This window comes from Crinia signifera, chromosome 9, assembly GCF_055691185.1.
Source record: "Crinia signifera chromosome 9, ASM5569118v1, whole genome shotgun sequence".
In the NCBI taxonomy this organism is placed as follows: Eukaryota; Metazoa; Chordata; class Amphibia; order Anura; family Myobatrachidae; genus Crinia; species Crinia signifera.
Window position 1 is genome coordinate 116,303,814 of NC_139225.1, and position 144,179 is coordinate 116,447,992.

Consider the following 144,179-nt stretch of genomic DNA (forward strand, 5'->3'; position numbering starts at 1 on the left):
GGGTAGGCACAGGTGAGGATTTGGCACAGACTTAGACAGTGACATCACGGCTTGGGTCCAAAACAGGGCTTGCCTGAGTTTTATTGCAGCACTCAGAGCAAGAAACTAAAAAACAGCCTTTACACTTCAGGCAAAACAGAAAATAAAACCTGCTCGTCTGAGCTCTAACTAAACAGAATAAACGTCCCTCTCTATACCAGGGCCACACTATGTGACACTGGACACACACAGCAGATATAGATCAAGTAATGCAGTACTTACAGCCTTGTCTCTCTCTAGCAGCAGCTTACTGCCTCCAACACCCAGGGAGAGAGAGAGAGCTCTATGGAGAGGGCTGACTCCTTTTTAAAGAATCAGGTGCTCTCCTGATTACCAGCCCAGGACAGAACACCCTTTGTAAGCCGGAGCTTACCACACAGATTGAAATAGCCTGCAGTCTATATGCCATAAGACAGGATTCTAGGGGAAAGGTACCTGCCGTCTATGACTTTCCCTGCCACTGTCTTACAATATATATATATATATATATATATATATATATATATATATATATATCAGTAATAGGGTGGTGGTACTAGCGCTGTAAGGACACTCCTCCCCCAATATTCAACTGATTTATGTGGGTTAGTTCCACGTATTTTTTAGCACAAGTCCTCTTTTTTTAGAGTGGCAGCTCCTCTCCTTTTGGCTCCTATTCCCAGGAACCCAACGGTTTAAATCTGAAAAAAATGTGAGATAGGCGCCTCCTTGTGCAGTATGTTACTGAGTGATCTGAATCCCTTCACCACTTAGCGTAGAGAACACCCCAAAAATTAAAGGTGTACCGTCTGTAGTGGTCCTAAACCACTATGTTCTGAGCTCGATTTGCAAATTCCCTCCGATGTCAGGAACCCTTGTTTATACTCCAGAGATTCTTCCCTTAGTCAAATGGCCACATGTATGGATAGAAACATAAGAACAACACTAGCGTAATATTGCTACAACAAATTTATTTACGCTACACAATGACAATAAATGCCCGTACAATGTTTAAAAAGCAAAAGAGCTTATCTGATATAGTTGCAGTGGAATCCAATCGTCCCCACTAGTCACTCTCAACGCGTTTCGTCCGTTTAGCCTCACAGGCTGGACTTCCTCAGGAGCATGACTTCTATGGGTCCTTTGCCCCATATTTATACCTCCTATAATTAATTAATTGCAGTGGGGATCCCGCCATCGCGGCTCCCCACTTCCGGTTTCCGGCCCGTGGAACGCAAGAAAAACTAATTCCGGGGGCTCCGTGGAACGCACGGAGCTTCCGGTAGCGTCATTCTCAGCTGGCTCTGTGACCCGCACAAGGCCTCCGACATCGGAGTGCACAGCAGTGTACGGCAGTGTCACGTCCCAGACGAGGGCGGGTGGCTAATTCGGGAGCTCCGTGATCCGCACGGAGCTTCCGGTGACAGCACTTCCGGCGGCTCTGTGATACGCACAGGGCCTCCGGCTTTTAGATTAACAGCAGAGTTATATCCGGGAGCTCCGTGATCCGCACGGAGCTTCCGGTGACAGCATTTCCGGCGGCTCTGTGACACGCACAGGGCTTTCGGCTTTTAGATTATCGGCAAAGTTACGTCAAAGGATGTGGGCGGGTCTCGATCTTCTCTCCCAATAAGGCGTCCCCGTTGCCATGACTACCTCTCTCACTGGCTATGACGGCAGCGGGGAATAAAGTGCTACAAATAAGGTCTTTCTTTATCTTTCAAAAAATGATGATGGTCTACAGACTCTACTGTGTATAAAAAATGGGGCATGTAATTAAAAATTGAAAAAGGGGGGGGGGGGGGAGAAGGGAAAAGTTTTAGCCGGTGACACAACGGGGTTTAAAGGTCACAATGCCCTCCCATTGGGTTCCCGGCTACCTACATAGATGACATTATTCTCCACAGCAAACAAGTAGAACATATTACTAGATGATACAAAAAACGGTACAACAGTAAAAAGATTCCTCCCAGAAATAATTATAATAAAATACAGGTATTTTCTTGCATTGGGGACTGTCTTATTAAAAATTTGATATAAGATCTCCTATATAGAGGACTATAAAAAAGACTATAAAAAGAGACTATAAAAAAGGGTTATAAAAAGGGTGCCAGTTCATAATTGTCGTTCAGACCATTAGGGGTTAAAGTGCCTAATTCGTGGATCCAGAACATCTCCCTTCTGGACAGGAGGTTCTCTCTGTCTCCTCCTCTTGGACCCAGAGTGACATGTTCCACAACTTTAAATTTTAAATCTGACACTTCTCCATTGTGATGTTGTTTGAAATGTCTCGGTATTGAATGGCATTCGCTCTTATTTTTAATTCCCCTCACATGTTCCTGGATTCTAAGTTTCAACATGCGTTTGGTTTTACCAATATATTTCAGGTTGCATGTACACTCTAGCATATATATGACCCAGTTCGTGTTACAATTTACAAGACTTTTTAAAATATATTTTCCAGATCCATTAAAATTAGTAAAATTTCTAAAATCTTGATGTGCAAACTTGCATATATTGCACTTATTGCATTTGTAGAATCCCTTAGCTTGATTCCACGGGGTGTTTATTTTCAAATTTTTTGATTGTAACATGCTAGGTGCTAGTGAATCTTTCAAATTTTTCGCCTTTTTGAACACTATGTCTGGTTGAGCTGGCAGTATTTTGGTTAAAATCGGATCTGTGTGTAATATGCCCCAATGTTTTTTAAAAATCTTTCTTATGTTATGTTCCTGTGAATTATAGGTGGTGATGAAGTTCACTCGATCGCTTCTCACATCCCTATTTTTGTATCTAAGGAGGTCCTCCCTGTTCAGGCCTCTTGTTTTCTCCACAGCGTCCTCAAGAACAGTTTCCGGGTACTCTCTCTCCAAAAATCTATTTTTGTACAACATAATTTGTTCTTCGCAGTCAGCCGTCTCTGTACAATTTCTTTTAATTCTTGAGAATTGGGAAAGGGGGGTATTATTTTTCCATTGTTTCTTATGGTTGCTTTTGTAGTGAACATAGGAATTTGCATCTACATTCTTAATAAAATTCTTTGTCACTATCCTGTCCCCTTCGGTTGAAAGTACCAGATCTAAATATTCTACTTTTTCTTCATTAATTTGGTATGTGAAGGAAAGATTGTAGTCATTGTTTTCCAGACCTTTCAAAAAAATGTCGAAGTCTTCTCTTGTCCCATCCCATATAATTAGGATGTCATCTATATACCTTTTATATAGTGCTATCTTGTCCACAAAGGGATTGTTCTCATAAATGTTCCTTTTCTCCCAGCTTCCCATGTGTAGATTTGCGAAGCTGGGCGCAAAAACCGTCCCCATAGCTGTCCCGCAAATTTGAACGTAGAACAACTCGAGGAATTTGAAGTAATTGTGCTTCAAGATGAACTTTATCAAAGTGCATATAAATTCTTTATGGGTGGTCTCTAAAGTTTGATCATCGTCTAGAAATTCCCTACATGATTCTATTCCCTTTTCGTGGGAAATAGATGTATACAATGATTGAATGTCCACCGTCACCCACGTATATCCACTTTTCCAGGTTACTTCTAAAATTTGTAAGATAGCAGTAGTGTCCTTGACATACGATGTTAGATTTGGTACATATTTTTTAAGGAAGACTTCAACATACTCTGATAGGCCAGACGTAAGAGAGTCTATTCCCGAAACAATCGGTCTCCCAGGGGGGTTCTCTATCCTTTTATGGATTTTAGGGAGAAAATAAAAAACAGGGATAACTGGGAAGCTTTTAATCAGATATTGGTATTCCTCTTTACTGATGATTTTTTGATGTAGTGCGTTTACTAAAATGGGTCTTAGTTCCTCCAAAAAATCAAGATTTTAGAAATTGTACTAATTTTAATGGATCTGGAAAATATATTTTAAAAAGTCTTGTAAATTGTAACACGAACTGGGTCATATATATGCTAGAGTGTACATGCAACCTGAAATATATTGGTAAAACCAAACGCATGTTGAAACTTAGAATCCAGGAACATGTGAGGGGAATTAAAAATAAGAGCGAATGCCATTCAATACCGAGACATTTCAAACAACATCACAATGGAGAAGTGTCAGATTTAAAATTTAAAGTTGTGGAACATGTCACTCTGGGTCCAAGAGGAGGAGACAGAGAGAACCTCCTGTCCAGAAGGGAGATGTTCTGGATCCACGAATTAGGCACTTTAACCCCTAATGGTCTGAACGACAATTATGAACTGGCACCCTTTTTATAACCCTTTTTTATAGTCTCTTTTTATAGTCTTTTTTATAGTCCTCTATATAGGAGATCTTATATCAAATTTTTAATAAGACAGTCCCCAATGCAAGAAAATACCTGTATTTTATTATAATTATTTCTTGGAGGAATCTTTTTACTGTTGTACCGTTTTTTGTATCATCTAGTAATATGTTCTACTTGTTTGCTGTGGAGAATAATGTCATCTATGTAGGTAGCCGGGAACCCAATGGGAGGGCATTGTGACCTTTAAACCCCGTTGTGTCACCGGCTAAAACTTTTCCCTTCTCCCCCCCCCCCCTTTTTCAATTTTTAATTACATGCCCCATTTTTTATACACAGGAGAGTCTGTAGACCATCATCATTTTTTGAAAGATAAAGAAAGACCTTATTTGTAGCACTTTATTCCCCGCTGCCGTCATAGCCAGTGAGAGAGGTAGTCATGGCAACGGGGACGCCTTATTGGGAGAGAAGATCGAGACCCGCCCACGTCCTTTGACGTAACTTTGCCGATAATCTAAAAGCCGGAAGCCCTGTGCGTGTCACAGAGCCGCCGGAAATGCTGTCACCGGAAGCTCCGTGCGGATCACGGAGCTCCCGGATATAACTCTGCTGTTAATCTAAAAGCCGGAGGCCCTGTGCGTATCACAGAGCCGCCGGAAGTGCTGTCACCGGAAGCTCCGTGCGGATCACGGAGCTCCCGAATTAGCCACCCGCCCTCGTCTGGGACGTGACACTGCCGTACACTGCTGTGCACTCCGATGTCGGAGGCCTTGTGCGGGTCACAGAGCCAGCTGAGAATGACGCTACCGGAAGCTCCGTGCGTTCCACGGAGCCCCCGGAATTAGTTTTTCTTGCGTTCCACGGGCCGGAAACCGGAAGTGGGGAGCCGCGATGGCGGGATCCCCACTGCAATTAATTAATTATAGGAGGTATAAATATGGGGCAAAGGACCCATAGAAGTCATGCTCCTGAGGAAGTCCAGCCTGTGAGGCTAAACGGACGAAACGCGTTGAGAGTGACTAGTGGGGACGATTGGATTCCACTGCAACTATATCAGATAAGCTCTTTTGCTTTTTAAACATTGTACGGGCATTTATTGTCATTGTGTAGCGTAAATAAATTTGTTGTAGCAATATTACGCTAGTGTTGTTCTTATGTTTCTATCCATACATGTGGCCATTTGACTAAGGGAAGAATCTCTGGAGTATAAACAAGGGTTCCTGACATCGGAGGGAATTTGCAAATCGAGCTCAGAACATAGTGGTTTAGGACCACTACAGACGGTACACCTTTAATTTTTGGGGTGTTCTCTACGCTAAGTGGTGAAGGGATTCAGATCACTCAGTAACATACTGCACAAGGAGGCGCCTATCTCACATTTTTTTCAGATTTATATATATATATATATATATATATATATATATATATATATAAAACAATATGACTGATATAACCATCCAGAATGCATTAGAAAATTGCTAGTGCCATAGAATATGGAAAAAGCAACCTGGAATATCTCAATGAAAAATTATAATGCCCTAGGTTCCCCTCAAAAAAATGAAGGTTGGGAAATGGGGGTAGTCATTTACCGTTCACCGTATGTAGACACAGTCCTACTCGGATGTTTTTCCTCCTGGCCAGGTGTTTATCTGGCTGGTCCAAAGAATGGGTCCAGTTCACCAGAGGAGGATGGCTAGCGGTGTAGGATTGGTATCTCATGTGCTGTGGTGGGTGAAGGTGATATTGAGCTGGTCCGGTTAGATCCAAATGGGCAGATGTAAAAAGTGGGTTTTAGGATTCTGTAGGATAAACCCATGACCCGTTTCACCGTGTAAAGGACGGCTTTATTGGTATTTTGGTTTATATGTAGTTATATTACCTGTAGTAAATAAAGAGGAGTGGCTTACATGTACTGTAATTACCTTACCTGTAGTAAATAAAGAGGAGTGGCTTACAAGTAGTTATATTATTTCTAGTCAAATAAAGAGGAGTGGTTTACATTTAAGTATATTACATTTAACTATATTATATTACCTGAAGTCAAATAAGAGAAGTGGCTGACATGTACTGTAATTACCTTACCTGATGTCAAATAAGGGGTGTGGTTTACATGTAAGTATCTTACTTGTAGTCAAAGAAGGAGTAGCTTATATGTCGTTATATTACCAGTAGTCAAATTAGATGAGTGGCTTTCATGTAATTATCTTACCTGTAGTCAAAATAAGGCTTCCATGTAGTTATATTACATGTATTTAAATAATAGGAATGGCTTCTATATAGTTATATTACCTGTAGTCAAATTCTGTAAGTGGAGAGTCTTGCATGCTATTCTCTCTTACCTGTAGTCAAATAGGAGTCCTGCCTTACATTTAATTATCTAGATCAGGCATTCCCAACCACGGTCCTCAAGGCACACCAACAGTGCAGGTTTTAGTGATATCCAGGCTTCAGCACAGATGGTTTAATCAGAATTCCTTGGCTACTAATTAAGTCACCTGTACTCAAGCCTGGATAACACTAAAACCTGCACTGTTGGTGTGCCTTGAGGACCGTGGTTGGGAATGCCTGATCTAGATGCTGTCAAAGAAGTAGTGTGCCTTTTATGTAATGATCTTCCATGTTCTATATAGTAACTTATTGTAGTCAGGGCCGTCTTACCGCCTGGGCTTGAAGGGCAGTTACCCAGGGGCCCCAAAATGCTAGGGGCCCAAAGCCCCTATTCAATGTCTGGGAAAGTTAGCGGTGGGATCTCTGCATAAGCCCAGTGGCTGGCGGGTGCCAGGTGAAGGGGGACGGAGGTGTTCCAGCAGCCGCAGTCTGTTCTTCCCTCTGTACCAGCTGCAGCTCATGCCGCTTCCACCCGTCCTCAGTTACCTTGCTCCCAAAGCTTTGGCTGTTGCATCCACCTGGCTGCAGGAGATGGGAAGGCACACAAGTGGAAAACTTGCTGCCAGTTCACTACTACTACGCTAAAGAAGGTACTCAGCGCTGCGCAAATCCGGGTTCCCCGCCCCCTTTGCAATCCAGTGCCAGATTAAGGTCTAAATGGGCCTGGAGCTGAAAATTATCAAGGGCCTATTATCCGCAATAATAGGGGTTGTGGCCAGAACCTAATAATGTGGGGGCATGACCAGTGTTTAGGTGGTCTGCTCATGGGTGTGTCTCTATTTGTGTAAATGGATTCGGTATGAAATCCCGACGGTCATAATACCGACAAGGTCAAAATCCCGACAAGGTCAAAATCCCGAGATATTGAATGTACAGGTGAAACAGTCAACGTGACTTTCCGTCGTCAGGTCGACATGGGTTTTTTCACCCGAATGTCGACACTGTGGACATGGACACAGTTGGAAGTGAACCGCAGCCCCTCGCATCGCTCGCTTCACTCGCGTTGCTTCGGGCACGGTGCCTCGCTGCGCTCGGCTCACTATTTTATTCTCCCTCCAAGCCCGGCTTCCTATCAGTTGCTTGAGAGTTAGCAATTGTAAAGTTCCAATTGTTTAGTTCATATAATGTTGTTATATGTATCAATTAAATGTTACTTTTTTATGTATTTTAAATGTGTTTTTATGTGTTACATAAATGTAATTGAAGTTAGAATAATAGTATGCAGCGAGAACACTGAAGCCGGGCACAGGTTAAATGAGAGTGGCCGGCTGGATGTCATGTGATGTAGGAGGTTGCCTTTAAAAACGCCTCCTTGTAACGACGGCGGCACATCTTGAAAAAGGATATACCCACTATCCGAAACGCGTTGATTGGGCCGCACGAGCGAGAGCAGAAGCACCAGGATGGACTCACATACTGAAGCGGCACTAAACCAACCTCCTTCACCCGGCGTTATCTGCAGCACGCCGAACAGAGGAATAGCCGCCGGTACCCGTTCCACGGACTTCATGAACTGCTCTCCCACAGACACTTTTTAAACTGTTTCTTTTATTGTGATTTACTGGATTCTGGATTGCTGTAATAAATTTTTCTTACCTGTTACCTGGCGTCTACAATAATCTTTGGGAAAAGAAACCTTTGATGGGAACGCGGGGCAGAATTTCCATGTAAGTTGATTTCATGCTGTTACCCACTGCTATCTGAAGGTTTTAAAGAAACTGTTATGGGCATACCTGAATTAAACAGCATGTTGACTGTTTCACCTGTACATTCTATATGTCGGTATTTTGACCTTGTCTGGATTTTAAATGTTGGGATTTTGACCTTGTCGGTATTATGACCCATTCGGGATTTTGACCCTGTCGGGATTTTGACTGCATCCCGTGTAAATACTTTCAACTAATTATATATGCCTGGAAAAAGCAGGGGGCTGGCATAGTTAAAATGCAGGGAGATATATTGTCGGGTGCCCTCCAAAAGGTGCACCCGCAGGATGCCGATGTCCTAAGATACTTGCAGGGTGAGGCGGCACTCCAGTCATAAAAAAAATACTGAAAGCCAAAACTTGGTAGACAACATTTCAGCACCTTTTATGTGGTCACCTAAGTTTACCACACCATATACCCCTTATATTTATTTATTTACAGTTACTTGTATAGCGCAGCAGATTCCGTTGCCCTTTACAATAGTAGACAGTGATAAAACAAACTGGCTAATAACAGACAGACTTATAGGTAGGAGAGCCCTGCTGCAAGCTTACAAGCTCAAATAATGCAACACAATAGTAACCCCCTTATACGTACTTGCCTCTTACACATTTATGGGCCTTATTCGAGTTCACTCTTTCAGACAAAATCCTTCTTAGATGGACAAAACCATGTGCACTGCAGGGGGGGCAGATGTAACTTGTGCAGATCTAATTAGATTTGGGTGGGGTTTTACTTCAAAGTGAGATCTATATTGCAGTGTTAAAATAAAGCAGCCAGTATTTACCCTGCAAAGAATCACCAAAAAATCACTAAATCTATTTCTATCTGCACATGTTACATCTGCCCCCCTGCAGTGCACATGGTTTTGTCCATCTAAGAAGGATTTTGTCAGAAAGAGTGAACTCGAATAAGGCCCATGCCACATGGAATGAGCAAAAATTCACACCGACTGAGCCAAAAATCTACCACCAGAAATATTTAAACTGGACCACGGGAGAGTAGAGGATGGAGGAGCACTGTGCAACAGCTTAGTATGCTGCAGCAGCGCTTCCTCCAAAACAGCCTCAAAAGGAGAGATAAGCTGGCTGCTACTTAAGGGTGCGAGGGCTGTGTGCTGTGTCCCTCGTGTGACCTCACTCCCAACCCCAACTGAAATAATGCTCCGAGACAGTACTTGGGATTGAATCATTGGCCACAGTTTATTTAGGCTCCTAATTACATAATGCAGGGTAGGGACAGAGAACGGTGGGCAAGGCAAGCAACTTGTCAATGACCTTCATTGATTTATGACGTGGGGGTGTGCCCCTGCCTACGCTGTAGGCCCTCGGCTACGCCCCCTCCCGTGAGCCAGCCCCCTGCGGATCACCCCCTTCCTCCTGTCCCGATGCCTTGCGCACCGCTTCTTCCCGCCCTGCGACATACATCAGACTTTACAACTGTGACAAAATGCATAATTATTACTCAATACCTCCCTTTAACACTGATTGCCCAACCGCACTTCACAAATATATTCGTTATTTCAACATTCCCCTTGATCCCCCCAATGCGTTTTATGTATATACATAGTTTCAAAAGTTTATTTATTTTAATAATTATTATTATTTATTTATTTTTATTTTTTTTTCAGATTCATTTTTTTTTTTATTATATATATATATATATATATATATATATATTTTTTCAACGTTACATTCATTTTTTATTTTTTGCAATTTCATGACACACAATCCCGTGCCCCCTAATTACCACTCACACCCTCGCCTGGCCCCTACTTTCATGCCCCCCTCTTGCAATGCCCGCTTCCTTCAGAGTCCCGGCCCCTACCTGCGCAAAATGGGATGGGTGGGAGGGATCTGCTGCCTAGCTGCGTGTCCTCCTGGAATGCAGCCTCCCCCGCCAGCTCTGCCTTTTAACCCCCTCCCGGCCGGGCTCTCCCCCGCTCCCCCCTGACTGGCTGGCCGTAGTGCCAGGTGTGAAAAGGGGTCAGGCATACTTGCCTGTCCCCCCTAGCTTCCCGCCGTTCGGCCTTGGAACGCCACTGCCCCGCCCCCCTATGCCGCTCCGGGCGCCATCTTGGCTGCCTGCGCTCCCTTAAGGGTGCGAGGGCTGTGTGCTGTGTCCCTCATGTGACCTCACTCCCAACCCCAACCGAAATAATGCTCCGAGACAGTACTTGGGATTGAATCATTGGCCACAGTTTATTTAGGCTCCTAATTACATAATGCAGGGTAGGGACAGAGAACGGTGGGCAAGGCAAGCAACCTGTCAATGACCTTCATTGATTTATGACGTGGGGGCGTGCCCCTGCCTACGCTGTAGGCCCTCGGCTACGCCCCCTCCCGTGAGCCAGCCCCCTGCGGATCACCCCCTTCCTGGCGCGCAGCCGGACGGCCTGCCGTCGACAGCTAGAGTCTGGCGTGCGGCCCGACCGAGGGTGAACCTGCGAACCTCAGCTGGCTCCTCCTGTCCCGATGCCTTGCGCACCGCTTCTTCCCGCCACTGAGGCCCCTCTACCCGGGGCCGAACACCCCCCACCCTGCACTATGCACTTAGCTCGACCCTCCCCCGCCTTCTGCAGCCCGTTGCTGCACAGCTCTGCACCGACCTCTGACTGGTGCACCCCGTCGCCCGATTGCACTGCTGCGTACCGGTCTTACCTACCGATCCGCTTTCTAGGAATGGCCCTTGACCGTTGACGATTAGCAATCATCGATGGTTTATGGCCGCCGTCTAATAGTTTTGCCATCGATGGCGGGGAACCAGCTGGTTTCCCGCCTTCGATGTAAAACCTAAAGAAATAGCTCCTTCCTTGTTTTCTGCTCCCAAAGTGCAGGTATATGGAGCATAGCTCCGCCCCTGATGCACCGCCCCCGCCTTTTGACTGGCCCGCCTCATTGAACATGGAAGACCCTCGATATTCCAACATCGATGGTCCCGTATTGAATGGCTATACACTATCGATGATTAGTTGCGCTTTCGCAGTCGATGGCAACCATCGACTGCGGAGGCAACGATGGTAATAAAACCTCCCTCCCCCTCCCCGTAGCCCTTTGGCTTCTGCCCTTTGATACGTGGCTAGCCACGTACGCCTTATTGACGAGGCTCACCGCTATTCTCTTCTTTTGCTGCTACGGGAACCTTCTTCCTGCCGCTACCCCCTTGCCTGGTACACTCCTTGGCTGCATGGTTAGCGCCACATGTGCTACATGCGTGTTTGAATTTGCATTGCACGCGGGTGCAGCGCATATCGTTAAATGCCCAGCATTTCCGATCCTCCTGCTCCTGGCCGCTAGGCCCCGCTGCGCCCACTTCCTGTTGCGCTGCTGCCTTTTCAGTATCTGTGGATACAAACTACACACGCTGACAGCAGCGTGAGGGGACTCGTGGATTACCCAGCTCGTCCCCTGTCATTACCCTGCACTACTGCTCGCGCTGCTCTAGCCGGTTTGGAGAGACCCCATCGGCAGCTCATACTGGAAACATTTCAGAGTACAGCACCGACAGCAGCATATACATCATCATACAGCCGGCTGCAGAGTATTACAAACCCCCCCCCCCCCCCCAAGGTAGCAGACGCTGTCTCAGCAACCGCAGAGACCCGCTGTGGATGCAAAGTACACACGCTGACAGCAGCGTGTGGGGACTTGTGGACTACCCGGCTCGTCCCTGGTGACTACCTTGTACCACTGTTCGCGTTGCTCTGGCCGGCCTGGAGAGACCCCAACTGCAGCTAATCCGTTTGGAATACCTCAGAGCGCAGCACCGAGAGCAGCATAGACGCGATCACACAGCCGGCTGCAGAGTGTTACACTCCCTCCACGGCAGCAGACGCTGTCACAGCAGCCTTTGAGACCCGCGGCCACATCTGAGCAGGATACCCGGGCGTGATCACAGACCTGATCCCCGGGGTGAACAGTGAGGTATTCTCGGTCTCCCCTGCCTTTCTCCTCTCTGTCTCTATCCTTACTTTATCCCTTACCATACTATCTCTCTCCCCTCCTCTTTTTTCTACTTTTTCCTACTTGGTCTTTCTATCTTGCTACATTTCACCCATACACTAGCATTCTCCGCAATATCTACCATTATACCCTCCTTAAAATTGTGGTATCTTTCCCCTTGCTGGCTAGATTATATGATACAATAAAGCTAGTATATAGCCACTATTACACTGTTATTCATTGTATGACGTAACAGAAGGGTAGACTATTTTTCAAATATGCAGTGACAGATATATGCATCTTCTCTACTTCCCCTCTCTTATATAACTTTTCTTTGATACCAAACAAACTAGTGGGGTTCGCTCACCCGTTATACCTTATTGGCCCCTCAGTGTCACCTGACCCTGACAGGAAGCCTGCATCTATTCGGACCATCTGAGTACACGGAGGGGGTGACCCCTCTGCAGGAAACTTATGAGTCCAGTACTGCCACAGGTATAGAAACGGACAGCAGCCACCCCACCTCCTTCCCACATAGATCCCTAGGCCATTTTGAGGTCCGCTCACCCGCAATACCTAAAAGCCCATCAATATCCTGACGGAAGCTAGCAAAACCTGGGACTTTCAAGTACACAGAGGGGGTGACCCCACTGTAGGAAACCATTGATCCCCAAACCTTGCCATAGGTATATAAAGCTGGGCAGCAGCCACCCCAAGGGGATTCATAGGGAATTAAGGTTGACTTCCCACAATACCTGCAAAAGCCCACTTAAAACATACCTAGTGGTAGCTGGTATGGGGGAATGTGACCAGTAACAGTTAAGGAGACTTGACTGTGAACAATTACCTTCCTATCCATACTATAGGTATATAGAGTCGGCGTAGTGTCACCTTGGAGTTTTCTGTTTTGGTTATCAATTCTTTCGTTCTACCTCCCTTTTCCTTTCCCTTATTTCCTGGTAGAGTGGAGACCGGTTCTTTTGCCTCTTTTTTGCAAAATTGACCTTAATACCTACTCATATTTTCGCTGAGACCTATATTATTCTCTGTGAAACTGATACATATACTGCCATAGAAACCAATACTAGCCTTCTTTCTAAAATCCACTAATTCTCTAAAACAGTCGATAAGAGTTTATTTAACATAACTATATCAGCTGGAACTGTGTAGGAGAAGGGTGGCTAATACAGCCAAAACAAGGGAACTGTACATGAGCACAATATATTAAAAAGTGCAAAAAGTTTCACAGTGTATCCAAACAACATTCCAAACATTGAAACTTTTGATACAAGTATGGAAACACTGTAAACTTCTAATGTAAGAAGCAATTACATATAATATTTCAGTATCTAAATCTTTTACATAGATTGTGCAGCACTTGTTCTATAGATTATGAAGCAATAATAATTTTTTCTCTGTATATACGTTGTCTGTGGCTGTTTTGTGTCTGACCAATTCAGACTTATAGAAAGAAACACCTATAAATTTGCTAGAGGGAGCCTATTCCTTAAATATCTATTAGAGGGATTACATCCCAGGTATAGTCTCGGACCAGGCGGTTGTATCTATTCATGTTATCTGTTTGTGTGTCCATGTCTAGTGTCTAATTTTACTGTAATTTCATTAAAAGCTATATTTTAATAAATTAAGAATACTTGTATCAGGGAACATCCCTGAACATACCGATAGTGTATCACTACAAATTGAGGGTTTTACCACAATTGACGTAACTGTGTCTGTCACATACTCACCCATCTTCTCTAATTTTCTGTATCAAACTGTATTAATTACTGAACAAGAGTGCCCCAACAAAAAGAGAGTCTTTCCCTTCTTTCCCGATACTATACTTTTACTCTCTAGGGAGCACCTCCACACTCTTTATTCTTGAATATAGGTACTGTACTTATATCTATAAATATATAATACTGTGGATTTGAACACACCTTATTCTATTTATTTTATCATACCTGTGCCCTGGTAACCTCCCATTCCCCTTTCCCTACTACAGGCCTTTTCAGCCAACCCTGCTGATTGCGCATTCAGCCACAAGTCAACGTCCCTAGACCCGAAGTCTATGGGCTTTTGGCCCGCCGCCCTTGCCCTGAAATCCTCGTCGTATTTGCGCCATACCGACCCCCCCTGCTCCTTGTAAGCTATGTAAATAAAATCAGTATATCTTGATAACCCTACCCGTGCCCCGGGGTAGGCCTCGGTATAGCATGCAGTGTAAGCGAACATGCCGCTCAGCCAATGCTCAATTGTTTTGTAGCTATCATCCAGCTCCCCCCCTTCCAGCTTGGCCTTCTCTTTATCCTTTAGTCCTTTAGTTAAAGAACATATGTCTATAAATGCCCCTTTCTCTATCTCCTTCCGGGTCACCGGTGGCAAATGTGCCGCTACTGACCTGAACGCATATCCCATGGCGGTGTTGCCCTGCGCAAAGGATGCCACCTTATCCGGCTGTATACCGCCCAACTGATCCCTGACCGCGTCCGCTCCTGGGATGCTGCCCTTCTTGCTTCTCCATTTAGCTACTGCGGCCCTCCACTGTTCCCTTAAAACTCGGCATGCCTCGTCCTCGTCTGATTCTGTGGTGCCCCCATTAAATTAAGGTCCCCTTGTGACCCGTTCCCACCCCCTCCCGGTGGAACGCATGGATTTTGCAACCCCAAACTACTAGCTGCACCTGCGACATTACCTGTGGCATTGCTAAAGTTCTGAGCCCCTGCCGCTGTAATGCATACATTTTGTGAAACAACACTGGGTACCCTCAAAACCTTGCCTATAGCATTGCTAACATTCAGGCTATTGCATACATTTGCTGGTGTGCCAAACATGCTATGCTGGGTATCATTAACGACATTTGTCTTACCAATCCTGTGCAGCGTCCGGTCCGTTCTTGTGTCGATACTCTGGAGGTTTCTCTCGCGTCCCCCATTACCTACGCCGAACAAAGCGCAAGGAGGTGACCGAGTGTGTTCCATCCGCTGGAGCGTGAGTGTTGGAGCCACGCCGACCATAGCGTTGGCCGTGCTTTGATGTACTTGCTCCCGCTCCCTTCCGCCTGAGTGCCTGTCGTGATACCTTCTTGGCGTGCTGTAAAGGTGATTCTTGCTCCTTTGTGGTGATCTGTGGGGGGATTCCCTGGCCTCTGGCCTAAAGTATCCCCGTGTCGGACTTCTGCTGTAACGACGTAGTGGACTTCTCCGCCTTCTGACGTTCTCCCTTTCCCCGAGCTGGAAATCGCGCTCGGTATGATGGTAAGCTTGCTCCCGCCCTTCTGACCAACGTGTGCAACTGCAACTGCGGCGGCCATGATGCTCGGTGCGGGACCTGGGGTGGCGATGCCTGCTCCCTGGTGGTGAATCAAATGGGGCCTGACGCTGGTATGAGCGGTCCCTTGCCACCGTGTGCTGGAAAGGCGCCCTGCCGTGATGGGCTGCAGATGCCGTTGCTGTGGTGGGAGGCTGTGACAAAACAGCATACAGCTGCGTCGCTGCCTGTTGTACCCACGCCACTCGCTCCTCCGATGCCCTGCAGGTGTACTCCGTGCGCTGTGTGAAGGGTGAGTGGGTGCTGACTGGGTGCGTGGAAATGGGTGCATTCTGCTCACCGCTGTTGGACTCTGGCCTGTCCGATTCTGTCGCCGTCGGCCCGTCGTCCTCATCTGCTGCTGCGAATCTTCTCTCCTGCGGCTGCTCTGGGCTGTGTACCTGTAGTGCTGAATTCTCCATAACTTTCTGTGCTGCTGCTGGCTGCTTTGCTGATTTGCGTCCACCAGGGGGAGCCCTCCCCTGCCGTGGGCCTCTGTGCTGCTGCTGCTGCTGCCGCCGACCTGTAGCTGTGTGCTTTCCCTTGTTACTACTGGGCCCCTCCTCCGCTTCCTGTACGAGTCTTCTCGGCTGCTTCCTGGATCTGCACGATCTGGCTGCAGAGACCTCCATGCTGCCCTGTGACCTCTGGACACGGCTTTTCTCCTGGACCTGCGAGGCTGCTGGGTGTATGATGCCGCTGTCTCCCTTATGCTATGCCAGCAGCTGTGAGGGAGATGGTGGGTTGGCTGCGACTGCTCTTCCCCCGGGAGGGTGACCTGTGAATGCTCTGCCCCCGGCTGATGGATGCTCCGCTCGGTGCTAGGCAGGTAGGGGGAAAACGTGCCCTTTGTCCTCTCCTTCTTTGCTGCTGCAGGGACCCGTGTATCTGCTGCCTAGCTGCGTGATCTGCTGCCTAGCTGCGTGTCCTCCTGGAATGCAGCCTCCCCCGCCAGCTCTGCCTTTTAACCCCCTCCCGGCCGGGCTCTCCCCCGCTCCCCCTTGACTGGCTGGCCGTAGTGCCAGGTGTGAAAAGGGGTCAGGCATACTTGCCTGTCCCCCCTAGCTTCCCGCCGTTCGGCCTCGGAACGCCACTGCCCCGCCCCCCTATGCCGCTCCGGGCGCCATCTTGGCTGCCTGCGCTCCCTGTGTATCAGTCCCAGGGGACCACTGCTTGTGTGTGTGGATGGTCATATATCATATGCATGTTAGAGAAGTGAGGGGGTGGGGGAGGTTGCTGTGGAGTTGTTGTCACTGGTGTTAGGGTGAGGGGAGGATGTATGAGGTATCTCTGTGTAGGAGTTGTCAGTAGGGGAAATGTGTTATTAAATGAAACAATAGGGACTTCCATACATACCTGTATTAGAGGACATGCCCATTTTACAAAGCCACACCCACTTTCCCAGGAGTGCACGCGCACATGAAGGTGTGTGTGTGTGCGTGTGTGGGGGGGAATCTCCAGGAATCGAAGATGCCGGAGGTGGCAACCCTAAGTACAGGTGATCCAGGCAGGAGCGTCGGAATATGGGGGCACATTGTTATCCCCCCTCGCAAATATGAGAGAGAGGTGCAGAAATGCTGCAGCAGAGAGCACAAGAAAACCCCTGCACCCAGCGGCGTAACTACACAGGATGCAGCTGCTATGGGGAATGCTTCTTCCCCTGCACTCTCAAACCAGCTGACGCCAAAGCTCTCTATACCTTCTTCCTGTTCCCCTCATCCTGGAGCCCAGTCCAGTCCCCTCCCCTTCGGTAAGTCAGTTCACCACACACAATGGCTGCAGCCTCTCAGAGGTAGGGGAGGATGGGGGGGGGCAAGTGCCGCTAATCGTGGTTATTAAGGGGGCGGGGCTTAATGCTGTGAAGTGTCCACTCCCATAATGTTGCCTCTGCTCTGCTGGGCCAGGTATTGCTCTCTCTCCCCCATCCCGGAAACTCTGCTCTCCCCCACCCATCCCTGGCACTATGTCTCCTGTCTGCCTGGCACTCTATCCCCACTCCTTGACAATCTGCCCCCCACACTCTGTTCCCCTTTTCCTCTCCCCCCCAACACTCTGTTCCTCCTCTCCCCCCACTCGAGGATACAATATCAATCTGTTACAACGCCAAAAACAACAAGTGTTACAAATACCCAGAAGCATATTCCAGCAAAATAAGAGTGAAACAGTATTTGAAAAAGTTCCTTTTGTGACAAAAGTCAAGTGTTACCAAGAGCATTAAACGCAGTGTGGCAGAGTATCACAAGCGGCAAACAGCTACCTTGTTTCAAAAATAAGAAAATTATGCCAAGCTACCGAAGAGGAAGAAACCTACGCAATATATTGGTTAAAACCAACATAACCACATCAACGCTGGGTGAAGCTTGTGAGTCTTTCCATCCCAGCGTCTGCAGCGCCGTGGACGGAACTTCTACGTCTACTCAGCAGTTGAGATATCGTGCGCTGTCTTGATTCCTGTGTGTATGTGATCTTGTGAATAAGTGTTTTGATCCAACATGATCCGGAACCAGGACAAGGCACCGGATCAAGACTCTGGGACCTACCTACGGGATCAAGATAGGTAAGTATCAGTGTGTGTGTAATGTATGTATTAAACTTTTATTTTTCAGGTGTCAGTGTGTATTTATTTAACTATTTTTTTTTACTGTGGAACTACAAGACCCAGCGGGCCCTTTAATGCCCCGCAGGCTGGGACTTGTGGTTCACCAAGTCCCAGCTTGCAGGGACTCATAGTTCTACAGTTTAAAACAATAGTTTATTGTTCTATTTTTTACACCAAGATCAGCCCGGTGGCCACCGCACAGGGCCAGCGGGGACAGCACCAGGCTTCAGCCTGGTCAGGTAAGTCCTGGAGGGGGGGGACCCCTTTATTGGGGGGGGTCCCCACTCCCCCAGGACCCCTGGCCAGACTGACTGGCCAGAGGGCTGAATGCTTTGGCCGGGGGGACTTGTATAAAAAGTCTCCCCCCGGCTGTGGCATTACCCTGCTGGTTGGTTTGGCCTGGGGCTGGTTCTTAAAATACGGGGGACCCCTAGTCATTTTGTCCCCCGTATTTTGGGAACCAGCCCCGGACCTGGAGCCTGGGGCTGGTTGATAAAAATCGGGGAACCCCTATTTGTCGGGTTCCCTGATTTTTAATTACCGGCCCCTGCTCTTTGAGCCTGGTGCTGGTTACGGCTGTGGGGGGGACCCCCACGCCGTTTTTTTTTTCTATTTATTTATTTTTCTATTTTTTTTTTACACACTGCAGCCTGCACGGATCTAACTGATCCGTGCAGACTGCCTGAAAAATTCGTATTAGCAGCCGTATATATGTGCCGCTAATACGAATGTATACAACATTGGAGGGTTACAAAGCAGTCGTATATGACTGCTTTGTAATTTCCCCTCCGGAACACGACTTTGCATACGACTGAAACAGTCGTTTGCATTCGTAGGGAAAATACTAATACGAAAAAATAGGTTTTTCATATTAGTAAATTTCCCCCTAAAGGTCACTGCGGTTTCACAGGTCCCAACAGAATAGCACCTTTCCCAAATCTGAAAGAAATAATCTCCAAATCCCCCACACTCTGGTTTTTTTGGAGATGTAAACAACAACAATTGGTGAAGTATGTTTTAAACAATGAGTGATATTTATTTAATGAGATGCACTCACAAGTGTACGATATATAAAAAGGCACATGAGAGTTTCCTCAAGGCAAAAGCAGCTGGGCTATATTATGATTTCATGCAATAGGACCATATAATACAATTAAGTTCAATCAAGAAATGATCAAGTTATTTGAAGTGCAACAAATTGTACCCACCACAATTAAGAGGGCATTTTCCACTTAATCTCCACTCTCAGCCAGCTTCTAAGAACAAATAATGAATCAAATAAAAGAAGCACAGACTTTAAATGTCCCATCACTAAAACATAGCATGTGGTGCCAATGTGTAGGGCAGTGCTGTCACCCTTAGGCGGTACTCACCACTTTCACCTTGAGCTGCGACTTTGTAGTCTTTGGCACTGTCACAATAGCCAGATGCTTGGAAGCGGGCACTGGAATTGCAGAAGGAACCACCAACTTGTCTCTTGTCCTGAGAGGGACCAGGGATATTTCTCAGGTGACTTTAATCTTCACCAGATGAATGAATGCTCATCACTTGCACAAGGCCTCAGCCACTCAATTGTCACCTCTACATAGGCTTACCGTACTAGCCCTTTAAACGTGGGCATTCATGGAATACACAGGTTCTGTGGCTGAATAAATCCAGGTGAAATTCAGGCTTGAAGTCCGCCAGCCACTAAACTTGTGTAAACCTATCATTTCAAAGTTTGATGGAATAGTATGGTAAGCCTACCTATACAATGCTCTCACATTGAGGTGTAATACGTGTCTCACACAGGTGTGCTAGCTAGGAAGGAAACAGACACAGAATGACTACTCACCCAGTTACTTTTGCCATTATACAGCATAACAATGTGTGACTTGCAGGTAAGGTAGCACAGACAGATCTCCTTCTCTGACCTGTGCTCATTGTCCACTTTATTCTCTTGGTGCCCAAGGTGTGTGGCTTCATCACCCAATGTATACTTCTGGGTGCATGGATCTTTGGTCCCATATTGCTAAAATGCTTACTGAGGGGGGGGGGGAGATCTGTATTTTCTGCTTTGTTCCAGCCTGCTCTCCTATACTGATTTATTAATTATTCTTAGATTTAAGATTAATCAAAAATAAAATGAGTGGGAGCAGAAGTGATAATCTCACTCATATCTTGTCAATGTATGCACACATGGAGAAGTCGCTTCAAGGTGCATATTGCTGTGTCTGATGTGAGCTCTTTGGAAGCCCAGATAAAGCAGACCTGTCACAATCCTGACTTGGTTCACATTTGTTTTATGGTTTACAATGTTTCCAGGCTTGTCTGTGTCCATTCTGCTGCTGCATTCCTCCTTGATTAAGCACCTGTGAGGATCTCTGATGTCAGCACTGGTCACATGATCCAGGTATATTCAAGTAGTTCCACTTCCTGGTTGTGACCTAATTCAGGGTTGCCGACTTATAAATGCTCCTCTCCGGGAGAAGCCCGGAGAGGAGACTTTCCTTACCCGATCGGGGGGCGGGGCTTGACTGTGACGTCATTAAGCCCCGCCCCCATTACGAGAAACAGGCAAAATGTCTGATCTCTATGGAGGGGGCGGGGCTAAAATGACGCGATTGTGCCATTTTAGCCCCTCCCCCTCCTCTGAGACCCGCGGATTGCGGCATTTAAATGCCGCGATTCGGGGGGCTCAGGGGGGTCCACCAGATTCCGGGAGGGTTGCCCACCCTTCCGGGGGGCCGGGAGGAGGACCCGATTTTCGGGAGACTCCCGGGAATTCCGGGAGGGTCGGCAACCCTGACCTAATTGGTGCTTCGGCCAGTAGCCAATCCCCAGCTACCTAGGTGGATATAAGGATTCACTTTAGAACAGCTCAGGACCTTGAACAACTAGTCTGATTCCTGTGTTCCTCCAGAGGTCAGCGTCCTAAGGCTCCAGGTTCCTGTCCATTACCTGTGCAATCTGATGCTGCCTCTTGCTGTCATTTAAGCTCCCTGGTACTCTCCACTTGCAGGGTTACCTTCCAAGCGGCTTACCATCTACAGCTCCCAAGGGAAGAGGATAGAGTACTCCAGCAGAGTTTGCTACTGGCTCTTAAAGGGCCATCACCATCTTCAACTCCCTAGTCGACACAGGCGTCAACTCTAAACCTCGTCATTCTCCTGAGAATTTCTTAGAGACTGACTCCTGATTACCTGCTACAGTGAACCATAAACCTGCTATAGCTGCTGTTATATTATCTCCAGCATCCAGCTTACAGTCAGCTTCCCTAGTACAGCACAGGACCATTGGTTTTCAGACCAACACCGTCATTGTCTACCCGGTCGACTCTGCTGTCATTGACTCCCATGTTGACTCTGCCATCATCAACTCCCAGATTGACTTTGCCATCATCGACTTCCAGGTCAACGCTGCTGCCATAGACTCCCAGGTCAATTGAGCAACCATCCCCAGCTCCAAGACTGAAGAATACACTATTGGCACCCAGGCCAACGTACCCTCCTGCCTTCCAGGCCAGACAGACTCTACTGTGGCTCCTAGGCCAATGTACCCTCCTGGCTCCTAGGCCAGACAGACTCTCCATTGGTTCCCAGGCCAACGTACCCTCCTGGATCCTAGGCCAGAAGGACTCTCCAGCGGCTCCCAGGCCATCAACACTCTGTGTCGGCTCCCAGGCCGTCAACAGCCCGTGTCGGCTCCCAGGCCGTCAACAGCCCATGTCGGCTCCCAGGCCGTCAACAGCCCATGTCGGCTCCCAGGCCGTCAACAGCCCATGTCGGCTCCCAGGCCGTCAACAGCCCATGTCGGCTCCCAGGCCGTCAACAGCCCATGTCGGCTCCCAGGCCGTCAACAGCCCATGTCGGCTCCCAGGCCGTCAACAGCCCATGTCGGCTCCCAGGCCGTCAACACTCCATGTCGGCTCCCAGGCCGTCAACACTCCATGTCGGCTCTCAGGCCTTCGACTTCTCTCCGGCTCCCAGGCCAACGTAGTCCACTTACCAAGCTCCAAGTTACTCTGGTCCAAGCTACAAGCTCAATGGCACTAGTCACTATCCAACTCCTGTGATTGGCCAGTTAGATGTGGGAACTCAGGTCAGAGGGCAGCGACCTCGCCACCAAACTCAGCGGAGTCCAAACCTCCTTGCGGGGGTCCCTGGTGAAAACCATTGGTGGTGTTAGACTCTGCGCCTCTGATGAGTCTCATCAACTCACCCAACCTAGCTGTGCCCACAGTACCAGTGATATATGAACTGTCCATACCTCAAACCCCCAGTGTTTCAGTTCCCAGCATCCACCACTGTCCCACTGCTGCCACAGCCGGGAACACCAGAGAGCCGAGTCCTGACAAGACCTGACAAGACCATTGCAACACTGAGGGCTCATTAGGCAAGCGAGTGGAAGCAGAGATAGAGGAGGATGCACAGGTAGACAGTTGGATAATAGTTAAAAGCAGTAGCAGAGGGAGAAAGAGGCAGGCCAGCTCTGAGTTGAGCAGATTTTCCCATTTGGATGAAGTTACTGTGGAGTTGGTTGAGCTGGTTGAGACTGATTCCTCTTCCAACCAGAGCAATGGTCCTACCAACATAGAGGGGACTAGAGCTGGCAATACATCTAAAGATATATTGTCTGATCTGGCTGGTTGGAAGAAAAATCTGGCAATCTTTAAAAATGCTGGAAAACTGACAAAAAGAGTAATTCAGATATTACCTACGTTTTGTTCCAGCCAGATCGGACAATACATCTTTAAGTGTATGGCCAGCTTAAGGTTACTTAGGCACTTGGGCAGATTCTGGTGGTTGGGGACTTGATCATTAGGAAGGCAGATAGGGCAATCTGCTACCGGGACCGCACTGTACAGTGTGTTATCTTCCGGCTATTTGGGTACAACATATTGTGGATCAGGAAGACAGATTGTTGGGAGGGACTGAGCCAGCGGTTAGAGTTAGATGAGGAGTCCTTAAAAATAATGTAAGGCATAATACCACACAATATGAGCCAAAATTCACATAATGCCACACAATATGAGCCAAAAATTCACATAATGCCACACGGTATGAGCCAAAATTCACATAATGCCACACGGTATGAGCCAAAATTCACATAATGCCACACGGTATGAGCCAAAATTCACATAATGCCACACGGTATGAGCCAAAATTCACATAATGCCACACGGTATGAGCCAAAATTCAGGGACAAAGAAAGGGACAGCAGGGTGAGAGAGTGACAGCACCACATAACAGAGATTATATATATATATATATATGTAGAGAGGAAAGGTGGACCTGCGGCGCTAGCAGGTGTAGGCAACCCAGCTGGTTGAAAAACCCAGGTGATCAATATGATCTAACGAGTAGCACTAAATCCAATGTAGAGATTGCAGCCTCCTCCAATAAACTCCCTGGACTCTGGGAGAGGAAATGGATCTGTCAAAAAAGAGGACAGGAGGGGCGCTCCATAGTGCATAAAAGACAACTTTTTATTGAGAATAAAATCACAGGCGAAAAAGAGCAAACAAATGCTCGTACCATAAAAATAACTGCTGTGGGCTGGGTACCACAAGGTTTGTATATACAAATGCCAGGCAACCTCCTACCAGCCTTCCGGAGCACAATCGCCGTCCACCGATCACCCGCTGGGAATACCACAGTAAGAACAGCGTGCCGATGGACACCGTGAGGACAGAGGCATGTAGGGGAGCCGGACCAAGGAGAGCAGACGTCACAGGCCCCGCCCTAACGCGTTTCGTAGTAAAACTTCATCAGAGGGCGTGGCCTGTGACCGGCAGCTCAAGATATTTAACAGAGTGAACATCCAATCACAAAAGAGGAACAAGTGTGCTATGTGTTAGTACTGGATGAGGAGGCGCGGTTAATTAATTCCAGCTGCCACAAAGACATAGATATCTTTCAAAAAAACGGTTTTTCTTCATAAAAAATGGGGGGATTTTTACCAAAACATATAAGGTTGGTTCAAACATGGCTCTAACATCGAGTAATGAGACACATATCTATAATATAGAGTATAAATACCATACCATTAATGGTCCTTAGATGTATATATGTGTAATGTGGATGATCACCATGTTAAACATTTACAATAAACAGACCAGCAGTTTATAACATTATAAATCATTATAAAGCCATCAAATATAGCCAATAAAAATAATTACATTAAATTTTCTCTCTAAAAAAACATACACAAATACAAATATATCAGTCGACACAGCATGTCGACACATCTCCTTCATATAGATAAAAATCTGAAACAAATTATAAAAAACAGTAAATTGCATACAACAATGAAAAAACACAGTATTAAAACTGGTGAGACAATACTATGATATTATTAGCAGCAGAAATACAATATCTAAAAATAAGTATACATATAGGTACAGTCATATCAGACAAGGCAAGACCCAATTAGATAGCAATAAGCATTTATCAAGGAGGCATTTATAATCAACGACATCTTTTAGAAAAGGAATAATTAGGAGGGCATATATATAATATTGTTAATAATGAGAAAGGCAGAAGAAAAAATAAAAATAAAGAAGAGGGGTGGGGTAAGCAGTTGGACATACTGAGATCCGGTATACCATATATGTTGTAATTAACGGTTTATGAACGGAGTTATTTCGTAACCCTCATTTAAGCCCACTGGAGTGAGCGTATTGAGGGTTATGATCCAAAAGGTCTCACGCCTTAGGAGGGCCCGATCCCTATCACCCCCTCTCTTATTTGCAGCTACCAGTTCAATTCCTTTCCATTTAAGACCACTTGGATCACTATTATGAGCATGTTTGAAATGGCGTGAGACACTGTGGTTAAGGATGCCATGTTTTATATTGCGTGTGTGCTCAAGTATGCGGGTTTTAAGAGTTCTTTTTGTCTTCCCGACATACCTGAGTCCACACGGGCAGATCAACAGATATACCACGTAGAGGGAATTGCAATTAATAAACTGCTTGATATTATAAGTGACATTAGACTGTGATACAAATGATGAACCTTTCTCCATACAGGAGCACACCTTACACCTCCCACAGGAAAAACAACCTTTTATATCTAGGAAGGTGGTAGAGATGGTACCATCTCTCGGGTTCACAGTATCCAATTGGCTTTTAGAGACAAGGGTTTTAATAGTGTCAGCTCTCGTGTACACAATTTTAGGGGTTTCTTGGAGGTGTGGCCCCAGGATCGGGTCCCGTTTCAGAATATGCCAATTCTTTTTTAGGATGCTAGAGATCTGGCGTTCAGAGTCATTGAATTTGGTAATAAACAGGCAATCATTTGAGTTCTTATATGATTGATCTTTCTCTTTATATTGGATGATCTCTTCTCTAACAGATTCTCTAGCCTTGGTTAGAGCTGAACGTACTACTTCCTGGGGGTAGTACGTTCAGCTCTAACCAAGGCTAGAGAATCTGTTAGAGAAGAGATCATCCAATATAAAGAGAAAGATCAATCATATAAGAACTCAAATGATTGCCTGTTTATTACCAAATTCAATGACTCTGAACGCCAGATCTCTAGCATCCTAAAAAAGAATTGGCATATTCTGAAACGGGACCCGATCCTGGGGCCACACCTCCAAGAAACCCCTAAAATTGTGTACACGAGAGCTGACACTATTAAAACCCTTGTCTCTAAAAGCCAATTGGATACTGTGAACCCGAGAGATGGTACCATCTCTACCACCTTCCTAGATATAAAAGGTTGTTTTTCCTGTGGGAGGTGTAAGGTGTGCTCCTGTATGGAGAAAGGTTCATCATTTGTATCACAGTCTAATGTCACTTATAATATCAAGCAGTTTATTAATTGCAATTCCCTCTACGTGGTATATCTGTTGATCTGCCCGTGTGGACTCAGGTATGTCGGGAAGACAAAAAGAACTCTTAAAACCCGCATACTTGAGCACACACGCAATATAAAACATGGCATCCTTAACCACAGTGTCTCACGCCATTTCAAACATGCTCATAATAGTGATCCAAGTGGTCTTAAATGGAAAGGAATTGAACTGGTAGCTGCAAATAAGAGAGGGGGTGATAGGGATCGGGCCCTCCTAAGGCGTGAGACCTTTTGGATCATAACCCTCAATACGCTCACTCCAGTGGGCTTAAATGAGGGTTACGAAATAACTCCGTTCATAAACCGTTAATTACAACATATATGGTATACCGGATCTCAGTATGTCCAACTGCTTACCCCACCCCTCTTCTTTATTTTTATTTTTTCTTCTGCCTTTCTCATTATTAACAATATTATATATATGCCCTCCTAATTATTCCTTTTCTAAAAGATGTCGTTGATTATAAATGCCTCCTTGATAAATGCTTATTGCTATCTAATTGGGTCTTGCCTTGTCTGATATGACTGTACCTATATGTATACTTATTTTTAGATATTGTATTTCTGCTGCTAATAATATCATAGTATTGTCTCACCAGTTTTAATACTGTGTTTTTTCATTGTTGTATGCAATTTACTGTTTTTTATAATTTGTTTCAGATTTTTATCTATATGAAGGAGATGTGTCGACATGCTGTGTCGACTGATATATTTGTATTTGTGTATGTTTTTTTAGAGAGAAAATTTAATGTAATTATTTTTATTGGCTATATTTGATGGCTTTATAATGATTTATAATGTTATAAACTGCTGGTCTGTTTATTGTAAATGTTTAACATGGTGATCATCCACATTACACATATATACATCTAAGGACCATTAATGGTATGGTATTTATACTCTATATTATAGATATGTGTCTCATTACTCGATGTTAGAGCCATGTTTGAACCAACCTTATATGTTTTGGTAAAAATCCCCCCATTTTTTATGAAGAAAAACCGTTTTTTTGAAAGATATCTATGTCTTTGTGGCAGCTGGAATTAATTAACCGCGCCTCCTCATCCAGTACTAACACATAGCACACTTGTTCCTCTTTTGTGATTGGATGTTCACTCTGTTAAATATCTTGAGCTGCCGGTCACAGGCCACGCCCTCTGATGAAGTTTTACTACGAAACGCGTTAGGGCGGGGCCTGTGACGTCTGCTCTCCTTGGTCCGGCTCCCCTACACGCCTCTGTCCTCACGGTGTCCATCAGCACGCTGTTCTTACTGTGGTATTCCCAGCGGGTGATCGGTGGACGGCGATTGTGCTCCGGAAGGCTGGTAGGAGGTTGCCTGGCATTTGTATATACAAACCTTGTGGTACCCAGCCCACAGCAGTTATTTTTATGGTACGAGCATTTGTTTGCTCTTTTTCGCCTGTGATTTTATTCTCAATAAAAAGTTGTCTTTTATGCACTATGGAGCGCCCCTCCTGTCCTCTTTTTTGACATATATATATATATATATCTTGTAGGACCGGCACTCCACGCTGGATGGGTCAATAACCGTCACCGGTGCCTTCACAGCTTAGTGAAGCGATTGTAGATACTTGTGGGGTGGTACTCGGCTATGATAAAAAATCACGACAGTACAGTGTTGATTTTGTACATCAGTCATTTTGTACAAAATCGACACTGTACTGTCGTGATTTTCTATCATATATATATACACACACACACACGGGGCCCAGCACTAACAGACTAACTCACCTGAACATACAAATAATCAATTAAATAAATAATGGGGTTTTTAGTTCATGAATTGATCAATGCATTTAAGCTTGCAGCCCATCGCCAAGGGACCCCATATCACTGCAAGTCCTACACTAACAACTGGTTTTCTTAGGAACCTGGAAACTGCTTGCACATCATAGCTAAAATGAACATGTGTTTTTTTTTCCCTTTGGTTAAAGCTCAACTGCCAAGTACCTTATGGCTTTTAAAGGTGAGACAATTCCAAACACAGCACCTGAATTAGTATTAAAGGGGCAGCTGTCACAGGTTTCAGGTAAATGAGCTTATCTAGGGTGCATGAGAAAGCTATGATAACAGTAACAGATGTTAATTAAATATCAACCCAAATATATAGATACAGAAGTTCCAACACACTCGCCATTCCTACGAATGGGGTGCAGTGGGCTGTGACCACACACTCTAGTAAATACAAACACAGGGGGCCCAGCACTCACTACAACAAACTAACGCACCTTAACATTCAAATAATCAATTAAATAAATAATGGGGTTTTAGTTCATGAATTGATCAATGCATTTAAGCTTGCAGCCCATCGCCAAGGGAGCCCATTAGTGTAGGATTTGCAGTGAAATGGGTCCCTTGGCGATGGGCTGCAAGCTTAAATGCACTATTTAATCCGACTAAATGGTGTTCAGCGATTACACGCAGGCTAGCGAACTGAATAAGGCCCTAAATTTAATTCCATGTGGCTAAATTAGAAGGTAAGGGTAGAAATAGAAAAGAAGAGGCAGGCATTTAAATTGTTTAAGTTTGACAGGCAGGAGGATGCCTTCCCCCTTTTTGCATGTTTTTGCATGTAATAAAACATGCAAAGAAGAAATCAGATCTGCTAAATTGGAAAATGAATAGCAAATTGCAATGGAAAGCAGGACAAACCCTAAAATGTTTTTTTTTAGTTTATCAATAGCAAAAGGTTAAATAAATGGAAATATTGGTCCCCTAAACAGTGGGGTATACAGATTGATTAATGATAATAAGGGAAAAGTAAAGGAATTAAGGGGGTTATTCTGGTTCTCTCCTGGCAAATTCCTTCTTAGATGGACAAAACCTGCAGTGCACATGGTTTTGTCCATCTAAGAAGGAATTTGCCAGAAGGAGTGAACCAGAATAACCCCCCCCCCAATGCTTTTCTTCAGTGTTTACTAGAGAGGAACAAATGGTGGGAATATTACAAAACAATAGATCTTATAATGTCCAGTTACTTAATACTTGTTTAACCGAGAAAGTAGTGACAATCCAAAATCATGATAAATAAATTATCTGGGGCCAGAGGGCATTCACCCTAGGGTTCTAATGGACCTGAGCTGAGAAATAGCTAGACTTCATTTTTAATGATTCAATTTAATCATGCTCGGTACCTAGGGACTGGCAAATAGCATATGTGGTGCCATTATTTAAAAAGGGAATGAAAACACATAAGGAACTTATAGACCTGTAGGTCTGACATCAATAGTGGGGAAATTACTAGAGGGTATATTAAGGGATAGCATTCAGGGGTACTTTGTGTGCCATAAGATTATTAGAGGGAACCAGCATGGATTTGAGAGGGATACATTGGGGGAAATTTACTAAAGGAAATTTGTAAAAACAATAGGTGTATTTGTATCCAGAAATACACTTATTTTTGACATTTACTATCCCGAAAATACGGCAATTCGTATTGATGTGCTATCGATACGACTTGCCGTATTTTCGGGATAGTCAATGTAAAAAATAAGTGTATTTCTGGATACAAATACACCTATTTTTACACCTATTTTTTACACATTTCCTTTAGTAAATTTCCCCCTAAATGTCAAAAATAAGTGTATTTCTGGATACAAATACACCTATTGTGTATGGTAATGCGGCCATGACGCACGTGTGGGGGGCGGACATATGGCATATCCGGATGCCAGCTGCCCACCCATATCCCTGCTTTTGCACGAGGAAATGCCTGAGTGGTCTGGAGCACTCGGTGCTGCCTGACTACTCGGTGCAGCATTCGATGGTCGCCGACCATCGAATGATGGGGGAGGTTCTCACAGTTGAAAACAACAAGGGTGTGGAGCGCTAATGAGCTGAATAAATCACAGATGGAGGAGGTGTTCACATGGAAAATCCACTTGCGGTCCGTTCGGTCGGCGTCTTACCGCATTTTGACGGTGTGAGCGATCCGTATGGTAGGCGGGGCTAAGAACACTCGGTTCCAGTCCGAAAATATGCATCCATCCAAACCAACCTACTTGGTCTATTTACACTTTGATACAGTGCTTCACACAAGGTTGTTATAAAAAAAATATGGTAGCTGGGTCTAGGAAACAACATTTGTACTGCAATCAAAAACCATCTGTAGAATAGGGAACAGAGAGTTGTGGTAATTGTAAGTGGTGTATCTCAGTGTTCTGTGCTGGGGCCACATCTTTTTAACTCATTAAAAATAAGTAATGACCTAGGAAATGGTCTAGTGAGCAAAAGTGTAAATTTTTGCAGATGACACTTAAAGGCCCATACACACTGGATGACTGGGCTGAGAGCCACCCAGTGTGTATAGCCCAACGATGAGCGATGGTGCACACTTCCGCATCATCGCCGGGAAAGCCGCTCATCTGCTGGTATTACCAGCAGATGAGCAGCTTTGAGGATGGCTTTACATAGCGATGCACTATGCAATGCCGTCCGCCCCCTTGCTAACCGTGCCGGGCAGGGGGAAAGTCGCTCAATGTCCATACACGCTGGGCATAATCACTCATAATCCTTAAGTGTGTTATCAAGGTAATAAAATCAGATCAGAATGTAGCCTCTCTCCAGAGCGATGTAAATAAACTGGAGGATTGGGGAGGAAAATGGAAGGTAAGGTTTTATACTGATAATAAATGTAAGGTTATGCATTTTGGGACCAGAAACATGCACGCAATCTATAATTTAAATATGGAAATCTAGGGGAATCGTTAAATAGTACAGGAGGGAAATTTTCTTCAAAGGAAAATAAGTAATAGAACACGAGGACATGCACTGAAACTGGAGGTAGGTAGGTTCAGGGGAAATGTTAGAAAAAATTAAACGGTAGTGGATAAATGGAATAGCCTCCCATCAGAGGTGGTAGAGACTAAAGTTGTGTACACACGGGGGCGATAGGGGCTGAAAACGGTGGAAATAAGGTCGCTGTTGTATGAGCTTTGAGTGGCTGCTGCTTCCTTTTTTATTTTCATACAGATGTTTTTATTTCATTATAGAGGCACTCACACAGCGCCTCTTCCACCTACTGTATATGAAAACCCTGAGCTAGTCCTAATCTTGTCTTGAAGTGATGTGATCATCCTAGATCAATAGCGGCAGGGAGGGAGGGAGGGAAGGCCTCTGTAAGTTATTAGAGTCTGAGGATGTGAAGCCCAATATCAAAGCCCCTAGCATTGTGTTTATTGAACTCTCCCCGAGGTTATGAATATTTACATAAGCTTTATATAAACTGAACAAGACATGAATCATTTAGCGCGATGTACAACCCGGCAGGAGTTGAGATGTTGGAGTTCATTGTCATGAAACAGATACGTTTTCATATCTAGTTTGGTTGAACACAAAATTGAAACTGTGTGTTGCCCACTGTTATTCAGCAATCCGTATGGAAATCTGCTTTGTTGGCGCATTTCTTGATTAATGATCATGTCTTCCAAATAATACTTTGTATCCCTACTGAAAATAATTTATAAGGGGTATGGGTCATGGGGTCGTCTTTAATAAGGTCCACAGCCAATAGATTGACCGCTATTGGTTGACAGACCATACAGTAGGTCAACACATGAAAAGGGTCAACATGCCTTAGGTCAAAATGGTCAAAGGGTCAACACAAGCAATATTTCGACATGGAAAAGGTTGACATGAGTTTTTCATGTTTTTTGGTGTCAATGTCGACATAGGTCTAATTAGGCACCATATAAGTCTTTGGCCGTGGTGTCTTGCTATGTTCGGCACACTATTATAATCTCACTCTGTGTCCACTGGGATGGTAAAGGATGAAAAAAACAACTTTTTGGGGAAAAAAAATAAGAAAACTCATGTCAACCTTTTTCATGTCGACGTATTGCATGTGTCGACCTTGACCATGACAACCTTTTTGAATTCTGAATTCTGATTGTCTTGACCTTTAACAGAAATTAAGTTTTGTATGTGATTGTTGTATCATAGACACTTTTGTTGTGTAAGGTGATGGTGTTGTAGTCGTTCGTGCTGTGGCCGGGACAGCATAGTTATACATGAGGATGTTAAAAATCAGGATCTCAGGTTTAGAGAAGCAGCGTCAGAATTAATTAGATCCAGTCCAAGGGGGAATGACCCCAAAGCCAGTTACAGTCTGGGGGCCATATTTTCTAAGCTTCAAAAGTGATAAAATAGAGAGTGATAAACAGCCAGCCAATCAGCTCCGGCCTGACATTTTTCAAACACAGTCTGTGACGTGGCAGGTAGGAGCTGATTGGCTGGCTGTTTATCACTCTCCATTTTATCACTTTTGAAGCTTAGAGAATCTGGCCCTGGGTTTGAAAAATGACAGTTAGCCAGCTAGGCACTCTTTTTCAAAAGGGGACTCATGTCCTCCAAAAGAATTGGTGAGCATGGGTATGAGCTATTCTTCTTCCTGGAAGACTGATGGGGTCAGCTCTGAGCTGTTACATTTGCCTGTTCATTAAAACATAATTGATTTTATTCAAGATCTGAAACTGTTTTAGAACTCAAGAAAAAAGGTAATTATGTTTAAGGCGCCTATTGAATTATTGTGATTGACCTTTACCTTAACTTAACTCGGACACGTTAATCTGAAATAACCACACGGACAACTACTGCGTAAGTTTAAAAGGTCAACAGTTATTTATTGTTGGTATGACCGTATTGAAAGGGATGGCCAGGAGAGCGCTTGGAGACCAGCCAAGTCACAAACGTTAACAATGGCGGCGACTACAACGCCCCAACTTGTAACCAGGGCGATGAACCGCCCCCATTGGATTCAAGGCACAGCCCGCACTGTGACAGTCTTACCGCCCCTCCTATTGCATGGTGAGGACAGTTCAAGGAAGTGGCCATCGTCCCCCCTCGGGGGGCAGGACTCACCAGCCCTCCTGGCAGAGGGGGGCAATACCGCACAGTGACCTCCTGTACCTCAAACTTGACCGCTGATCGAGAGCGACCTCCCGCCACAGCAAGGTTCAAAATTACCACTAAAGGTAATTACTGCAGAACCGCTGCCCGCCAACCCTAACAATAGACCTATGCTAAACCCAATAAAGAAAAAAACCCTTTCCTAACAATGAAAACAGGTCTTGGAGAAAGACCGTCATGCCTGTGTCTGACCAACGGACACCATCTATCCTATAAAAAGAGAGGGGGGGGGCTCCAGGACCAAAGAGGGGTGCCTAACTGTGATGCCACCCAATGGCGTGACTACGTTGGAGACAGCAAAATGAACCTTGATTTTTTTCTACCGACTTGGGATCCCAGCTGCCTCTCCAAGTAAATCGAGGCACTATGTTGGACCCAACAATCTACAACTCCGGCCAACGACCGGCCAGTGTCCTGAGATCTGCCTCTATCCTCAAGATGAGAACAATGCAGGTCCACTGGCCTAAATCGTTACCACCAAGGTGTACTGCTAACACATCAGGGCGGCCCCACCTGCGTTCCCCTGCGAACAATAATGCTAACAGACCGTCCCACCGGAGCACCCTAACGCCAGCCCATGAGCCCTGGCAGCTAAATGATGTTTGGATGCCCAGCAAATGAAAGAAAGCCCGAAAACTTAAACTGTAAAATGACAGAACTTAAGGTTAGGACATGTATGTTGCACAACATGAATTAGTACAACTAGGACCCAAGTGAAAGTGAAAACCTTAAAAAACCTCCGGTGGACCTGAGGGGGAAGCCAATTGTAATTGGCCCACTATCGGAGGAAAAAGTAAAAATTCCCTTCACACCCTCGATTTCGGAACGCTGCCCTTCCAAAACCGAGTGTAAACAACGTTTTTGGACCCGCGCCACAGGCGCATGCTAAACCTCATCTAACGTATGCAAGATTTATACGCAGAGGACTTCCAGCGGCCGAGCTCACGTATGGCATTCACTCGAAGTCCCGCTGCAGCTGCGCTGGTGGCCGCACCAATACGGAACGAATGCATCCCGTAATCAGTGCCCTCCAACCCAAACGCAGCAACACAACGCTTAAATACATCAGTAAACTGAAAATGCGTCAATGGCGATGCATCAGCATGCGCCAGGAACCGTGCCGGCGCGGCAGGCCTCTGAGGCAGATACGCCCCGGCCAGTCACACGGGGCATATATCACCTTCCGGCTGGGACTTTTAGGGATAGCCAGTGGCCTCTGCCCAACTGATCAGTCTTAGAACGGCGGAGCTTACAAAGGACGACCCGTCCTGGAAGACCATGTCTTCGAACAGCAGATCTGAATCAGTGGCACTCTTGCTTGTCACTACCAGCTAGCTGACCCTAAAAGCCCCAAAGAACGCCAAAGAGAACGCCACCCGAAAGAGTGACGCCTCACCCGCGTTCTCTGTTACACTGAACACAGCCACCGGCTGCTCTCCCGCCCATCCACGCAAAGCCTTAGATAGCACAAAGGATTTGGTTGGGTCCCGTTCGCCATGCAACTTAGCATGCAATCCCGGACAAGGCCGCCGGCATGGCCAATTTAGACCGGCCAGCCCTATAGTGGCCCTACATGAAAGCCAGCAAACGGTCCTCGACCGACTCAACGCTGCTCTCCGGGGACACCTGAAATACCGCCCAGTCCTGCTGCGTGGCTGCACATGCCCTATGGGAGGAAAGTGGCCAAGGATCGCAAGGCTAACCCCCATCATGCCTGCTCTACGACCTGCCATACATAACATGGACAATTAAGCCCCAGGGTGTACAGTATGTACCCGGTACCAACTCACGAAATTTCGCAAAGTTGAACCGTGCCAGTGCATCAGCTACGCTGTTGTCTACCCCCGGAACATGCCATGCCCAGAAATGCATGTCGCGCTGTAAGAAATGCAAGACCAAGTGCCTAAGCAAACGCAGGGCTGAGGTGCAGAGGTGCGCTGATTGCTAATGGTGTGCCACTCCCAGGTTATCGTACTAGAACACTATCGTCTGTCTCGCTAACCTATGAACCCACAACTCAACCGCCACTATGATGGGGAAAAACTCCAATAACAGCAAATCGGCCGTGAAACCCCTCTCCACCCAATACTGAGGCCATGGGGCCGAACACCATTCGCCTTGGAAGGATGCCCCAAAACCCGTGGGCCCCGCAGAATCCGTAAACCACTGAAGCCTAGCATTAGGGGATGGCTCAGATGGCTACAAGAGCTCCCGGTTAAAGTGCACCAGAAAGGTGACCAGGTCGCCCCGTATCTCCCGGGACAGACTAACCCTGTGATGGGGGTCCCGGACTCAGGCAGTAGCCTGCCCTAACTTGCGGCAAAAACCCTGCCCATGGGGATGACCCGGCACGCAAAAATGAGGGACCCTAGCCATGACTGGACCTGACGAAGCCTCGCCCATGTCCTGCGCAAGCAGTCCTAAATGAGGAACAACAACCTATTGACCTTGTCAGCCGGTAGGGGACCACAGCCGACGGCCGCATTAATCCGTATGCCCAGGTAGGGTAGAACTCATGTGGGGCCCTTGATCTTGTCATAGGCGCCCGCACCCCCAGGACCTGAATTACCCTGATGGTGGAGGACAATATAGGGAGCATGAACTGCTGTCTCCTGGCCCCGCAAAGAGGTAGTCATCCAGGTAGTGCGCTACACCATGGCACCCAGTATCATCCTCGACGCACCATGTAAGAAGGTGCTAAACTTCTCGAAGTAGGAGCAAGAGACAAAGTAGCCCATTGGCAAACATTTGTCTAAGAAAACGTCCCCACCTAAATGAAAACCCGTAAACGGAATGAGTCAGGGTGTAACGGGAGGAGGCGGAAAGCAGACTCAATGTCCAGCAAAGCCATGGGCGCACCTTGCCCAGAACTGTGTACTAAACAGAGTACCTCGTTAAATAGCTGATCACCCACGCTACAACATTGTCAGGAATGGCATCGTCAACGGCAACCCCGCAAGGGTAAGACAGGTGCTTTATCAACCGGTATTTACCCGGAGCCTTCTTGTGCACTACTCCCAAAGGTGAAAAAGGCGAAACCTGGCAAGGGCTCTGAAAAACCCTTACCGCCCGGGGAAATCCATTGCTGACTTCAAACTCCTGCATTCAATGCAAAAACGGCACTTAGCGCCCATGTTGCACTTGCAGTGGTTGAAAGCAAAGCACTTGCCGTTAGCGGCAGGACTAGCCCCTTCTAACCCGGAGTAAATGCCTTCTTGGGGTGGGCCTCTGCCGAAGTGTGGCCTTTACCAATAACCTGCAGCCATATTTCTACATATCACAGCTCCATTGGCGTGATCCGGGTCCCGTCATGTGTAAAACGAAATTTTTCATCGTAATCCCTTTAAGCCATACCCTAGTAAGCTAGGAAAGTCTCGTTCCCCCAGCATATATAACGGGGAACATTGGAATGCACTACGGGCCTGGTATCTGGATGAGGAAACCTTCACCGGCAGAGGCGCAGCGCTGGACGTCCCCTTCCTAGAGCACTTGCCCCGTCCCACCTGCTTTGCTACTGCTCGCGCCACTAGCTCAGCTAACTTGCACGGGCGCCTAGTCACTCCTGATTTTTCCCTGTTAGCAGGGGAAACGGATAGAGGCAGAAACAGTGGAGGTATCATGATCATGCTCACCGCTACCAGACGGGCCAACTGAAGAATGGAGAGGTGCGGCCATAGGGGGCCTTGCCGATGATGCCTCGGCGTCCTGTGCTCCAGCCGGGGCGTTCACCCATGGGTGACGGGCAGCCACTGTGTCAGCCCGGTTAGCGTCTGCTGCGGTGGTAGCAGGACGAACGTCCACAGACCCCACCACCAGGTAGGCCGCCACCTTCCAGGGATTCAGCTCCCCGCGATGCTCCTGCTGTTGCTGGTTCATCCCGGGGCCCCAACGCCCAAAACCGGCAGAGGCGTGGCTGTAGGTGTTCTTGAAGACCCCGTGCTGGTGCCGCAAACTCCAGTCGTGATGTTCTCCCGTGCAGGACGCTCCTCCTCCGGAACCGCCCGATGGGCTACCGCTGATACCTCAAGGGAAACATGCGGGGTGGTTAGCGAATCCCCAGATTCCCTTGTACACTACCCGCCCCCGGTAATTGAGAGACTGTGCTGTGTACATTATCCCCGGGCAGAGGAGGAGGGGCCGGGAAGGACTGGGGGCCTGAGGGTGTGGCGCAATAGGGGAAAACTCCTCCTAAGGAAGCCGCTTGCAGCTGCTGTGATGCTACCCAGGATTGGCCGTAGTTCTGACCGGCCACCCCCATAAACGGTGGGCCCCCCAGGCCTTGACCCGGAAATGGGGGGGTAACCGCTGATGGGCGGGGTAACACGGTGCCATGTTGGGCGCAGGCTGTGAGGGGTATGGCCACCCGGCGGGCGTGTGCCGGCCACCCACAGAGTGCACACATTGCTGTGAACCATGTGGGAAACCCTGGAAACGGGTAGGGAGTGCGCCATATGGCGTTATGGGGCCCTGCTGCGGAGACCACCCTGCACTTGGTCCGGAGGGGGCCAGCCGGGGTAGCTGGTATTGAGCGCCCCCGGCTGGTGGAACGAGGGTCTGCTGGAACACATGCCCCAAGGTAGGATCCTGCCCCGAAGGGAAACCCATAAAAGTGAAACCCCCAGGTGTAAGTGGTATGGATGCCGGGTAACAACAGCCTGCAGGGAGAGGCAGTGCTCCCCTGCTGCTGTGGCCTAATGTTGTGGCCTAATCCCCTGAAGGGCTGAGGTAACCCCCTGTCACGAGGGCTCCTGGCTCCCCAGTAATGATTATAACCTGCGAATCCCCATCGGGGTTCCAGACTGGGGCGGCCGTGTGGGGAAATCCCTGGTGCCGCCCACTGCGTCTGCTGCGCTGTAAACCTGTTCCCCCCCAGCCGCCGCCCGAGACACAGTACTTTCGGCCGCGGCGGGGCTGGGGAGGGGGATGCGTATGGGGTGCTGTGCGGACTGACCGCGGGTGTAGCTTTGTGGCGTGACCGAGCGCGCTGCCCGCCCCCGCTGGGTGCTGGCTGACTGACGCAGCCAGACGCCGACAGATCTAGAGGGGCGAGCGGGGGGGACCCGCTCGCGGACGCCACTGTAGGTATTCCCCACCCCGCAGTCTCACTGGAGGCCGGAGCCGGGGAGGGGAACATGCTAGGAGCCGGGCACTTGGCTAAAGGGCGCAGCGCCCGCCCGCCGCCCACCACCACTTGAGGCTGCGGCATAGAGAGGACAGGAGGCATCTGCCAGCCATCTGGGAGGGGGGGGGGGGCTGTGGGCTGCGATATAAGTATCCTGGGCAGTAAGGTAAACGGTGGAGCACTATAAAGAAGTAAAGCTGGAAATTGAGGGGTATGTAGAATGTTGTACCGTTTCCTTGCTGCTTGTAGAAAATCCAGACTCAAAGAGGAAGAAGGATCACCTGACTACCCCTTAAATACCCCTGCATAAGCTACCACCCCTTTTACACCTGATTGGCTACACCTACAACACTGGACTCTATGGGGTAAGAAACATTTCAACTAACTTTATTATACCAATCACAAATTGCAAAGCTCTTATATGCCCTCATTCCTATACAGCCCTAGCTTACTCTAATAATTTTTCCACTGATGGTGTGGTCTCTGCTAAGAGATGTAAAAGACCTGTAGACAGGAGCAAGTTGGTGGTGGGCCATAAATGTGGTCTTGGAACAATATCCATCCTGCATGACTGCCAAGCATTACATGCACGTAGAATGCATTAGTGTGGGCGCACACTCCTTTGTCAGAAATTCTGGGCTTTGTGAAACCTACAGTATGCTTTTATTTTTTGTCACAAAAAGCTGATTTATTTCAAAGCAAATGGAGCAAATATGTTCAGGCTGATGTCTCTTCTATGCTTATAGGCACCAATAGGTGGGGTGCTGGTACCAAGGTCCAACCCCCCCCCCTCCCCCCCATCCCACCCGGCAGAGGCAATTCCTCTACCATCCTTGACATCTTGGCCTTTTCCCAGAACCCATTGAGCAGTGGCAGAAGCTGACCTCGGCTCTAGAGCAGTCATCAGGGAGCCTGAGCACTGAGCTGTCACAGTGGATCCACTTAAAGTATAAAGTGGAGGGGACTGTGGGGAGATGCTGCTGCAATGGTGGTCAGACCTCTCTCATCCATGATTTGCCCCACTTCTGTTATGGTGCTTCACCACCAGATATGGTGGTGGGGGGACTCAGTTGCTCACTCAGCCGAATCTAATGGAACCACCTGAAAAGTTTTTGTTACCAGATGGCGTAAAAAGCACTTTCGAGTTGTAAGGACTCTGTAGGAGGTCAGCAGACCTGCTCCCTGACTCTGTTGTCCCAACCTGGGGTCCACGAATACGTGCGGAGCTAGGCTTCACCTGTACCCGTCCCGGCTGTAAGGGCAAATTAGGTCCGCCCAGACTTCATTACAGGCAACGTATTCGTGGAGGCAGACCGGGAGCAAAAGGATATCTAACTAACATGGAATGTGCAGGTCTATGACCCCCTAAGGCAAAACAATATGCAACAATGCACAGTGGTGGAATATAAAAATACAAAAGGCAACAATGCTCAAAGGGTGGTACAAGATAATAACCAATAGCAACAATGCACTGAAGATGGAATGAACCGTAATATAATAACAACAATGCTCAGATGATGGTACCAAAAATACAACAAACTCTACTGAACTACCCTGCACTGCTAGGGACAAGCCACACAGTGCAGATACCCAAGATGGTAACTGGATAACCAGGAGACAGGAGGATGACAAGAATGAAACTCGTGACAAGAACGGCAGGAACAGGAACATTGGAACGACAGCTGGGAAGTTCGGGAACCAGGAACACCACTGAAATACAAGCAGGGTCCAAGAAGGTGGGACAGCACAAGTTTGCACACAGAACTATGGCTGTGAGCTCTGAACTGCAGGCTATAACTGGCAGGGCTAAGCAGGTGAGGATGCCTTAAGAAGGCCTCAGGTGATTAGGGCAGCTGTGCACCATTCAGGCCAGCAGGCTTGATGACAACACACTTGGACCACTGGAGGCCACCAGAGAGTCAATACCCAAACCCAGGCAGAAATAACCCATGACAGGCAACACAGATAGGAGTCAGAACTGATGACTCCTAACACGAGTGAGAGGGGTGTGAATCAGGCTGCCATTGCTGGTGTTTAAATGCTGTGCCAACACAATTTGCCCCCTTCACCCACAACTGAATTCCCGGTATAATATTGCTGTCATACTCTGGTACGCTCCAAAGTTTTTACTATAAAATATAATTAGAATAATATAAAGAAAATATTTATAACTTCTACATATCATCTTTGTATTATACTAATCATTATATACTTAAATCTCACCACCAACTGATATATATATGTGCGTGTGTAAATCTAGTGCTGACCTCACCACAACTCACTGGTTTGATCACGAAGTCTATATGTAACGAGTGAATAACAAACTTGTCTTAGACCCTATCATTAAATAAATGTCTGAGTCATTTTTCATGTGAAATGTCTCTTATTTTTGGAAGAACATTTAATGTTTGTTGATTTACTAATTAGTTCCAGGGCTTATCTGTTCATTTAAGGTCAATTAAGTTGTACATTATAAAACAAATATGTGATGAACTTCCAAGGCCCACATGATTCCACCAGTATGACTGTCAGCATTGTATGTATAGCTCTTATGTCGGGAATTAGATCAAAGCAGAATTTCTGTCAAATGAGACAGTTCCAATTACTGGTGGTAGACAAATGTGACAGTACTGTCAGGGGTTTATTTACTAAGATGGGAGTTCTATTGAAGATGGAATGTTGCCATGGGCCACCATCAGATTCTGGGCGTGATTCACTAATACACAGGTGAGGGGGCGATGCGGGGCGGCGGGGGACCGTGCGGGGTGGCGGTGGGTTCGCGTTAGAAGCCCATTGTCTTCTATGGGGCATCGCCAGATTTTTCTGGCGATGCCCCCCGCCGCGGTAACCCGGCGGGGGATGCTTATAGCATCCCGAAATGCGGTAAAAACCCCGATAACGGGGTTTTTACCTCATTTTTACCTTAGAGAATCTCCCCCTCTATCTATTATATTCTAGAAGGGGCTAAATAAATAAGAAATAAAGGTTCTTCCTCATCTTTGCGGCCACCGCTTTCGCTGCAGAACTTACGTAGCATACAGCACACCAGCCTGGGTCCACGCCACCATCTATTGCCTATAGTAAAGGTGTGTCGAGCGAAGCCACACAGATGCTATTCTGAGAGCGGCAAACGTAACTGGCGTAAGCGGAGGCCGCAAAGATGAGGAAGTACCAAAATAAATAATATACAGCGCTAGAGGTTTGACCAAAAAAAATTACAACAGCTTAGTAAAAAATTATAAAATACAGTACAATTTATTTAAAACATATACATGATAATAGACTGTATATTGGGGCAGGGGTGTTCAATTAAAAAATGAGAATTCCCAAACATAAAAACAACCGGTATGTTTCTTTATCTTTCTAAATAAATAAGAAGTTGACTCGGATTGGTTGCCCATAGCAACATCCCATGTGAAAGAGAACTTTCCTCCTTTTTAGTTGTGCTGCTTGCACACTGGTCAAGACATGAACACCTCAATGATTGTCATATGAAGGTAGGAGACACAGATAGACTATGGCTGTGCTTTAGGGACATGCGGTGAGGTACAGTAAATGGCAGAGGAGGCAATGGTTAGTAGGTTAGTACCAGAGCCATATTTACACACAATATTTAAGCCCAAGTGTACACATGGACATTATATACAAGTACAGCAGTATTTAATGCTGGAAATTTGGTCAGTTTTGAGCAGTGGCGTAGCTACCGCTCCGCAGCCCCAGCGGTGGCGGGGGGGGGAGCCGGCGCCTCCAGGGCGCAGGATCACTGTTCTCCAGTCTCACTGAGCCTGCCTGTGTGACAGTCCGGAGCTGCGGGGAGGAGGGGGATCCGTCTCTCCCCAGCCCGTGCGCCAGCCAGACACCCTGCTGACTGTCTCCAGTTGCTGCCCGGCTCCAAACTCCTCCAGCACACTCAGAGCGTGTGCGCCCAGGGGAGAGCAGTCACCCGCCGATCACCGCTCAGCTGCAGGGCAGGCAGGAAGCTCCATCCGCACCATCAACAGCCAGATAAGACCGCACAAACAAGCGGCAAGCTCCCCACCCTGCCGAGCAGTCACCATCACCCGCGGCCTGTGAGTCACACCGCCAACATGGACTTCAACGTGGAGAAGCTGGCGGCAGATGCCGGCACTTTCCTGAACCGCGCAGGGCAGGTACGGGGGGGCGGGGGTGGCTGGCGTTGGCTGTATGAGACCCGCACAGCAAATAGGACCCATGTGGCCATTCCTGTTACTGGGACACCGGTCAGGGGAGGATGATTGCTTCTTCCTACACAGCAGATTAATTACGTCTGCCATTAATCCAGGGGGGGGGGGCGAATATTTTTTGGCAGGGGGGAGCTACATTTCTAGTTACGCCACTGGTTTTGAAGATCGCTTAGAACACTCACCAAGATCGCTCAGTGCACAGCGCTGTGTCAGTGCTGTGTGCTGAGCGATCAGAGCCAGTGGTCTTTGGTGACCGTCGATTAACTAGATTTATCTAGCATGGTGTTTTTTTTTTTAAGGGAGCGCTCCCCATTGGGCGAGTTTATTCTGGGGGGCGCTCCTTAAACCCCCCCCCCCACTACACCCACCGGGTAAGGGCAGCGCCGCTGAATTGTCCATCAGCTGCTGCCCGGCCCTGTTACAAAATCATGCCGCACACAGCAGGGGGGAGGGTGGCAGGGGCAGGCAGCAGGAGCCGGGCAGCCGCTGAAGCTGAGTGCGGCGCTGATCTCAGCGCTCAGCTCTGCAGTGCTGCCCACCAAGAGGGAGCACAGGCAGTGGCACTCACGACAATTTTGCGGGTTTGCCAGTCTGCGCACTGCAGCAAACCCTGGAAAATTCTCGGTAGTGCCACTGAAGGGGTTAATCGCCGGGCATTCACTTTTGCTATGGCCCCTACACACAGAGCAATGTAGGGGCATTTTCTAAGTGATCTAGTTAGATCGCTTAGAAAATGCCCTGAAATCGTCCAATGTGTAGGCTCCATAACAGTTCGGATGGGTGTGGTATATGGTTCCCGACAGTCGGGATACCGACAGTCTTTAGGCCGATGTCGGGATCCCGACTGGCCGGACTCAGACAGTGGGGCGCAGTAGCGCACGCAGGGGGGGGGGGGGGGTTCTGAGTACCCAGAACCCCCCCAGGAGTCTAAGGGCATTAGTCTGAAAGCTGAGGGTCCCCTCTTTCCATGGGTACAAGAATTTTAAAAATCGGCCCTTGGGAACCGGAGATATCTGATTTCAAAGCAGTGGTCCCCATCCAAGCCTGTTAATTGCTCTTCCCAGCCAGATCTTTCAGGTTCTGTCTGACTTTTTTTAGAGGGTATATTCCAAAAGCTGGGACTCTCCCCCTTTGATGGACACTAGCAGCTTGTCTCTACTGTGCCCAGAACCAGAGATATCAGCCTTCCAGCAGCTGGTTACTGCTCCAGCTCCACACACCTGGTATGTAGTTTTATTTGCACGTTGGCAGATTGCTCTGCCTCCTGAACTCTGATCCCCTAGTCCCCAATACCATTTGGTAGGTGGGATTCTCTCGTTTTTAATTCCATTAAAATCTAAGAAATCTATTTTCGGGAACTGGAGATATCTGCAGTCAAGCAAGCTGTCCTCCCACCAGAAAATTAGAAATAACAAACCCACTCCACTATACACCCCTCCTCTGCTTATTAAACATCCTCTACCACCCTGGAAGTTATGTATCAGGGCCCCTTCATTCAGCCCAATGCCCCCTTCTCCCACCCTATCTCCCACCATCTGTGCAGTAAAGGGGTAATTAGTGGAAATTACTGATCCAGGCCCTACATGCTGAGTGATTGATCAGGGCCGTAACTAGGGGGGGGCTGGGGGGTAACGCGCACCGGGCGCTGGAGGTGAGGGGCGCTGTGAGGTCCGGTGTATGTGGACGCTGTAGCGGCGGGCATGTTACTTTGACTCCGTCCATCTCCTACTAGCGCGGCTGCAGGAAGCTCTGATGACTTCGAAAAGACTTGCCGGACGCTGATTGGCTGAATTCAGCCAATCAGCGTCCGGCAAGTCTTTTTGAAGTCATCAGCGCTTCCCGCCGCAGCGCTAGTAGGAGACGGACGAAGTCAAAGTAAGATGCGGCTGCGGCTTCAACGGTGAGAGGACTGTGCGGGGAGGGGGGGGTCTCCGGCGCCAGGGACAAGGCGTCATTTGGTCGGTCCCCCCTGTCAGCTGCTAACTAAGCAGCGGGGAATAAACGCTGTGCGCATGCGCACAGCGTCTATTCCCGCAGCCAGGGGGCTGGGGGCATGGCTAGAGGCTCACAGAGCCTCTGGGTCATGCCCCCATAGCGGCAAAATGGGGGAGAGGGAGAGCAGCGATTATAGGCCACGCCCCCAAATTAGGCCACACCCCCCGAAAATTTCGGCGCGCCTCCGGCGTGCAGCAGCATCACTAGGGGGGGGGGGGCACCAAAAGACTGCCTTGCCCCGGGCGCCGGAAACCCTAGTTTCGGCCCTGGATTGATCTAATACCCCCTACCACCCGGGGGACATCAAAGCTTCCCCCACCCGTACCGCTGGAGGATTGGCACATTGCTATGCCCAGGGGTCTACACTGCTGTTGACGCATATGTATGTATGTATTATTATACATTTGGTCTATCTATAATACTTTAACTGACCCGGCATATACTGGGTCACCTAAGTGTCCATCTCCGTGCTTTGCTCCGGCCCTCTGGAAACCCCCTTCTGAAAATCCTGCGTTTGCCACTGGGGCGAGCGCAACAAAGCCCCTTGCGAGCTTGGGCGAGTTCCTTCTGGGTGGCGCTCCTTAAACCCCCCCCCCCACTACACTCACCGGGTCCGGGCAGCGCCGCTGAACTGTCCATCAGCCGCTGCCCGGCCCTGCCGTCGGCAACCAGGCTGTTTGCTGCGTGATGTTACAAAGTCCTTGCTGCGGGCACGGTGGCTTACTACGCTTGCCACCTATTCTATTCTCCCTCTATGGGGGTCGTGCGCCCCCACGAGGGAGAATAGCCGGTGACCATCGGAACCCTGGGTTTTGACTGTCGGGATCCTGATGTCGGGGTAATGACTGTCGGGAAACTGTCCGGCATGGGCAGCCGCAGTAGCCAGATTTGATTGCAGCTGTGCACTATAGGGGAAAACCATTAAAATTTACTCACCATCAAATGGTTTTCCCCTCTCATTGCAGAGCCGAGTAGGTCTAGACTTACTCAGTGCTACCAGGGCCGTGGGGAAAAGTAGGCCACTAATTATGTCAGCGGCTCTCCCTCCAAAAGGAAAGCCTGCATTTCTGGGACACTCCCGGAAAACCATCCCCAAATGCCTGCAGGGTGTCAATGATGATGGCCAGCATGAACGGCTCATTTGCTAATGTCGGCAAGGAAGGGAGTTATGGGCGGGGGGCAGTGACGGCCATGCTACATGGCTGTCGCTAACAAGGACCTCCCTCATTTAAACACACAGGAAGAGGGAGGGGGTTGTTACCGATGCACGGGAGTAGGGTGGCCAATCCCGGGATTGATGGTATCTGGGCATTTGGCCCCAAAATTGCCGGGGTGTGAATATGAGCCCAGGGCTTTGGCTAGGTTACAAAGAATCTTAAAATCTATTTACTGTAGTACTTTAAACAGATTATAGGGGAAATTATTCAATTATTCGAAAAGAAACAACCTGATTTATTTCAATGTTTTTCTGGTATTTTTTTTGGCTATCCTATTAGGTTGCCCTTTTTTTTTTTTATGAAAACACACAGGTTCAGTGTGTTTTCATGGAAAACAGCCCAGTTTTCTCTTGAAAATCGGGCTGTTTTAGGGGATTTGTTTCGCCTGCTGGAGCCATCTTATTAGGGATAATTAAATAGCCCCCAATGAAGCAATTAAAGATGATCAGAGATCGCGGTAATTGCACACCCCCTATATCAATGTTCCAGGAATTGGCCATAACAGCTGGAAAAAAAAAACCTGATGTTTTCCAAGTGACACCACTAGATGGTGCTTTATGCAAGCTGTCTTTATTTAGTGTAATCACATTGTGGAAAATCCAATAGGAAATGATAACACTCATCATTACTTAAAATGTAATAAAGAAAATGTGATGCACCCTTGTCACCTGCCCTCATAATATATCACTACTGTCCCAATACCACATTATTAATTTACAATATAATGACTAGGCCAGCACATCTCTGTTGGGAATATTCAAATACAGGTTGAATATCCCTATTCAATTATCCGTTATCCACATTATTCCGAAAACCATAGTCTACTTTTTGTGTTAAAAACCTACAGTTACATTACAGAGTAAATATGTAACTGGCACTACTGGTGACATGATATGTAACTGGCACTACTGGGGACATGATATGTAACGGGCACTACTGGGTACAAAATACATAACTGGCACTACTGGGGACATGATATGGTACTGGCACTACTGGGGACATAATATGTAACTGTCACTACTGGGGACATGATATGTAACTGGCACTACTGGGGACAATATGTAACTGGCACTACTGGGGATATGATATGTAACTGGCACTACTGGAGGCATGACATGTAACTGGCACTAAATAGAATTATCTGTTATCCAAAATTCTTCTGGTCCCTAGCATTTTGGATAAAGGATACTCAACCACTAGATTGTAAGCTCTTCAAAGCAGGGCCCTCTTCCCTCCTGTCTAATGCTGGCTACACAACAGACCAACTTTCCTCCAACCATCCAACTAGTTGGTTGGATAGAATAAAAACCTGGTACTGGATAGGAGCAAATGTAATTTGTAATTAAGTCATTTGGACCTATTTGATTCAATCAATTTCACTGAATGTTTTTGTCCGTTCTCCTAAGTTTGTGAGAAACTTGCTTATTGGCATTTGCCCCCATACAGTACCAGATTTTCAGTCCAACCAACCAACTAGTTGGATGGTTCGAGGAAAGTTGGTCTGATGTGTGGCCAGCATTAGCCCTCTTCTCTTCACATTTCACTCACAGCTCTCTCATACTCCCATACTCAAACACTCAGCATCCATCTTTGACCCCCAGCCCCTAGTAGCACATTGATCAAGTTCTCACTACTTACATTTAAGCTGTAATGTTTATTGAACTGTGGCATTCATTTTACCTGTACTCTATTTCGGTTATTTATGTACTGTAATGTTAAGTTTTTCCTCCCTGTATTGTTCCTTTGTACAACGCTGCACTTGTGGCGCCTTATAAATAAAATAATAATAATTATAATAACCTGTACTGTATGATTCATCAGGAAAATACGGTTCATTCAAAGGACTCTGTATGATGCATAGGGCCTAAATCAGTAAGAGATCTCCTTGCTAGCATGCGAGGGGGCTCCGAGCACAAGACTAGGCCACCCCGACTCTTCGGTTCCTCCCACCAATGCGATTACAAAATTTTGCAATTGCATCGCTAACATGCGAGCACTTCTCTATTTAGCAAATGGCTTGCATGTCAAGAGTAGCCCTCTGGCTCAGTGGTGTAACAATAGGCCCGCAGACCCCGCGGTTGCGGGGCGGCACTGTTGAAGTGCAGGCAGCGGGGGTCTGCGGCGCTATTGTAATGCCGCTGTGCTGCGGCTGGGACCCGCAGATTAACCTGTCTGCGCAGAGGTACCGGCTCCCCTCCTGCCCTGGCTTCTGCAGTGCTGAAATGAAAATGGACCATCATAAAATGTCCGCCTCCATAGAGCAGACTGTTCTCTAAAACTGTCTGCTGTATGGGGGCGGACATTTTGTGATGGTCCATTTTCATACAGCAGAAGCCAGGGCAGGAGGGGAGCCGGGACCGCAGACAACATCTGCAGGTCCCGGCCGCAGCACAGCGGAGCAGTGGAGGGTAAGTCACGGGGCTCGGGGACATGAGTGGTGGCGTTTTTTTTTTGTTATATTTACTGGGGGGGGGGGGGCAATTTTCATAGTTATGCTACTGCCCTGGCTGCTGCAAAGCCATACAAATGTCTGCTATTTTCCAGCAAACTGTTTCCGGCCCATGCCCTGCGTCGCTCTGTTGCTTCACCGGCAAAGCTCTGTCACCACCCTGTCTCTGCCCTTGGCCCTTACACTGCGGTTGCATTTTTCGCAATATGACAGCTGTTTAAGAGAGGGTGCACGTGCACTCTGTCACCTGTGCATGCGCAGATTCCCAAACATCCTATGATGAATCAGGCCCATAGTTCAATGTAGATACAGTATCGCTTACAACATTTTTTAGTACTAGATGGTACTCAGCAGATACACGTCTCCCTTCTCTAGAGTACTCAGCAATTATACCTCAATTTTGAGGTATATTTTATCCACAGATTGCTTCTACATCATGGTACAAAGCCATCATGATACTGCATCATCCTTTTTTCTTTAAATTGCTAATCGAATATACAAGCCTCACGTTTCACACACATTTGAATTACATTTACATTAAGCTGTGCAAACAAACAAAAGCTGGATTGCTTAATCAAATTATATTATCTAGTACACGTATCTGATTAGTAAACATCTGATTAGTCACTGTAAACAACAAAACCAATTACTTAAGGCAGTGGTTCCCAAACTTTTTGAATCACGGCACCCTAGAGCATCAAAATATTTTCAAGGCACCCCTAGGCCAAATGCTTCTTATCGAGAAATTCAGAAAAATTTAATTAAGTGCATTGTGTTTATATGTCACACTTATCTGGTGAGGGACAGGATTTGCTTCTTTTTGTCCACATATATTATGATTGGCAGCCACAAGCACTGGTTTTGCCTGGTACATTGACCATAAATAAATAATATGAATTGATCCTGGTCCACCAAAACAAGGCACCCCTGCAAGTGTCCTGAGGCACCCCAGGGTGCCTAGGCACACAGTTTGGGAACCACTGACTTAAGGACTTAATTCATAAATGTTCCACTATTAATGCTGTACAGTATGTTTATAATAAGAGAAATATTTTGAAAGATCTCAATAACTGTACTGCACTGCAATGTCCACTAGATGGCAATATAAAAATCCAAACTTTTACTTGGATTGATACAAGTAAAGGCACCCTAAGGGCGAGATGTATTAAAATACATCGCCGCCCTTCGCGGCCCCCCTGCCGCGATGCCAGCGCATATGTACTAACATATGCGGCTGGCATCACGGTGCGGTGACGGAGCCCCCCCGCGATACCTGTACTCTGGTGTGCGGGGGTCTCAGTCACCTCCCTGCTGCCTGGCTCTCCCCTTACGCCGGGGACAGCTAAGCAGGCTGTCCCCGGCGCCTCCTCCTCCCCCCTGCAGCCGGAAGGATATCCGGCTGCTTCACTAGGGGGAGGAGGGGTTTACCCTCCGGGGTCCAGGAGGACCCTTCAGGAAGGTAAGCCAGAGGGGGGGTCGGCGAGGCGGCGGGTTTGCGTTGGCGGCGGCGAAAAGAAGCCCATAGGCGTCTATAGGGTATCGCCACCCAAAGGTGCGGTATCATTTTTGATACATTGGAAAATGCGGTAAAACCGGGGTTTTACCACATTTTCCGTTTGATACATCTCGCCCATAGAAACATAGAATTTGACGGCAGATAAGAACCATTTGGCCCATCTAGTCTGCCCCTTTTTTTTACCCTTCAGGTAATCTCAACCCTTTTTAATCCTTATTTCTTTGTAAGGATATTTATATGCCTATCCCAAGCATGTTTAACCCCTTCCCGACATTTGACGTACATTTACGTCATGGCCGGGATGTACTTCCCGACACATGGCATAAATGTACGTCATGACTTTAAACTGTCACTGCGTCTAGAGACGCAGTGACAGAGGGACGATGTCTGCTGTCCCTGACAGCAGACATGTCCCTGCATGCCCAGGGGGGGCTGCGATGCCGCCCCCCCGTCGGCGATCGCTGTGATTGGCTGTTCAGTGTGAACAGCCATTCACAGCGTTTTCCTGTGTTACCAGCGAATCAGACGCTCGGTAACACAGGTGTCAATCACCGCCGGGCATCAGGGGGCATGAGGGGGTCATCGGTGACGACGACACCTCACCCCACCTGCCCCCAAGGCTGTGATTGGTCCGTGGGACCCACGGACCAATCACAGCCAAGGCGCGACATTTAAACTAACGGTGACTGCGCTGCAGACGCCATTCCGGTCTGGAATTGCGCGCAGAGTGGTCACCGTGCCTATCTGCCGTGATACTGACCTGATCCTTGCAAATACTTACCTGATCCTTGCAAATACCTTACCTGATCACCTGATCACTGCTTGTAGCGTGCTGGATGCTTCCTGGATCTGACTTCTTGTGACTTCCTGCTGCTGCTGCAGTGTGATAGAGAGATAGAGAGTGATAGATAGTGATAGATAGTGAGAGATAGAGAGATAGAGAGATAGTGATAGAGAGTGCTATATTTTGTGTCTGCTACCCCCCCTTTTTGGGGCTGCAGGGTTTTTTTTTATATATATAACTGTCAGTGCTGCTGCTGCAGTGTCATAGAGTGATAGATAGTGATAGATAGTGAGAGATAGAGAGATAGAGAGATAGTGATAGAGAGTGCTATATTTTGTGTCTGCTACCCCCCCTTTTTGGGGCTGCAGGTTTTTTTTTATATATATAACTGTCAGTGCTGCTGCTGCAGTGTCATAGAGTGATAGATAGTGAGAGATAGAGAGATAGATAGAGAGAGATAGATAGAGAGAGATAGTGACAGAGAGTGATAGAGAGTGCTATATTTTGTGTCTGCTACCCCCCCTTTTGTGCTGATCAGTATATCTGTGCTGATCAGCAACTTTTTGGGGGTGCAGGGGTTTTTTTTTTTATATATACCTGCCAGTTGCACTGTCAGTTGCACCAAAGGTTGTGCACCTGCTGCCCCTCACTGGTAATCAGTGTCGCATCACTGATCACCTTTTTTTTTTTTTTTTGAGGGTGCTGTGGGGTCTTTTTTTAATTTTTTGTTGCCTTTGAGCGCTGTTCAGTGACGGACGTTACTGACCAACATCTGTGCTCAATTTTTGTCGCAGGACCTTTTTTTTTTTTCTGCACTACATACACACTACACACTACACACTACATACTACATTGAAATAAAGTTTGTACCCCCCCTACACTATACACGTGTTGAAACATTTCACTACCAGAAACACAAAAATAAAAATGGCATCCCAAATGTCATCCCAAATGTCATCCCAAATGTCATCCCAAATGTCATCCCAGTCATCCAGAAGAATGTATTCAGCGGAGGAGGCATATGCCAAGCTTGCCTCTGACTCTGACACAGCCAGTGAGGCAAGCGGGGAGTTTAAAGGATTCATCTTAAGCTCCTCTTCCTCCTCTAGTGATGAGGGACCCCCTCAAAGACGCCCCCGTAGAGCAGCTGAGACCCCCCCCCCAATAATTGATCTCGTATGGACCCCACCACCAGACAATTTTGAGCCCCAGGTTCCTGAGTTTTTGGCCATCCCAGGAATCCAATTTGATTCCACAGGTCTCAGAGAAATTGACTTTTTCAAATTATTTTTCTCTGATGATTTTATAAATTTAATGGTGGACCAAACTAATTTATATGCCCAGCAGTTTATTGCTCAAAACCCCACGTCATCATTTGCTAGGTGGACCCCTGTAGATGCAGTAGAGATGATGACGTTTTGGGGTCTGGTGTTTCATATGGGCATAGTAAAAAAGCCAGAAATTAGGCAATATTGGAGTACAGATGTTCTGTACAGCACCCCACTTTACCGTATGGCCATGACCCGGAATCGTTTTGAGTTAATCCTTAAATTTTTGCATTACAACGATAATGCACAGTGCCCACCCAGAGATGATCCCACCTTTGACCGGCTATTCAAAGTCAGGCCGGTCATTGATCACTTCAGTGCCAAATTTGAAGAGATGTACATCCCAGATAAATTCATTTGCATAGACGAGTCCCTTATACATTTTAAAGGAAGGGTTAAATTCCGCCAGTACCTTCCCAGTAAGAGGGCAAGGTATGGCATAAAAATGTATAAGCTGTGTGAAAGCACCTCAGGGTACACCCACAGGTTTAGGGTATATGAAGGGAAGGATTCAAGAATTGAACCGCCAGAATGCCCCCCCTCCCTCGTAGGTGTTAGTGGAAAAATTGTCTGGGATTTAGTGCACCCCTTCCTGGATAAAGGTTATCACCTCTATGTGGATAACTTTTACACCAGCATCCCCCTGTTTAAGGCCCTTGGTTCAAGAGGTACAGCAGCTTGCGGTACTGTGCGCAAGAACCAAAGAGGCCTCCCAAAAACGCACATTGCCCAAGTAATGAGAAGGGGTGAAAGCAGGGGAATATGCACCGAAAATATGTTGTTGGTCAAATATAAGGACAAGAGGGATGTCCTTATACTGACAACAATTCACGGAGACAGTACCACCTCCGTCCCTGTACGAGGTACCAGTACCCACACCTCAAAACCTAATTGTATCCTGGATTACAATAGGTACATGGGCGGAGTGGATCTTTCAGATCAGGTACTGAAGCCGTACAGTGCCCTGCGGAAAACAAAAATCTGGTACAAGAAGCTGGCCATGTATATCATCCAGATGGCACTGTATAACGCTTACGTGCTATTCCGTTCTACCAGCCAGAGGGGGACATTTATGCACTTTCAAGAGGAAGTCATAAAGGGCCTAATATTTGGGATCCAGCAGGCAGAGGGCCCCAGTACTTCTAGTACTGGCCCCCGTATTGTACCAGGGCAGCATTTTCCTGATGAAATCCCCTCCACTGGAAAAAAGGGCAGGACACAAAAAAGGTGCAAAGTTTGCTATAAAAAGGGAATAAGAAAGCAAACTATTTTCCAGTGTGACACTTGCCCCGACAAACCCGGCCTATGTATAAAGGAGTGTTTTAAAATATACCACACATCTATGGATTTTTAGGTTCATCATTTCACCGTGCTTCGGGGGTCTTGCTAATGCCACATAGCACCCACCATTCATTCCACCAGAAATCCAAAAATCACTCCTTCCCTTCTGAGTCCTGCCATGCACCCAACTGGTATTTTTTGGTCACATGTGAGGCATTGCCGTACTCGGGAGAAATTGGGGCACAGATTTTGGGGTGCTTTTTCTCCTTCATACCTTATGAAAATGAAAGATTTTGAGCCAGAACTGCATTTTTGTGTAAAAAAATTTAATTTTTCATTTTCACTGCCCAGTTGTATCAAAATTGGTGAAACCCCTGGGGGTTTGAAATGTACACTATACCCCTAGATGAATTCCCTGAGGGGTGTAGTTTGCAAAATGGGGTCACTTGTGGGGGGGTTCCACTGTATTGGTGCTTCGGGGGTCTTGCTAATGCGACATAGCACCCACCAAAATTCCACCAGAATCTGAGCTGCAAAATCCAAATATCACTCCTTCCCTTCTGAGTCCTGCCATTTTTTGGTCACACATGAAGCATTGCCGTACTCGGGAGAAATTGGGGCACAGATTTTGGGGTGCTTTTTCTCCTTCATACCTTATGAAAATGAAAAATTTTGAGCCAGAACTGCATTTTTGTGTAAAAAAATGTAATTTTTCATTTTCACTGCCCAGTTGTATCAAAATTGGTGAAACCCCTGGGGGTTTGAAATGTACACTATACCCCTAGATGAATTCCCTTAGGGGTTTAGTTTGCAAAATGGGGTCACTTGTGGGGGGGTTCCACTGTATTGGTGCTTCGGGGGTCTTGCTAATGCGACATAGCACCCACCAAAATTCCACCAGAATCTGAGCTGCAAAATCCAAATATCACTCCTTCCCTTCTGAGTCCTGCCATTTTTTGGTCACACATGAAGCATTGCCGTACTCGGGAGAAATTGGGGCACAGATTTTGGGGTGCTTTTTCTCCTTCATACCTTCTGAAAATGAAAAATTTTGAGCCAGAACTGCATTTTTGTGTAAAAAATTTAATTTTTCATTTTCACTGCCCAGTTGTATCAAAATTGGTGAAACCCCTGGGGGTTTGAAATGTACATTATACCCCTAGATGAATTCCCAGAGGGGTGTAGTTTGCAAAATGGGGTCACTTGTGGGGGGCTTCCACTGTATTGGTGCTTCGGGGGTCTTGCTAATGCGACATAGCACCCACCAACATTCCACCAGAATCTGAGCTGCAAAATCCAAAAATCACTCCTTCCCTTCTGAGTCCTGCCATGCACCCAACTGGTATTTTTTGGTCACATGTGAGGCATTGCCGTACTCGGGAGAAATTGGGGCACAGATTTTGGGGTGCTTTGTCTCCTTCATTCCTTGTGAAAATGACAAATTTGGAGCCAGAACTGCATTTTTGTGTAAAAAAATGTAATTTTTCATTTTCACTGCCCAGTTGTATCAAAATTGGTGAAACCCCTGGGGGTTTGAAATGTACACTATACCCCTAGATGAATTCCCTGAGGGGTGTAGTTTGCAAAATGGGGTCACTTATGGGGGGGTTCCACTGTATTGGTGCTTCGGGGGTCTTGCTAATGCGACATAGCACCCACCAACATTCCACCAGAATCTGAGCTGCAAAATCCAAAAATCACTCCTTCCCTTCTGAGTCCTGCCATGCACCCAACTGGTATTTTTTGGTCACATGTGAGGCATTGCCATACTCGGGAGAAATTGGGGCACAGATTTTGGGGTGCTTTGTCTCCTTCATTCCTTGTGAAAATGAAAAATTTTGAGCCAGAACTGCATTTTTGTGTAAAAAATGTAATTTTTCAGTTGCACAGCCCAGTTGTATCAAAATTGGTGAAACCCCTGGGGGTTTGAAATGTACACTATACCCCTAGATGAATTCCCTGAGGGGTGTAGTTTGCAAAATGGGGTCACTTGTGGGGGGGTTCCACTGTATTGGTGCTTCGGGGGTCTTGCTAATGCGACATAGCACCCACCAACATTCCACCAGAATCTGAGCTGCAAAATCCAAAAATCACTCCTTCCCTTCTGAGTCCTGCCATGCACCCAACTGGTATTTTTTGGTCACATGTGAGGCATTGCCGTACTCGGGAGAAATTGGGGCACAGGTTTTGGGGTGCTTTTTCTCCTTCATTCCTTGTTAAAATGACAAATTTGGAGCCAGAACTTCATTTTTGTGTAAAAAAATGTAATTTTTCATTTTCACTGCCCAGTTGTATCAAAATTGGTGAAACCCCTGGGGGTTTGAAATGTACACTATACCCCTAGATGAATTCCCTGAGGGGTGTAGTTTGCAAAATGGGGTCACTTGTGGGGGGGGTTCCACTGTATTGGTGCTTTGGGGGTCTTGCTAATGCGACATAGCACCCACCAACATTCCACCACCAAAAATCACTCCTTCCCTTCTGAGTCCTGCCATGCACCCAACTGGTATTTTTTGGTCACATATGAGGCATTGCCATACTCGGGAGAAATTGGGGCACAGATTTTGGGGTGCTTTTTCTCCTTCATACCTTATGAAAATGAAAAATTTTGAGCCAGAACTGCATTTTTGTGTAAAAAAATGTAATTTTTTATTTTCACTGCCCAGTTGTATCAAAATTGGTGAAACCCCTGGGGGTTTGAAATGTACACTATACCCCTAGATGAATTCCCTGAGGGGTGTAGTTTGCAAAATGTGGTCACTTGTGGGGGGGTTCCACTGTATTGGTGCTTTGGGGGTCTTGCTAATGCGACATAGCACCCACCAACATTCCACCAGAATCTGTGCTGCAAAATCCAAATATCACTCCTTCCCTTCTGAGTCCTGCCATGCACCCAACTGGTATTTTTTGGTCACATGTGAGGCATTGCCATACTCGGGAGAAATTGGGGCACAGATTTTGGGGTGCTATGTCACCTTCATTCCTTGTGAAAATGAAAAATTTTGAGCCAGAACTGCATTTTTGTATAAAAAATGTAATTTTTCATTTGCACAGCCCAGTTGTATCAAAATTGGTGAAACCCCTGGGGGTTTGAAATGTACACTATACCCCTAGATGAATTCCCTGAGGGGTGTAGTTTGCAAAATGGGGTCACTTGTGGGGGGGTTCCACTGTATTGGTGCTTCGGGGGTCTTGCTAATGCGACATAGCACCCACCAACATTCCACCAGAATCTGAGCTGCAAAATCCAAAAATCACTCCTTCCCTTCTGAGTCCTGCCATGCACCCAACTGGTATTTTTTGGTCACATATGAGGCATTGCCATACTCGGGAGAAATTGGGGCACAGATTTTGGGGTGCTTTGTCTCCTTCATTCCTTGTGAAAATGACAAATTTGGAGCCAGAACTGCATTTTTGTGAAAAAAAAAATAATTTTTCATTTTCACTGCCCAGTTGTACCACAATTGGTGAAACCCCTGGGGGTTTGAAATGTACACTATACCCCTAGATGAATTCCCTGAGGGGTGTAGTTTGCAAAATGGGGTCACTTGTGGGGGGGTTCCTAACTTTTAGCATCTTATGGTGCCTAGAAACCTACATGGTGCCTAAAAAATAATCTCATAAAAAGGAGGCTCCAAAATCAAGTAGGTGCTCCTTCTATTATGAAGCCTGTGGTTTGGTCAACGTGCACACTAGGGCCACATATAGGATATTTATGAAAACAAAAGAATTGGGGGAATCAATTTTTAGTCACATTTCTCTAGTAAAATGTATTGTGTTCCTTAGAAAAATGTATTAAAATTGCAAATCTGCAAAAAAAATGAAATTTTGAAATTTCACCTACACTTTGTTTTAATTCCTGTGAAACACCTAAAGGGTTAACAAACTTCCAAAATGCTGTTTTGAATACTGTGAGGGGTGCAGTTTTTGAAATGGCATCATTTATGGGGGTGTCTCACATACAAGTCCCTCAAAGTCACATCAGAACTGAACTGGTCCCTAAAAAAATCAGTGTTTGAAATTTTCTTGAAAATTTGAAAATTTGCTATTCATATTGTAAGCCTCCTAGTGTCCAAAAAAATTAAAAGGAAGTTGAAATAATGATGGAAACATAAAGAAGACATATGGTCTATGTTAGTTATTAACTATTTTGAGTGGTATGATTATTTGTCTCACAAGCAGAAAATTTAACATTTTGCAAATTGCTAAATTTTCCATTTTTTTCCGACATTTTGGTATTTTTCACAAAAAAACACAGACTGTATCGACGAAAATTTACCACTAACTTGAAGTACAATGTGTCACGAAAAAACAATCTCAAAATCACTGGGATAAGTAAAAGCAAAAAAAAGTTATCCCCACTTAAGTGATACATGTCAGATTTGAAAAAAAGGGCTCTGTCAGGAAGGCAAAAACATGCTGTGTCAGGAAGGGGTTAAATTGTTCTACTGTCTTAGCCTCTACCACCTCTGATGGGAGGCTTTTCCACTTATCCACTACCCTTTCTGTGAAGTAATTCTTTCTAACATTTCCCCTGAACCTACCGCCCTCCAGTTTCAGTGCATGTCCTCGTGTCTTATTACTTCTTTTCCTTTGAAGAAAATTTCCCTCCTGTACTATGTTAAAACCCTTGATATATTTGAAGATTTCTATCATGTCCCCCCTTTCCCTTCTCTGCTCCAAACTATACATGTTAAGATCTTTTAGTCTTTCCAGGTAAGTTTTGTGATATAGGCCATGCACCATTTTAGTTGTCCTTCTTTGTACACTCTCCAATGTATTTATATCCTTCTGAAGATATGGTCTCCAGAACTGGACACAGTATTCCAGATGAGGCTGTACCAATGACCTATAAAGTGGCATTATTACTTCTTTCTTTCTGCTACTGATTCCTCTCCCTATGCAACCAAGCATCTGACTAGACTTCCTCATTAATTTGCTAAATTTCATTCCTGCCTTTAAGTCACTTGAAATAGTGACTCCTAGATCTCTTTCCTCCTCAGTAGTTTCCATTATAGTACCCTTGATACTATATTGAGCCTTTGGGTTTTTGAGTCCCAAGTGCATAATTTTGCATTTTTTAGCATTAAACTTTAGTTGCCATGCTCTTGACTAATTCTCAAGTTTACTTAGTTTACTACTCTGTTGCATATCTTTGTGTCATCTGCAAAAAGGCATACTTTCCCTTCAATACCATTTGCAATGTCACTAACAAAGATATTAAAGAGCACTGGTCCAAGTACAGATCCCTGGTAACATACATTAGGAAACATCAGACTAGGGATAGCCATTGGTGCAGTCGCCATCGATGGCGATTCTGCAACCAGCCATTAATAGTCTTAAACTATGTGATGGATAACTATCGATAGTTTTAGCCAGTACTATTTTTCTGGAAAAATAGGTCCAGGAACTCTGGGGTGGATCGATGAAATAAAAATAAATAAAGAGAGAGAGAGAGAGAGAAAGAGAGGGGGGGAAGAGAGAGAGAGAGAGAGAGAGAGAGAGAGAGATGTATATATTGTATTTAGAAACAAAGGCACTCAGAGGGGGCTTTAAAATATTTTTTTATTTTAAACTTTTTTTATGGAAAGTACATTTTGGCCCAGAACAGGTTCAAGAACTCAGTTCCTGATGATGTCATATTTGATTAGAGGGTCAGGAACTGAGTTCCTGCTGGTTCCTGCTGAATATGGGGCCGGGGCTTCAGGTTGTCGGGGCAGAGCTATGCTCAGTGTCCCGACACATTGAAAAAAAGAAACATTGGTTCTCCTTTGCCATCCATGTAGAGAAACCATGTGGTTCTCCCACATCGATGGCAAAAGTATTCAACATCGGCCATAAACCATCCATGATTTCAAATCATCGATGGTCGATGGCCATCCCTACTTCAGACCTGCTTCCCCTGGCAGCTCACGGGAGGGCTCACATACGATTAGACACTCCCTCCGTTCTGCTCTTGGAGTCCCCACGCATTGGATGCGATATATCAGATTTATCTTTAGTGAAGAACGCAAGATCTCCGGCTCCGACCCCATGCACATGGAACCGCGCATCGGATTGGATCAGATGTAAAACACATCCGATTCTGGCCCGATCTGTCTGGTCGGATCATATAGGCCCAAACATTCAAATAGTGAACAGAACTATTTTTCTTACTAAACTATCATTCAAGTTTGGAATTCAGAAAAAAAGAAACAATTTGTATAAAAAAACAGCCACCTTGAACGTTTTCCCCATAGGATAACATGGGACCAGTTAATTCAGACCCCCACCCGGTTACGACAGCTGCCAGTTCCCCCCTGGCATCACAGAAGCTTGTGGTTCATTCGAACCCAAATTGCTGGGCCTTTAATCTGGCTGGTCCATATGGGTCAAATAGTTCCAGTGATATTGTGGGTAAACCAATGTTTTTATTTTTGAACTGCAATTTCATGGCTGTTCATGTTCTTTGAGGGCAGATTACTCCGGAACCAAACGGCCCAGTTTCACGCAACCAAAATCTTTCGAAAGCCCACTCAAAAGTTGGGGGGGGGGGGGGGGTTTCTCTCCCCCTCACACCAGAAAATGCAGGGACTAGGCTGTAAAAGGGGCCAACCCGGGAATTCATTTTCTGGTGTGAAAAGGGTATTATTTCCAATAGTGCAGTACTCTGAATACAGCCGCGCAGCCCCCTGCTCTCTGCCCAGCTGTCAATGGCTGTCGCTTCTGCCTGGCGGTGTCTGTTCCCCAGTTACCGCGAGCATGTATTCCCCATTGGCAATGAGCATGTAATCCCACGTGGCAATGAGCATGGAACCCTTGGCAATGAGCATGTAGGTAAGCAGCACTTATGTAGCATAATTTTTAAGGGTATGGGTTGTTAGGTCTACATCAACTAGGTCAACAAGCACTGGGTTGATACCACTAAGTGGACAGGCAGCAAGGTCGACATGGGTCTAGGCCGACATGGGTCGAGGTCGACATGGCTCAAGATCGACACAATCATTAGGTCGACATGGGCAATGTCGACAGTCAAAAGGTCGACATGGGGTTTTTCACTGTTTTTTTACCCAAATCTCGACACAGTCGACATGGACACTGTTTGAAGTGCACCGCATCCCCTTGCATCGCTCTCCATGCTTCGGGCACTATTTTATTCTCCCGCCATGCTCTGGTAGATGGTAGGGCATGAAATACCGCCTTACGGCACATCGGCTCGAAAAAACAGTGGAAAAACCCCATGTTGACCTTTTCACTGTCGACCTAATGCTTGTGTTGACCTAATGACCTGTTGACCTTGACCCATGTCGACCTAGACACATGTCGACTTTGACCTATGTCGACCTAAACCCATGTCGACCTTTCTGCCTGTCGACCTAGTGGTGTTGACCCAATGCTTGTTGACCTAGTTGGTGTAAACCTAATGACTGTATCCCATTTTTAATAGGCATTATGGTGTTTGGCATAATATGTCATAGACAATGGCGTGTGGCTTAACATGTAATGGACATTATGGTGTAAATTTTTAATGCGCGCCTTCGGCGCGCAATGTCCCTGTTTGTGAAGCATTTTGTGAAGTTTGGCTCAATCTGTGTGTCATTTTATGAATTTTGGCTCAATCCATGAGGCATTATGGGAATTTGGCTCATTCCATTTGGCAGCATGTGTAAGGGGCACGTATAATGGGGTCTAGTATTTTGTTGCATAATGTGTAGAAGTTGTATATGGTGTGGTACAGTACACTCAAGGACATGCCCCCTTTTGAGTGGCCACACCCCCTTTTCCGAGCACGCCTTCGGTGCGCGCACAACTACATCCTTCACTTTTGTCGCCAAGGTGGCCCTGTGTACTTTAAACGCCAGGGCCTATTTTTAGTCCCACTCCCGCCCACTCTCTGCTCTCTCGCCGCTCCCTTAGCATGTACACTGGCACCACTAACACCACCCTCCCAAACCGTTTCCTATCATGGTGCCCACCCTGTCATTTTCTCCTGGATCCGCCCCTGCTTGCATATACTAGGAATTAGCTTTGGATTGTGGTGCAACAGCCAGTTAGGTAACAGTTAAATAGTGACAGTACAGAGATATATATATATATAGAAAACAGGGTGGCCAGGCACAGCCTCCTACTAGTAGTGCTGGATGGGTGCCTGCAGTGAATAGTGCATATACGTCCCAGTCTGTGGTGCGGCACTCCAAATTAAGCTTCACTCGTAGCGGTACAACAAACGTTTTATTCTGTATCTAGCAACGTTTCAATGCCGCTAGGGCATTGTCATCAGGCTCAGAATAACAAAAAAATGAACAGACATACCTTATCTAAGCACCCAAAGTGAAGTCACGCCGGCGGGAGAAGCAGGAGCCGTCCGTGCGGCGCTTGCCAGTGACGTCAGCGGCAATAGCCCCTCTTATACAGTATTTCCTCAACAACCTAACCAGTCAGTATGTCCTTAAAACACATTCCAGGGCATTCTTTCATTCAGACCTTCTGGATACACTGTCCTTAATTTGAAGATCCATGGTCGATAATTTGATGTCGCGTGATCTGCGACATCAAATTATCGACCATGTTCCAGCAAATATAAGAGTGGGTGACCGAGCCTCCAAACTTCTTCAAGTGGAGGCACGATGGATCTTCAAATTAAGGACAGTGTATCTAGAAGGTCTGAACGAAAGAATGTCCTGGAATGTGTTTTAAGGACATACTGACTGGTTAGGTTGTGGAGGAAATATGACACCAGAATAACTTGCTTAATAAGTTCCATTTCCCCATATTTAATCTAATTTGAAATATGTCAAGACAGCCAGCACTTAATTACTTCTATGTAAAATTATTAATTATTATTATCATTATCATTAGCATTATTAAAGTAGTTACACAGGGTGATAGATGGTCTCCTGTAACAGAGACAACATAGCAGACATCGGGAGCTCCGTATTTATGGACGCATATTGCCACAGCCCTAGAAGCTCAGAGAGGCTGCTCCAATATATATGGTTTATTAAGCCAGACTATCCGTTTATTGTAGAATATATCTGCTTGCCCTGTGACTATGATGTATGCGCTCTCCACTACGTGTACATTGACGCTTCTGTTTGTAATTTGCTTGCCTAGGCAACACACGCAGCTCCCCGACAGCCGGACTGGAAGTGATGCACATGCCGCTTCTGTCCAGACGCCGGGCAGCACAGGTGATGGGCGCACTTCTCTCTTCTCCTGCCTTTAAAGGTAGGAGTCTTCCATGTTATATTGTCACTATTCTGCACCTCGAAAACGGGGTTTTATCCCCGAAACGTCGGAGCTTGTATGCACTTTTAAAATTTTTACATAAAAAACACTGTTTTATTCAGCCTGTGAGTGCCACCATTCTTTTACCTGTCAGTACATTGTGCCATTGGGAGGCACCGCAGCAGACGTTACTCTAAGGATTGAGTGCCAGCCCGTGCACCGAATATATATATATATTCAGGAGTGAGGAAGTCCAAGCCGTGTTGGCGGGGGATGAAACGCGTAGAGGGGACTCTGGCTTTATGGTGACAAAGAAAGTTTGACCTCACCGATACTCCAGATAAGCTTTTTAATGTTTTTACACTGTACGGGCAATTTTTGTCATCATTTGCGTGAATAAAACTGTGTGTGTTACAATATCATGCTATTGCTATTTTCTTTCTTCCTTCAATATTGACATATATTTAACTGGTGAAAATTCTGTGAGCCGTGGAGGGACCAGACTTTCCAGTAACCTGGGGACATATTGCGATTTGAGCTTATACAAGAGTGGTTGGGAGACCACTAGAAACGGTACTTGTGTGTATTTTAGGGTGATTCTCACTAAAGGTGAAGGGACCCGTATATAATTTTAACATACTGCACCAGAAGGCGCCCTCTCACTGTCTTTTCTAGATCCACATTTCAAGGTTCTTTTGGAACAGGAACCAATAGGAGAGGAGCAGCCACTCTAAAAAGAAGAAAGAGGAACTGGGGTTCTTTATATACTTAAAAAACGTTACCATCCAGTTCACACTGACTTCTCAAGAAAGAGAAACCACTTGGCGCTAGTACCACCTTTGTTTGACATATATATATATATATATATATATATATATATATATATATATACAGATGTTGATAGGAGAAAACAAACGCGGCACTCTGGGAATTTTTAGAAAAAACGTGTATTGTAGCAAAAATAGCTTCCAACGTTTCGGGGTCTATATCACCCCTTTGTCAAGGATTACTGTGCAAGTAATTGATTGCACAGTAATCCTTGACAAAGGGGTGATATAGACCCCGAAACGTTGGAAGCTATTTTTGCTACAATACACGTTTTTTCTAAAAATTCCCAGAGTGCCGCGTTTGTTTTCTCCTATCAACATCTGTATATCGCTGTTCCAGAGGGCACCTGGGTCCTTTACATTGCTGGAGGAGTGCCAGGCCTACTTCTACGTATATATATATATATATATATATATATATATATATATATATATATATATATATATATAAAATCAGCAATAGAAACATCACTCCAGGACTTGCAAACAAAAAGTGTTTACTGTTATGCGTCTACGCCGTTTCGAGCCTCAGCTCGTCATCAGGACAGTTAACAGAGTGCAACAAACATAGCAACTTTATAGAAGTGTACATACCAGTGAAATCAGCGCCCGGAAGTCACAGTGAGTCCCGGGCAGAGCGCTGGACGCTGGAGGGGGCGCTGACTTCACTGGTATGTACACTTCTATAAAATTGCTATGTTTGTTGCACCCTATTAAGTGTCTTGATGATGAGCTGAGGCTCAAACAGCGTAGACGCATAACAGTAAACGCATATAGGTATACGCTAGATGTACCATGGGGGGGGGTTTGATGAAATTGGACACGGGCGACACAGGGGATCTATATTTGCTGAGCTGCACAGCACCTAGGCAGCCACTTGGTGGGGGGATGAATTAGTCTGGCAGGAAGGGGTAAGACTCAGTGCAGAGCGAGCAGGGGTTAGTGCTTGAGCTGCATGAGGAGGGGTCCATGCTGGGGCTGCAGATGATGTGGGTGAGGTTAAGGCAGATAAGCAGCTCAGCTGCTTTATATATATACTGTACACTAGTAAAGGGGTGGGGTCCTGAGGTCACCCCTCCCATACCCCGCACAGGTCATGCTCAGACTCCTTCGACCAGCTGCTGGTGGCTACTGCTGTCCTCTACCCCCAGACTGGCCGATAGCTGTGCAGGTACTGGTGACATAGCATGACAGAGCCCCGGCTTCCAGTAGCAGGACTTCCAGAAATCTGGCAGCTCCTGTGTAAGTAGCCAGTGCCCCTCCTATAATCTTGGAGTCCATAATGTTGATGGGCTTTTAACTGGTTGTGGAAGAAATTGTAATACTTATTCATTAAGTTCAGTGAAACCTACTGCATGACCTTACTGTATATCTCAGTGTGCACTTTAATTGTTCTTAATATACAACCTTGAACAATGTTTGGATGCTTGGTGCCTGGGATCCTGGCTAACACCTCTATCACTGTGAGAAAATATCTGTAACATCAATCAGCAAACTTTGTTGTCATCCACATAAATGTTTAATAAAGCTAACATATTCAATAGCCCGCTAAATGTAGGAATAAGATGAGTGCAGTTAGGATTTACATTTAGGATAATACTAGTTGTGCTACAATAAATCGTTTTTCTTAGATTTTCCATTTTTCCAACATGTACAGGCTGAGTATCCCTTATCTGAAATGCTCGGGACCACAAGCATATTGGATAAGGGATTTTTCCGGATTTTGGTATATTTTTTTCCCCATACTTACCTGGTCCCCTGGTGATGCCCAGATTGTCCCCTAATGTCCACGGTGTCCCCCAGCGTCCATGGCGGCCTTCAGTATCCTCTTCAGCGGCATCTCTGGTTCTGAAAAACCACGGTTTTTGAAATACACGGATAATGGAGACCCAACCTGTAATAATAATCATTGTCATACAGACCATGGATTAGGTTAGCACTGTGTAATCTGGCTATTAGGAGAACGGAATGACTAACATAGGAAAGCAGTGGGTTAAATATCTGAGGCTGGGGATGGCCTTGAGAAACATGTGACTTGGCATCCAATAAGGAGGCAGGTTTGCCAAAGGTTCTGATCTTCCCGCCCTACCTCCCCCTTTTTTATTGGATGACTGGGTATATTATTCATGTTGGCTGTTTGGCTGGAAAGAACAGCAGGTTAATTGGTTTTGGGTCATATTTAGGGCGTTGATTGTTTGACCATAGTTGTTTTTGGTGCGCTCACCTTCGTTGAATACAGGCCTCCGCTGGATCACCCGGCCGGGGACAGGAACACCATCTGGACTGGTGGGGAGTCAAGTTAGAAGGTTGAGTGGATACCGCTTGTTGTTAGGATGTTGTTGTTTAGGTAAAATAGAGAGGGGATGGGTTTAGTTGATAGCCGTTCTTTCTTGGCCACCATTATTTAATTATGCTCAATCAAGCATTTCATTTTAAGTCTCCGAGTCTATTTTAAGTTAAAGTTTTTAGTTTTTATGCAAGTACAAGGACAAACATCAGTCAATAGGATGTTTAAGACTTTATCCAATTAACCAATTGGAGAAAAATCCTTTATTTTTGCATTTTTTAGAAGAAAGTGGGTTTTCATCTACTTCACTAACATTATCATGAGGCAAACCTCATATATCTCCATTGGAGCCTCATTACTTAAAGCGCCTACAGGGATATAGCTAGATCTGTGCGGGGCCTGTGGCAAACTAACTTCCCCTCCACGGCTCCCTCCCAATCCGACATTGAAAAAGTCGACACGCGGTTATGGTTGACATGAATAAGGTGGACATGAGTTTTTTATGGGTTTTTTTTATTAAAAAAAGGTGGTTTTTCATACTGTACTACCCAAGTGGACATAGAGGGAGAATATAACAGTGTGCCGAGCACAGCAAGGCACTGTGCCCGAAGCATAACGAGCAAAGCGAGTAATGCGAGGGGACGTGGTACACTTATACAGTGTCCATGTCGACATATGTTGACATAGACAACCAAAACCTTGAAAAAACTCATGTCGACCTTATTCATGTTGATCATGTCTATGTCGACCATAAACTTTAGTTGACCTTTTGTCAATGCCAACCATTTCAAGGTGTCAACCATTAGTGGTCGTCCTAGTGACTGTTGACCTAGACATTGTCTACCAATTATACTGTAACCCTATATTCTGTCCTGTCTGTATGGGAAACATAATACCAGGACTACCCTCTTATAAGCTACTTGGGAGAACATTTGTCGGGAAAGATATCTCTCCCCCCCTCTCAGGATGCTGCCGGCATCACAACCTTCCCTACTTAGTTATGCACATTATAAGCGCAAGGGGGTGTAGTGTAGTCTCACCATAAAGCTGTTGCACAACTAGGAAAATCACATTTCACATCTTGCAGCAGGAGAAATATTGTTCAATATAATCTAAATCTTTACGGAAAATGTGTTCTATCTTCCATTGTGTACCCACTAGACCACAGGTTCTCAAACTCGGTCCTCAGGACCCCACACAGTGCATGTTTTGCAGGTCTCCTCACAGACTCACAGATGACATAATTAGCTCCACCTGTCAATGAGTAATGAATGCACCTGTGCACATGTCAGGTGACCTGGAAAACGTGAACTGTGTGGGGTCCTGAGGACCGAGTTTGAGTACCCCTGCACTAGATTGTTAGATATGCGTTCTCCTGTTGGTTACTAGTGACATTCCCAGTCACCTGTACATTTAGCTCAATCTGGGGAAGTCACTAGTGATTCCAGGCTGCCGAAAGCACCCGACGCATTCGAGGTCTAATTCAGACCTGAGAGCAAGGCTGCAATTTTTGCAGATGGAAAAAAACATGTTGCACTGCAGGTGGGGCAGATGTAACATGTGCAGAGAGAGTTAAGGCCCCCATACACTATGCGATTTTGGGACGATTTCATCCGATTTCGGCACTTTGTGCCGATAATCGGATGAAATCGGCCCAAAATCGTAGGTATGTGACATTTGATCCGATCCGATGCGCGGTCCCGTGCGCATCGGACCGGATCAGGGAGGTCGGACGGTCTGTACATATGATCACGTCCGACCTCCCTGTATGCATATGCCTGCCACCTGACAGGCATATGCATACAGACACCGGGGGAGTAGTGGGGGCGGCCAGCGGCAGCGGTGGTGGGGGCGGGCAGCGGCGGTGGGGACGGGCGGCGTGTGCGGTGAGCGCAGTGTACTTGCACATAGCAGCAGCGGCGGGGACGGGACGCGCAGTGGCGGCTATTATATTTTTAAAATACTTGTCAAATGACCGGCCGCTCTCTGATTGGCCGGAGAGCTCTCAGCCAATCAGAGAGCGGCCGGTCATTTGACAAGTATTTTAAAAATATAATAGCCGCCAGAGCCGGCCCTAGCCTAAATGACGCCCTAGGCAAGATTTTGGCTGGTGCCCCATAGCACCGCCACTATCCCAGCTCCCCTTTCCCAGCACCATCAACCCTCATCATAGAAGTCATCATTTTGGTGCTCCTACCCGCAATATTTTAAATAGAAACAGTGCACACATTAGGTGCGCAGCCAAAACAGGGGTGTGTTCTTGCTGGGAAGGGGCATGGCCACACAATAGTACCCCCAATTCAAATTATGCCACACAGTAGTGCCACTTTATCCAGATTATATCATGCGATAGTGTCCCTTTTTCACGTTACATCACACAGTAGTACAGGGTTGCCGACTTATAAATGCTCCTCTCCGGGAGAAGCCCGTAGAGGAGACTTTCCTTACCCGATCGGGGGGCGGGGCTTGACTGTGACGTCATTAAGCCCCGCCCCCATTACGGGAAACAGGAAAAATTACTGATCTCTATGGAGGGGGTGAGGCTAAAATGACGCGATTGTGCCATTTTAGCCCCGCCCCCTCCTCTGAGACCCGCGGATTGCGGCATTTAAATGCCGCGATTCGGGGGGCTCAGGGGGGTCCCCCATATTCCGGGAGGATTGCCCACCCTTCCGGGGGGCCGGGAGGAGGACCCGATTTTCGGGAGACTCCCGGGAATTCCGGGAGGGTCGGCAACCCTGCAGTAGTACCACTTGACCTTATGTACATTACTCCTCACATTATTCACATTATACCCGTGGAAAAAATCCTGAGAAAATATTGTATTTTAAGCACCTCCATGGCCACACTGCAACCCAGCACAAAGCAGTGTGTGCTGGGCAGCGGAGAAGAGCTGCAGCTGCTGCTGTCACTTAAGGGGAGGGGCCCCCACTGGGCCCTTCCATCAGACTTTGGCCTGGGTAATTTGTACCCCCTATCCCTTTCTCTCTGCACCCCTGATAATACCACACAGTAATTCCCCTTACACATGACACACATTATTAATGTCCTTATAACCATAATGCCCCTTACAATTATGCCAACCTTTATTAATGCCCTTCATACACATAATGACACACATAATGCCCCTTACACATATGTTGCACATTATTAAGGCCCTTATACACATGACACACATAATGCATGTTACACATATGTCACACATTATTAATGCATTTATACATGACACACATAATGCCTGTTACACATATGTTGCACATTATTAATGCATTTATACATGACACACATAATGTCCCTTACACATATGCCGAACACTATTGCACAACCAACCCACCCACAGACAGCACTCGCACAGCCGCTAACACTGTGACCTCTTCCTCTGCTTGGATACAGATGTTTCCTCATACATCTTGCCTCAATAGGCCATACAGCTCCTGGCCAGTTCTGCTAACGTTGGGTGCATTTTTTGATGAAAATTCGTCTTATTTGCATTGTTATGACCAACACACACAAGCAGCTTCTGATTAGTAAAATGATATGTGGCATGAATATATTCTGTGTGCGACTGTGGCTGTACCTGCATATGAAATGCTATGTTACAGTGATTTCCATGAATACACTATTTCATATGCAGATACAGCTTCACTCACACACAGAATATAGGCATGCTGCATATCATTTTAATCAGCAGAAGCTGCTGATGCCCCTAGGCATTCCAAATGCCCTAGGCAATTGCCTAGTTTGCCTATGCCTAAGGCCGGCTCTGATAGCCGCCACTGCGCGTCCCGTCCCCGCCGCTGCTGCTATGTGTAAGTACACTGCGCTCACCGCAAACGCCGCCCGCTGCCGCTGACCGCCCCCCACCGCCGCCGCTGCCCGCCCCCACTACCGCCGCTGGCCGCCCCCACCACCGCTGCCCGTCCCCACTACTGCCGCTGCCCGCCCCCACTACTGCTCACCGCCCTGCAGCTCCCCGGGTTTTTTTTTACATGGGATAAATCGCATGCGATTTATCCCATGTAAAAATGGCACATCAAGTGCCAAATTGTATGTGAGCCTCCCGGGGAGCTGCCGGGCGGCTCGCAGGTAAATTGGGTCCGACTTGTCCCTAGGACAAGTCGGCCTAATGTATGGGGGCCTTTAGATTTGAATGGGATGTATTCAATCTGAAATCTAAATTGTAGAGTAGAAATAAAGCAGCCAGTATTTACCCTGCACAGAAACAAAATAACTCCCCCAAATCTAACTCTCTCTGCACATGTTACATCTGCCCCACCTGCAGTGCAGCATGGTTTTGTCCATCTGCACAAATTGCAGTCTTGCTAACCGATCTGAATCAGGCACCCTGTCACTATTGAGATATCCAGCATTTGCACAAACAAAAGTCCAAAACAAAAGTAACTATTGATATGATAACCACATCCTTAAAAGTCTCTTCATCCAGCTCCCTTTTTAGTTGGCTAAAAACAGTAGCTGCAAAATAATGTATCAGAGAAACATTTATATATACATTTAGCTAATACAGTACATTACCTTCACAATGTAACCGCCACATAGCAAATGTGAAACTTGGATTCTAAGGTCATAAAATACCAAAATGTAATCAAATGTTCAGAGAATGCCTGGTGAGAATTGATGCAGTACCGGGGATTACCTAGCGGTGTCACTGCTCTACAAGGCTTTTATTAAATAGGTTGTTTCATTGGTTGACCAGCAGATGTCCCAAGCCTTATGGGTAATCCATCCTTCAAAAAACAAAACAACAATAATAAAAAACTATATATATGTATATACACAGTTTGAGTTTCCCATATCAGACATTCCAAAATCCAAACATTTTTTGTGCTCAGCTGGGACAGTGATATCTTTGCTTTGTAATGGTTTAATTAATGTACATACATTTTGGATCTTATTCTGGTCCTTTTGCAGCCAGCGTTCATTCGCACAGGGACCGATGTTTGGCGTATGGGCATGCGAAGCCACATTTCTGTGCATGTACACACGCCGGGTGCGTGTGGCCACCGTGAATAGACTGTTCGTTGGGTGCACGCATCCAAGGCTGGGTCTGGGGGGCGTGGGGCGGCGGTGGATAGTCCAGCTCATGGGAGCTCCCAGCGTTTCATGGGCGTTCCCATGAAAATGCAGGACGTTCCCAGGGTAATCGGGCCATGACGTCGGTACCGGGGGCGGACAACTGATATCAGCTGCCCGACCACTTCCTCCTGAGGGTGCGCACACATCTAAGTGACCTGAGAGTCACTTATATATATATATGCGTGCACATTCCAGATCATTCGATGGTTGGCAACCATCGAATGATGTGGGTGTTCACCCACAGGCTGCGAATGGATGTTAATGTTAAACATCCATTCTAGGCCCTGCGTTTGAACACAGGCTGCGAGGGGGGGCAGGCGTACCGGCATTCGCATGGTGGGTTCTGGTTGACTCGCAAGGGTGCGAATTCGCAACTGAGAGAATTAACCAGAATAACTGTTTCATGCACAAAGCTACTGAAAATATTGTATAACATCAGCTACAGGTTGTGTGTATGAGGTGTATATGTAACATCAATGCTTTTTGTGTTTAGACATTGAACCCATCCCCAAGATATTACATTATGCCGCATGTATGGAAAAATCCCAATATCTGGTATTTTTCCATGAAGAAGGCAAAATAAATGTATGGGTTTAACAGTCAAAGGGCGGGATGTTGTAACATCCGCGCCCATTATCGCCGGCTACCGCATTATTAGTAACGGCATATGCTATAACATATGCCGTTATTCATGCAAGGGACAGCTCTTGCGGTAAGAGCTGTCCCTTGCGATGCGGTGCCGGCGCTGGACTTCCGGGTCTGTGACCCGGGAGTCCATCTGCGCATGCGCAGACCCCGGCGCCGGCCGCAGGGCACGCTGGGAGGGATCCGTGACGGATCCCTCAAACAGCGCTGCGGTAAGAAGCCCATAGGCTTCTGCAGGGATTCGCCAGCTTTAGCTGGCGATTCCCTCCGCAGCGCTGACACTGCGGAGGCGCCATATAGCATATAGAGATGCGGTAGAAACCCCGAAAACGGGGTTTTTACCGCATTTCTGCTATATAGCATCCCGCCCATTATGTTAATTAATTGATCGGCAATGTCATTAGGTGGACACCATGGGCCTGATTCAGGGGTGAATTTATGAAGCTTGAAGTGTTATCTATCCCCATAAAGAACGTTATGAGCAAGGTGATAATGGTTCAGCCAATCAGCTCTTACCTGTCAATTTACATATTGTAGCTGATTGGCTGAACCATTATCACCTTGCTCATAACGTTCTTTATGGGGATAGATAACACTTCTCCAAGCTTCATAAATTCACCCCACAGTCCTGATCACAAGTCTGCTAAGTTTTGAAGCTCTGCGATCAGTTAATTACCAGCCGCCAGACTAAAATCCCGTCCCGTGCAAGTCTGCAAATTGCTTAGCACAAAAATTAGCTGTATCCACTGTGTGCAGTCTGTGCGTAGCCCAGGACTTACTCGGCGGCTGATCGGGGCCGGAGCTGATGGCAAACACCTTCCTCTCAAACGCCAGGGTTCTCTGCATTTTTCATGAAACGCCCAGAAAAGTATGGTTATTACCCTGAAACACCGGCTTGCGTATGACTAGTGATGAAAAGAGCAGAAGGGTTTTATCGCAGGATTACCTCCTGAATACGTACTACAGGCCATAAGCATGCAAAGTCTATCAATAATCGCTCGGCCTGCTAATTCCAAGCCGTGCAATCAGGTCTGAGTAAGTTGGCACATGTTTTTTATGTTATTTTGTCCAAAATTAAGGATCTGCTTATTTTATGAATAACAAACTGTGGCGAATGAAGCTAACCACCATGCCTAAAGAGTCGTGAAAAGCGAGTCTGTGACGGTAGACGTTTCTAGTGATGCCCCGGGGATTTCTGTCTACAGTCCGGCACTGCAGGACTTTGTATTGGTATGTACAGTATAAGAATATGGGTGCAGGTTGCGCCGTGTGGGCCACCCCGCGAACCAAGGGCATTCACCTTGCACCCATTACAGATACACCAATGGCACTACATTTTCTGTTTTCTGCCTGCTTGTGATAAGGGGGATGCACTAACATCCGTCGCCCCACTTCACCGCACATCGCTGGCTACCGCATTGATAATAATCGCACTTAGAGATGCGATTATATCACAAAGGGCAGCTCTTTTGATAAGAGCTGCCCTTTGTGAAGCAGCCGGCGATGTGTCAGCGGGTCCCCAGTGGCTCTCCCGATTCCTCCTATGGTGCTTGCAAGGCTCTCCTCCTCCCTGCACCTGGGTGGGGAAGTAAGGTGCTAGGAAGGAGGAGGTCACTTGTCCGGGCAGCACAGCATAGGCTGCCCAGACATCAGGTTAGGGGGGAGCAGCATGGCCAGTGCGGGCGGGTCTTTGCTGGGCGGCGGGGGTTACAAAAAGAAGCCCATAGGCTTCTATGGGGTATCACCAGCAAAAGCCTGTAGCGATAACCCAGAGTGTTGATTTTAGTTCATATGAAAATGCGGTAAAAACCTAGATAACAGGGTTTTTACAGCATTTTTGCTTTAGAGCATCCCACTGGCAGCACTAGGGACCAACAGTAGTTTTCACATTAAAACCATTCCCTTCAGCTCAGCACTGGCTGCAGAACTGGAGAAATCACTTGAAAAATGGCCACCACAGCTATTTTCCAAGGGATTTGTGCATGCTCATTAAAGATGTCCCCAGGAACAAGGCGTGGGTGCCATTTTAATGCAGTAGACTTGGGCATTACTGCACCACCAGTGAGGAGGAGGCTCAATCAGAACATGCGCACAGGCCCCTCTTCTCTCTAACCACCTTTGCTCAGTTGTCTTCTCCAGTGCTGCCTTCCTCACCTCTAGTCACATGGCAGAAAGTGATCACTGTCACTTTAGATGGTTGTCAATAAAGATTAGTCTCAGTGACAGCCACATGTTCACTCTTCATATTGGGATGTTTTTTTCTAGACAGTGGGTTCCAGTAGCTGCCTACTGCTATGTCAGCAATCGCTGCAAAGCAGCAGCAGCAGCTTACTCCACGGTAAGTGGAGTTAAAGTACATAAAGCCTTAAATGAGTATATTTGCCTAGTTGTAGAGTTGCTTACTTTTTGCATAAGGACTGAGCCTGTCCTACACTTGGTTTGATAGACACCTTCATCATCAATGTGCACTTTCTCCAGCCCTGACCTACTGTAGTGAAAAAGATCCAACTAATGTAGGTGTACTTATGCATATAGATACCGTAACTATACAACCCTTATACCCCGTTCTCACTGCAAGGCAAATTCCCGGGTCTAGCCGGTCGACCCAGTAATTTGCCTTTTAACACAGGTTTTTTGCAGTGTGGGTCAACCCGTGTCTGCATACCTGGATCTCATACACGGGTGAAACCCTTCTTTTTACCCGTGTTTGAGATCCGGGTATGTAGACACGGGTTGACCCGTTCACACTGCAAAAAAAAACGTGTTAAAAGGCAAGTTATCGGGTAGAACTGCTTCACCCGGGAATTTGCCTTGCAGTGGGAACGGGGGTCCGTCACCGTCGTTATCTTAATTACTTTCCTAAAATCTTTTTATTCCTGATCTGATGTGACCTGTCTTTCTAAAAGAAAGCCAATGAGTCAAGATTGTTTAAGTGGAGGTCACAAGGCAAAATGATGAATGATCGGTATGAGCTAGTGGGGCAGATGTATTAAGCCTGGGGAAGAGATAAACTGGAGATAAAGTGAAAAAAGATAACGCACCAGCCAATCAGCTGTGTTTGAAATATGACAGTTGGGAGTTGATTGGCTGGTGCGTTATCTCCTTCCACTTTATCTCTTCGCCAGGATTAATACATCTGCCCCAATATTGTACCTAAAGCCAGTCAATCTGGAGTGGTCTCTAAGCTGTCATAATTCTGAAATTTGTTGTACATTGCTGACCAGAGCTGGTGATTTAAGTTTTTACCCATTCAAACAGCTGGTTAGTAAACCCATCAGGAAGGCAGAATCTCCTGAGCAGAACATGCATTTCAGTTAATACAACACTGTAGGTTCTATGATATTTTAAGGTTACCTGGGTGATGGACAATAGGGAGGGCGGCAACCAATAATTTTGAAGGAGCAGACTGGACAACACACGTGTGCCTGGACCGCTCAGGGGGAAGGCAGCAGTGGCTGTGTGACATCACACGCAGTTGCTGCGAGTCCCAGAAACGTGACTGGCCTGCGCCTGGCTTCGCAGCCAAGGGGCATCTGGTAATGTACGAGTGCTTCGCTGTGTATTGTGCTGCCTGCTATGCCCACAGTTATTAACTAAAATGCATGTTGCGGGTTATTTGTCTGTAGTTCTGCCTTCCTGATAATGGTTACTTGAAAGAGATAACATTTTATAATATATAAGAAAATCCCTCTTCAATTATATAAAAAATAAAATACAGTGGTATTCCATAATATGGGAAGACTTGCAGCAGAAGAACAGGAAAGGGACCAGGGAAGAGAGAGCTGTAACAGATGTTGGCTGCTGATTCACACATCTGTCCAGTCTGGTCTGCAGAGTTTGACAATGATGTGTACAAGTGTGAAACAGCTGATGACAGATCTCCTGTGCACCGTCCTGCTCCCTGTCCTCGCTCCGCTGGCTTCTGTTACAGCACACTACTAGGTTGTGGTTTTCCACTGTGTCTATAGATTATAGAGCTTAAAAAGATCTAACTTCAAAACTATTTTTTTTGAGAGTTGAATGAACTCATTAGACGGTACTTGTACAGCTAGATATTTGTGGGCAACATAGAGTCATTTTTAATACAGTGTCAGACAGGATCAAGAAGAGCGCAGTTTGCCTGATAATGACTGAGAGGCCAGCATGATAGCCCATGCTTCCACTGGTTACTGTCAGTCCAGTATAGCCAAAGAGTTACTGTTCCGGGCTTTGCAGGGCATGATTAAAGGTTCCAGGTGCCCTAGGCAAATACACATGTAGCTCTCCTTGTAATTCTGCTAAAGGGATGCGGTCGGCAGGTCGACAGTAATAAGGTCGATATTGGTCAACAGGCCATAGTTCGACACATTAAAAAGGTCAACATACCTTAGGTCGATGTGATCAAAAGATCGACACAGGCAATAGGTCGACATGGAAAAGGTACATATTATTGGTACACTTATATGCGGGACACTTATACAATGTCCATGTTGATGTAAACACAAAAAAACAGGCAAACCTCGGGTAGACCGTTTTCATGTCCAACTCTTGGTTATGTTGACCTTTTGACCATGTCTACCTAATGTATGTTGACCCTTTTCAGGTGTTGGCCTGTCGACCTATTGACTGTCGACCTTGTTGCTGTAGGCCTATGTCCCATACCTGCTGCTAACCACATGTGTATGAGCGCTCAGGGATTCAGCATTCTTACTGCCCATGTGCATGGAACAAGGTTACACAACTGGCATGTAGGATCTAATGCTGGTGGCGTGTGAAGGAGGCTTTGGCTTTAGGTTGGCCAGCTGGCGCTGTAGCACAATGTACATAAAGTAATGGTTTCTTCCATAACTTACATTGGCACAGCCACCTGGCCATCCCAGAACATGGTATTCTCAAGGTCAACCAACTTCTCCTCATGTAGGATGGAATACTAGTATATCATGTAAACTTGGAGACTAAAGCCACCCCTAAGGCACCAATTTAGCTAATATGGATCTCCCTATCCAAGGTTTACCATTCACCCTCAATAAAGAGGTTACAAAGGGTTGCATGGAGAGGGTATGGATCATTAGGTCACCAGCATGTTGGTCGACAGTCATTATGTCAACACCATTAGGTCAACATGCATTTAGGTCAAAATGAGTCTAGGTCGACATGGGTTAGGTTGACAGGGTCATTAGATCGACATGGGGGTAGGTCAACAGTCAAAAGGTTGACATGGCTGTTTTCACATGTTTTTGTCCCAAATGTCGACCCAGTCGACGTGGAGATTGAAACGTAGCACGCTCGCTACACAGCACACTATTTTATTCTCCCCATGATAGATTCCTAGAGAACTATCATGGGGAAATTTATTAGGTTGAAATATTCAGAAAGGCAATCATTTACACTGCAAAATGTAAACGAATGCCGCTTTAAAAAAAAAAAAAAACTAGAGATTTGTTACCAAATCTCTCACTTTCTGAATCTCTCATCCTATTAATTTTCACCCCAAGTGTCTACTACATTCGGTAAAATGAAAAAAGCTGATTGGTTGTTATGGGCACTTTTCCACTTTGGAAGCTTTACTTAATTTATGTGCCATTGTTCTAGAACATGAAAGAATCAGTTCCTAATAGAATGCTTTACATACAGTTCCTGCTGTGTGATTTGCTTAGTGGTAATTCTACATTTATCTGTACAATGGGTGGTTTCTGATACCAAATGAAACTGATTACTACATAGCTGCAAATGCCTTCTTATCTATAGTACAGAATAGATAGAAAACCGAAGGCTGATTAAGCCATGAGGTGACATAAACTACTGAAGGAATCTGAGATGCCTGCACTTTAAGTTGTGGTTTGCTAAGGGCTATGATGCTGCAGCAATAGCCAATTAGGGAGCAGGGGAGGAGTTCCTACAGTTAGGAATAGCCAGTTAATCAGGTGATCTGCCTGATGGTTTTGAACACCCCTCCTGCAAAACCCCCTTTTCACTGTTTTTTCACCCTTATAACTCACTGTGCCTTTTCTCTCTCCTCTCCCTTCGTCCTCCTTTCACTCTCCCTTCTGCTGCGTCTGTCACTTTTGTCTCTTCTTGAGTCAGAGAGCCTTTTTTCTCCCTGGTGCTGGACAGCCTGGTCATGCCGCGCAGGATCTCCCACCCCCCTGCCCGCTTCCAGCAGCCCGGTTCCCCCGCTGCTCAGTCCCCGCTTGTTGCTGTAGTGGCCGGGCGGGGCGGCAGGACTGCGGGGAGCACAGGGACACGGCAGCGGGACGCGGGGGGATCATCAGTAGCTGACGCGGCGCCGTGCGGCACTAGGCCGCGGCAGCGCAGGGCGGCGGGCGGCGACGGGAGTACCACTGGAGGCTCCCAGGTCATGCCGGCCGGGTCCCGGGGACGGTCCTCACGACGGGGCTGTCGGGCGGCTGCCCGTAGCAGGACGGTATCGCGGCAAGATGGCCGCCGGGCGCCTGTAGCGGGCCTACCCCCACACGTTATAGCCCCGGCTCCCTCCAGTGCCATTGTCTCTCCCCCCACTACTTCCATTATAGCCAGCAGCCTGGCGGCACCACCTCCGCGCGCACAGAGTGGGGGAGTGGGCTCTTCACCCCCTCCCCTGGGACAGCCCAATACAGGATCCCCTATGACCCCCTTAAGGAGAGCACGTAGGAGGTGGTTGAGTAGGGCGCGTTTGTTCCCGCAACGCGTCAGACCCTCAGGGGGCACCCAGGCCCAGCCCGCTACAGGAGGGTCTGTTTTGCCCTCTGCTCCTGCACAAGCCTCGGGCTCCAGTATAGACATGGCAGTAGTACAGCAACTGGTGGCGATGCTGACGCCGCTGGCGGTTCAGCCATCGCTTCAGGTTTCCGGGTCAGGTCCCAGGGACCAGCCTGCTGCAGTTCCCTCCTCTGGGTCTCTGGCTGTCCGGGGTGCTTCCTCACATGTTTTGGCAGCCTTGGGTCTTCCCTCTGCCACATCTGATCCAGCCGCTGCTGGGGTGCGGTCGGACCCTCCGGTCCACACAGCTGGGGTAACCGTTCCGGTGGCTGTACAGGACGTGGTGGCCGGCCCGTCGGGGGCCACGGGAGTATCCGCAGCAGGAGCTGCTACAGGTGGGTCTTCCGGTTCACGCAAGAGGCACAGGTACTCGCGTACCTCCTCCTCCTCCTCGGGGTCGGATTCTGTGACCTCTGGGGAGGAGGGGGGACGTAGATCCAGACACAGGCGGTCCAGGAGACATCGCAGGCGTTCCCAATCCTCCAGTGGCGACTTTAGTTCCCCACTTTTCCCCCGAGGGGAGGTGGTACACTGTGAGAACACGGCGGTACTGAGGGGTCTAAGGCGCAGCATTCGGGATAGGATAAGGGAAGGCAAATATGTCAGCTTTTTCACCATGACGGCACAGGATGAAAAAGATTACCGCACTGCGAAGCGTCGGGGGGGGGGGCATAGGCGAGGAGGCGTACTGTACGTACCAGAGATGGCAGACGGGGCTGTTTATGTTCGCAGCCTGTTACCTGGAAACGAGGCCCCAAGAACATATGAATGTTATACGGTACATCCATATGATGCACGCCATGTATGTGGACGACGGCGAACGCGTTTGGCGGGCCTATGATGAGCAATTCCGACGTAAGCAGTCGGGTTGCAATATCATGGCCCTCGGGTGCAAGGATGTCGAGGTATGGATGGGTAAGAAGCCGTCGACTTCTCCCGCCACCACCTCTGCAGCAGCAGTCACGGCGGCCCCGTCCTTCCCGCGCAAGGCTCCTTCGTCCTTTTGCGGGGTGCGCCGGTGGGGGGCAGTCTGGCGGCAGATGTTTTGCATACAATGGGGCAGGTTGCGCAGCGGGAAACCGCTGTAAGTTCAAGCACCAGTGCTCAAAGTGCTGGGGTGGTCACTCCGTTCCAAGGTGGCGGGAGGGGCTCCCAGGCAGAACACCGGAGCCCCTCCTGCCGCTGCCCCTCCTCAGTAAGGCCCCTTCGCCTGTTAGGGGCGACCGCTTAGCCGGCTGGCTGCAGTGGTATCTGCTCAGAACTGAGGCGGATTTTCTGGCCGAGGGATTCTCGCAGGGATTCCTTCTCCCCATACGTGGGGAGGTGGCATCTGGGTCACAGAGAAACTTAAAATTCGCAATAGACATGCCCCAAGTCAACTGGGACAAAGTAGCGAAGGAGGTGAAACTGGGCAGGATGGTGGGCCCATTCCCCTAGCCTCCGGTTCCGGATTTGATCCTGTCCCCGGTGGGGGTGGTACCAAAGAAGGAGCCGGGCAAATTCCGGCTCATACAACACCTGTCCCATCCCCCGGGTTCCTCCGTAAATGATGCAATTCCGGCAGAGTTGTGTCAGGTACGGTACCAATCCTTCGAGGAAGCATTAGTGATAGTGTGGGGCTTCGGGGAGCGGGCGCTGCTAGGTAAGAGTGACATAGTCGACCTTTAGACTGCTGCCTCTGCATCCTGCGTCCTTCAGGTTCATTGGTTTTAAGCTGCCCTCGGGTTTTTATGTAGACCGTTGCCTACCCATGGGCTGCTCCGTGTCCTGCACCTACTTCGAGTGCTTTAGCTGCTTCCTGCATTGGTGTGTCATGGAGTGTTCGGGCGAGACGGGGGTCGCCCACTACCTGGACGATTTCCTGTGCGTTGGCCCCGCGGACTCCCCGCGTTGCGGGACTCTCCTGAACACAATGCAGCAGCTGTTTGCCCATTTCGGAGTCCCTGTCGCGGTAGACAAGACAGAGGGGCCGACTACGTGCCTTTCTTTCTTAGGTATTGAGATAGACACGGGGACCGGGTGCTGCAGGTTGCAACTTGATAAGCTAGCACAGCTGCGAGGGGCGATCTCGCAGTCCCTGGCGTCCGGCAAATCACGGGTGCGCCAGCTGCAGTCCCTCCTGGGATTGTTCCACTTTGCATGCCGTGTCATTCCCATGGGTCGTGTTTTTTGCCGGAAACTAGAGCTGCCCATGTCCGGGGCAAATAGGCCCCAGTTCTTCGTTCGGCTGAACGCAGAGCTCAAGCGGGACCTACGGGTTTGGGAGGTTTTCCTCCGCAGTTTTAACGGGGTGTTACTTTGGCCCACCACCCGGCGCAGCAGCGAGGAGTTCAACTTTATACCGATGCTGCAGGGCTCATGGTGCGCTGCGACCTGGCCAGAGGGCTGGGCAAGAGAGGGTCTTACCAGGAACATGCTACTGCTGGAACTGTTCCCTATTGTAGTGGCCATGGAGCTATGGGGCTCCTCCTCTTTGCCAGTGGTGCGTATGCTTGTGCGTCTTGTGTTGCAGTGCCTACAGGTGAATTTGCATTTTGTTGCCAGGCACGTTCCCGGGGTGGACAACCCGATAGCCGATGCCCTGTCCAGGCAGGACTGGGCTAGGTTTCGGTCACTGGCTCCGGGGGCGGACCTGGTTGGTGAGCCATGTCCTCCTTATGTTTGGCAGGTTATCAGGCCGGCATGGAGGATCTAGCCATGCGGGCTATTGCTCCTAGGACTCTGCGTTGTTACCAGGCTGGCTGGCTGGAATGGGAACAATTCAGAATGTCCGCATCCCAAACAGGTAAGACTCAGAGCGATGTCATGCTGGCATTCGTATGGAGCTTATACTTCGGTGGGCATTCGGTGTCAGCTGTGAGACGGCTGTTGGCCGGTGTGTCGTTCTTCTCATCGCTGCATGGGAGATCGGACCCCGGTCGGTCTTTTATGGTGTCTCGGGCCTTACAGCCATGCCCGGTAGAAGGGGTTTGCCCAGTGGCGATGGCAAGCGCCTACGCTCTGTTGCGACCCAACCACCCTGGGGCGTGGTTGATGCACTTGGATGGTTCTTCATTGACCAAGTACCAGTTCTGCCATGTTTTGGGACGTGCCTTGGTATCACTTGGCCTGGATCCGAAGGAGTTTGGCACACACTCCTTTTGGATCGGGGCGGCCACATCTGCTGCTGCTGGTGGCCACTCCGACACAGAGATACAGTCTCTGGGTCGATGGCGGTCGGCAGTGTTTCGCAGATACATTCGGCCTGGTTTATCTGTTCATCTTCCTGACCGTAGCCGACTGGATGCATAAGTACTCGTCTCACTCTATTGGGAGTCTTGAGGTGGTCCACTTTCCCCCGGGGGCACAATTCGGCTTAATTCCAATTTGACATGGCGTCCTGGATAGTTTACTCCTGGGGTTTTCTGTGCAGTGTGCCTGAAGGTCTGGTCGGCTACGGTTGTACTTTCTCTTCTCTCCCTCTCCAGTGTGTTTGGAATTGTTGAGTGCGGTGAGATATTGATGGATTATGTTCTAACCTGTTTACATCTTGCAGGTCGCAGAGACGACAAGACGGTGTGGGTGATGGGACACTCGTTTGTCCACTGGGCTTCGAAAGCGAGTGCATGTTTGGATGAGAGTATGCGTGCGAAAGCGCGAAAGGTCAGATGGTTGGGAGTGCGAGGCATGCTTTGGGGAGCGTTGCAGGGCCTGTTGCTGAGGTCAGTGCAGGACTGAGGTGCTAATTTTGCACCTGGGCGGCAACGATCTTGGCCGTTGCACTGCTTTAGAGCTGAGGTCGATTATTATCAGAGACCTGCACATTGTAGCCCAGACGCTCCCCAGCTGCCGACTAGTGTGGTCCTCCATGATTCCTAGGCGGGTCTGGAGGAATGCTAGGTCAGGCCCCGCTTGGATGGCGCACGGAGAAAGGTGAATGCTGCGGTGCAGCGATACCTGTTGGCGAATAGCGGTGGTGTCATCAGGCATGACTCCATCGTCTATAAGCGGGGTTCCCTGTATAGGCGGGACGGTGTCCATCTAAGTCCTGAGGGAATGGCCATATTCCTGGATGATTTATTTAGAGGTTTTTAGTTAGAGGTTCTGTTGTGGTAGTGCTGAGCGTTTTAGGGTGGCGGTGCTGCAGCCCAAGGCTTGGCTGTGGCGGTAAAGAACGGTCTTTGTTCAAATGGAAGTCATATGTGGATAAGTGGGGTGCGCTCTCCCGTCATTCATACGCTACTAGCCCATGCCCCTTGGACAGGGGATGGACTACACCTGGGGTAGCCACTCCTAGTCCTCGAGAGCTACCAACAGTGCATGTTTTGCAGGTCTCCTCACAGAATCACAAGTGAGCTAATTAGCTCCATCTGTGGATCTTTTAAAATGTGTCAGTGATTAATGAGTGCAGCTTTGCAGCAGCTAGGATGTCTGGAAAATGTGAACTGTTGGTAGCTCTCGAGGGCTAGGGTGGGCTACCACTGGACTACACCATCCACACGGGTGGGTTGCGTGGGAGAGTTTGAACACCTACGATGTGTGAATGGTGTGATGTCATCTTACCCCTCCTTTTTCTCTATGACCGTTCTTTCGGGCCGCCACCCTCTTTTTATAGAAATCAATATAAATAGTTGTCAATTAATAAATTTGACATTCATATTGCAACGCCAGCACTTGTGTCTGTCTCTTTATTTTAGTGTTAAGTTTAGATAAGATTAGATAAGTTTATTAAAGTGTTGGGGCATAAGGATTGCCGATGTTAGGTTTAAGAAAACCGAAGGCTGATTAAGCCATGAGGTGACATAAACTACTGAAGGAATCTGAGATGCCTGCACTTTAAGTTGTGGTTTGCTAAGGGCTATGATGCTGCAGCAATAGCCAATTAGGGAGCAGGGGAGGAGTTCCTACAGTTAGGAATAGCCAGTTAGTCAGGTGATCTGCCTCTCTGGCCCATTTTTCCCCACCCTCCCCCCCTATTTTTTCTATCCTTTCTTGGCGGCGGTAAAGAACGGTCCATGTTCAAATGGAAGTCATATGTGAATAAGTGGGGTGCGCTCTCCCGTCATTCATACGCTACTAGCCCATGCCCCTTGGACAGGGGATGGACTACACCATCCGCACGGGTGGGTTGCGTGGGAGAGTTTGAACAACTACGATGTCTGAATGGTGTGATGTCATCTTACCCCTCCTTTTTCTCTATGACCGTTCTTTAGGGCCGCCACCCTCTTTTTATAGAAATCAATATAAATAGTTGTCAATTAATAAATTTGACATTCATATTGAAACGCCAGCACTTGTGTCTGTCTCTTTATTTTAGTGTTAAGTTTAGATAAGATTAGATAAGTTTATTAAAGTGTTGGGGCATAAGGATTGCCGATGGTAGGTTTATATCCCATAAATATTACATTTGCGTTAAAGTTTAAATCATATGGATAGTTAGTTGAATATATCCGTAGTTGAAATGAGTAAAACATACATAATTTGTATCTGCGGTCGAGATATCAGCTAATTAATTTGTAAATGTTTTTAAAGAGGGTGACAGTCAGTTGTGGACATAGAAAACTAAAACCAGAACTCATGGGATCTGCCAAAGCTATTAAAACCTGATAAAATATTAAAACTATTCATTTAGTAGTTAAACTGTTTGGAAGGCTCTCTGTTGGTTTGATGCTTTCAATGTCTTTTGTCAATCGTTCTCCTTCCCGAATGAATCGACCAATTCTTGTATTTTGATGTAGAACAAAATGGCAATGGCCAAAAGAAATACATGCCTAAATGCAGACATGTATGTAAATGATTAATATAAACAGTAATAATGATGATGATGATGATGATAATAATATGATTAATAATAAATACAGCAAGGAAACTCCTTGAAAGGAAACTTAAAAAAGATGGTACTTATTTCCTAGCATGGCGCCCATCGCATAAGATTGTATGCCTTAATTAAGGCATACAATCTATACAATTGCAAAGATTTTTAATTGTATGTACAATATCGCATCTTATGGATCTCATCTTATGGATCTCATGGATCTTATGCATCCATAAGATGCATAAGATCCATAAGATAAAAGATCCATCAACACCAACCCGAAGCGTGGCAAACGCAGCAAGCCCGCGCGGGGTGGCAGCACGCGTCCTCCGACCTTTTCATACCCCCACTATCCACATCGGCGTGGAGTTGATTTTATATAGTGTGGCGAGTGCAACGAGCCACCGAGCCCGAAGCGTGGCGAGCACAGTGAGCCCCGCGAGGGGACGCGTAATACCTGTGAAGTAATGCGCACCCCCTCGTGGGGCTCGCTGCGCTCGCCACGCTTCGGGCTCGGTGGATGCATAAGATCCATAAGATGAGATCCATAAGATGAGATCCATAAGATGCGATATTGTACATACAATTAAAAATCTTTTCAATTGTATAGATTGTATATCTCGTCCATGCACAAACACATAAGATGCATGCAATGCTGGCGATATCGTCCCGTCACATACAATCTAGATTGTGGGCGCCGTGCTAGGAAATAAGTACCAAAAAGATAAAAGTACATTTTAAAGCGTAAATATATTCCTCAGTTGTTTTTCTAATCATTAGTTAAATGTACCTTTTTTCAGTGGAGGTTTTTACCTATGGGGTACAGGACTGCAACCCTCCCCCCCCCCCCCCCCCGTGATCAGTGTTAGTGAAGCCAGATGCTGTCCGTGAGACTGCAGAGGCTTCACTGTGACTGGCAGTGACTTCCTATTGGAAATCTGACCTACCACGCCTCTTTGGGTTCTATGGGCTGCAGCCGAAGCAGCCCATAAAAGCTGGGGGTATGCGCATGCACAGTACTGAGGCTAATACTGCACATGAGCTCGTCCCAAACCCTGCCATCTACATTGTACAGGTGCTAGGACCCTGGTTGGGACAGGGAGCCAGCAGATCAGCGGTGAAGGGGGACCTGCCGCTGCCTGTTTTTATTGCTGATATGAAGTACATACAACTATGTGCAGCAGCCCATCAGATGCAATAGAAAAGGACAATTTGTCTTTGGCAGCTACTGTATGTGCAATATGTCCTTTTCTATTTTTCGTCTGCTAGCCAGAAAACCTGATCCTGCACCACTGAGTACTAACAACAGCAAAGCAAAGATGTACAGGACATATTGAGGACCATGTGTACAACACATATTGGGGGTTACTCAATTTCTGGTTGGTCTTAAAAAGCAAACCCCTTTTTAATGGACAAAACTATGTGCACTGCAGGTGGGGCTGATGTAATGTGCAAGGATGTTTTTTAGCACGCCCAGAATACTGGACCTGTCGACACCCACGAACAAGGCACATTGCTGCTCTGGATCTGCACATGCATGCATATTCCAGCTTTGTATCATGTTCAAATTATGTTCAAAATTCAAATAGGAGAGGAACGTAACAGCCAACAACAGCAATTATGCAATTACAGACTGACTCACTGGCAGTGGGTGTGTCTCCCCCCTTTTGAATCTTGAGTCCTACCTCTAATTTAGAGTCTTATTCAATGTCAATGTATTAGCAGTTCAGTAATTATCGGTATTCTGCACATGCATTTATGATGCACTGCACATGCGCCAAGGTACCTTAGTGATGTTGCTTGCGGTAAGGATTTATTCACAGAATGTACTCACATACCTCCCAACAGTCCCGATTACCGCGGGAATGTACCGGTTTTCGGAAACATTCCCACGTCCCTCCCGCGGCTGGCAGTGTCCCACGGCAGTGAGCATTCCTCTGGTCTATATGTCACTTATTATTATTATTTTATTTATAAGGTGCCACAAGTGTTTCGCAGCGCCCTACAAAGGAACAGCACATGGAGATAAAACTTAAGACAGGGGCGGATTAGCCCGCCGGGAAACCGGGCCATTTCCCGGTGGGTCGGCCCAAAACTCATTAAAACTGGGCCGGCCGCGCTCCCTCCTAGGCTGGCTGGGCCGCGGTGTCAGAGAGATAGACAGTACGGAAGATGGCGGCCACTCTGTTACCCCCCACAGCAGCATGGTGTGTGCAGGCCAAGGTGCAGACTACAACTCCCAGGCTGCCCTGTGCCCCGATACGACATGCGTGTTGCCACCTGAGCGGTCAGGGGCCAGCTGGAGGCATCATAGTGTAACGGCGGCTGGCACCTGGACTCTGAGGGGCAGCAGCAGGCATATGGTGAGTACACGGGGGACATCGGGAGCGGAGGAGGAGGCCGCACTGACCCACTGCGGGACTCCCTGCCCCGGACCCTGACCCCTCGCAGCTACGGCCAGGGGAGAATGGGTAATTTGGGGATTGAATCCAGACACTCTCTCTCCAGAATCACCATCCCCCCCCCCCCCACAGCTGCTTCTAGATTTTTCCCGGGCTGGATTCAATTCCCAATCCGCCCCTGATTTAACATTACAGTAAATACATAACAGAATTCTGGGATGTGTAGTTCATCAACACCTGGAGGGCCGCTTATTGCCCAGCCCAGGTTTAGGAAATAGTAAGGGTATAAAGTTTGGATGCAGGGAGGGGAAGGTTAGGGTTAGGCTTTGGGGAGGGGGGTTAGGTTTAGGCGGCAGGGTATGGGAGTTAGGATTAGGCACTAGCTGAGAGGGTTAGGGTCCGGCTGTGGGGGAGGGGGGTTTAGGGTTAGGCTTCTATAAGGGAGGGTTAGCGGTGATCATTTGTATGTAACCCATCCAGTTTTATTATAATAAAAGTTACATACAGTTTTGGAGCACCAAGAAAAAGCATTTTTTTCTTTGCACGTTTTACATTGTTTGCATCTAAAAATGAATCCCAGCAGATCTCATTATTCTCTAGGAAGGTCTAAAAGGTCCTTTATCTAATGATTTAGAGAGGTTTCCATTAGAAGCACTGAATGAAGTGACAGCGCTATGGGGAAATAACAAGCTATGCACAACCGTGAGAGGAACTTTTGGAATATGGAGGAAGACGGCAAGGCAGGTAATACATTCGTAGAGTAGCTCTTTTAAACCGTATACATAATTCAAAATGATACTAGGTGAATTGCATATAATGTTGACACATTCATAATTTACATCTAAATTATGAAATGAGCATTTTACTATCTAAAATTGACAATTTTGCTGTAGGCTGCTCTTAAATTGCCAATCATGTGAGCCGCTGGCTGTGTCTGACTGGTAAAACTATACAGAAGGGCGTTTAACCTTTTTTTCGCCTGGGACCAATACAATATTCCACTGGCAATGTGATTCTAAGCTACAAGACTTAAAAGGGCAATAATATTAAACACAACCCCCCAACCAGAACTGCCAAGCACCGGCATTGAAAACCAATTACTTAGTAAATACGCCCTGTGGAGTCATACAAGTGTTATCAAAAACCACTAAATTGACATTGTCATGGCCTGATAATCTAAGAATTTACCTGCATAAATGGGAGATAATACACAAAATTAGGTATATGGTGCAAATGTTACCCTAAAGTTCATGCATGATTCTGCACATGTGTATCATGCGTGATTCAGTTCTTTTGTGATGCAATGTAGGATGTGAAGGGGCGGTACGGACGGTGTAATGGTTAGCATTACTGCCTCACAGCACTGAGGTCATGGGTTTGATTCCCACCATGGCCCTAACTGTGCAGAGTTTGTATATTCTCCCCGTACTTGCGTGGGTTTCCTGCGTGTACTCCGGTTTCTTTCCACAATCCAAAATAGTTACTTGTGTATTTTCACGGCGCCCATCTCATCGCATACCACTAATTAAGGTATGCGATGGGACCCGATTTGAGCCTTTCCCCGGGCTTGAGTATACAATTTTAATGTTGCGTTGCATCGCATGCCATTATAATGGCATGCGATGCAACGCGATCATGCCCGATTTGGGCTTATTCCCATGTTAAATGCCCCCCCCAGACCCGATTTTTAATTGTATACCCACCATAATGGGTAATGACTATGTTAAATGCCCCCACATTGTTAACGCCACCCCACTATCAACGCCTACCCGAAGCGTGGCGTGTGCAGCGAGCCCACGAGGGGCAGCGGTACGCGTCCTCCGACCTTTTCATACCCCCACTATCCACGTCGGCGTGGAGTTGATTTTATATAGTGTGGCGAGCCACCGAGCCCGAAGCGTGGCGAGCGGACGCAGAATATATGTGAAGTCATCCGCGTCCCCTCGCGGGGCTCGCCGCGCTTCGGGCTCGCCACACTATATATTCTAGATATATATATATATCAAGTACACTAGGGACCTTACTCTTGCAAGTCCACCTGCCGCCGCCCTGCAAATGGCGATTCATTGCATGAAGAGAATTAAACATGCCACTGTACAAAAAGTAGTCATGTGTAATTCTGCACTAGCCCATAAGTACGGTGCAATACGAATCTGTGGTCTGTATATAAAGCAGAGGTATTGCATGAAGGTGATGTTTTGGAACATTGTGGTATGATAGAACGCGATCTTATACAATATGCAAAATGATAAATAACAACAGTGGTCAATTTATAAGCTAGGGGGTTATATCTACGAGGGGGTGTACTAATATGAAATAACTGATTGGCAACTTGATGTTTCATTGAAAGCTAGACTGAAATTCCAATTTTCAACAGAAGCTCTGACATGAACTGAAAATATGAATATGAAGTTTAAAGATACATTATATTCCTGAGACAAAAGTGGTAGGGCAAACTATTAAAGAGCTGTCTGTGGTGCTGACTGCAAGAATCAAGCAACACTGATGAGACAAGAGATGACTACAAGAAAACTCCAACTCAAAAGGTTTTGTAACAAAAAGAGAGCGTTCTCTCTGCACTGTCAAGCCGAGATTGATTTTTAGACAGACATAACGTGTTACATAGCTCAAAGAGAATCTTGGAGAGTGCCTGGAGAAAAAGAGTCATGTCATACAGTAGCTTATTGTATTACATTTGTAAAAGAGACATCAGGATAAAGATATTAACAAAAATACTCTAAAAAAAGAGAGGGTTTAGACAGAAACAACCCACTTATCATTAAAAATAACTGCAAGAAAAGAACCACAAGTAATTCAATAGTTACTTGGGCCCTTATTCTGGTTGGTGCGGTAATATCCGCGTGCGTTCGTGCCGCCGATGTTTTGTGTCTGCGCATGTGCAGAGGCGTCTCTGTGCATGTGCGAGCGGGGCGTACGGCCAAATCCCGCATGAAATGTGAACACTACGAACAGGGGGTGGAGAGGGGCGTGAAGGGCTATTTGGGCTCATTACCATATGCATACGCCCCGCGTTTCATGGGCGTTCCCATGCAAACGCTGGGCGTACGTATGGTAATGCGGTCGTGACGCACGTGTAGGGGGCGGACATATGACATCGCCGGATGTCAGCTGCCCGCCCAGATCCCTGCTTTTGCACGGAAAAATGTCCGTGTGGTCTGAGGTTGCGGGAGCTGGTGGAGCACTCGGTCCTGCATTCGATGGTCTGCGACCATCGAATGATGGGGGAGGTTCCCTGAGATGGAGGAGGCGTATTCCGTGAAAAATACACGTGTGGTCCGTTCGGCCAGCTTCTTACCGCGTACGGACGGAGTTGGCGATCCGTATGGAAGGCGGGGTTTCGCACGCACGGTCCTGGCCGCATATTCGGATCCGGCCGCACCAATCAGAATAAGGCCCTTGGTGAGGAAATGAGAGACTGTGAAGACTTATCCAGAGGGCTTGCCCTATCAGGATGATGGCACAGAAGAGACCTTAGCCGTACCTTAATGCTTCCATCCACTAGTGTGATTTGGGCCCTTGTCATCAGATTCTAAAGCATTGGGCCGAAGAATCGAATGAAAAGGGCCCAACTTGCAGGTGTTTAACCGCCGGTTCCGATCCAATGTGCGGTCCCGGAGCTGGAGATTGTCACTGCTGCACCAAGGATCCAGCAGCAGGGATTGGAATCGCATGCAATATACAGTATCGCATTCAAAAGGACCACATATGATATACAACATGCCAGAGAAATCCAGGGGGATCACTGTGACTTCTCCCCTTGGAGAAGTCTCAGTAGTGAATGGGGACCGTAAGAGTGCCAGGATAGAACCAACAAGCAAATGTCACAGAGTTGTACAGGCCACACATTGCATGAGGGGAAGGGGGGGGGGGGGAGATAACAAAGTGTATGAATAAATATATGTGCTGGCTGTCTTGTCCAGGGATCCTCTATAAGCCTGCCCTAAAACTCCCATGGGCCAACTTCACAGGAGTAGATCCCTGGGGTAAGGCAGCCAACACATACAGATGTAACCATGTTCATCATGGCTCTGACATGGTGTGGGTGTGACTTGGATTTTGAGATGTGTACACATGCTGGCAAGCATGTGCCTCTGTGCCACAGACATACACCATTAGCTTTACATTAGCTGGCAGCCCAACATCCTTAGTCGCGGGTGTGACTAGGTACACCAAACGGGCACCTGTGGCCGCATCGCAGCCATCATGAACATGGCTACAGTTGTATATTACATATAACATTACATATGTTTATTAGGGATGTGCACTGGACACTAGAGTTTTGTGTTTTGGTTTTGAATCTGGTCTCCGTTCGTGTTTTGGATCTGGATTGGTTTTGCCCAACCACCCTTCCGGGTTTTGGTTCCGGGTATTTTTTATTTTTTGGAAGAATTCGTTAAATTTTCTTCCTACGCTATAGTAATCCCTTTGTGTGCTAAGGGAATTTGTCAAAATAGGTGTGAAAATTAAACCCCTTGAGGGCCAATGTTGCTGCGAGATATCTCCATTAAAAATATCCATTAAAAATTTTATCGTCTGAAAAACTCACAACATTATCTTTAGGCCAAAAGGTATGTATATTCTCCCCGTACTTTAGTTTCCTCCCACAATCCAAAACTATACTGGTAGTTTAATTGGCGCCCAACAAAATTAACCCTAGAGTGAATGTGTGTGCGAGTACAGTTGCTAGGGAATATAGATTGTAAGCTCCAATGGTGCGGGGACTGATGTGAATGTTCAAATATTCCCTGTAAAGCGCTGCAGAATATGTGTGCGCTATATGAGAAACTGTTAATAAATAAATAATAAAATAAATAAAAGGTGCACCAAGGTAGCTGGATGACTATGCAAAGCGACACAAGCAGGCGGCACAAACACATGGCACAGTTAAGAGTGGCATTGCAGTGGCAGACAGGATGGCAATTTTAAAAACTGTGCCAACAAATGCTCCAAAGAGCACATAATGCAAAGAAAAGAGGTGCAAGGTGGAATTGTCCTTTTGAAAAAAAGATGTTGTGGTGGAGACTGCAGGTGATGGGCAGGATATAATGTCACTGTGTCTTCGTAAAAGCTGGCAAATCGAAGAGGAGGAGCTGAGGAAAAAAGAAATGGATGCTCACAGTAGGCTGAGCTGATGAAGACGTACTGGTGTATGATACGGGCAGGTATAAGATAATGTCACTGCGCCATAGTAGGAGATGGCAAAGAAGACGAGGAGGAGCTGAGGAGGAAAAATGGATGTTCATAGCCTAGCTGACAAAGACATCCGGGAGTGTTGTTTCACAACCGCTGGAGGGCCACAGTTTGGCCGTGTCTGATCTATCTGTACCTTAAGAGTCTTCTGTTCTGCCTTTTGTTTTCCATTACATGTCGCTCCTCTGAATCATTTTGCAGTGCTAGAATTGTCCAGATTATGCAGAATTGTGCAAATTAACAAAATACCAAAATAAAGAACAACATTTTTTTAAATTTGTAACAGTTGATCCAATTCTTTCCGTGTAACAAATTCACATCCATGACTTCAGTACAGGAATAAATTCCGCTTCCTGCCAAAGATCTCACTATTCTTTTATAATACAATGAGATAGCCACAGATCTGAGAGAGTCTGTATCCTCTGGTCCTGAATCCCAAATCATTTCAGTCCCCTGTGGTCTACAGATGGTCTATTAAAGGGTGCATTATGTACACAAGACAGCAAATATTTCTAAATCCTTCCACCGATGATCTGAGATCAATCAAGATTAGGCAGCCTTAACCTTATCCTGCACTAATGAATGACAGATGAAAGTCTAAAATCAATATACTCCAGCTCAGTCTAATAACTCAGTCTATCCCTATATATCTATTTGATCTTGCTTATCAATGTAATAATTGTACTCAGTTCCTAATGATTATACGATTAACGCTTGTTGCCCTTGACACAAAGACACAATACTGTACATGCTGCACGTTCAAAGCTGAAGTTCAGAGTTTTGTGTGCAGAGAAGAGTTGTGCAATTGAAATGGTTTCATATTTCTCTGTTTTGAAATTTGGCTCTTCCAATAGGAGTGGTTTCTTTTAACACCATTTTAATAGCATGTATGTTTTCCCTTTGTGGTGGCTAAGTTAATACAACTTTTTCTCTTGAGAATAGAAAAGCTCATTCATTGCTAGTGAGGAATTCCATTGAGCACTTAATCAGCTTATGGGCTCTGATTCCCAAAAATACAAAGCTGGGTTGTGGACCTTCTCTTCACTATGTGGTTATGCTAATGCTGTTACAGGTTGAGTATCCCTTATCCGAAATGTTCGGGACCACGAGCATTCCGGATAAGGGAATATTCCGGTTTTTGGAATATTTTTTTTTAGGCATACTTACCTGCCCCTGGTGGGTCCCCGATGGTCCATGGAGTCCTCCGGCGTCCACGGCAGGCCACCAGCACCGTCTCCGGCGTCTCCAGCGGTCCCAGGAGTGCTTTGCGCAAGTTCCCAGGCGCGCCGGTGACGTCACCGGCGCGCGCACTCGCGCAAAGCACTCCTGGGACCGCTGGAGACGCCGGAGAGGATGCTGAAGGCCTGCTATGGACGCCGGAGGACTTGGTAAGTATTAAAAGATGGTTGGGGGGGGGGGGAAATAAAAAATTTGAATTATTCCAAAAAAACACAGTTTTTGGAATAATTCGGATACGGGATGCCCGGATACGGGATACCCGACCTGTACTACATCTGGAAACATAGAAATTGACATAGATTTGATCGCAGATACAAACCATTTGGCTCCCCCAGACTAGAAGGGCCAAGTGGTTGTTATCATTAAGATTTTTTATCACGGATTACAGACAATTGAAATATACTGTATGCTGCATGCCAACAACATCAACAAGTATCACAAACACTCAAGTGCAGTAGTGGTTTTAACCTACGGGCTACAGGACATTGTCAGATCACTACATACCTGCATAATTCATATATGTTTTTGACTTTATTGGCATCTATTGTTACAGAGTAATTAGAAAATTACAACCGAAATAGGCAGGAGATTATGGGGTGGCTGAGAGACGTGTTATATTGTATAGAGTGCCAATAGATGATGTTAGATACACCGAATGGGCAGTGTTAGACACTCCCAATGGATGTTGTTAGACATGCCCAATAGGTGGTGCTAGACACACCCCTTTGACTGTGCATACCCTAATAAAATGTGCTGCACACGCCTATGCCCATGAGTATCAATTGTTGAAAGAGGAATGCATTACTGTGCTTACTACAGTCTTCCAGTTCACCAGGAACACTTCATTCCCTACATATTGGGGACACTGAGATCCCTACTGAGAATGTGCCAGAGCCATCTTAAGACTGTGTGATAATGCGTAGTCTGACATAGTTAAGAGACAACAGTCTCCCGCATAGCTCCTTTGCGAGACCTGCCATTACCTACAATCCACAACATGTTCCAGCATCGCTGTTTTCACTACACATCAACATTGTACATGTAACAGTGAGTACAGCTGTACCTTCTATCTGTCAATAAATCACTAGTCAAGTAAATGGGCTCTTCATAGCTTGATTCATCCGGTGGGGTGTACCTATATTACTCTACAATATCAACACCTGCACACACATCATTTCTAACATTAATAAGAATTATGTAATATTGTCCGATTGTTAACACTGTTATTTCCAGCTCATTCAGTGATTGCTTTGTAAAGCATGATGTCTCCTTGCTGGCGAGGAATTTATTAGCCAGTCTGGGGTTGTGAAAAGTCACAGAGACATTACCTTAAGACAGCAGAGTAGTAATGGAGGCATTCCTACCACTTTCCTCATTAGTTTATTACAGGTATGCTGCTTTATGTATATTAGTAATCTATTAGTGACATATTCTACAGGTTTAAGGACTGAATCATGAGCACATCCAGGCCTACAATATTTACTGTGCATGTGCTTATTTTATACAGATGGGATGCAGGGTGGAGTAGTATTATCTGGGCACCAGTTATAGAGCCATAAAATAATAAGTCCTTTCCAATTATACATTTGTATTGCCCCCATTAACAATTAAAAAGCATCGCTCTCATTAGATAATTAGTAAAGAATATTGCTGCCTTAATAGTCTGTGATAATAATACCCTTTCAATGTAGTCATACTTGAATTTGTTTTCTTACCATCTTAAAAATGTTTTGGTTTGGTTATAATTAAGGATGAGCGGCTTTGAATTTCCAAGATCCAAGCCCCCAGTACTTCCTGATCTGAGCTGGGATCTGATTCCCGCTCGTATTTTCCCACCAGACATCGGATCCCAGATTGAGGTAAAATGTAATTTTGGATCCCATATATAAGATGCCGCCTATCGGCGCCATCTTCACTTCAGCCTTGGAGAGTGAAGGAGACAGACCTACTGTCTTTCGGTCGGTGGTGTGTGCTGTTAGGGGTAGTGTACAGTGTACAGGGCTGCTTTCCTGTGCTGTTAGGGGTGCTGTATATAACCCTGCTGTCTGTGCTGTTAGGGGTGCTGTATATAACCCAAGTGGTGCTGCCCTGTTCTGCCATATAAGTCCAGTGTTGGTGTCCTGCTGCAGTATAGGTCCAGCAGTGCTGCCCTTTGCTGCTGTATAAGCCCAGCGGTGGTATCCAGTGGTGATGTCCTGTGCTGCCATATAAGTCCAGTGGTGCTGCCCTGTGCTGCAGTATAAGTCCAGCAGTGCTGCCGTATAAGTCCTACGGTGCTGCCCTGTGCTGCCGTATAAGTCTAGCGATGCTGCCCCGTGCTGCCGTATAAGTCCAGTGGTGGGTTCCTATGCTGCCATATAACTCCAGCTGTGCTGCCCTGTGCTGCTGTATAAGTCCAGTGGTGGTGTGTGCTGATACAGAAATGGAGGAGGAGACACACAACTTAAAGATCAGGAACTATTACTAGCGTTGAAGCTGCTGCCACCAGTCATGATATAGATGATACAAGTCCATCAACGTCATCTGCTAAGACCAATGCCCAATGTCGTAGAGGGCTTGAAGAATACAAGATTGTAGAAAAAAAGCTACAGTGCATACTGAGAAATTTAAACTTGTCAATATGCCATTAACGACACGAAGTGGCAAAGAAAGGCTAATGCCTTGACCTATGTCCATGACTGCTGGTTCAGCTTCTCATGAAGGTGGAAGCCCTTCTCCCTCTCAAAAAATAAAAAATAAATGAAACTGCTTAAAGCACAGATATCACACATCCTCAAGGAGAGTCCAAGAAGGTCACGGGTTGCAATGTCTAGGCCTGACCTTCATAACACTGTATTGGAAGAGGAGGCTCCTTCCACCATTTGCATGCCCTCTGCAAGTGTTGGTAGGGGCACCGCCAGTCCAGTTGCTGACATTGAGATATAGGATGTCACTGTCACACTAGGATGATGAGGAGATTGGTGTAGCTTTCGCTGAGGAGGAAGTTGACGATAAGGCTTGTCTAATCTACCCCTCAGGAAATCAGCCCTTTATCTAGTCTACCCCCTCAGTAAAATTGCCCTTTGTCTAATCGACCCACTGTAAATCTAGTTTTGGTTCTTCATTTCTGTTTATGGTTAGATACATCTTCCCCTTTGTCTAAAAACGACGTTTGAAGATTTAATTTGTTTCAAATAAAAAGACATAGTCAAGTGCTATTCTGGCTGATTGCAATGTTGTCCAGACCGGAATTACATGAAGATCATTTTAGCATCAACTGATCAGATTATATTGCAATATTCTGACTCGAATTAACCTTTTTTTTTAATGATGCAGAGTCTATTCTCTTGTACTTATTTCATGTCTAGGCTGTGGAATAGCTCTTGCTGGGGGAATGTGGAAGATCAATAGTTTCTATGCATGTAATATCAACTTTAGTGTGGGGTTGCCAACTATTAAAGTGTAAAAAGATTAACAGCAAAACAAAGTGCATTACTGCATTTTCCCAGAGATGACATTTTAGCGGAGCAAGCGGATTAAATCCTGTAAACATGCAGATGGGTTATAGTTGTTCCACATCCTGTTATCTTACAGCTTGCCAGAGGATTTTATCAGCCTATCATAAGATCGCTTTCTCCTATGACAAACCACTGTATAGATCAGGCATGTCCAAACTGTGGCCCTCCAGCTTTTGGCAAAATACACATCCCCGCATGCTTTGCCATAGTTTTAGCAAAACTGTGACAAGGAATGATGGGTCTTGTAGTTTCACAACAGCTGGAGGGCCAGTTTAGACATGCCTGGTATACATTAATCAAAGTGACCAGAGGGCAATTGGGAACTAAAAGTCTCCCTGGAAAATTTCTAGACGTGGCCTCACATGGGCAGCATAAAATCAAATGCAGGTGGAACAAACACCAAAATAGGTGGGATTATTATATATCTATACCTGTGTGGAAGCCTTTGGTTTCATTATGCTTGGCATTCTAGAGTCCCCCAGACCTTTCAAGCTGCTGTGACAAACCACAAACCTTCACTTTTGATATAATACCCCACTTCCCCCACTGAGACTGACCGCAGCCCCAAAACCTCCATTGATCAGATAAATAACTAATTACCATAATCCCCCGAATATCACTGATATCCATGCCCCTTCCCCAGCCCAGCAATACCCCAGAAATTGTTACACCCCCAGATAGCAGCTCCTCCTGTCCCTTTAACAGATGTCACAATGGATATAGATGAGACAGGAGGGGGATGGGGCTACTACTCTGGGCAGGGACACATCATTAAAAAAAAAAATGGTTTCCCAGCACGGCGCCCCCGATTTTGATAGAAGTGCATCTTATTGCATCGCATGCAATATAGCGGCATGCGATGCAATTTTTAATTGTACAAGCACCCTGATGGGTGCTTAGAATGTTAAATGCACCCCCATTGTCAACGCCACCCCCACTATCAACGCCAACCCGAAGCGTGGCGAGCCCTCGAGGGGCGGTGGTACTCGTCCTCCGACCTTTTTATACCCCCACTATCCACGTCGGCGTGGAGTTGATTTGAGATAGTGTGGCGAGCGCAGCGAGCCACCGAGCCAGAAGCGCGGGGACACTGATTACTTTACCTGTATTCCACGTGCCCTCGTGGGGTTTTGCTATGCTCGCCAGGCTTCGGGCTTGTATTCTGTGGGGTTCGCTGCGCTCGCCACGCTTCGGGCTCGGTGGCTCGCTGCGCTCACCACACTATCTGGGGGTGCATTTAACTATCTGGGGGTGCATTTAACATTGTAAGCACCCATCAGGGTGCTTGTAGAATTAAAAATCGCATTGCATGCCATTTGCTGGCATGAGATGCTATGCGATATTTCATTGTACAAGCACTCCTGTTAATTTAACGGGAATATTGCATCGCATGCATCGCACATCACTAAATACGGTATGCGATGGGCGCCGTGCTAGGAAACAAGTACCAAAAAAAATCACTGGCAGCCAGTAATTAAACATTTTAATTAATTTATTGAAACTAGAACTGTAGGCCAAAAAAACCAACGATTTATTGTATGGTGGGAGTTTCAACTGCAAGTAATCAGTCTCATTTACTTTTACAGGTACAGATAGTTTCTCCTTACCAAACATGGACCTATCATCCACTAAAGTTGGGTACACACCTTTACGATCACTCACCGGGTGTATGCTCACAATCATCAGCTTAACCTGCTGGCATCTACATTGTGCTAAAATAGTTCACTGTCTAGGAGCTTCTATGGGATTGGGTGGTTGGCCCGACAAATATTAAACAGTATGTGAGAGGCAACCTCCCTTTCCCCAAATTTGCAGGAGCGTTAGAAGCCATTTATCAGCTAATACTTCTTCAATGGTACAGCGCACACACCTATACAATGATCGGCCTGATCACCCAATATCAGAAGAATGGACCGTTGATTGTATGTATACCCAGCTTTACTCACTAGTCCAGTGGTTCCCAAACTTTAACGAATCACAGCACCCTTAAATATCCAAACATCTTCATGTGTAATTTAGAAAAAAAATATTAAATTAAGTATATTGTGTTTCTATGTCATCCTAAGGTTCAGTTATGTGGTGAGAGACAGGAATACTTTCTGTTTGTCCACATATTTTGTTATTGGAAGCCCCCAGCACTGGTTTTGCGTGTTAGACTGACCATATAAAATTTATTATTTATTACCAGTTATTTATATAGCTCACACATATTCCTCAGCGCTTTACAGAGAATATTTGAGCATTCACATCTGTCCCTGCCCCAATGGAGCTTACAATCTATATTCCTAACACATACATGCACAAACATTCCTTCTAGGGTTAATTATGTTGGGAGCCAATTAACCTACTAGAATATTTTTGGATTGTGGGTGGAATCCGGAGTACCCGGAGTAATCCCACTCAAGCATGGGGAAAATATACAAACTCCGCACAGTTAGGGCCTTGGTGGTAATCGGATTTGAATTGGTCTAGGACAACCAACCAGTGCCACCCCTGCAAGTGCTCCGAGGTAGCCCAGGGTGCCATGGCCCACCGTTTGAGAACCACTGCACCAGCACCTTTTCTAAAAAATTTTTTTCCAAATTGAGGCTTTTAAAAAAACAAAAAACTGATTGTCATAAATTGAAGTAAAATAAAGATAATAATTTACCAAAAAAACTATACATTTATCTCAGTGAATTAGAGGATTAATGGTAATGTATCTTGTACAGCAGTAGTTCCTTAAAATCCAAGATACTACTGCTCATTCCTTCAACTCACAAAGTAATCTTTGATCCACTGCTAGGTCAAGAGGTGCGATCCCAAAAGACCTCACTTGAGTAACCACTTATAATTATGCCGATAAGCCCACAGTAACTGTTGATCTGAAGTTTTCTCCAAGGGGCTTCTCATCTATAGTGTGCATCTCCCTAAGCCAAAGTAATCCTGTGGAGGAAACCCTTTTCCAGCCGAAGATCTATGCACTTACCAATGAGATTTAATTCAATTATTTCAATTGAAAAACAGAACTCAGAAGGGGGATTTGTAAAACCAGATCTTTAATCGTTATTTTTTCGCAATATGAATAGTAAATATTTTTGAAGTAGACAATCCATAAGTTGGGGCATAAAAATACTCTTTGTTTCATCTTAACTTTAAATAATTCTATTAAACTCTTTGTCCCATTGTGTGTCTAAACTGTACAAGGGATGTATGATGCTCAATTCCTTATTGAAACAATTGTGTATATGTAATTATATAGGTGCTTTATGAGAGTGAAAAAATTGCAAATAATATTATATAACTACTATTGCCTAAATGCACCAGTTTATTAGGGGGCAAATGGAATTGTGAGTCACTGAGAGACAGAGGGGAATGTTGTGATGGGTCAGTGAGAGACAAGTGGATGTGGGGGTGCCAGTGAGAAAGGGGATAAGTTGGGGCTGTTACTGAGATACAGAGGATAATGTGTGGGGGTATTATTGAGAGACAGAGCAAAATGGCTTTGGGGCCAGATTACTATTTGCCAGCTCCACAATACATGACATCCCTGTCCTTGATTTATAATGAATTTCAAAATTGAAACCAAAACAGGAAATTGGTTGTTAAACCAAAACCAAATTCCAGGGTTTGCGCACACTTCCACTTATTAAGGATTATGTGGATTTAACCTTTAAGACCCATAACAGACCTAAAGAATACACTATTTTGGGATTCAGTATTAAAATAGCAAACCAGGTCTGAATATATATTTCTTATTTAAAAGTAAAAAATTTGACATTTTTAAACTGACTTAAAAAAAATTAAATAGTTAACATGAACAGTGTGACAACATAAAATAGAAAATTAGATCAAATTGAATACATTTGCTAAAAAAAAGACAAACCATTCTTAAAATACCCTAGACTGTTATATAATAATCCAGTTGATTAAAACAATACCCACCCACAACATCTACAGAATATTTGACAACGCTATCCCCAAAGCACCTTCTTGTGTGTTCATTAGTGAGCCAAGAAAGGAAATGGGATGAAAGAATCAATACAATACAACATTACTCTGAGCTCTTATGATCTGTCAAATACAAGAATAAATCTTTCTATTGTAGCACATGTTTCATAGGCTTCAATTATACCAGACACAACTGAAACAATGAAACAAATTACCTTCGCTTGACCACTTGTCATTAGTGTGACATCTTCCCACAACACAAGCAATTAGATACTGTCTGCTTGTTTCTTTATGAGACAGTGACTTATTTCTAAAGGCTGAAAATGGGGTGACCCGTATCATAGTGCTTTTTCATATGCACTTTGGAAGGCATCATGTTAATAAATGTAATGCAATAAAATATACAATCTTCCTGGTATAAAGGCTGGAGTACTGTACTATAAACAGTATACAATTCCATATATCAGGGTGCAAAACTATTAAGTTATACAACCAAATAATTTATCTGTTGACATGATTCAGTGTAGGCATAATCCGTAGATATCTATTAAAATATACATAGTCACTATGATTATATTTTATACTGAGCATTGAAAATGTAATAATATTTGAAGTCACAATTTGGCTATTCCTGCATCAGTTTTATCCCCTGCTGTTACCAGTGGGAGACAAATTGGCAGTACAACATGACAAGAGGGCTCTGCTTATGCCTGGCTCCACCAAGATGGCAGAGTCAGAAGACAGACAGCAGGATCTTGTTAGCTAGGATCCCCAACATAGCCTTTAGGTAAGAAAAGGAGTTAGGATTAGGCTGCAGGGGCGTGGAAGGTTAGGTGGCCTACACACGTAGTGATTAAGGGGGATTTTCTAAGCGATCTCATTAGATCACTGAGAAAATGTCCTTACATCGCTCCTTGCGCTATCGCTAATATCCAGCACACTGGATAAATCTAGTTAATTGCCAGGGTCACCGAGGTCAGGGCCAGTGTTCTTACGGAGAACTCTGGCCCTGACAGATCGATCAGCGGCACATCGCTGTGCAGCGCTGTGTGCTGAGCATCGATCAGAACGCTCATCTCCCCATTAGAGTTAGGCTGCACATGTGATGTAACACCTTTTGTTTATAGGTTTTCCGGACTAATGACATATCTCACACTAAATGCTAAAATGGAGTAAAATGGACTAAATGATGTCTATCATTATCAAATGACTAGTTAAAAACCCATTCATAGTACGTATGTGCGATGCCATCCTGCGATGAAGTCCTGAACGTTTTCTAATCGCACACCATTCGCAAGATGATTGACATGAAGTAGGCATGTGGGGGTGGAAAACGTCCGTTTAGTGGGAGAGCTAAGAAAAATGCAGGTGTGCCTAGAAAACCGCTGGGAGTGTCTGGGAAACCACTAGGCGTGCCTGAGCATATGTAGGAAAGTGTGTGTGATGTCAGCTCCAGGTCGGCTATGCCTTTCCCATCGCACTGCTGAGCAACTCTAGAGCCACGCGGCCCTGCTATGAGCCGTAACCAGTGGAAAAATCAGTAGATGGTGAACCAGTTATTATGGGTTTAGGACATTTCAGTATGTGCAGCTGTCCAAACGCACAGCATGCACATTAATTCGTAAAGCAGGATTTCACTCTAATGGGGCGGTGGCTTAACTGAACGCTGACCCTTGCGAATTCGCAGCTGTGCATTCAGGTCCGAATCAGGCCCACAGTGTAAACAATCTGGAAAAACTGACCTGCTAGTGATACTTGAGGACAACTGTTGAGAACCATTGCACTAGAGCAGTGGTTCACAACCTCGGTCCTCAAATACCCCCAACAGTGCACATTTTCGAGATCTCCACAAAGAATTACAAATGAAATAATTAGATCCACCTGTGGATCTTTTAAAATGTGTCAGTGAGTAATTGTTAGGAGCTGCACGGGCAGCGCCTCCGCTCGCCCGGCAGTCTCCTCTAAAGTTCTTCCGGCGGTTGCCGGGTTACCTCGATGCCGTCGCGTCATCAGCCGGGAGCTTCCGGCGGGCGGTGACGGGCATCAGGCTGCCGGCGTACAACCCCTTCCTCCCCTGCCGCAGCGGTTGCCAAGGCGACGGGGGACGCCTGGCGGCCGCAGGGAGGAAGGGGTGTGCATGACGCCGCACGCAGCGTCAGGGTAGTGCGTGGCGCGCTATTTAAACTGGATTGCTGGGGCACTCAGACGCCTGCTATAGCTCTTGATTTGGCGTCCTGAGTGTTTCCAGTTCCAGGCTCCTGTCTACGCTTGGCTCCTGTTTCCAGTACCTGTTCCTGGCTGCCTCCAGGATCCTTGCCTGCTGATCTCTTGGTTTTCAGATAAGTTGGGAGATTCCCACTCCTTGGCCCTTATTCTGATTGACGCATACTTTTCCGCATACTTTCGGATCGCGTCTTTACGGCGTCTGCGCATGCGTGGAGAACGCAACGCGCATGTGCCACGCCTTGACACCGTACCTGTTCGGGCAAATCCCGTACAAAACTGTTCACCGCAATCAGTCGGGAAATATGGGCGTATTATGGGCGTCATGCGGAATGACACATGGGCGTAGTTTCAAAGTGGGCAAAACGGGGCGGAAACATGGGCGGACACGGGGGAGTACACTTATGTTGGGGGGCGTGCATTCGGATAGCACTCCGAATGCACGCGAACAAAAAGGGAAGAAATGTGCGGTGTCCAAAAGGCTAGTATTGCTTAGCGGACACCACTCGTTCCTGCGGTAGGCGAACGGACCGCCTAATGACTACAAGCATTAACACCTGAACCCAATAGAATCGACTCCTTTACTCATTACTCACTAATAGGACGCTTGTCAGTGCTTTAATTGAAACCATTGCTGCTTCAAGGAAACCTTACAAATCACCCACATATGCTGTACTTGTCACACACTTTAAACCTGCTAACAATGGACATGACTGAATATTAATACTATCAATACACATGTGTATTCGACATGTACTAATGAAACCACACAATTTTTGTAAAGTAAAGACATTTATTTATATACATTTCACAGTCAATGCCACTGTGATGCAATGACCAAAAAATAAAACAAGCAAAAAAAAAAAACCATGGCAGGAATGTACCAAAATAAATTATAATACAAAACAAATATAATTGCACACAGATGGACTCCAGCACCTCCTATGTGCCACTGCACATGCGGCCAGTGGGAAATGAGGAGGCTGCTGGCCCTTCTACAGCAGGGCAACCTGCACCTGACCATTCTACAGCAGGGCAACCTGCACCTGACCATTCTACAGCAGGGCAACCTGCACCTGGCCCTTCTGCAGCAGGGCAACCTGCAGCTGCCTCATATGCACCATCAGCAGAATCATTTGGAACACAACCGGGGACTTAGCAACATCACTTCAAGTACAGCTGACAGTAATGGCAGGCAAAAGAGGGCAACAGGGGAACCAAAAAGGACATTTGAAGCAAGGGCTCATCTGGTTACCCTCAGCACGTGATTGGACACAAGAAGCTGACACACACAGCACAATGGAAGAGTTGTGATGACATAACGGTGGAGATTAATGCAGCCACAAGTTAATTTGCGACCACGTTTGGCCTTGGTAGGCTCCTTGGCCTGTGCAGCAGCTCTTCGGCCACGGCCAGATGCTGGGGCAGGTGGAGCAGATGCTGGTGAGGGGTTGGCTGGTCTACCCCTCCTGCCAGCAGGGAGTGTTGCTGGTGGTAATGCACCAGAAACGGATGACATTAGGACCCTGTTGCTGTTAACTAGCTCCACCATAAGCTCATTATGGTGGAGGAGGAGATCATTTTGGCGGGTGGCTTGCTCGGCCAGCACCTGAGCACTTGCAGCCATGGCCTGATGCGCCTCAGCCATGGCCTGCATGCTCCCAGCGATGGCCTGCTGGGTGCTGACCAAGCTCGCTATGATCTCCTCGGTCCTACGCATCCGTTCTGATGCCAACTCTCCCTGCTGGTTTATGTCCCCAAGCATCTGGGCCAAGGTGGCAAAATCGGCTTGGGCCGATGGCTGCTGCTGCACAGGCCTACCACTGGGGCCAGGTGGCACGGACTCCTCCACCTCCTGAGCAGAGTCGTCACCAACCAGTGGGGTGTCTGTGGAAAATGATAAACACAATTAGGACACATTCTAAGATAATTACTTGCACAAGCTTATGCCATGACAAATATTTACCTTCAATAAAAGACGCAAACACTTCAGCTGGGGCCTCGCTATCCATCGTGCTCACCCCCCTGACCTCCTCAACTGATACACAGCTCTCGGCCATCAACTCCAGGGGGGTGAACTCTAGCCCTGATGGCATGGGCCCGGCCCCAGATCTCTGGCTGTGTTCCCACCGCTTGGTCATCTTCCTCTTCAGGTTGGTTTTGAAGTCCTGCCACCTGCAATGTAAGTTGACATATTAATACATGTCACTCCAGATGTTTGCTGTTGCAGCCATTGCTCTGTGCTCCATATTACGACATGTGCTTAATGTCAAAAAGATAACATTACATGCAACTATGATATCAACCGTTACAATACACATTCACAATCACCCTACTCTAACTCTCCACGAAATAACATGTCAATAATGTCTGTGTATCGTAACAACCTCACCGGCCATTTGCAAAATCCATCTAAGCATGAATTCAATCATTACTTGTCTATTACTGGGCACATGTATCACAAAACAACTTGCCTCTTCTTGACATGGTCCGCCTCACGAACTTGTGGCGCAACTTCATTAATCTCTGCCGTTATGTCTTCCCAAATCTTCCATCTGCGTGTGTGTGTCAGCCTCTCCGATGGACACTCAATCCAATCACGTGCTCGGGGAACCAGGATGGCAAGCTCCTGTGCTTCATATGCCTTATTTCTTGTACTTGGTTCCTCTGTTGCCCTCGTTCTCCCCTTGCCACGTCCATGGCCACGCCCCCTGCCACGTGTCGCTGTACTTGAAGTGCTGGCCATGGTACTATCTTGTGAAGTCCCCGGTTGTGTTCCAAATGATTCTGCTGATGGTGCATATGAGGCAGCTGCAGGTTGCCCTGCTGCAGAAGGGCCAGGTGCAGGTTGCCCTGCTGTAGAATGGTCAGGTGCAGGTTGCCCTGCTGTAGAATGGTCAGGTGCAGGTTGCCCTGCTGTAGAAGGGCCAGCAGCCTCCTCATTTCCCACTGGCCGCATGTGCAGTGGCACATAGGAGGTGCTGGAGTCGATCTGGTCAAATAGTTGCTGCAGCTCCTGGTCCACCTCTGATTGTGATCCAGACATGTTAGCAACAACATTGTCACATTCTAATACACCTTTATATACTGTTTGTGTATCCTGTTTGGCGGACATCAGCGGCAGCTGCGTTCCGTGCGCGAGCGTACGTCGCTGTTTTTTCGCGCCGCATACGTGGCGGAAATTCCATTGTGTAAAACCTGGCGAAACTTCGACATGAAATACTGGTCACCAATTCTAACATTGCATAGAATCTTCTGATACACCTGTGACTATCGCACAATACACATGCTATTTGCTAGCATGACATGACATTTGGTTCATGACTACTGTGGTAATGTGGAGTTTGATTGCAAGCTAAAAGTAGCCCAATCCCTTAGAAAATCCAGGCCACAAGTCATGCAATACTCATCACTACTGTTATAGACCACACATGTGAGAGGCCTATAAATAGTGAGTTGCTGCTAGAATCATTTGTCTCCAGATCTGGACTTGTCAGGGTCTAAGGTAAGCTCTTCCATGGTCCTTGTAGATATGATATCCATTAACAATGTAAGTGTATGAATGTATGCACCATTGCCTCACTGACTACAGATTTTTGGGCCAGCAAAGTGTTTGTAGCATTATTGCAACATGTCACATGTTCACTATTTCACTCACAGGTCTTAAACCTGTGTGTGTTCATCTATTGCAGGACAACATGTCCCAGCAATAGCTGAAATGTCTCATAGTACATGATGTCGGCAACAAATGCAGACACCTTTGATACTCAAGTAGTGTTTAGTAGTTCGATGTTGTAAGCATCTGTGTGTTTAGGACGGTGTGTATTGAGTTCATATTATTGTTACATCATTATAGAGTCAAATGGATCTTCGCGATTTGACGGGGCGGCCATCTATTGTACGTATTGAAGCCTACAAATCTATTTGTAGTCGGATATGGCCATTATGTGCATAGGTGCATCAGTATTTATGTTCATTTCTTTATAGGTAGCTGAAGCAATGATGGCGTACATGGAAAGGAGGCTAAGGGCACTTGCGGCTCTCCCCACTCGTCGCCCAAGGAGGCCAGGACGTGCTAGAATCTATCGCACACGGGTGACTCTGTTTGCTATGCCCGATGATGAGGTACTTACTAGGTACCGGTTACCGCCACATGTAATTCTGGATCTGCTCTCGTTAATTGAGAGTGATCTGGAACCTCTACACGGGATCATGACAGCAATTCCGCCTCACACACAGCTGCTGGCGGTGTTGCATTTCTGCGCCTCAGGATCATTCCAACAAGTAGTGGCAGTACTTGCTGGAATATCTCAGCCGGCCTTCTGCCGAATCCTGAGGCGTGTGACGTCGGCCATGTTCAGGCGCAAGGGGCACTTCATGGCCATGACATTTGCCACCGAGACCCTGCGCAGAAGCCAGCAGGCCTTCCATCAAATTGCTGGCTTCCCTAATGTGATAGGGGCTGTGGATGGCACCCATGTACCATTTGTGCCTCCATCTCGAAGTGAGAAGATATATAGGAACCGCAAATTGTTCCACTCACTGAACGTGATGGTGGTATGTGGCCCATCCATGGAAATTCTCGCCTTCAACTCGTTTCCCGGAAGTGCCCATGACTCTCATGTCATCCGACAAACCGGGATATGGCAAAGACTACAAGAGCTGGAAGGCCGTGATGCGTGGGTTCTGGGTGACTCCGGTTACCCATGTACGCCCTGGCTACTTACGCCGTACAGCTACCCAGCACCAGGCCCACAGGAGGCATTCAATCGGGCGCATGTTGCCACCAGGCAAGTGGTGGAGCGCTCAATTGGCCTTTTAAAGGGTCGATTTAGAGTGCTCCACCGCACTGGTGGTGACTTACAGTATGCGCCTGAAATGGTGTCGAGGATCGTGGGCCTGTGTATATTTTTCCATAACATTGCTGTGCGGCGTGAGATACCCTTTGATGAGTGGGAGGTTCCATCTGAGCCGCAAGATCCGCCCATGCGGCCATCCCGCGCCCCTGAATGCCGGAGGGGATACCAGCTGCGGGACTCTGTGGCGCAAAGATTCTTCAGGTACATTTTATCTAGTTGACCAGAACACACCAATTGTTGTAAAAATCACCCCTTCAAATAAGTACAGTGTGGTAGTTGTCAGTGTTACAAAACGACAATTAGCCAGCCTGCCCTCCTAATGGCAAAGAAATAGTAGATATTTATCATATGTGCTTAGTTTTGGGGGAAGTACAATATAGGTGCTCATTACTATACCTTGTACAAGGGATCTTATGTGTTTGTTATATCTTCATTATTGTAGTTGATACTATCCCTGATGTCTGTTGAGTACATTGATTTATTCTCTAATGTGGTGGGGACTTTTGTCTGTGTTGATGTATGATTTGTTTGCAGATATATATATATATATATATATATATATATATATATATATGAAATTGGAATTTATTAACATGTTTAAACATTTCAAGGAGCAGGCAGGCAGGCAGGCAGGCAGGCAGCCAGCGCTGCTGTATAATGCTGGACTCAGGATACCTGCAAGTATGTGTATGTGTCTTTTAAACATAAATGTACGCATACACATAGATGCATAGAGTAAGTAATGCTAAGTACAGCTATGCGTTGCTAAGCTATAGCACGCGTTGCTTGGCGGAGCGAGGCGTTATTGGATTTGCTAAGTGCATACACACTGTATTTTATATATATATCAGATTTGTTCATTGCCATACATCAGCCCTACTGTTTTTAAGGCATGCGAATTTGTCACCATTTGTGTTGGCGCAGAGACGCTGTTCATGTAAAGATGAACAATAAAGTTATTAACACAAATAACTGTGATAAACCAATGCCACCACATGATTGGTTGATTGATGCCATTGTTAACATGGCGGAGACACGCAGGGCAGAGCCGTTTTCGCCTGCGGAACTGAGGGCTCTGGTCTCCGTCATGGAGACAAGGCTGGGCCGTGCTGGGCCCTTTATAACTAATGGCCAGAAGCGGCGGGCCTATGCTGCGGCAGGGCGCCGGATTTTCGCCCGCACTCGGGTGCGGAGGACCATCGGACAGCTAGAGAGGCGGTGGTCGGACCTCCGCAGGCGCCAGCCCCAGCTTCTACAGCAGATTAGGAGCGAGATAGCTGATTGTGAGTATTTTAGCTATGAAATTTCGCACTTACATCATAGCATATAAAAACAATAAAATGTGTCTCATGATAAGTGGGTGTCCATGGGTTTAAAAGTCCATAGACTGTTATGTGTGCTTCTTCCTGGTTAACATGCAGTCATGTGGCTTTTATATGTAATGACATAGCATTCATGATTCTGATGCATACAATGTGCCAGATCTAATATGTGTTAAACATTGATAAATGCCAGGGTTGTAATGATTGAACAAATTACTAACAATCACATAATAACTTAAATGTCACATTTTGGAGTCCATTAACACTAAGGAGCTACTTTCAAGCATCGTTTGCCAACATTATCACCCTTCCATGTATGTGTTGTTATGGATTAATACATGTGCCCCAATGACCCTAAATTGACCATGATTTTGTTTTCTACCACACAGCACGAGCCCGAGCACAACAGGCACGGGAACAGGCCGAGGCAGCCCAGGCCGAGGAGGAGGTCCAAGAGCCTGATGAGGAGGTGCCGGCGAGGGTGGAGGAGGAGCAAGTGGAGGAGGAGGAGGAAATGGTGGAGGAGATGGTGGAGGAGGAGTATGTGGTGGAGGAGGTGGTGGAGGAGGAGGAGGTGCCTGAGGAGGTGGTGGTGGAGGAGGTGGAAGAGGAGTTGGTGGCGGAGGAGGAGGTGGAAGAGGAGTTGGTGGCGGAGGAGGAGTTGGAGGAGGTGGTGGTGGTGGAGGAGGTGGTTGTGGCGGAGGAGGAGGTGGAGGAGGTGATGGTGGCGGAGGAGGTGGCGGAGGAGGTGGCGGAGGAGGTGGCTGAGGATGCCACGGTTGCCCCAGAGTTGGCCGAATCCGAGGGGGAGGAGGCGTGTGAGGCACCGGAGTCCCAACAGATCGGTATGTATACAGAATGCATCATTCATGAAGTAGTTGTACTGGTATTTGTTATGTAGCACTGGTGATGATAAATTTTGTTACAATACTATTAATACAGAACCCAAAGTGGGTAGCTACAGATACAGGTACGGGTTAGATGGGGTGTCCAAGGCATCCCTTTCATCCAGGACACCTCTGAATTACACAGGTTTGTGGGATGGCTTGGAGCTCCATTTTGACTGCCACATAACCGTTGTAGTTAAACAGGATCCTGGAGTAAAGGGATGAGTGGATCATTTGTGGATTAAATTCACCTGCTGCAAGCGTCGATTCTGACCCATCATATAGTGGAATCTATCTTTTTGTTGAATGTTATTTATAAACTATAGGATGTATGCTATAAATGGAGTATGGGCCGGCCTACCTTGGAATGGAGTCACAAGTTGCCAGTGTCCCTGGAGCCTCCTCTACCTAAACACCCCCTGTAGTTCAGATTGTTTTTTTGCCCTCACAGAATTGTAGGTTGCTTTAGACTGAATTATGATTTTGAGGATGTGTACTGTGCATTCCTGACATTTGCATAACTCCCATGCCACGAACCATCACTGAACTTAGACTGAGGAGATTGTGACAAGTTCTTATTGACGGAGGCCATGACATGCTTGTCATTGGTTAGTCATGGGTGGGTTGTGAATGAGAAGAAACACTATGACTGTTATGTCTTCTGCAGAGTAAAGGGTAGAGGGAAAAAAACACAGTATGTAGTAAATAAGTTTGCATGTATGTCTATATGTATGTGTCATATCTATTTATCTATGTGTGTCTCTATCTCTCTACATATATATATATATATATATATATATATATATATATATATACACACATGTCACCTAGCATTTCTGCAATTTATGTAGCAGTATGTGAAATGTATGCATGAATATCATGACTAATTTTTGCCACTTTGACATGCCCACAGATGCCACAACACCGGCAGATGAGGGGGTTCGTGGGGCCCTCCTGCGGATGGGCCACCATTTGCGGCTCCTAATAGCCGATCTCCAGGACCGGCGAGATTTGCTGCTCTAATTTTTTATTTTATCGTTTTATATTTAAATGTTAAATTATTGTGAAAATAAATGGTTTATGCAAGTTCAAAGTTGTTGGTTTTATTTGCACATTAAACAGTATATGTGTAGATTGTTTATAATATTTTACACAGGGTCTAATACAAACCATTGCACTTCAATTGCTGTAAGGGTTAATGTGTGCAATGCATGTGTTAGGCATGCTTGTAAGGATATATTGGCATCTAATTGATTCCAATTCCAAATAAGCATTTTTGTATGAGGATAGGTAATTGAATAAGTGGGTCATGTGATGTATTGCAGAATAGACATAATAGTGGGTTGTTTGGCGTAAATACACCGCTTACGTGCGGAAGCACCGCTTGCCTCCCGTTCGGATGCGGTATTCCCGTGCATACTCTGTAATACTCTGTAATACCGTGCAGAATCGGAGTGATTCTCCCGCACACGCATGGTTTGTATGTCGTCCGTAAACACGCCCTGTTCTTAAAGAGTGAGTCCGTCCGAATGCGGAGGACACGTGGGCGTTTCTACGGACGATGGCCGCACGCGGCAGCACACCGTGGCGTGCGGACCGCACCGTAAGAATTCGGGAATATCCGCACCGATCAGAATAAGGGCCCTTGTCTCCCTACTTGTCATTTATTTATTGTATCACCTTACTGTGTATTGTTACACCCGTCAACAGTTCTTATTGTGTCAGCATATTGTGTATTGTTACACCCGTCAACAGTTCTTATTGTGTCAGCATATTGTGTATTTTTACACCCGTCAGCAGTTCTTTTGTGTCAGCATATTGTGTATTGTTACACCCGTCAGCAGTTCTGATTGTGTCAGCATACCGTGTATTGTTACTCCTGCTAAGCATCTGGGTACACCTCGTGTATTGTGATACCGGCCAGCTTGGCCACGGTACATTGTCTTACCCGTTGCCAACAGCATTAGCACAGCGGGCTCCAGCTTAGACTGCTATCCACTGGCACCCCCTCCGTGGGGCAGGGTGGTTCTCGCCTCCTTGTTTGTTAGGTAGATTTCCCCTTGTTTACCTCTGGCCTTGGCGGCTGCGTTGTCACTAGTAAGACCAGGTGGCATCGGGGTGGGAGCCTGACTAACGGGCTCCCACGAACGCGGCTATTATTGGTGAAGGTTAGCTTAGCACGCATCCGCCAACTCCAAGGGGTGACAACGGAGTTAGGGTAGGCGAGATCTCCCTGTTCCTAACAGTAATGAGTACACCTGTGCATCTGCTGGATAACCTAGAAAAAGTGAACTGTTGGGGGTACTTGAGGACCGATGTTAAAAACCACTGCACTAGATGACCTCAATGGGTTGCACTGGCCCAGCAAACATACGGAGATGGTTTAGATCCAAGTTTATTGTATGCAGTACTATTTTTCTGACTCAAGAGTATGTACTTAAGTGGTTCAGATAATGTGGGTTAGGGGAACTTTATACCATCACAGTATGATTTATATACCTATATGGGTCTTAATGAAGGAGACAGAGGCGCACCTAGATATTCGTAGCAGCAAAAGTTTGTAAGGGCCCCCTATTTAGCAACTGAAGGTGATAAATGTATGTAAACCATATTACTTACACAGCAAAGATGGCCCCCTTCAGCTCTGGGCCCCATAGCAGCTGCACCTCCTGCACCTATGGTAGTTACGCCCTTGAAAGGAGACAATATTTTCTGGCAATCAGCAATAACAGGTGGTGTTCTTAAAAGTAGGGTGTGGTCTATGTTACCACAATAAAAAGAATAGCTCCTGAAAATGAATATACAGTGTCTTTATCACCTTCAGAGCATTTATACAGATGGCGCCGGGCTTGTCTTTGCTGGGGATGGCGGAGGACTCGCCACCCGCCATCCCACCCGCCATCCCCCGCCCCGCGCCATCTGTATGTCGGAAGGGGACGCGCGTGCACGAGGTGCACGCGCGTCCCGTTCCGACGGTGCTTTTCCCCGGGTCCCCGCCGGCTTCCCTGGGTCCCCGCCGGTCCACACCGCCCCCCCGCAGCCCCCCGCAGCCCTGTCGGTCTCACTGAAGCTGGGGACGGGCAGGACTGCACCCGCCGCGCCGCCTCGCCGCCCGGCTATTGAGACGCTCGTGCGTGGGAAACGCACGAGCGTCTCATTCAGCCAGAGCGCCAGATTGCTGGCGGATCGCCAGGGACACGGTCCTGGCGCTCCGCCAGCAATAATAAGGCCGGCGCCATCTGTACTAGTGGTTCAAATGAACCTTTTCATCTTATAAAATTCATTAAGGTCCGAAAGACTCAATTTATGACATAGTAGTACACAACAAAGAGCTTCATAGATATTACATAGCTCATGCTCAGACAGTAATAAAAAAAACAGGTTCACTGCTGTTTTAACCTTACATTCTCAATGGCACATCGGACACCTTACATTAATTTGCAAGGGAGCGGGGGGGAGATAATATGTATAATATCCTCCATGGATCATGGCAATACAAAAACATATAGAAAATTTGTACCAAACAAATTGTCCAAGTAAATAGTACCCAAAGGTATGTTCTAAACATAATACATTTGTACATTGTAATACATTTCAAAAATAGGCAGTTCAATATTATCACAAACATACAAGTGCAGATAGTATATGCAAAGAAAAAAACAATCTATTATCTATATATGGCACCAACATAGTGCAACCTTACCTAGAGAGTTAGAGTAATCAGTGTTGCAGTGGGAGCAAGGATAAAATGAAGATGGGAGGTGGGGTGGGATGGGATGCAGGGTATGACCTCACTTCCTGTGTGGGTAATTGAATAAATTGAATAATGGATGGACTAGATTAATAGCATCCTCATCACATAGAACCACACACATATATACTTCAGAAAAGAAGACTCTCAAAAAGAGCTTTAAAATAAAACGTATTTTATGGAGAGTACATTTTGGCAGAGGACAGGTTCGGGAACCGGGTTCCTGATGATGTCATATGTAATAAGAGGTTCAGGAACTGAGTTCCTGCTAGTTCCTGCTGAAAAATAGCACTGATTGTATGGCAGATGATTCCAAACACTGTACTCAAGGAATCCTAATGGTCCAGGTTTTAAGTACTGCGTATCCATGTCTCAGCACAGATGGTTAAATCAAATTGACGGAGGTACTTATTAATCCACCTGTGTCTGGAGGGATTCAGTATTGAATCCCGGCGGTCGGGATCCCGGCGTTCAGAATCCCGACGCCGGAATCCCGACAGCCGAAATGCCGACAAGGGGGGGACGTGGATCGCCCCCCCTTGCGGGCTCGCTGCGCTTGCCACGCAGCGGGCCCGGTGCCTCGCTACGCTCGGCACACTAATTTATTCTCCCTCCAGGGGTGTCGTGGACACCCCAGGAGGGAGAATGTGTCGGCATTTCGGCGGTCGGGATTCCGGCGTCGGGATTCTGAACGCCGGGATCCCGACCGCCGGGATCGTAACTGCATCCCGTCTGGAGAACCTCTATCCTGGGGTAGCAGCAGGTAATAAATGTATAACATGCTTATGTAGAATATACTATAATAATAATTTGTATTTTATCACTGGCATAAGGTGACTTAACTCATCTCACTTCTATCGCCTCTGACTTTAATACCTGAGTAGTTGCTTATGTTATAAATAATCCCTTTGCCTTTGGTCAAAAGACAGAGAGTACCTTCTGTTATGTGTCTTCCCAACCACATGCACATTTAAAAAATCTCACAGAAACATGAATGATTCATACAGCAAAACAAAAAAAAGTATGATAAGAAAAGCTGGAGCCAGAGAAGTGGGAAAAGAAAAGAAAAACTTCAAAGCGATTGAGTCTGATTTGAAGTTTTCAGTGTTCATACACATGGATAGACAGGCAATACACCAGAGACGTCACATTAACTCCACCTGTGTGTCTCCTCCTTTCCACTATTTCTTCATCTCCGCTGAGCAGAGACTCCGAATAAACCTCTAGTTCAGAGTTCAGACCATCTAATGATGTGCGCAGGAATCAGTGTGAGTGGCATCCACAGGTATTTATGAGCCTGGATCTTGTGTTCTCCAGAGATTGTAGTGAGAGGTGTGCAACTGGCAAGACCGAAAGAAATAAAGACTGGTTCAAGGAATATTAAGGCATCAGAATTCTGCATGCTTAATAATAAAGATGAATATTTGTCTTTGTCTTTGTTATATGCGACACTTTGCACTGTATATGAATAGAGTAAAGCTGAGTACACAATAGATATATCTAAAGACAGATCGGGCAGCGTGTTCTCTATACATGCTGCCCAATCCGATGCCGTTCACAGATATTTCAATGGTACACGCCGACTGATGCATCGATACTGTGTATCAGCCATGTGTACGCACCTTTAGGGTGATGACAATCCAATCAGTCTGACAAGTGGTGAGCCTGCATGATTACTGGGAACATTTATGACCACATTCCAGCAGTGATAAGTGCAGAATTGTGCAGAACAGGTTTGGAAATTCTTACATCTTTAATCTATGGGTAAATAACACTGAGGGGCAGATTTATTTAACTCGGTGAAATGATAAACTGTCTGTTTTTTATCACCGGCCAATCAACAAAATATCAGGTAGGAGCTGATTGGCCGGGGATAAAGACCAGACACTTTATCTCTTCACCGAGCATAATAAATCTACCCCTCAGGTTCTGATATGGTCACATCAATAGTCATCAGTAAATTCATTTTGCAGCAAATTCACTCTTTATTGCATTCTGTCCTTAATGTTCTAAAAGTCTAAATCAGTGAAGTTCAATTCACACCATGACTGCATCGAATCTACTGTATGTCCAATGGACAGAGGCCGTCAATCTTCTCTTCAGGTTGGCCTTGCATACTATTAAGCTGGCTATACACTACTGGGATGTATCACAGGAGTGTATGGCCATCCAATCCCCCGCTTCTCATCCGGGACCTTCCAGGGCGGCAGGATTGCATCCATTACATTGCATGCAGTCTTTCACATGTGTTGCATCGCATGTAACCCCTGTTCACCGCCGCCGGGAGGGCCGGTACAACCTCCATCTCAGGTCCGATGCGCACGGGACCGCGCATCAGACCCGATGGCATATCATACACATTCAATTTGGGCTGATTTCCCGGCCCAATCCATCAGAAATGGGTGAATTGGCCCAAAATACTGTGCGTATTGGGGGCCTTCACTGTGTTTTTGTCCAGCGCTGTGTCTGCCATATGTACAGTTTTTATTAAGTGTAAAGGATTTTTCCCGTTTATCAGAATATTCCATATGAGTCATCTGGACAGATAGAGGCAGTTGCATTAAGCCTGGTGAATTGATAAAGTGTAAGGTGATATCAGCTCCTGTCCTTTTTCAAACCCAGCCTGTAACTTGACAGGTAAGAGCTGATTGGCTGGTCATTATCACATTCCACTTTATCACTTCACCAGGCTTAATACATCGGGTGTGGTAAATTTCCCCGACAGTCGGGATTCTGACAGTCATTACTCAGACGCCGGAATCCCGACTGCACAGCGTGGGGAGCGCAATGAAGCCCCTTGCGGGCTCGCTGCGCTCGCCACGCTGTGAGCGCGGTTGCGAGCTGCGCTCGCCACCTATTTTATTCTCCCTCTATAGGGGTCGTGGACCCCCACGAGGGAGCAGTCGGGATTCCGACGTCGGAGGAATGACTGTCGGAATCCCGACTGTTGGAGAGCCGTCCAGCACCCAATACATCTGCCCCTAGAGTCACAGCACTTTCCCTCAAAATATTTCTGTAAACTGCAAATGATGCCTGCCTATACTCACTGTGTACTTACAAAGCATGACCATGTAGGTGGACATTGGCTATTTTCAGCATTTATGATTGTAATAACATTTATTCACATACAGTACAGGGGTGGATCAATAAGCACCTGTGTTTGAAGACAGGTGTCGTTGCTGAGGAAAGTTGGTATTACTATCGTGTACTACCATCTTTAAAACAACCTAATACCGAATTTCAGATTGATTTATAGGTTAGGTTTTGTTTTTTCCACCACAACAATGCACCAGCTCCCTCATCCGGAATTGTTACAGCCAAATTGCATGAATTGCGATATTAGTTGTTGCCGCATCCACCGTACTTGCCTGACTTGGCTCCCTGCAACTTCATTCTGTTCCCTAACCTGAAAACAAGGCTTGCAGGAAAAAATATTCAGCTCAAACTAGGAGGTCATCGTCAATACAGAAGCCTACGTGAGTTTGACAAATTCTATTTTTTAGAAGGTGTGAAGACATGGCAGGGTCATTGTCGTGAAAGGAGATTATGTTGAAAAATAAATAAGATTTTTTGTGAAAAATATTCGTCTTCATTCTTAACACAGGTACTCCACAAACATGGCCTCCACAAACATGGCCGCGGGCCTTCTTCACTGAGGACATGTCTAGTGCAGGAGGCCGCTACAGGCTGTTCTACCTTACTTCCGGCCTGTGCGTTGCACTTAGGTAACGAGTGAGACTAGATCCTCTTCAGCTTCCCCATGCTGCAGCCCGCCTCGGTCCGGTGTCAAGAACAGGTAAGAGGGACTGTACAGGCGGAGCAGCCTGTGTGGTCCAGTTATTATACAGGGGGGAGCAGCCGGTGGGGGTCCAGTTATTATTATAATGGTGAGCAGCCTTCGGGGGTCTAGCTGTTTTTATAAGGGAGAGCAGCCTGTGGGGGTCCCATTATTATTATGCAGGGGGAGCAGCCTGTGGGGGTCCCGTTATTATTATACAGGGGGAGCAGCCTGTGGGGGTCCCGTTTTTAATATACAGGGGGAGCAGTCTGTGGGGGTCCTGTTGTTATTATACGGGGGAGCAGCCTGCGCGGGTCCTGTTATTAATATACAGGGGGAGCAGCCTGTGGGGGTCCTGTTATTATTATACAGGGGGAGCAGCCTGTGGGGGTCCTGTTATTATACAGGGGGAGCAGCCTGTGGGGGTCCCCTTATTATTATTATACAGGGGGAGCAGCCTGTGGGGGTCCCGTTTTTATTATACAGGTGGAGCAGCCTGTGCGGGTCCCATTATTATTATACAGGGGGAGCAGCCTGTAGTGGTCCTGTTGTTAATTATTATTATACAGGGGGAGCAGCCTGTGGGAGTTACGTTATTATTATACTGGGGGAGCAGCCTGTGGGGGTCCCGTTATTATTATTATTATACAGGGGGAGCAACCTGGGGGGTTCCGTTATTATTATACAGGGGGGGCAGCCTGTGGGGGTCCTGTTATAATTATTATACAGGGGGAGCAGCCTGTGGGGGTCCCGTTATTATTATTAAACAGGGGAGCAGTCTGTGGGGTCCTGTTATACAGGGGGAGAAGCCTGTGGGGTCCTGTTATTATTATAAGACAGGGGGAGTAGCCTGTTGTGTCCTGTTATTATACAGCAGGAGCAGACTTGTGTACTTTTATTATACAGGGGGAGCAGCCTGTGGGGGTCCTATTATTATACAGGGGTGCAGACTGAAGTGTCCTGTTATTATTATAAGACAGGGGGAGTAGTCTGGGTGTCCTGATATTATACAGGTGGAGTAGCCTGTGGGGTCCTATTATTTTTTTTGTATTTATACCTATTTTAAAAATGTAAAACCTCAATTTAACGATGCGCTGTTACTTATGGGCCAGTGCTCTGAACTTGCCTCCCAGGCTAAAAGTTGCCAGCCAGCCCCTGGCACCAGCCCTATGGCATGTGCAATGTCTCCATCCATTCAGGCCTCCTGTGTGAAGGCTGGGCATCTCTGTACTCAGCCATTTTCAACAACTCATCCCAGACACTCCCATAACATGCCCATGAGACAGACTTTTTTGCATTCAATTCAGGACACCTTATGGTGACCAGAGGCGCCGACAGGTTGCTGGGCCCCAGTAAAATGGAGGGGGCATGGCCACCAGACAGGGCTTCTGGGAAGGGGCATGGCCACACCCCCATGAACAAATAAATGATAGGGAGAGAGGACATGCTGTCACTGCAGCTGTCTCTCTCCTCTAGCTCAGCACATGGCACTGGGCTGTGGCAGTAGCCTGTTATCTCTCCTCCCACTGCCCAGCTGCGCAGAAGGGAGAGAGATGACACATAGTTCCCAACATGACACCCCCCCCCCCCCCCCCTTCACATTCCACAAAATAGCATTAACAGGGGAAAAAACACACACATTGGCTCCCACAGAGAAAAAACACACACATTGACTCCCATGGGGAAAAAAACCTCAAAAATTGGTCACCACGGAGGAATAAACACACACACATTGACCTACATAAGAAATGAGACACCTAGATGCAATGAATGCTCCCACAGAAAAATAAATAGCTCAGTGATTCATTAACCCCACAGCCAGAAATAAAGGAACATCGATTCCCCCAGCCCCTACAGAAGACTGACCTCTGGGTTGTTACAGATAACTGCAGAGCTAATCACAGGAGATCAGCCTAGTCCAGAAAATACAAACCAGTGAATGCCTTTCTCCAGAGAGTCTAGAACAGTGGTAGCCAACCCTAGCCCTCGAGAGCTACCAACAGTTCACATTTTCCAGACAACCTAGCTGCTGCACTCATTAATCACTGACACATTTTAAAAGATACACAGATGGAGCTAATTAGCTCACTTGTGATTCTGTGAGGAGACCTGCAAAACATGCACTGTTGGTAGCTCTCGAGGACTAGGGTTGGCTACCCCAGGTCTAGAACAATCCAACGAGTTGAAATTTGGTCCCACAGCATTCCTCCCTGGAGACATCTGCACCTCATCTCCATCCTCAGACTTCATCACATATCAATCTCATCATCTTCCTCAGGCTCTCAACACTGTACTCAGTCCCTCATCACCTTCCTAAGCCCTAATCAGCATCCCCAGCCCCTCATTACCTCAGCCACAGCCCAGATCCCTTTCCTCAGCAAAATCCCCTTCCTTAGCCAAAGCTTTCATCACCTTCCTCAGCCACAGCTCTATCACCAATCTCAGCTTCCAGGCTCATCCCCAGCCCCATGACTTTCCCTGGACCCAAGCCGCATAACTTTCCTGAGCACCTAGCCCCATTACTTTCCATAGCTCCATCTTCTCCCACAGCCACCAGCCCCAGCACAGGCGGGCAGCTACATGACCTAACATGTTGTTGTGTCGCTAAATGCAGGTGCTTTCCCAACCAAGGCTATGTCTGGAAAGAGCCCAGGATTGTCTGAGACAGGCAACAAAGGAGCTATGCTGTGGGTAAGAGTCCCAGCAGTGGCCGCACTGTGCCTTTTGAAGTTTTTGGCACCTGGAGTTCGTGCACCACTAAAATGTCCACCCTACTGTATGCCACTGGTAATAGTTAAAGCATACACGACAGCACTTTACAGGGAGCAACATACTGTACATGGGCTGAAAAGTAATAACATTGATTTTTTTCTTCATTCAGAATCAGATGACACCACAGGATCTGTTCATTTTTTTAATTTGAAAGTAGTTCCCATCCAGTACATTTTTTGCAGCATTTCAACAATTCAAAGACGCGCAGTGGACTGTTTTGTGACATCACTTTTAATGTTGCAGCTGGGGCATTTTTCACTTCATCATCTGTTGAGAACTTGAACGTGATCTTGCATGATTCCACTCGTTGTTGCATCTCCTCTTCTGTGAGATTTCTGCGTACACACCTGGCACACACACACACACACATAATGCATTTTAAGTTCCTCTGTCAAAATATGCTAAACCCAGGGCTGGATTAAAGGGTGTCTAAGAGGGTCAGTACCCCTGGGCCCCCCTCTATCTAGGGGCCCACTGTGGTTGGCATGTATTTTTTTTTTTTTTAGGTAAAGGTTTTGTGCATGGCAGTGGGGTAGTGCTGCAGCTTCCCCTATCTGCAAATGTGACAATGATTAATGGTGCTGAGCATCGGAAGCCAAGGCACACAGTGCATTACTGGGAGGTAACTAAGTCCCATGAGACTTTGCACAAGAGCTCTGTTTGGTGGTGGAGCTCATCATATGCTTCTCAGGCCCATGGAGGATAGCAGCAGCAGTGGCCTCATCATAGGAGGGTTTTTAATCAGAGGCAGCGCCTGTCAGGGCTCCTACAGAGTAAGGAATATATATATAGTTATGGTTTATATTAATCCACCCCCCCTGCAGTTACCCATTGACAAGTTTATACTGCCTTTACTCTGTGTTTTGACAGTGTAATATTCTCCCGTGCAGTTTGCGGCCAGTAACGACAAGTGAGAGGGGTGTGGTATGTGACTCCGACAGTCAGGATCCCGACAGTCATTATCCCGACGTCGGGATCCCGACTGTCCGGAGTCAGACAGCATGGCAAGCGCAAAAAAGCCCCTTGCGGGCACGGTGGCTCGCTACCAGTGAGAGGGGGCCCCCTGTCTAAAGTGACCCGGGCCTCCCGATGGCTTAATTCGGCCCTAGCTAAACTCATTTGAATGAGATGCCAAGTAAAGCCGGCAGTTTGTTTTAAGTTATCCTTCTGTCATTTTGCATGTAATCACAGTGGATGGTCTCCCAGAATGTGCTTTATCAGACACTCCCTTATTCCCTTCTGTAAATCCCCCCCCACCCCGAAACACTGCAGTGCAGATAATTGTTTCTCTGCTGTATGCTTGCCTTAACATTTCATGAGTTTAAAACAAAATCAGTCAGACACCTCTGACGTAATCTCACAGACACATCTTCCTCATCCACCAAAACATAAAGATATTCATCTCGCTGTGACCAAAAGACTATGTCAGTCCAACCTCAGGTTCAGACACATGGAAGTAGGAACTTCACAATGACCAGCATAGGGTTGCCACGTCTTCTTATGGGACAGGAAAATAGAGGCAGTCTCACTTTTTAGTCAGCTATATTGAGAAGGGGAAGAGCTGTAATCCGTGCTGTGTGGGTGTTACCATTTCTATGTGGGTGTGACTAGTACTTTGTGGGTGTGGCTTTATCCCAATGTTTTACTGAATACATAAAAGCAGAAAATTTGCATTATTTTGTGATAAAACTAAAAAAGCCATTTCAATCCTTATCATTTACAGTATTTCTGACAGCGTGGAGAGCTAAGCAACCGATCACCATCTTGCTGCTGTAATCAGACCTATTTTTATGTGGAGGCCCTTTATTCTCACGTACAGATATTTGCATAACCTGCACATAGTTTGGCGTACCCTCACCAAACTTTTCCTCCATCAAAACTCCCTATTACAAACTACAGTAATTAAGCCCATTTAGAGGCAAATGGAAATGCATCTGAAATAAGTACAATCCTAAATCACCCATAGCCAGGGCTTAAAGTGGTCCTGGGCAGGTGGTGGAACTAATTTCTTCTTGAGTACCAGGAAGGGTAGATCGCAGGTGGAAGAGAACCAATAAATCATCAGTTACTGAGGAGGTGAGGGTGGTTCCAACTTCTTAATGACACTAGTTTCCCCTGTATCATCTATTGACTGGGTGGTAGGGCATGGTTTCTGTTGGAATAACTATGCAGGGCCATGGTGGAGGTGGAACTAGTTCCACCTACAATTACAGGTGGTGGAACTCAGTTCCACCCTGTTCCCCCTCACTGTAAGCCTTGCCCATAGCTGTGTAGTGAAAAAAGTTGGATTTTTTTATACCTGTCTCCCTGTAACTATCGGGCAATATCTAGTGATGTTCTTGTTATCACACGTTATGAATGTTAAATGGTGCTCCAACCAATCAGCACCTATTTGAAAAATATGAAAAATAATAAATGACAGGAGCTGATTGGTTTGAGCACCATTTATCTTTTCTGAGGAGTGATAACAAGAATATTACTCACTGTTAAATCTGCCCTTATATTGGATGTCTGTCTGTTTAATATTTAAAGGGAAATACTTTCATTTTACTGGCAAATTAATTTAACGCAACATGATCCAACTAAGATACATTGTACACTTTATCCCAGGTATTAAAACTAAAAACTACAAGATACACCTGGAAAACCCAATTAGGACCAAACACTGTGGTGGAGATCTAGGGGATGATTCTATATTACAGATTCCAAAAATCCACGCCATTCCCTAGCTTTCCTTCTCATGTCAGATGATATGAATCAGAGACGCATTTGAAATGGATGTCAGGTCAGAACCTCAATGCTCCAAATTCTGGTCAGGGAATAGGCTTACTCTACCGCATGTCAAAATTTGAAGGATGTATAACAGAAGCCTGGGACTTGAAAGGAGACTGCACTCAAAAACTTGCTGGCCAGCATTTTAAACAGTCGTGTAGCCTTAACCGTATTCAGCCCTCAGACAAATAAGAATTTTCAATGTGAAGTTCTTATTTTTGTTTAAGAGAACATACTAGATTTTCATCTCTCCTGCTTTCCCAAGTGACTCACCATCCAAACTCAATGTGATTGGCAAGATTATTGATGCATCTGAAGTAAACATAAGTTGGGCCCCTTGTGTGTGTGAGCCAGTTTTTTAAGTACTGAAGGACCAACGTTACACTTACCAAATATTGAACATGGCTACACAGCAATATAACCAGAGGGCAATGTGCATGAAAAGTTCTGTTTCTTTAAACAAATACTTTATATATGTATATAACTGAACGGCAACAAAAGCACGGAGGAAGAAAGAAACTTTAAAAAGAGTCATACTTTATATATAGGAAATCATACCTCGGATAGGATTAATCATTTTTTTAATATCATGTTTATATTATACATTTAAGGTTTGCGTAAGACTGTGCACTTTATTGCAGGGCATTTGCAAATTTGTTTACTGTACTTATGGTTCTAGTGTGAACCCATCACTTGATGCATATTTGTATATTACCCAACAGCACCCAGGAATGCAGTGAAGCATCCAACATCGCAATTCCATAATGATCTGCAGGGCCATGATGATATTAATTGTGTTGTCAGCCCACTAACTCCATTCCCAACTTACCTGGATCTTTGCTCTTGCTGAAAATGTCCATTAGACATTAAGGGGGAAATTTAATAAGATGAGAGTTCCATTTTAGATAGGATATTGCTACAGGCAACCAATCAGAATCTACTTCTTATTTATTTATTATAGATTATAGAAGATAATATAATAATCTGATTGGTTGCCCATAGCAACATCCCATCTGAAATAGAACTCCCATCTTGGTAAATTTCCCCCTAAGGATCTGAATTCCACATTTTCTTTGTGTTTATATTCATACAGGGCCGGACTGGCCATCTGGAACTTCTGGCAAATGCCATAAGGGCCGGTGACCAGCTGGGCCGACTTGAAGTGCTAACCTGTCAAGCTGTCAGCAGCAGTGAGAAGAATCGCCTCCTGGGCGTCACTGTGCTGAGCGGGCTGGCACTTAATTTGCATATGACGTCATGACGCAGCTGCGTCATGATGCCACCGCTACTGATCCGCCCTCTGCAGTGCCGGCTTGGCGGAGTTGATTGGCATAGGGGAAAGGTGGGCGGAGCTGAGAGAGGCACTTGTGGACGTCTGACTGTCTGATGTCATGGCTCAAGCCTCCACCCGCAACCTTCCCGCAGAATCAAAGCAGCAGGCTATCGAGCAGGGAGCCCGTCCCCGTACCACTTACCAAGCACCTATCCCAGAATTCACTGGAGCATTAAGGAATTGAGTTAGAGACTCAGCACTGGCAGGTAGGAACTCGGGCAAGATAAGCACAGCCACAGAAGCTTCACTTCCTATGAGGGGGCTGTCGTCAGTGTGATGCAGTGGGCAAATTGTATGCCCTTGCAGATAAGCTATTGTTAACATGCATGTCCTGGGCCCTGCAGCGCAAGGAGTGTGTGGTTGCGCCTGCAGACATTATTCCAGCCCCTCTCTCCCTGCATCCACCAATAAAAATGAAAATGTGGGTGTCCTATTATGCAGCAGAAGCTCTGTGCAGAAATAAATGCACAGAGGGGAGCTGCAAATACTTGTCTGCGCAACTTTGAGGCAGCCTATGCCTCTTAATTGCTTCAGGTTTCAGCCACCGCACCTACAGTATAGGTCTCCCTGCTGTCTTCCTGCCTCCGCGCCCCCCTACACAAAGAGTAAAAAGCTCTCACCTCTGGGTTCACAAAAGTTTGTTGGTGTGCATCCAGCCGCAGGCGACTTTCGGTAATCTCACTGTTAAAACCAATCTGTCATCCCAGGCTGCAACCCGCAGGGAGGCTTTGGACCTTCTCCGAGTTCTCTGATCACGCAGGAGTGGGGATTGGGTCCCAAAGGAGCAGTATTCTGTGGACTGGAGAGCTGTCCACAACAGTTGCTCGGGTTAGGTACTTTCAGTGCGCCCAGCCAGCACTTCCTCCCCCAAGCCGCTTAGGTGGCTGCTGCACTATAGCTACACCACTGCCCCACACTGCCCCTTCAGCTTGCCACAATATCATGAATGGAGGTCACAAGCAGGTGGGCCTGTGTGGCCACAGCAGGTGGGCCTGTGTGCTCAAAATGCCAGGGCAAATTTTTGGTCCCAGTCCGGCCCTGTATTCATATATTTGAAATCTTGGGATGGTAATATGTGACATCAGTGCAGATTCTGTATTGTTCAAAAATCAAGGGAATCTCCCACTTGTATTGTTGCATCAAGACCAGTAGCAGTGAATAAGACGGAAAGCCTGTAGCAACTGTAGGATAAGGCAAGGATAACAATAAGATGTTTGTCACCTAGGGCAGAAAACTAGGATTAGTGCTGAGGATAGTGGTACCATACTCAACACGTTTGGCCCTATCATCAAGTGCTCAAGTTCATCACTTGATGAAGACCAGCAGTTGGCAAAAGGATGATATACATTGACAGCAGTAACACTAACAGTGGTAGCTCCAGAGGGGGTGCTGCAGCACAGTTCAAAATTTAAATAGCGGAGCAGCACCAACTACCAGAAATTCTAATAGGGGAACAACACCAACTGCCAGGGAATCAGTTTGGAATGGTAGTTGGTGTGCCCCCCCCCCCTATTTAAATTGGGAACTGTGCTGAAGCCCCCCACTGGAGCCTCCTCTGACCGAATTGACGATTGGGACAATACTGACTTGTACATGCATTTTGTAACTTGTTGTATGGTGTAAATGAGTCAAATTATCATGAATTTTCTTTATATCTTTTGATTTATTTGGGATCTGTGGATAGAACCACTTCAAATATGCAGGTGAGATAATTATCTAATTTTTGGCAAATGGTTTCAAACTCCAATGTTGTTGCATTTTCAATTGACTTCTTATGAGATCACAGATTAATTAATAGGATACATTATATATATATATATATATATATATATATATATATATATATATATATATATATATATATATATATATATATATACAACTTGGTGTGGAGGCACTCCAGATAAACAACACACCACACAGCGTGGACGGTAACGTTTCGAGGTTTATTACCTCTTCATCAGACACAGAATAACATAAGACATCACATTATATACTCACGACATCAGCAGCAAACAGGAGTCAGGCGCGGGAGCAGCACCCGGTGGTTTCCGCTTCCGTCATCACCCTGCGCCGTCACACGTCACTACGCAGAGAACGTAGTCACGTTCCTGCAGCCGGGCGGCTCCGTTGCCATAGGACCCTGTGACAACACATTAAAACAACTTTATTAACACAGAACACTACGTTAAAAATATAGAAAAAGTTAAAATTAAAAGCAGACATGCAATTTACATACAGACAATGGCTAGCAGCTGATCATAGAACAAACAAATAGATCATAATAAGGCATGATGCTTATAACAAATAGTTATAAAAAAGATATAGAAAAAGAGCAGCATAACGTCATCTGTAGCAAAATACAATAATAAATGTAATAATGAAGGGCAGTGCTGAAACAATTACAGGGAAGTAATTACAAAAAACAGCGTAGACCAAGATGCTCATTGAGGCCCCTGGGAGCCAGATGTATCCATCTAGTCTCGCTTGGCAGAAGTTTTAAAGACCTATCACCTCTCCTAATGGAAGGGGGTACATGGTCAATTAGGATGTAACGCAAAGATGTAACACTATGACCAGCCTCTAGGAAATGGCGAGCCACTGGTTGGTCACTGGACCCGGATTCCAGGGCTTTTTTAATGGCTTGCCGATGATTGGCCATTCTTTCCTTAATCGTGCAATCCGTCTTACCTACATAGCTATAGCCACAGGGGCAGGTAAGAAGATATATCACGAATTTCGTAGAGCAGGTAAGAATATGCTTGATAAAAAACTTCTTACCAGACAAGGGGTGGCAAAAAAAGTTAGACACTGTCATTGATCGACAGGTGATGCAACCCAGGCATCTATAGCACCCATTGCGCTTAGTCAAAAAACCATCCCTGGACAGTTGGCTACTGGACATTCCTGTAATGTCAGTGCGAACCACCCAATCAAAGACATTTCTGCCTCTCTGGTAGCAGGGCATGAGTCGGCTATTAGTAAGGCCAATTTTTGGATCGGCCTTAATGATAGGCCACCATTTTTTAGAACTGGAATTGATCTGTCCACTCTGATCATTAAAATGATTAACCCATGGGAGAAAATCCGTTTGAGGTTTCTTATTCTGGGGTTTGAGTAGATCACACCGATGCTGGCCCATGGCTTTAGATTTTGCAGCCAATACAGATTTTTTATCATAGCCTCGTGATAGAAATTTTTCCAGCATGGCCTGCATTTGCCGTTCAGCATCCACCTCATTGCTACATACCCGTCTCACCCTCAGGAATTGCGAGTATGGCAACCCATATTTCAATGATTTTGGGTGAAAACTATTAGCGTGTAGGATCGTGTTTCGATCTGTCTCTTTAGTATAGAGATCAGTCGAAAGACAACCCTCACGTAACGTTACTTTCACGTCCAAGAAGTGAATCACCTCAGGATGAATGCTGTGGGTGAACTTAATAGGACAACTAGATGAATTATGAGCAATGAGGTACTCCTCGAGTAAGGTGACAGGCCCGGACCAGATTAAGAACAAATCATCGATGAACCTGGCGTACGCAATGATGTTATTTTGTACGCCAGGAGCATCTAAAAATATCTCACGTTCAGCCCGCAGCATATAGGCATTGGCGTAAGATGGGGCCACATTGGACCCCATCGCACAGCCCGATAGCTGCAGGTAGAACTCGCCATTATAGATGAAGTAATTGTGTGTCAATATCAGGTCCAGGAGCTGGAGGACAAGCTCAATAGGAGGACCATGATAAGCAGGATTGTCCCTAAGAAGTTCACCCACAGCAAAAAGGCCATCAGAATTAGGGATTATGGTGTACAGACTGGTTATGTCTAAACTAACCAGTACACAACCTGGCGGTACTGTACCTACATCAGCAAGTACATTCAAAAAGGCAGTAGTGTCCTGTATGTGGCCCAGACTCGATGTAATGCAAGGTTGAATTAATGCATCTAAATATACCGCCAAGGCCTGAAATAAAGACCCCCTGGTGGAAATAATTGGCCGCCCTGGTGGTCGAACCATGTCCTTGTGGACCTTGGGTAAGGTATATAATATAGCCACAACAGGTTCCTTAGGAAGTAAGGCATCTGCCAATTTCTGATCAATAGCTCCAGAGATGACTGCAGCTGATAGTATTCCCTGGAGTTTCATCTTGAAATGGATGGTAGGGTCACCGGAGAGCTTACAGTAAACCGCACTATCGGCAAGTTGGCGTGCAATTTCATCCTTATACTGGATCAAATCCTGAATAACAATAGCCCCGCCTTTGCCCGCGGGGCGGATAACTTTGTCATTATACTTGGATTAATCCTGTAATGCACGAAATTCCTCATTACCCAAATTGCTGTGTTGGTGCCGGCGTTGATCTTGGGAAATACCAGTGTCCAGCATATTACAGAAGGCTTTAATGGACGGATTATAGGATACCGGATCAAAGGTTGAATGAGGGATAATTTTTCTGAGTTGCTGTGGGATGGAGTCGGATAACTGTGGTTGTGGGTTATTATGAAAATATTATTTAAGTTTTAGCTGTCTTTGCAGCTTAAACTTTTCTGTTTCCCATTTGAGACTCTGCAAACCACCTGATGGTACGTACGAAAAATCTCTGTTCAAAACCTTAATCTCGGCATCAGTCAAAGAATGAGAGGATAGGTTAATTATCGTGGTCGTCTGTTGCGATTCAAGGGAGGTCGTCCCACCTTGCCGCGACCCCTGCCTCGACCTTTGGCCGCCACAGCGGGTATGCCTCCTGTGGCGTTTTCTGGCTGGGAACCGGTCGCAATCCCTAAAGGGAGCTGACCTTGGGTATTAGATGGGCCGGGTGCGGCATCAGAGTCGCTAGACGTAATGGCCTCGTACGATGAGCCAACGTCCTGGGTGGGTCTCCACCTCCTTCGATTAGAGCCCTTACCACGATTGTAAGTGGTTTCAGCCCTGCCACACTGCACCCACATATATACCCGGTTCTGTTCATAATCATTTATGACCTTCTGTAATTTTTGTTTTTTAAACGCAATCAAGTCACGTTTATACAGGGAAATATTTTTTGTCAGTTTTTCCAGCCAAGCATTATCAACATCTTTAACAAATGACTCCTTATGTAATAACTCAAAGTCATTAATCTTGCTGCGCACAACACCGAGCTCACGACCTGATTCCTCAACAACCAAAAGCATCAGGTCCATGCTGCATTTGTTGAGGACCGCAATCCATCTGCGACAAAAAGCCGCATTATGCCTCCCAATCGTGGGGATATTATTGATCCTAAAGCCCCTTGGTATCCGTTTATCTCTAAAATAATCACTTAATGTGATGCCATGGTATAAAAAGTCAATCTCCTTTTGCTTGAGACGCTGCCAGTCTTTAAACAGATATTCAAGTGGGCGGGCTTCTGCCTCGTCCACCAAGTGTTCTTGAAACAGCATATTCAAAGCCTCATCCGTAGTAAATGTCAGGGTGGACCCCTGAGTCTGCAGGGCAACATTCACAACACCTAATGGATCCTCTATGGACACATCCTGGGACTCCATTGTCAATAAAGAAAAAAGTGAAGGAAATGCTGATGATGATGAGCGATAATAACAGCGGGTGCTCCGCTCCAGAACCCCAGCTACTGTGTAGGAAGGAATCCACAACACAATCTCCAGTGGGAGCAGCACTACCGGCAATAATGGTAAAACTTCAAGGGTGCCATCCAGGGATCCCAATACGTCAGGATCGCAACATACAACTTGGTGTGGAGGCACTCCAGATAAACAACACACCACACAGCGTGGACGGTAACGTTTCGAGGTTTATTACCTCTTCATCAGACACAGAATAACATAAGACATCACATTATATACTCACGACATCAGCAGCAAACAGGAGTCAGGCGCGGGAGCAGCACCCGGTGGTTTCCGCTTCCGTCATCACCCTGCGCCGTCACACGTCACTACGCAGAGAACGTAGTCACGTTCCTGCAGCCGGGCGGCTCCGTTGCCATAGGACCCTGTGACAACACATTAAAACAACTTTATTAACACAGAACACTACGTTAAAAATATAGAAAAAGTTAAAATTAAAAGCAGACATGCAATTTACATACCCGGCTGCAGGAACGTGACTACGTTCTCTGCGTAGTGACGTGTGACGGCGCAGGGTGATGACGGAAGCGGAAACCACCGGGTGCTGCTCCCGCGCCTGACTCCTGTTTGCTGCTGATGTCGTGAGTATATAATGTGATGTCTTATGTTATTCTGTGTCTGATGAAGAGGTAATAAACCTCGAAACGTTACCGTCCACGCTGTGTGGTGTGTTGTTCATCTGGAGTGCCTCCACACCAAGTTGTATGTTGCGATCCTGACGTATTGGGATCCCTGGATGGCACCCTTGAAGTTTTACCATTATTGCCGGTAGTGCTGCTCCCACTGGAGATTGTGTTGTGGATTCCTTCCTACACAGTAGCTGGGGTTCTGGAGCGGAGCACCCGCTGTTATTATCGCTCATCATCATCAGCATTTCCTTCACTTTTTTCTTTATTGACAATGGAGTCCCAGGATGTGTCCATAGAGGATCCATTAGGTGTTGTGAATGTTGCCCTGCAGACTCAGGGGTCCACCCTGACATTTACTACGGATGAGGCTTTGAATATGCTGTTTCAAGAACACTTGGTGGACGAGGCAGAAGCCCGCCCACTTGAATATCTGTTTAAAGACTGGCAGCGTCTCAAGCAAAAGGAGATTGACTTTTTATACCATGGCATCACATTAAGTGATTATTTTAGAGATAAACGGATACCAAGGGGCTTTAGGATCAATAATATCCCCACGATTGGGAGGCATAATGCGGCTTTTTGTCGCAGATGGATTGCGGTCCTCAACAAATGCAGCATAGACCTGATGCTTTTGGTTGTTGAGGAATCAGGTCGTGAGCTCGGTGTTGTGCGCAGCAAGATTAATGACTTTGAGTTATTACATAAGGAGTCATTTGTTAAAGATGTTGATAATGCTTGGCTGGAAAAACTGACAAAAAATATTTCCCTGTATAAACTTGACTTGATTGCGTTTAAAAAACAAAAATTACAGAAGGTCATAAATGATTATGAACAGAACCGGGTATATATGTGGGTGCAGGGTGGCAGGGCTGAAACCACTTACAATCGTGGTAAGGGCTCTAATCGAAGGAGGTGGAGACCCACCCAGGACGTTGGCTCATCGTACGAGGCCATTACGTCTAGCGACTCTGATGCCGCACCCGGCCCATCTAATACCCAAGGTCAGCTCCCTTTAGGGATTGCGACCGGTTCCCAGCCAGAAAACGCCACAGGAGGCATACCCGCCGTGGCGGCCAAAGGTCGAGGCAGGGGTCGCGGCAAGGTGGGACGACCTCCCTTGAATCGCAACAGACGACCACGATAATTAACCTATCCTCTCATTCTTTGACTGATGCCGAGATTAAGGTTTTGAACAGAGGTTTATCGTACGTACCATCAGGTGGTTTGCAGAGTCTCAAATGGGAAACAGAAAAGTTTAAGCTGCAAAGACAGCTAAAACTTAAAGAATATTTTCATAATAACCCACAACCACAGTTATCCGACTCCATCCCACAGCAACTCAGAAAAATTATCCCTCGTTCAACCTTTGATCCGGTATCCTATAATCCGTCCATTAAAGCCTTCTGTAATATGCTGGACACTGGTATTTCCCAAGATCAACGCCGGCACCAACACAGCAATTTGGGTAATGAGGAATTTCGTGCATTACAGGATTAATCCAAGTATAATGACATACTTATCCACCCCGCGGACAAAGGCGGGGCTATTGTTATTCAGGATTTGATCCAGTATAAGGATGAAATTGCACGCCAACTTGCCGATAGTGCGGTTTACTGTAAGCTCTCCGGTGACCCTACCATCCATTTCAAGAAGAAACTCCAGGGAAGACTATCAGCTGCAGTCATCTCTGGAGCTATTGATCAGAAATTGGCAGATGCCTTACTTCCTAAGGAACCTGTTGTGGCTATATTATATACCTTACCCAAGGTCCACAAGGACATGGTTCGACCACCAGGGCGGCCAATTATTTCCGCCAGGGGGTCTTTATTTCAGGCCTTGGCGGTATATTTAGATGCATTAATTCAACCTTGCATTACATCGAGTTTGGGCCACATACAGGACACTACTGCCTTTTTGAATGTACTTGCTGATGTAGGTACAGTACCGCCAGGTTGTGTACTGGTTAGTTTAGACATAACCAGTCTGTACACCATAATCCCTAATTCTGATGGCCTTTTTGCTGTGGGTGAACTTCTTAGGGACAATCCTGCTTATCATGGTCCTCCTATTGAGCTTGTCCTCCAGCTCCTGGACCTGATATTGACGCACAATTACTTAATCTATAATGGCGAGTTCTACCTGCAGCTATCGGGCTGTGCGATGGGGTCCAATGTGGCCCCATCGTACGCCAATGCCTATATGCTGCAGGCTCGACGTGAGATATTTTTAGATGCTCCTGGCGTACAAAATAACATCATTGCGTACGCCAGGTTCATCGATGATTTGTTCTTTATCTGGTCCGGGCCTGTCACCTTACTCGAGGAGTACCTCATTGCTCATAATGCTAGGTACACACCAGGACGACTAGGGCACGATTCTGTCAATTTAGATCCGATTCCGACCGGTTGTATGCAGATTGTGTGTACTATCGTGTGTTTTTGCCATTTATTTGATCCGATTCCGATCCAATGCGCGTTCACGCCGCTCGTTTGGTCGCATCTTTGGTCCTACGTGCTGCAGGTAGGATCCGTCAATCCCAGGCCGACCGACCGTCAATCGTATGCAGATCGTGAGTGTTTTTTGCCGCCTCCGTCGTCCGTCCGTCGGTGCGTCCGTCGTTTGATCCAGCCTATTTGAGTGGCATTTCCTAAACACTCCCCCGGCGCCATGTTTTTCCACATAGCAAACAGCGCTGGCGCAGCAGTTGGACTCTCCTTCTTGTCTCATCTCCCAGAACAACAACCTGGTATGTTTGCACTCCCAATGCTCTTCTATGCATGCCCACTGTTGCCACCAATGTATATAGTGTGTATAAAGCACTGGTTTGGCAACCGTGCACCCGACCATGTCACTGTTTTTTTTGGGTGGGCCCCATGTGTGTGTGTATACATATAACCAGTGTCCACCATTGCAGTATTCCAAGCACTCCTCTCTGCTAGGCCCCATTCACCTGTGTGTGTGTGTGTGTTTGTGTATATATAGATATATATACATAAACCATTGTCCACCATTGCAGTATTCCATGCACTCCTCTCTGCTAGGCCCCATTCACCTGTGTGTGTGTGTGTGTTTGTGTATATATAGATATATATACATAAACCATTGTCCACCATTGCAGTATTCCATGCACTCCTCTCTGCTAGGCCCCATTCACCTGTGTGTGTGTGTGTGTGTTTGTGTATATATAGATATATATACATAAACCATTGTCCACCATTGCAGTATTCCATGCACTCCTCTCTGCTAGGCCCCATTCACCTGTGTGTGTGTGTTTGTGTATATATAGATATATATACATAAACCATTGTCCACCATTGCAGTATTCCATGCACTCCTCTCTGCTAGGCCCCATTCACCTGTGTGTGTGTGTTTGTGTATATATAGATATATATACATAAACCATTGTCCACCATTGCAGTATTCCATGCACTCCTCTCTGCTAGGCCCCATTCACCTGTGTGTGTGAATAGCAATCTGCACAATAAAATGTATAGTGGTTTTCATAAAAGTTTATTAACATTTTAAATACTTAAAACATAAGAACTAGGTAACTGGTGTAACTATAAAAATTTAAATATGAAACAAAACATGGGTATAACTATAACTATAAAAATTTAAATATGAAACAAAACAAACAACTAAAATGGTTTTATCTTTTTACAGTCCCAATGTCCAACGCAAAGGAACAAGAGTTTTTGGAAGGGTTTATTGAAAAATATCGTACACACGAATGCCTGTGGAGAACAAAATCCAAGGAGTATTCAAACAAAATGAAAAGAAACCAAGCCTTGGAGGAGTTGGCACGCTACAGTCTTCCATTTCATCCAGAGGCCAATGTTGAATGGGTGAGGAAACGCATCCAGAATATGCGCACGGTGTTCTTAAAGGAACACAAGAAGATGGAGGCTGCAAAGAAGTCTGGTGCTGGAGTCGACGAGATGTATCAAACATCGCTCTGGTACTATGACCGGTTGACATTCACCCTCAGCCAGGAGTCGATGAGGACAGGAGTAGTCCTTATGGTAGAACATGAAAACCAAGAAGTCACGGCGCAGGAGGAGGAGGAGAATTCGCAGTCTGCATCGGTGAGTCTATTTTTTTGGCTATCTAATTGATTCCTCCTGCCAATCCACAGCGCCCTCCCCATTAAAGTAGGCCATGTACTCTTCCCTCACCTGTTTGGCTCGTGCACTCCCTGTGTAGCGTTGTGTTGGGGTTTGCAAGGAGGATATCTGCACTACCTCCTCTGGCAGTTCTTGGTCTTCTTGGAGTGCTGTGCCTGTAGCCCTTTGCTGTGTGGCTTTTCTGCGGAGCAAATTGTGCAGGACACAGCACGCCGTGACAACCCAGTCAATTTTGTCCACCCTCAGGTTAATGGCAGTGTGGAAAATGCGAAACCGGCTTGCCAGGATGCCAAAAGCATTTTCCACAACACGCCGTGCCCTGGATAGCCTGTAGTTAAAGATCCTTTTGTCATGGTTCAACCCCCTTTGCGCATATGGCTTCATGACATGCTCGTGCAGGCCAAAAGCCTCGTCAGCCACAAAAACAAAGTTAAGCCCCTGTTTAGTTTCCTGGACAGACGGCAAGTGAAGGGTGTTCGCTATGAGCCTTTCGTAGAACTTTGTGTCCTTGAAAGTGCCACCATCCGATGCACGGCCATTCCTTCCTACATCCAGGAAGATAAACTCATAGTTCGCATTAACAACAGCCATTAGTACAATGCTAAAATAGCCCTTGTAATTAAAATAGTAGGAACCACTATTGATAGGCTGGGCTATGCGGACATGTTTGCCATCAATGGCTCCACCGCAATTTGGGAAGTTCCATCGCTGTTCAAACTCCTCTGCGATGACTTTCCATTCATTCACGCTGGTAGGGAACTGAAATTAGAAGTAAATAGAATTGATTAGTAAACATGTTCAATTTTTTTACAGCTTGGTGACTACCCACCTGCAACCCCAGACCTATCTGTCCTATCTGAGAATGCATGCACATCGAACGAAGTTCCTACTCCGGCACGCACTCCGCCACCCACCCTGGAACCCACTCCACCACTCCCCCGTGCCAAAAAAATGCGTGGCAAAGGAAAAAAAGGAGAAGCAGCGGCACATGAAGAATTTATGATGCGGGCACATCAAGTCCTGCAAAGAAACCCGGACAAACATGACAACTACTTCACTTATGTGGCAGAGTGTGTTCGCAACATGGCTCCTGACCAGCAACTTACTTTTGAAAAGTTATGCATGGAGTTGGTGTATAATGGCAGTTTAGGGTATCTCAACAGTGGCACTAAAATAGTTGGCATTGGTAGTGCACCAGACACACCACTGTCATTAGAATCACCAGTGCCTACTCCGCCTGCCACCGTAGCAGGCCAGTCGAGCACAATTCCAACACATACCCAGTCAACACCTACACAGCCTTCTCAACCCCCCAAGTACCGTCAATTCTACAGTTCTTTACTGATAGAAGATCCAGAGTGTCCTGTTTTTGAGGATCTGTCTTAAAAAATAGGCTACTTTATCATTTACCATCGACATGGTCTCAGCTGCAGGTATGTGATGGCCACTGCTCACATGGCGTATGGCGCACATCAATGGGGCCGGGACCATTGCATCTGCGCCATGCGCCATGTGGGCCGCAGCCTTTACATATCTGCAGCAGACATCCTCTGCCACACAAGGGCCACAGTGTGTATTTTTGTTTATTTATATGCTGCTACCTGTACCTGCATTACCAGAGGGAGAACAGGATTCTCCTCAATCTGGATAGCAAACTCCATTTATTGTCCTTTTGTCTTTGCCAATAGTATGGGGTACTGTGCGGCAGACATGGTCTCAGCTGCAGGTATGTGATGGCCACTGCTCACATGGCGTATGGCGCACATCAATGGGGCCGGGACCATTGCATCTGCGCCATGCGCCATGTGGGCCGCAGCCTTTACATATCTGCAGCAGACATCCTCTGCCGCACAGTACCTATCCCTACTGTTGTAAGGGCATGTTCCAGAAGTTACCAGAGTGTGTTTTTTTTGTTTATTTATATGCTGCTACCTGTACCTGCATTACCAGAGGGAGAACAGAATTCTCCTCAATCTGGATAGCAAACTCCATTTATTGCCCTTTTGTCTTTGCCAATAGTATGGGGTACTGTGCGGCAGACATGGTCTCAGCTGCAGGTATGTGATGGCCACTGCTCACATGGCGTATGGCGCACATCAATGGGGCCGGGACCATTGCATCTGCGCCATGCGCCATGTGGGCCGCAGCCTTTACATATCTGCAGCAGACATCCTCTGCCACACAGTACCTTATCCCTACTGTTGTAAGGGCCTGTTTCAGAAGTTACCAGAGTGTCTTTTTTTTCTTTTTATATGCTGCTACCTGTACCTGCATTACCAGAGGGAGAACAGGATTCTCCTCAATCTGGAGAGCAAACTCCATTTATTACCCTTTTGTCTTTGCCAATAGTATGGGGTACTGTGCGGCAGACATGGTCTCAGCTGCAGGTATGTGATGGCCACTGCTCACATGGCGTATGGCGCACATCAATGGGGCCGGGACCATTGCATCTGCGCCATGCGCTATGTGGGCCGCAGCCTTTACTTATCTGCGGCAGACATCCTCTGCCACACAGTAGCCCGTACTTAGTGGGAAAGTTTAAACTGGGTCATACATACTTAAATCTTTATATATAGTGTGTGTTTTTGTACAATATCTTTTATATATGGTATTATAATATATTTGTGTTGACACAATCTATTTACTATTTTACATGTTTTAACCATGAAAGGCCTAAAAAACCTGTTTCTGTCCTAGGCCTAAATTATAAATAAAAATATTTTGTTTGCACAATAAAGTGTACAGTGTATATTTCATCTTACCTTGCAATACTGGTACTGCAGCACCTTCACAATGGCTTTGCAGGTCTCCGGGATGATGAGGCCCAAAGCTTGCGGGGAGATGAGGGATCCAAACTTTAGGTCAGCAAGAGACCGTCCTGTCGCCAGAAACCTCAGGGTCACCACCAGCCGTTCCTCAGCAGGGATAGCCATGCGATACTTGGTATCCTGCTTCTCGATGTGGGGAGTCACCAGACGCAGCAATTCCTGGAATGTGGCATCATCCATCCTCAAGAAGTTACGAAAATCGTCTGGGTTATTCTCCCTGATGTCCCTGAGCAGTGGCATGTGCGAACGAGTCTGACGCTGAAGTAGCCACTGCTTTGTCCAGCATGATCTTTCTCTCCTGCGCTGGGCTCTCTGACGCCTGAGCTTCAAAACTGCATAATAGAGCAGGTACTGTTGCTGGTGACTACCCATCACTGCATTCTCCATAGTGCAGGGTTAAAAGACACTTTGTAATGGCAGGCAAAACAAAGTAATGTGTAAATAGCTATGTCCAGCGTTCAGCAGGTATAAACCAAGCCTCACTAGTAACAAAGCAGAAATACACTGGTTTAAAATGGCTGCTGCTATTCCTATCCCCCTCTGCTAGTCCTCCCCCCTCTGCTAGTCCAGCCCCGTCATTCAAATTTCAAAGGCCCATCTGACGACGGTCGCATGTGTTCTTGCAAAAAAAACAAAAACCAGCGATCCGACCGTCTTAACGACCATCGCGGGCGCATCGGGATCGGATCTAGATCGTTCCGCAAAAAAACACAATTTTTGCTAATCGTTTGCTGGGGACTGCCTGGGAGCTCCCGGGAAGTCCAAGGGAAATCGTTCCATGGTCGTCTATCGGTCGTGAACGACGGTGGTCGTCCTGGTGTGTACCCTACATTAGTCATCTAGTTGTCCTATTAAGTTCACCCACAGCATTCATCCTGAGGTGATTCACTTCTTGGACGTGAAAGTAACATTACGTGAGGGTTGTCTTTCGACTGATCTCTATACTAAAGAGACAGATCGAAACACGATCCTACACGCTAATAGTTTTCACCCAAAATCATTGAAATATGGGTTGCCATACTCGCAATTCCTGAGGGTGAGACGGGTATGTAGCAATGAGGTGGATGCTGAACGGCAAATGCAGGCCATGGTGGAAAAATTTCTATCACGAGGCTATGATAAAAAATCTGTATTGGCTGCAAAATCTAAAGCCATCGGCCAGCATCGGTGTGATCTACTCAAACCCCAGAATAAGAAACCTCAAACGGATTTTCTCCCATGGGTTAATCATTTTAATGATCAGAGTGGACAGATCAATTCCAGTTCTAAAAAATGGTGGCCTATCATTAAGGCCGATCCAAAAATTGGCCTTACTAATAGCCGACTCATGCCCTGCTACCAGAGAGGCAGAAATGTCTTTGATTGGGTGGTTCGCACTGACATTACAGGAATGTCCAGTAGCCAACTGTCCAGGGATGGTTTTTTGACTAAGCGCAATGGGTGCTATAGATGCCTGGGTTGCATCACCTGTCGATCAATGACAGTGTCTAACTTTTTTTGCCACCCCTTGTCTGGTAAGAAATTTTTTATCAAGCATATTCTTACCTGCTCTACGAAATTCGTGATATATCTTCTTACCTGCCCCTGTGGCTATAGCTATGTAGGTAAGACGGATTGCACGATTAAGGAAAGAATGGCCAATCATCGGCAAGCCATTAAAAAAGCCCTGGAATCCGGGTCCAGTGACCAACCAGTGGCTCGCCATTTCCTAGAGGCTGGTCATAGTGTTACATCTTTGCGTTACATCCTAATTGACCATGTACCCCCTTCCATTAGGAGAGGTGATAGGTCTTTAAAACTTCTGCAAAGCGAGACTAGATGGATACATCGTCTGGGGACCCTGGCTCCCAGGGGCCTCAATGAGCATCTTGGTCTACGCTGTTTTTTGTAATTACTTCCCTGTAATTGTTTCAGCACCGCCCTTCATTATTACATTTATTATTGTATTTTGCTACAGATGACGTTATGCTGCTCTTTTTCTATATCTTTTTTATAACTATTTGTTATAAGCATCATGCCTTATTATGATCTATTTGTTTGCTCTATGATCAGCTGCTAGCCATTGTCTGTATGTAAATTGCATGTCTGCTTTTAATTTTAACTTTTTCTATATTTTTAACGTAGTGTTCTGTGTTAATAAAGTTGTTTTAATGTGTTGTCACAGGGTCCTATGGCAACAGAGCCGCCCGGCTGCAGGAACGTGACTACGTTCTCTGCGTAGTGACGTGTGACGGCGCAGGGTGATGACGGAAGCGGAAACCACCGGGTGCTGCTCCCGCGCCTGACTCCTGTTTGCTGCTGATGTCGTGAGTATATAATGTGATGTCTTATGTTATTCTGTGTCTGATGAAGAGGTAATAAACCTCGAAACATTACCGTCCACGCTGTGTGGTGTGTTGTTTATCTGGAGTGCCTCCACACCAAGTTGTATGTTGCGATCCTGACGTATTGGGATCCCTGGATGGCACCCTTGAAGTTTTACTATTATTGCCGGTAGTGCTGCTCCCACTGGAGATTATATATATATATATATATATATATATATATATACATATATATATATATATATATATATATATATATACTTACAGAAATATATATATATATATATATACTACTCCCATAAATGATTATTCTCCATACTCAATGAATAATGCTACTGAGTAATATCATTTTAGACAGCTGTTTAGAGTCCTAATAACTTTAAAGGCAGACCCAATGATTATTGGTAATCTACGCATGCGCAAGAGCCGCAATGGGCTTACGTGCCCAGGGCTAGTGAACAGAGATGGCAATTTTTTTCCTTCACTAGCCCATCGCAAGATGATTGACAAAAAAAGTAGGTCGTCTAGGGGTGGTAACGGACTGTTTAGTGGGATTGCCAGGCAAAAGAAGCCCGTTTTCAAACTCATCTCAGTAATGTACAAAACAGTAATGTACAAAACTAACTAACTAATGTACTGAATAATTGGGAGTAGTAGTCCTGTAAAAACGATATAATGTAATGTAGTGCAACATGGTTTTGCCATGGCCTTTATTCAGATCTGATCGCAGTACAAATTTGTTTGGAAAAAGGGGAAAAACCATGTGCACTGCAGGTGGGGCAGATGTAACATGTGCAGATAGAGTTCGATTTGTGTGAGTTATTTTGTTTCTGTGCAGCGTAAATACTTACTGCATTTTTTTTACACTGCAATTTAGATTTCGGTTTCAACACACTCCATCCAAATTTAGGTACTTGTGTACTAGCACGGCGCCCACGATATTTGGTCGCACAACTTTTAATCGCATCGCATGGCATACACCCGATGCGATTTAAAATTGTATAAGCCCCCTATACGATGTTTAATTGTAAAAGCACCCTAATGGGGGCTTACAATGTTAAATGCACCCCCACGCCACCCCCACTATGAACGTGAACCCGAAGCGTGGCGAGCGCAGCGAGCCCGCGAGGGGCGGCGGTACGCGTCCTCCGACCTTATCATACCCCCACTATCCACGTTGGCGTGGAGTTGATCTTATATAGTGTGGCGAGAGCAGCGTGGCAAGCGGACGCGTAATATCTGTGAAGTAATGCACGTCCCCTCGCGGGGCTCGCTGCGCTCGCCACGCTTCGGGCTCAGTGGCTCGCTGCGCTTGTCACACTATTTAAGATCAACTCCACGCCGACGTGGATAGTGGGGGTATAAAAAGGACGCGTACCGCCACCGCTCGCCACGATTCGGGTTCACATTCATAGTGGGGGTGGTGTGGGGGTGCATTTAACATTGTAAGCCCCCATTAGGGTTCTTACACAAATTAAAATCGCATCGCATTGTATGGCATTGTATGCCATATACAATGGGATCCGATATGATATCCCGGCGGTCGGGATCCCGGCGGTCGGAATCCCGACACTGGAATCCCGACCGCCGAAATCCCGACAAGGGGGGGACATGGATCGCCCCCCCTTGCGGGCTCGCTGCGCTCGCCACGCAGCGGGCCCGGTGCCTCGCTACGCTCGGCACGCTATTATATTCTCCCTCTATGGGTGTCGTGGACACCCACGGAGGGAGAAAGTTTCGGGATTTCGGCGGTCGGGATTCCAGTGTCGGGATTCCGACCGCCGGGATCCCGACCGCCCGGAAATTAACCGCATCCCATACAATGGTATACAATTTTAAATTGTATACCATTGGGTGCCAATCACGTCGCATCGCATCACATACCATCGCATGCCTTATGGTCTGCGATGCGATGTACACAAGTTCCCAAATTTAACTCTCTCTGCACATGTTACATCTGCCCCACCTGCAGTGCACATGGTTTTGCCCATTTTCCAAACAAATTTGTACTGCAATCACATCTGAATAAGGGCCCATTTGTGTGTTTTTTGCTTTGTTAATAGAGCTGAATCAGGACCATATTGCACTAATGTATATGCAATTGCGATTGAGCTTGTGATGAGTCCAGTGGGCATCTTTATTCATAGGCGGCAGCAACACTTGCTAACATTAGCAATTCAGTAGCCTAGAAAATTGCACTTGCTGAAGCATTAGTGAACAAACATGAATTAGACCCTCTGTTTGAGAGCATTATAATAAGTGGTGCTCTAGCTACAGCTGCTGCGTCTGGACACTACAGTAATGTTCAGCAGCAATAAATTGATAATTGTCATTAGTTATTGTTAACTAGGCACCCATGAGATCCAGCATCCAGAGGTTGTATCCAGAGCACTAGAGTGAGGCTGAGGGGGAATGGGTAGGTTAGAATTTATATAATTACTGGCATCTATCAGAATTTTGACCATAGTTGTGTACCCAAGCCGATAGATTGATAGATACTGCAATGAGGTCAAGAATTGAATTCCAACAATGGTGCGCACTGTGTGGAGTTTATATATTCTCCCTGTGCTTGCATTGGTTTCCTCTGGGTATTCTGGTTTCCTCTCACAATCACAGTGCAGGTAGATGAATTGGCTCCTGAAACAAATGAACCCTAGTGTGTAAGTGTGTGCCCGTGTACATGTGTTTAAGGCAGAAAAGATGTAGATTTTTCATCAAATTCTATGAGGGGAAGTTACTAAGATGGAATGGGTATGAATGGGTATGAATGGTCGTATGCGTCCCCATTCAATATGAACTACGTATGTACTTCACACAACGACAAATTTAGGAACGTACAAATGCGTACGATTTGTATTTTTATCATTTGTATTTTTATCGTTTCTAAAATAATACTGGCAAATTTACTAATGATTTGTATTGGTGAATACGAATAGGAATCACTGGTAAATATGAATGGAAAATAGATCATGTTTTCCATTTATGTTTCAGTGAAGCCTGCATGGATCAGTGAGATCCGTGCAGGCTTCTCAGTGTAAAATTAGAAAAACTAAATAAAAAAAATGGCATTGGGTCCCCCCACGGAACAAAATGAGTAGGGGTCCTCTGTATTTTGAGAACCCGCACAGGGCCCAAGCAGGCTAATGCCACAGCCAGGCAGTTCCCCCAGCCAAAGCATTAATCCTTGACTTATCAGCCCAGGCACGGACCCTGGGGGAGTGGGGGCCTCCTCAATAGATGGGTCCCCAACTCCAGGATGCCCCCTGCCCAGGCTGAAGTCCGTAGCTGGCCCCGGTGCCCCAGGGTGGTGGTCACCGGACTGAATGAAATGTAAAAAAAGAGTATTAACTATTGTGGAATGTTGTGAAACTACAAGTCCCAGCAAGCCTGCACCGCATGCAAGGTCTTGGAGAACCACAAGTCCTAGCATGCGGAAAATAAAGAGCCTGCTGTACTTGTAGTTCTATAACATTACAAATAGTGAAATAATACACAGACACAGAAGAAAAGTACAAGTTTATTACATACTACAATGATTGATATGATACTCACCTGTCCCCTTTTCCAGACTTTTTTAGACTCCTTGTTTAAATGAACCGCTCCTCTTCCAAACCGGGGGTTAGTCCCGCCCCCAGCCAATCAGGATCTGAGTTTTTCCAGAGGCCACTCCCAGTTTGGGGGAGGAGCTGAAAATTTTAAAATTTTCAGCTTCAGTCCCATAATGGTTATGCGCTTTTTTTTACTGCCGTGGATGCCTACATGGACCGAAGCCGACCGATCTTCAACAGAGGAGTAAGTATTATTTCATTCCACAAGTACCCACGGAGTCCACTGGAGAAATGGACAGGCCAGTGATGGATCAGCGTGCACAGCCATACCCTTTTGGATTTTTATGTATGGTTTTTTTTTTATATTTGTTTTGCTTGGAATGTTTAAATGAATGTTGGAGTCCCTTAGTCTGTTTTGGGACATGTCTTTTTCTTCCTTTTTTATTTGGATTAAACAACTCTGAACATTTTTAAGAAAAATGTGGTCTCATAGGATTATTATTGGGACAACTCCATCATACAATGTTTTCTTTTTGGCTAAAGATACCCTGAATTGTGAGTGGTGAGTAAGGTACGCCACTTTTTTGGCTTATTTTCCTCAAACCTTACTTCTTTGCATATATACATTACCACACATTGGATTTATCTCTCTTTCTTCATACACCACGAGTTATGTAGACCATCTTCGAGGATTTTGGACACAGACATTCCTAAAAAGAAACCCAGATATGTACACCATCTAGATATCCAGTGGGACTTGGGGTACGCCCTTCTATTCCTTACTAAAAGACACTCTGATATAAGTTACTTCACATAAGTTTGGGTGAATGAGGTAAGCTGTAAACTCCAGAAAGACCTCCCACCTATATCATCATTTATCCAATCAAGTCTACACATTGTTTGTATGTATTTCTTTTCACATATCCGAGCACATGTGAGACCGGTGTAACATCAGGAGATAACGGATATCATAAACAGAAACCTTTATAGGTTTGAAAACCATGGTGATCACTGTGAGTGTGGGTACGCCCATATTTTAAAGATACCTTTACGCACCTAATGCCATGCATTTGGTAAGTGAGGTACACTGTCAATTTCTGGTCCAGCACCTCACCATCATATGGCATGGGTCATACCACTGTTCTACACATGATCTGTATATTTTTTGTTCTTTCGAGCACATATAAAGAATTAAGATTGCACTAAAAAACAGCTTGGAGATGACTACCACAAGGTCGTACCAAAGAAACCTTTATGAGCTATTACATCGATTTGCTCAACGTGAGTTTGGTACACCCCACTGAAATATTCCACCCCAATCTGAAAAGCTTGCTCCTGTTTAAAAGATTCACAGCAAATCTTAATTATTGTTGCTTATTATATTTTTTCCATATTGATTATCTCCACTGGAGAATCTCCACCACAACTGGACACTATCATTTTTATGAAACATTGTTCCACACCAGAGGGTAATGACTTAAAGTTATAAGTATACATTGTGCCCTGTTGTTTATGTTCCAAATATTGTTTGGGTATATGTTTTGAAGTGTGGGTGACATTTCAGGAACTGAAAATACACCATTTACAAATACACCATTTACAATTTCTCTGGGACAAAACCATGTGCACAGCAGGTGTTGCAGATGTAACATGTGCA